At 34.5% G+C, this 120,404-nt stretch overlaps 11 protein-coding genes across 24 annotated transcripts in view; 6 read left to right on the top strand and 5 right to left on the bottom strand.

Moving 5' to 3' along the window:
* The first annotated feature begins 2,569 nt into the window (after positions 1 to 2,569).
* On the top strand, positions 2,570 to 6,292 carry LOC102616514 (serine carboxypeptidase-like). Its single transcript, XM_006485524.4, has 9 exons — positions 2,570 to 2,918; positions 3,623 to 3,791; positions 4,102 to 4,221; positions 4,393 to 4,536; positions 4,613 to 4,763; positions 4,979 to 5,067; positions 5,308 to 5,566; positions 5,679 to 5,812; positions 5,948 to 6,292. Exons 1-9 carry the CDS (start codon positions 2,593 to 2,595, stop codon positions 6,074 to 6,076), a joined length of 1,521 nt encoding a protein of 506 aa, XP_006485587.1. The 5' UTR covers positions 2,570 to 2,592; the 3' UTR covers positions 6,077 to 6,292.
* Positions 6,293 to 7,426: 1,134 nt separating this feature from the next.
* Positions 7,427 to 10,423, bottom strand: LOC102616811 (F-box/LRR-repeat protein At5g02910-like). Its single transcript, XM_006485525.4, has 4 exons — positions 10,285 to 10,423; positions 8,699 to 9,862; positions 8,332 to 8,562; positions 7,427 to 7,936 (listed from the first exon to the last, which is right to left on the bottom strand). Exons 2-4 carry the CDS (start codon positions 9,845 to 9,847, stop codon positions 7,709 to 7,711), a joined length of 1,608 nt encoding a protein of 535 aa, XP_006485588.1. The 5' UTR covers positions 9,848 to 9,862; positions 10,285 to 10,423; the 3' UTR covers positions 7,427 to 7,708.
* Positions 10,424 to 38,454: 28,031 nt separating this feature from the next.
* On the top strand, positions 38,455 to 40,934 carry LOC102617111 (hypothetical protein). The gene is made up of 8 exons (XM_006485526.4): positions 38,455 to 38,722; positions 38,857 to 38,930; positions 39,063 to 39,104; positions 39,235 to 39,276; positions 39,508 to 39,591; positions 40,107 to 40,194; positions 40,390 to 40,487; positions 40,575 to 40,934. The coding sequence occupies exons 1-8, from the start codon at positions 38,521 to 38,523 to the stop codon at positions 40,593 to 40,595; spliced, it is 651 nt and encodes a 216-aa protein (XP_006485589.1). The 5' UTR covers positions 38,455 to 38,520; the 3' UTR covers positions 40,596 to 40,934.
* Positions 40,935 to 40,954: 20 nt separating this feature from the next.
* LOC102617595 (U11/U12 small nuclear ribonucleoprotein 31 kDa protein) lies at positions 40,955 to 45,035 on the bottom strand. The gene is made up of 2 exons (XM_006485528.4): positions 44,032 to 45,035; positions 40,955 to 41,267 (listed from the first exon to the last, which is right to left on the bottom strand). Exon 1 carries the CDS (start codon positions 44,771 to 44,773, stop codon positions 44,039 to 44,041), a length of 735 nt encoding a protein of 244 aa, XP_006485591.1. The 5' UTR covers positions 44,774 to 45,035; the 3' UTR covers positions 40,955 to 41,267; positions 44,032 to 44,038.
* Positions 45,036 to 49,088: 4,053 nt separating this feature from the next.
* On the top strand, positions 49,089 to 50,860 carry LOC107177923 (protein FAR1-RELATED SEQUENCE 5-like). Its single transcript, XM_015532498.1, has 2 exons — positions 49,089 to 50,497; positions 50,587 to 50,860. The coding sequence occupies exons 1-2, from the start codon at positions 49,089 to 49,091 to the stop codon at positions 50,858 to 50,860; spliced, it is 1,683 nt and encodes a 560-aa protein (XP_015387984.1).
* A 15,865-nt stretch (positions 50,861 to 66,725) lies between these two features.
* LOC102617881 (uncharacterized) lies at positions 66,726 to 69,687 on the top strand. Of its 2 annotated transcripts, none has more exons than XM_006485530.4 (2): positions 66,726 to 67,171; positions 68,710 to 69,687. In XM_006485530.4, exon 2 carries the CDS (start codon positions 68,714 to 68,716, stop codon positions 69,560 to 69,562), a length of 849 nt encoding a protein of 282 aa, XP_006485593.1. In that variant the 5' UTR covers positions 66,726 to 67,171; positions 68,710 to 68,713; the 3' UTR covers positions 69,563 to 69,687. The 2 variants fall into 2 exon arrangements, with proteins under 2 accessions (XP_006485593.1, XP_006485592.1); XM_006485529.4 differs by having other exon boundaries at positions 66,729 to 67,171; positions 68,686 to 69,687.
* A 710-nt stretch (positions 69,688 to 70,397) lies between these two features.
* On the bottom strand, positions 70,398 to 75,669 carry LOC102610306 (protein FLOWERING LOCUS D). Of its 6 annotated transcripts, none has more exons than XR_008054022.1 (6): positions 73,670 to 75,666; positions 72,499 to 73,254; positions 72,342 to 72,387; positions 72,115 to 72,245; positions 71,661 to 71,777; positions 70,398 to 71,072 (listed from the first exon to the last, which is right to left on the bottom strand). XR_008054022.1 is itself a non-coding variant. In XM_052439318.1 (6 exons), the coding sequence occupies exons 1-5, from the start codon at positions 75,465 to 75,467 to the stop codon at positions 71,893 to 71,895; spliced, it is 2,802 nt and encodes a 933-aa protein (XP_052295278.1). In that variant the 5' UTR covers positions 75,468 to 75,668; the 3' UTR covers positions 71,661 to 71,777; positions 71,882 to 71,892. The 6 variants fall into 6 exon arrangements, 2 of the variants coding, with proteins under 2 accessions (XP_024956553.2, XP_052295278.1); XM_052439318.1 differs by lacking the exon at positions 70,398 to 71,072 and adding an exon at positions 71,882 to 71,963 and having other exon boundaries at positions 73,670 to 75,668; XR_008054024.1 differs by lacking the exon at positions 71,661 to 71,777 and having other exon boundaries at positions 72,342 to 72,427; positions 73,670 to 75,669.
* Positions 75,670 to 77,683: 2,014 nt separating this feature from the next.
* On the top strand, positions 77,684 to 79,301 carry LOC102619509 (uncharacterized). Of its 3 annotated transcripts, none has more exons than XR_008053996.1 (2): positions 77,684 to 77,969; positions 78,667 to 79,301. XR_008053996.1 is itself a non-coding variant. In XM_052439199.1 (2 exons), the coding sequence occupies exons 1-2, from the start codon at positions 77,737 to 77,739 to the stop codon at positions 79,003 to 79,005; spliced, it is 585 nt and encodes a 194-aa protein (XP_052295159.1). In that variant the 5' UTR covers positions 77,684 to 77,736; the 3' UTR covers positions 79,006 to 79,301. The 3 variants fall into 3 exon arrangements, 1 of the variants encoding a protein (XP_052295159.1); XR_008053997.1 differs by having other exon boundaries at positions 78,612 to 79,301; XM_052439199.1 differs by having other exon boundaries at positions 78,654 to 79,301.
* A 5,425-nt stretch (positions 79,302 to 84,726) lies between these two features.
* LOC102618358 (exocyst complex component SEC8) lies at positions 84,727 to 101,220 on the top strand. 2 transcript variants are annotated; one of them, XM_006485531.4, is made up of 26 exons: positions 84,727 to 84,885; positions 85,715 to 85,927; positions 87,409 to 87,582; positions 87,867 to 87,971; positions 88,778 to 88,887; positions 89,355 to 89,510; positions 90,228 to 90,339; positions 90,429 to 90,535; positions 91,072 to 91,379; positions 91,459 to 91,616; positions 91,777 to 91,892; positions 92,616 to 92,698; positions 93,660 to 93,790; positions 93,887 to 93,936; positions 94,739 to 94,839; positions 95,402 to 95,514; positions 96,132 to 96,239; positions 97,451 to 97,642; positions 97,842 to 97,927; positions 98,533 to 98,719; positions 98,831 to 98,908; positions 99,535 to 99,636; positions 99,824 to 99,898; positions 100,342 to 100,437; positions 100,523 to 100,572; positions 100,655 to 101,220. In XM_006485531.4, exons 1-26 carry the CDS (start codon positions 84,844 to 84,846, stop codon positions 100,740 to 100,742), a joined length of 3,141 nt encoding a protein of 1,046 aa, XP_006485594.1. In that variant the 5' UTR covers positions 84,727 to 84,843; the 3' UTR covers positions 100,743 to 101,220. The 2 variants fall into 2 exon arrangements, with proteins under 2 accessions (XP_006485594.1, XP_006485595.1); XM_006485532.4 differs by having other exon boundaries at positions 84,728 to 84,885; positions 92,628 to 92,698.
* A 104-nt stretch (positions 101,221 to 101,324) lies between these two features.
* Positions 101,325 to 112,212, bottom strand: LOC102619026 (kinesin-like protein KIN-UC). Of its 4 annotated transcripts, none has more exons than XM_025100489.2 (21): positions 112,185 to 112,212; positions 110,410 to 110,510; positions 110,073 to 110,195; positions 109,522 to 109,707; positions 108,622 to 108,843; positions 108,368 to 108,527; positions 107,881 to 108,030; positions 107,377 to 107,465; positions 105,941 to 106,282; positions 105,615 to 105,749; positions 105,015 to 105,194; positions 104,297 to 104,476; positions 104,020 to 104,139; positions 103,753 to 103,881; positions 103,556 to 103,691; positions 103,313 to 103,405; positions 102,976 to 103,101; positions 102,497 to 102,622; positions 102,192 to 102,335; positions 101,966 to 102,094; positions 101,325 to 101,616 (listed from the first exon to the last, which is right to left on the bottom strand). In XM_025100489.2, exons 4-21 carry the CDS (start codon positions 109,675 to 109,677, stop codon positions 101,471 to 101,473), a joined length of 2,763 nt encoding a protein of 920 aa, XP_024956257.1. In that variant the 5' UTR covers positions 109,678 to 109,707; positions 110,073 to 110,195; positions 110,410 to 110,510; positions 112,185 to 112,212; the 3' UTR covers positions 101,325 to 101,470. The 4 variants fall into 4 exon arrangements, with proteins under 4 accessions (XP_024956257.1, XP_006485597.1, XP_006485598.1 ...); XM_006485534.4 differs by lacking the exon at positions 112,185 to 112,212 and adding an exon at positions 111,726 to 112,155; XM_006485535.4 differs by lacking the exon at positions 112,185 to 112,212 and adding an exon at positions 111,726 to 112,155 and having other exon boundaries at positions 105,015 to 105,164.
* A 6,395-nt stretch (positions 112,213 to 118,607) lies between these two features.
* LOC102619728 (putative ribosomal large subunit pseudouridine synthase SVR1, chloroplastic) overlaps positions 118,608 to 120,404 on the bottom strand; it is a 4,690-nt gene continuing 2,893 nt past the window's right edge. The window contains exons 8-12 of one of the 2 annotated variants that reach the window (XM_052440131.1): positions 120,288 to 120,344; positions 119,962 to 120,017; positions 119,562 to 119,576; positions 119,407 to 119,440; positions 118,608 to 119,250 (exon numbers count right to left, since the gene is read on the bottom strand). In XM_052440131.1, the coding sequence (XP_052296091.1) occupies positions 119,227 to 119,250; positions 119,407 to 119,440; positions 119,562 to 119,576; positions 119,962 to 120,017; positions 120,288 to 120,344 (186 nt within the window). In that variant the 3' untranslated portion in view covers positions 118,608 to 119,226. The remainder of the gene's footprint in view (positions 119,251 to 119,406; positions 119,441 to 119,561; positions 119,577 to 119,961; positions 120,018 to 120,287; positions 120,345 to 120,404) is intronic. The other variant, XM_006485537.4, reaches the window with a different exon arrangement.

The following is a 120,404-nucleotide window of genomic DNA, read 5'->3' as shown; positions in this document are numbered from 1 at the left end:
AATCAAATAAAATTTCGACTAAAAACTAAAAATCATACTTTTTTGCGAAGTAGCGCTAACAAAATTAGATTTCACTTTCATGTCCTAACTTTCTAATAAAATTTATAGGGGTGCATGTGGATTAGATATTAATCTATATCTGTTTCACGATTTTATAAATTATAAGTTTTTAATCTAATATAATTCACAAATTAGTAAATTTCAATCTAAATTTAATTTTATACGTATGCGGATCAAATACAGATTTAACACAATTCACATCCAATCCACCATTTTATAGATTAGTTGCATATTAAAAATTTTTCGTTCTATCCAATGCACCAAATAATTAAATAAAATAAATCTAATATAAAATTAATTTTACTACCAATCAAATTCAAAATTAAATAAGACCTAAATTATTTAATTTTTTAAATAAAACTTGAATAATACTTTCAAATTTTCAAATTATAACACACCAATAAGAAAAAAAAGCCTTTTTTTATATCAATATATAAAAATTAACTAAAATGGGAATTAATTAATTACAAAAGTTGAAACTAGAAAACTCGAATGATCTGTCAAAATGTCTACCTTCAATTCATATTCTGTACTTTAACATAGGCATAATGAAATAAATAACAATAAAAAAATTATTCCAATCATATTGTTAAGTAGCTATATTTATTTATTTATTTATATAATTTTTTAATTTTTTAATTATTTTTATTTTTTAATTATTTTTATTTTATATTGTTATTGGATAAGACATAATGTGTTGTTAGTGTAAGTAATTTTTAACTTATTTATTTACTAATAATGCCGTATTTACAAGTTTTATTTTTTTATTTAATTTAAATAAATATTATTTTTTTATGAATTTGAGGATTTTTACGAATTTACAAAATTAATTATATAATTTATATATCCAATTTACTAACTGCATATTTTAAAATTTTTATTCCAATTCAATCTACCAATCCACATATTGAAATTTTTTAAATCAACTTTTTGTGGATTGGACGAATTGAGAAATTTATCTTAAATTGAACTTTTTCTTCTTCATCTCGAAGGGATTATTTGTACTATAGCTTTTAGTAAAGTGAAGATATTTGATCCCACCAAAAAACTCTTTTGATTTATTTACTTAATAAACTCAACGTTGAAATTCAAAAATTCGACTTATACCTTATACACACACTTAAATACGAAATACGAAATATACCCTCATATTATTTACTTATTAAAAGAGGGTTTATTTAGTGAATAATTTCATTTCTTTCTGTTAATTTTTTCCTCTAAGAAAAAAATCGAAGTTGAATTACTCTTAGAAATCAAAATCTATTGTTGAAACTGTCTTTGATATTAGTTAAGTATTATTATTATTTGCACTTCGCTACATTTGTCAATTTGGTTATTGAAATCAAGATCCAAAAATCATTTTAAAAATTTTGTAGGTGGATCGAAATTGTAGGAAAATATGGAGATGGAGTAATCCAATTCCATGTGATTTAAAAGATAACTGGAATGAAGCAAATAAAAAAAATGTTTAAGGGTTGAATCGTCGTGTAATTTAGATAGGAGTTGAAAAATTATTTTTAATTAAATTATATCATCTTGTCTATAATAGAATTTTTTTATTTTAAGTGTTTTAAAAATAAAAAATAAATTAAAATATGGGTTTGAAAATAAAATTTTTTGACCGTTAAAATAGCGTCCACATTCATCTCTCCCGAGTCCTCAGCTAAAACAAATCTATAAATAATCTCGTACGGGAACCTTTACTAAAATAAGAAACACGCACGACCGTTTGTCAAGATCAGGTGAAGATCGGGCGGCCCCAACAAACGCCACACCATCAATAATCTTTCATCGGGTACAGTGCACACTTTTTTCACGATACACTGCTTTACACGTAACGCATTTCCTGTATAAGTATCTGGCTTTCTTCCCGCCTCCACGCCAAAGCGACACCCGCACCTCAAGAAAGAAAAATGAAAATGAGAGACAGATTATAACAACTGGGTCCCTACTTTTAAAACAATTATAAAAAAAAATTAAATCCTTGATATTTAACAAAAATACGCCTTTACAAACTTTTTCAGACAAGTAACTACACTTTTGCTCGATTAATGAGTGTGAATTGCATCAGTCGTCACATCACTCACCTTTATTCCCTTATAGTAGTTATTAAAATAATGAAAAAAAATAAGAAGTCAAGATCGTGTGAAAAGAATAAAAAATTTAATGACTTGACATTTAATAAAAATTAAAAAGTAAAATTATTATTTTATTTCTTAAGGAGTTGATTTATAATATAGAACACCACTCACTTAAAAATGAAGACCAAAAAGGCAATTCTTATACCTTGTAAAATTATTTATCACTTTCTCCTATTTCATTAGGAGAAGCTACTAGCTAGGGACCTGTACGAAATTAATTAAACAATACGTTCTTATCTGTTATTTCACTTAGAAATAGGGACAAAAAAAAAATGGCAACCAACGTTCTCTAAAATTTCGCAGGCTGTTAGTTTGTGACACGTGTAATATTCGTCTCGCACTATAAAAATCAGTTCGGCGTGTTAGTTTCTTTTCAAAATCGCCACAGAAGATGGAGAAAATGAAAATATTTTTCGGTCTAGTTCTCTCTCTGCTATTCGTCTCGCCATCGGCATTTCTATTAAACGACCGTCGTTTGGGTGCCTCAACATTTCCGTCCTTACAGGCGGAGAAGCTGATCAGGCAGCTCAACTTGTTCCCCAAGGAGGATGTCAACCTGGTCGACGGCCGTCAATCGGCTCCGTTGTTGGCCGGAACTGGGAAGAGGATCGTCGAGAAGCGGATTAACTTGTTGAGGGAGTCCGGTGGTGGAGTCTCCGTCGAGGATTTGGGGCATCATGCTGGATATTACAAGCTTCCCCACTCTCACGACGCTAAGTATTTTTCAAAAACCCTAAAATTTATTATTTTATTGATTTATTAATTAAATATTTAGATTAAGACTAATGTTTGTAATTTAAAACGAAGAAGTGCGTTATTTGTTTCTATTGCGAATCAAAATCCTTTTTTTTTTTAAATGTTGCAGATTTAGAAATAAGTTGTTTTTGGACAGTAGGTTGCTGATTATTAATTGCCTGTTGGTACATAGTCAATCTGACCAAAAAAAAAAAAAAAACAAATTGAGTTGTTTGTATGCTTTTAGGATTTATTGAGGTTAATGTGATGCTACAGCTTGTTTTGATTTTCTCAGAAAGAAAAATAATTTGAGAAACTTATTAGGTTTGTAAGTTTACTCGCCTTCTTAGGTATAATTTTGCTGTGAGATATGAAAAATAAAAAAATGAGTTATGTATGGAATGCGTATAACGATTATCTAGTCTTTTGTTGGCAGTCTTATTTCTGCTTAGTAAATTTGAATCCATATATATGCACTGATTATCTAGGATGTAGTGTTCAGTGACAAACCATGGATGCATTGAACGATTATATTAAGTGGGTAAATTATCTTTTTTAAGTTGTCAGTGCAATTAATTCTTTTGTCCTGTGATCTCTATACTTTTTTGCATCTTGTGTATGAGTTTGTCTTTGTGAATCTTATTTATTTTCAATTTTCACTGAGCAATCATGCTTCTTGTTTGTAGGATGTTTTACTTCTTCTTCGAATCACGCAACAGCAAGAAGGATCCTGTTGTAATCTGGTTGACTGGAGGGCCCGGGTGCAGTAGTGAATTGGCTGTATTTTATGAAAATGGTCCGTTCAGTATTGCAGATAATATGTCTCTTGTTTGGAACGAGCATGGTTGGGATAAGGTATCTCTCTTCCTTTTTAATCACCTTTTCATTTACTATCATGGGGATAGATTGGTCTGGAACATTATTTTATGGACTCTTGGGTGCTTTTGTTCTTAGGTCTTGATATGTAGCCAGAGTTTTTATAGCATTACCAGCCTTTTTTTTTTTTTTTTGGTTGGGGGGGGGGAAGAATCAGCCATTTCATGATATGCATATTCATGTTTTCTTCCTTTGCTTATTTATCATTTTTAGTTTATTTGCGAGCAAAGTTTTAGTACGAAACTTCTTGCTAACTAGAAATGTAACAAATTCTTTGGTTATTTCACAGGCATCAAACCTTCTGTATGTTGATCAACCTACTGGGACTGGGTTTAGTTACACTTCTGATAAACGTGACATTCGTCACAATGAAAATGGAGTTAGCAATGACCTCTATGACTTCTTACAGGTGGGCTTCTTTTCTTTTCAAGCTCATCTACCAAAATGAAACTGAAATCTGCAATTTATCATGATCGATTGGAGTTGATATCATTCCAGTTTTTGTAGGGAAAACGAAATACAGAAACGTATTATCTATGACAGTATATTTACTTCTTACTGGGCTCTTGTATGATACTAGGCCTTCTTTGAGGAGCATCCTAAGCTTGCAGAGAATGACTTCTATATAACTGGGGAATCATATGCTGGGCACTATATTCCTGCATTTGCTGCTCGAGTGCACAATGGGAACAAAGCTAAAGAAGGCATTCATATTAATTTGAAGGTATGCCATTAGTATCTGTATTTGATTTGAACTTGTTCTATGTAGTTCTATCTCACAAAGTGTTATGGTCAAACAGGGTTTTGCCATTGGTAACGGGCTTACTGATCCCGGTGTCCAGTACAAAGCTTACCCAGATTATGCATTGGATATGGGGATTATTAACAAATCACAGTACAATCGTATCAGCAAGATCATCCCAGTGTGTGAACTGGCGATAAAGCTTTGTGGTAATGCTACTTTTGGGATTGTTCTATCTTTCTTGTTTCTATTTTTATTGTCATATTAAAAGTTTTTTTTTTTTTTTTGGGTTTTAACACTTGGATGTTTACTGGTTGAATTTACTTGTGAGTTTACTTTTGTACTTTGTTTTTTGCATGGATATTCTCTGTTATCAACTGGCAACAATCTTTTTCTCTGATTAAACATTTGCCTCCTTTTTCAGGCACTGATGGTACCCTTTCTTGCTTGGCTTCATATTTTGTTTGCAATAGTGTATTCAGTAGTATCATAGCAATTGCTGGTGATATAAATGTAAGAGAGTTTGAGAATCTTTCTTTTAGATTATTCATTACTCCATTCATAAATTCTGAAGACAGGCCGTGACCTTGGCTGTTTTGTTTTGTATATATAAAATATGCTCCAAAAGAATATAAAATTCATTCACAGGTTCAATAATTGCATTGCTTGTCAATTGTGTAATATAGAAAGTGAAAAATAGATTTCAAGTAGATTTTGACGCATATTATTGACATTCATATGGTCACCTTGCAGTACTATGACATTAGAAAGAAGTGTGTTGGGAGCCTCTGCTATGACTTCTCGAACATGGAGAAATTCCTCAATGATAAATCTGTCAGGGAAGCTATTGGTGTTGGGGACATAGAGTTTGTGTCTTGCAGCCCTACAGTGTATCAGGCTATGCTTGTAGACTGGATGAGGAACCTTGAAGTTGGAATTCCGGGACTTCTCGAGGATGGAGTCAAGTTGCTTGTATATGCCGGAGAATACGATCTCATTTGCAACTGGCTTGGTAAGCTTTCAGGCTTTATCTGAAAGTGAACATCTCATGATTTAGGGAATTAACATTTTAGGCAATTGTGGGTGATAACATACATCATTCTAACTACTTCCTGGATGGGTAGGTAATTCGAGATGGGTTCATGCAATGGAATGGTCTGGTCAGAAAGACTTTGTAGCATCTCCTGAGATTCCTTTCGAAGTTGATGGTTCAGAAGCTGGTGTGCTGAAAACTAACGGACCTCTCAGTTTCCTCAAGGTTAGTCTCTCTCTCTCTTTTCTCTCTTCCCGCCTTTCTCTCTTTCTGTTTGTGTGGCTACTTGTGCTCTTATTTGCAGTTCTCAATAGCTAATCATCAGCGCTGACGAGGTTGGTTTGATATACTCATTGACAGGTTCATGACTCTGGTCATATGGTTCCCATGGACCAGCCTAAAGCTGCATTAGCGATGCTGAGGAGGTGGATGGAGGGCTCACTTTCTGAAGTTCCAGCTGGTTCAGGAAAATTGGTGGCTGAGATGTGATCACTTCAATTCCTCCTGCCCGCCGCACTTTTTAGTATGCCCTAGGCCATAAATTATGTTGAATTTGAACATTAAAAAGTTTTTTCTCAGGATAATATTTGTAAATATGGCCTCTGGACCTGTTAAAACTATATCAAGCATGATATTTTGGTGTTTGTGGATCCATATATTTAATGAATCAAAGGATGTTTGGTAGGACATCTGGTAGTTTAAATAGCTGCCTGTATGTTTGTACAGTTGAATGTTATGTTTTATTTCTTTACCAGTAAAATATTTCTTAATTGGACTCATGATTAATTAGTTGTCAAGGGTTTTATTTTTATTTTTTAGTATTTATTTAGTAATAATTGTTTGAAATGAAAGAAACGAGCTCTTTTCATGGGGTATCAGTATTGTTTCTCTTAATCAAAATATGTTTGATTTACCAACAAAGTGTTGGCTCCACTGGCAATGGAGTCCCCTTAAGTGGCTTGACTGGGTTTGCTCCCCAGTTCGAGTCGCAGGGAAGTCGCATTTGTTGGGAGAACCTGTGCCTCCCGGTTCGAGCGGGGACTTCTAGTCTGGGTTGTGGTACGGGCTTAAAGGTGCCTCCCACAGTTGGGGCCCTCCCCAGGATACCTCGTGGATAAGACCAAAAAAAAAAAAAATATGTTTGATTTTGAAGGCTTGGATGTTGCAATATATCAATATTTGAGAGATACATGTACCCCTATGCATGTTTTATGAAGGAGGATTATTAAATTTCGCAATGATTTGATTATCAGTGAAATCCACTTTATTGGTGCTTATTTTATCAAGCTAAATTATAAGGCAAGGATTACAAAGATTTTGGGAATCAAATCCCTTGTGAGCCTCGAATTGAAAGAGGTTATTATATACTAGGGTGGTACGCGGAGCTCTTCCGGTATGCCGGTGCTTATTTAGAATTAATTTTAAGAGAAACCATCTCTTTCCCCAAGTCACTTCAATAGCATACATAGGAAAAATTCTTCAATAGCATGCATAGGAAAAAATTAGATTCAACAGCGTACATAGTGAAAATTCTTCAATAGCATACATAGGAAAAATTTAAAAATTTAGAATACATTAGAGGTAACATGTATAATTTAATTAAATGTAACTAAGTATTACTTAATAATTTTTTAAAATAAATTAACACATAACATATATGCAATAATTAGGTATAATACCTCTAATGTACTTTCGAATCTCTATATATAAATAATTACTGCAATAACGTAATAAAGAAGTTTGAACTCCGAAGCGAAATGCCAAACAGCCCAAGAAAAAACGGCATGCAGAATGCAGAGCATTCTAATAACAACAGTAATAATTTGCGGTAGCCATCACTACATCAACAATTGTCCCATTCCCATAGAGTGAAGAAAAATAAAGCTAAAGTTGTCTTCAATTCAAATTCAGAAATAAGCTTACACCATTCAAAATATATAAACATAAAATATCAAATCAAGTCAGATTAAAATCTTTAGCTGGACAATCAGCACCCCGGTGAAGAGCAAAAGCGAAAGCAATTCCTAGCGGTTGATACCCACGTCTAGAGGTACAGACAGTTAGAGTTACTTCAATAGTGAATGCCTGACTCTAGGACACTGCTTAACATCTAATAGATTTTTAAACAACTTCTGACAGATCGTCAATCTTCTCAAAGATATCTTCACCACCCTCAAAACAATAATAACTTCTTACATCATGTTGCAATTCACCATCCTCAGTTATACTCAGCGATTTAGTATGCTCTACCTTAACTTCATTTATGCAATGTTGCCAACACGAGACGGGAAGGGACTGGCAACACCGAGGAATCTCTCCATCATAAATTAGCTGCTTCTTGTATGAGATCTGAAAAGAAAGTGAATTGGCAATAAACATCATTTGTTAAAAATACATTATTTTAGGCTCTAGTGATCATAATTAAAACAAGTAATTTTGTTTTGTTATCTTCAACAATAACCATCCGTGCTGTAATTAGTGTCGTGGACTTAACAGGAATTCACAAAACCTCCATAACTAGTGCTGTGGACTTATTTGAAGTTTTGGACTCTGCAGTTTTAGTTGTTCAATGAAATGCCCAGAACTCTGCAGTTTTAGTTGTTCAATGAAATGCCCAGAAAAACACAGGCATGACACTAGTAAACCCTAAATACAGTAAATTGAATGATTCAATAAATTCAACTGTCTTATTTCATCCTCAAATTATAGATCAAGTCTTGAATTAAATGAAAACAATTTAACACCTGAAAAGAAAACTTGTGCAGATGACCATGCTCTATTGATACCATCTCTGCATGAGGTGACGTCCAAAGCAAGCCATCCAAAACATTTGCGATTGAAAAACGCGAACTGCGAGCCCGAACATTTGCAACTGAAAAATCCCAACTGTCCGTTCTTACTGAATAGTTCAATTTCTTGACACTAGTCAATGGGGGGGATTGGATCTGCCTCAGTTCTTGTGGAACAATCACATTCTTTAGGAAATAAATTTGGAAAAAAAAATATGGAGTTAGAGATTCACAATGCATGGTGATAAATTACTCCGTAAAAGGGAACATTTAACCAAATATATATATATATTTGTAAGCAAGCATTGAGCCACTGACATACCTCACCTTCACGACATTGTAAATTCAAAACCTTTGAAAACTTCTGAAACATAGCGAGAATTTCAAAATATTCAACAACCCATTCGATGTTGACCATTAAATGGGAGGAAAAACAGAGACTTGTTTCAGACAAAGACAAAGCATTTGAAGAGAATGATATCAGATCACCATGATATTTGAATATACTTAGATTAGGAGTCTCAATCTCCACTTGAATCAGTTTGTCACAGCATTCTAAGATCAATGTCTTAAGACAGGGACTCGAAATCCTAACACTCGTCAATTTGTGACACTTAGTCATGCTCAAGTACTCCAGGAGAGGAAGTTTAGAAATTCCATTGCAGAGCCACTCATCTTCTATGGGAAGAAAATCAAATTTTAAGCATTTGAGATTCCCACAAGAGCTTACATTGACCTCAATAGGAAATAGATACGTTTGATGAATAGCTAGAGCATTGACATTTGATGTTTTGATCTCCACCCGTTTAATGTCAGAGGTGTTTACCAAAATGATCTCCTTGAGATTACTAAGATTAACTAAGTCTAGACTTTCGAGCCCTTCACAGCTTCTTATTTCCAAATATTCGATCAAAGGACACCCAGAAATGAGACTCGCAATGGCTTGATCATCAGCACAAACCTCCCTCAAAGCCAATTTCCGCAAGGAAAATAACTTCACATTTTTACTTGGTTGCTGCAGCTTACAATAACTTAACTCCAAAACATGTAATGATTCTACATAAAAAATTATTTCAGGTAAATTGCGCCGTTCACTACGCCAATGTACAAGTACCAACTCTTTAACTTCACTTTCTATTGCCAAGCCAAGGCATTGGCCTGCCAATGATGCGTTTTCTGGAGAATTTATTAAGTCCAACTCAAGACTGAACTTCTTAATGCTTATCATCTTATCCTGGCGATTCAGCAAAGCTCGTTCCAAAGATGTCAATATCTCCTTCGACTTTCTTGGATTCGTGAACACTCCACCTACTTCCACATCCGGGAATGTCTGCCATACTTGTTTCCATCTTTTCGACAACAAACAAGTTTGAGCAACTTCTTTGAAAGGGAGAAATGACAAAATGTGGTGCAATATTGGTTCCGGAAGTGCAGATATCCCGTCCACCTCAAGAACTCCACTTCTCATCATGATATCACAGCTTCCCTGAACGTTGAATAAAACAAGTTAGCCAAATAATGCTTCACTTCAGGGTACATTTTTAACCGTTGTGCATTGCTGAAAATGTAAACACCCACTTTTACTTGGCAACTGATATTTACCAATCACCTATCTTCCTATACTTCAGCTTGTAGATCTTTGCAGATCTCGCCTATCTTTTAGTAGCGGCAGATTTTCAAGCTATGCTTGATGCAGCAGAAGCTATATTATGATTATATGGATTTATACTTATAATACCAGTTAATTATAATGTGATTTCATAAAATGAAAAAAGAAATTCTAAAACATACCCTTAGGTTGTTGTTCTTTAGAAAAAAAAAATTGAAAAAAAAAATCAAAAGACTGATACATGGACTACAGAACGAGAGAACAGAGCAGTAATCGTGAATTAAAAAAAAGAAAGATACCTTTTTACCCAAAGGATCCCCTTAGTAGTAATTGAGAGATTTTCATCAACCAAGCAGTTGCTCCATGTCCAAGAACGCTTTACAAATTACAATTGAGGAAGAACAGATATTTTTTTTTTTTAGAAAAAAGATAAACACAGTTAAAGTAACAAAAATTCCTCTATTATTTAAAAAAATATATTTATATTCTAATTTATTATAATTTTATCATTATATTTTTTTAACATATAAAAAATATATTAAACTATTAAATTATTTATATATTATTAATAAAATTATAAATAAACAAGTTGGATATTATAAAAAAAATTATAAATATATTCTCATTGTCTAATTTCTCAATTTAAATTTTTATCAATAATTAATTTTTAAAAAAATCTATACACCTACAAAAATCATAAATAAATTATAATTTTAAAAATAAAATTAATTATTAATACCATAATAAATAACATAGAAAATTAGTTATAAATATATAAGTTTAAATGATGACATGTGGAGAATTGTTAAAATATAAAAATTTAAAGTTTAAATAAAATTGATTATTAATAACTAATTTTATTTTTAAAATTATAATTTATTTATAATTTTTTTTAAGTGTGTAGATGTTTTTTTTAAAAATTAATTATTAATAAAAATTTAAATAGAAGAATTGGATAATAAAGGTATATTTATAATTTTTTTTTATAATATCCAACTTGTTTATTTATAATTTTATTAATAATATATAAATAAATTAGATAATTTAATAATTTTTTTATATACTAAAACGATATAATAGTAAATTTATAATAAATTGAGGTATAAATATTTTTTTTAAATGTTAGGAAGATTTTTAACTCTTTACCTAACGCTGGGGTGTGTTTGTCTTTTTTTTTTTTTTTTTTTTTTTTTTTTGAAAGGGATTTTTTTGAGAAAACTGAAATGTCGAAACGGGGAGGCAATTAAACTGGGAACACAGTCACGACGTCGTATTAAACTTAAATTTTTTCTTCTAAAAATTTATTTTTGGAAAGCATTCCTAAATTTGGAAGTGACTGGCTAGAGATGAACTGGGCCACGGCCCATGTTTCTGTGCATCTGCCTGCAGAGACGTATGAGGTACGTATGCGAATGAAAGGCCTTTAATTTTCTCGCTTTTGAGGCATTTTTCATTTACTACCGTTTGTGCTTATTTATATTTTTACTACTTCTCTTATATTACCAATCTCACAAGCTTTTTAAGAATTAATTATTCTCCATATTTTATTCTCATATTCTTTTAACTCAGCCAAGGTTTGGCTCTTGCTATAGCAGTTTTATATTTGTTACCTTACTGTGTGAATCATTGTGGACGTCAGTTTTAAAAGATGATGAAATATTGGATTTCACATCAATTAAAGTTTAATCGATAGACTATTATTAACTTTAAGACACCCTTCTCTTACAAATTGATTTTTATAGACAAGTCCTATCTTGCGAATTCATAATATTAATTTACATCTTTCTTTTAAATAAAAAGTTAAAGAGTGTTCCTTGTAATGATTATATATATATTCTTTTATTGTTTATTTTCTGATAACAACATCGAAATCAAGCTTCGAGAAAGTTGAAGCTGGAAGAAATCAAATGTTGAGGTTTAGAATTTGCTTGCATAAATCAGGATTGCAGACCACACAAGAATCCAGACAAAATATTTCAAAAATAAAAGACTAAAGATTACTAGAAGTAGAATAAAAAGCACTACACAAGAATCAGAGGAGATTATTTTAAGACTGAAATTTTCTTCTTCAGCATTTCAAGACTTTACTTTTATCTCTCTATACGTTTTGTTTAATGACAACTTTTATGAGCCTCATTAACTTGTATGTTCCATTCCATAGCCGCTAGCTTTACTTTACTTTCATCTTAGCAGTTGATAATTTTGAGTTGAAAATAAAACTCCCCGAACAAAGGAACTGTAGAAGCAGCTATAATTAAATACTAGTCAATGCTTATTATTAGAGAATGATGAATGATGATGCTTCATACATTATACCCTATAATAAATGATGTAGTATTCATCATGTAAATGACAAATTATTTTGAAAATGCAGTTCATGTTAAAAAAATAGGATATCAACAAGTTATTTTAAGGCCATTTTTTGAGTGGGTCCCACTTAACGAAAGTGGAGAATCTTATGAAGTTCGGGTTCTACTTCGTGAATACTTCAAAAGTGTATATTTATTTACTCAAAATAGTACTTGGGTGAATGAGAAATTGTCTCTCAAAGTACCCCTTTAAAGTTAGAAATTTGAAAGGAAATGAGGCTTATCCCACGTAGGAAAAAGAAGTCAAGGGATTAGTGTTTATATATAAACACTTAACCATGCATGAACAAGAATTTTAAGGATAGGGGCTCTCTCCACACGCGTGCGCAGAGGGGGTGCGAATCCATGACCGATTTGGTTGAACTCGTGTGCGCCCGCACGTCCTGCGTACACCAATGTCAGCCCAAAATCACCAAGCTTGCATGACATGTTTTTAATTTTCTTTTAAATTTTTTTTTGTAACAGTTTCACGTTTTTGAATTCAAAAGATTTGTAACAGCTTCGCAATCATTTTGAGCTGTTATACAATTCAATTTTGAAATCAATTGACTGAATTGAATTTAAACAATTCAATTGGCAGTTATAACAATTAAATGGCATGTATTGAATTCGAAAATTCAATATTGTGTTGTTGTTACATCCTCACATGTGTATAAAAAGACAGCTTCTTCTTCTGTTTTGACACATAAGAAAAACCAGCACACAAGAGCACTCTAAAAATTTCTTTCATTCTTTCGTCGTTCTGTTCTTCATCGAGCTTATACACTGTTGTGGTTCGCCCGAATTATTTGTCTGTGCTTGACAAAAAATTCATGCCCGTTGTATCCTTGTTAACTGTGGCCAATGGGCCGTGCCGGCATCAACTGTCGGCCCATAAGGGCTCGTGGGCCGGCACGGCACGACCCACCAAATTGGTGGGCCGTGCCGTGCCGTGCCTACCTTTTTTTCAGTTGAGCCCAGCACGGCCCACAGCACGAGCCCGCTCGTGCCGTGCCGTGGGCCATGCCCAAAAAAAGCCCACCAACTTTTTGTTTTTTTATCGTGCTTAAAAAAGCCCACGTGTCTGGCGTGCTTTATTCAAGCCCACATGCCTGACGTGCTTTTTTAAGCCCACCAATATAATAATAATAATAATGATAATAATAATAATAATATTCATAATCATAATAATATTAATTTTTATTAAGAAAGCAATTAACATTTTATTATTAGTTTATCAAAATTTCACAACTATATATTTTATTTCACAATAATCAATCATAATTCATAACACAACAATACATAAATTTAATTAAATTTAATTCCATAGATCATAATAATAATTAATTAAAATTAAAAATGCAATTCTCGAATAATCATTACAATAAGTCATAACTACGAAATATTAATATAACAAATCATAGGTCACAACTTACAAGTTACAACTACGAAACGCAAACTACGATTAATTGACGAATAACAAGCACGAAAAAAACATTTATTAATCACAACTATGGATACGGGAAACGAGCAAGGTTAATTCTATCTCGGCTGGTGGCGAGCTAAACAATTTGACACATGCCGACGTAAACCCAAGGTGCCATGGGTGTTTGAATAAATAACTTCTCGATGACAATAGTTGCACCTCAAGATCATCCGCTTGTAAGGACGATGCAAACTATTATCTATTATTTCCTCCCTTATTGTAGTAAAATTTTGAAAAATCTCATTTAAAAAACGACTTCTGGGCTGATTTAGCCTAGCATTTTGTTGAGGTCCAACTACATCAACACCGTATTCTTGAGGGTGTTGAGGTTCTTCTGCATTCATATTATGTTGCTACGGATTCATAATGATTTTGGCTTTTAGAATATTGGAAAGTTTGAGGAAAAAGAAGAAGAATAAGAATTGTGAAGCATCATAGCATAATGGCGTGTATATATAATATTAGATAGTAATAAAAAGAAAAAAATTAATTTTATTTACTTTGTCAGTGGGAGTAAAAAGAGTAAGTAAAAAACTATTTAGTGAAATATAAATATAGCCGTGAGGCAAGTGCTTGGTTGGCATGTAGGAAAAAAATCTTAAATTATTTAAAAAATAAATAAAAATATTAAAACAAATGCACAATGATCCCAATTTTTTATTATTTACACATCATTGTCAGTTAACTTTCATAATTTTTCAAATTTTTAATTGATTACACTGCACATAATTTTAAAATTTTACAGTCACAAGACTCGCAACAATAAAATTGACATGATTACTCAATTTTACAAATTACAACACGCTTGCAAATTGCAACTTTCACAATTTTCAAATCCTGAAACTTGAATTGGCTGCACTGCAATCTGCACGTCTGCATGTGCACTATATGACAACTACCGTGTTGAAAATTTGAGTTGAGAATTTGAATTCAAAGAAAGAAAATACTCTACATAATGAATGCAAGCTCCTCCCGTATTACTAGTTTACTACTATAATATTATCTCATCAATACACTTGTGATAGGATTTATTAACATTGTGATAGTTGCGTGATTCTCTTGTAACAATGAACCACAAATTTTTTTTAATTTAATATGTTGTTTTGAAAAAAAATTAATTACTAAAATTATTTTTAAAAATAAAAAACAACGGTGCACTTAGAAATTAATTTTTTCTAATTATTAAATAATAAAAAAATTTAAATTAATTTTATTACTCACCCAACCGACAAAAAAAATTCTGAATTAATTGAATTAAAAAAATTCTGAATTAATTGAATTACTCACCCAACGGACAAATTTTTTTTTTGAATTAACAGTAAAATTGATATGACTACTCAATTTTACAGTATGAGCAGTCGGGCTCTGATTATCAATTAATGTTTTTTGATTTTTAATGACAAAAAAAATTTAAATTAATTTCATATTTTCATTACTCACCCAACGGACAAAAAAAATTCTGAATTAATTGAATAAAAAAATTCTGAATTAATTGAATTAACAATAAAGTTGATATGATTAGGTGACTAGTCAATTTCACAACATGGGCATTCAACAATTGGACTTGACTAGCTTACATAATTTGTAAGCTACAGACTGCAGCATCAGCCGTTGGATGTGGAGTGAGAAACTAAACAATAGACAATCGGATGGTGGGAGTGGGATGACGGGAGATGTTTGTTACATAATCGGTACCATAGACATGTCCCTCAACAATTAACTATTTCTGATTTTTAATAATAAAAAAATTCTAAATTAAATCAATTACTCACCTTACAATTCCAACGGATAAATGAATAATTAAATGCAACTGTTTAATTTGCTGCAGCCTTGCAGAGTTGCAGGAAGCTTCGCAGTTGTAGACTTGTAGGTTGGCAGTCTTGTAGGAAGCTTTGCGTGTTTGCCTGTCTTGACCGTTAATATGTTTACTTTTTTATTTTACTTAAACAATTAAATTATTTTCGAACTTATCTCACTTCTCAATCTCTATCTCCTCGTTATCTCTCTTGTCTCATCAGTCATCTCTAGTCTCTGCTTGTCCAATCTTCTTTGCTACAATTCCAGCAACAATTCCAGCAACTTCCCTTTGTTACTGAAATCTCAAACAAAAGCAAAACATCATTCAACACCATTTAACACACGAATCTCCATTCTCTTGCTCAATAATTTTTTTTCTTTTTTTCACCCGCACAAATACATTCCAGACGCCTTTATTTACCAAAACACTGATTATATAAAACGTCTCACTCTCATTTCGAGTTAGATGAGAATTTTAATTTTGTTGAAGAGGGGGAGGAAGTTGCAAATGAAGAAATTGCTGCACCAGAATTTGATCCAAGTAATATATTTATTGTCCCACCTTAACAATCGCCTCCTACTTCTCAAGCAAGTTAAAGTGGTTCTACTTCTTCGACTGCCAGTCCTACTACTACCTCCAAACGACAAAGAACATCGATTGTTTGGTCATGTTTTACTTTGGAAAAACGTTAAAACAAAAAAGGTGAAATGATGGATCAAGCAGTGTGCAAATATTGTCAATCTGCTTTAAGTGCCAAAAGCAATGGTGGAACTGGACATCTTAGACGACATATGGAAACTTGTCAGACAAAACACGTGCCACAAGACCTAACACAAACCCAACTCTCACAATATGGTTCTGGACCTTCCGGTATAACATCATTAAGATATTCACAACAGAACATGCGAGAAGGATTGGCTCGGTATATTGTTGCAGCAGAACAACCTTTAACATTTTCAGAAGATGAACGTCTAATAAATTTTTTGCAAAGGTATGTTCAGCTTCAACTTAAGAAAGTGCCTAGAAATACATTAAAATGTGATTTAACTAAAATTTTTCATGACATGAAAAAACTTTTAATTAATACTTTTATCAATTTTAATGGTGTTATTTCAATTTCTTATGATTGTTGGACTGGTATTAATATGGTTGGTTATTTTTGTGTGACTTCGCACTCTATGCATGACATTAATGGTAAATGGAGGTTGGAAAAAAAAATTGCTTGCATTTCATGAATTAGAATATCCTCACACTGGTTCAGTAATTTATGCAGTTATAATGTCTGTTTTAAGAGAATATGAAATTACTGATAAATTGTTTAGCATATCATTTGATAATGCATTTGCCAATACAGCTGCAATTGATATGTTTTTGCGGAATATTTATACTCTCATGCCTGCACGTGGTTCAAAATTTTTTCATGTGAGATGTGTGTGTCATATTATTAATTTAATTGTTCAAGCTAGTATGACTCATATAAATCATTATTTAGAAAAAATTAGAGCAGCCATTTTATATATTAGAGCACCTTCAAGACGTCAACAATTTTTGGAGATGTTCAAAATTTTTGGATTGAAAAGGAGAAAATTCAACCTTGACATGAAAGTTCGTTGGAATTCTACGTATTTAATGTTGCTTTCTTGTCAAAACTATTCTAAAGCAATTTCTAGTTTTTACAATGAGAGAATGAATGATGAAGATTATCATATCACTGATTATGATTGGAATGTTGCATTTAAATTTATGGATTTTTTAAAGGTATTTTATGATGCTACTCTTGCATGTTCTATTGTTTATGAGCCTACTTCATGTAAAGTGTTAATGCACTTGTATAATATAAGTTATACTTTTAAGACTTTTAGAGAGAATATTATGTTTAAAAATGTTTGTGATACCATGGAGGAAAAATTCCAAAAATATTGGAAAGATATTCCCCACCTATTTATTTTTGCAGTAGTGTTGGATCCTACAATCAAGGAAGTTGGTGCAAAACTTTTAGTTGAGGGTATTAGTGAAAATTTACAAACCGGGCTTGATACAAATTTTGATACAATTATGTCCTCTATGCATGAACTTTTTAATTTTTATCGAAATAAATTCGGATCAAGCAATACATATTCTAATGTTCAACAAGCATCGACTTCTTATAAAAATCCAGCTCACCTTTTGTTACTCAAAGGTAAGGGTGTTGCCTCTAGTATTGATACTAATCATAGGCAATGTTTACTTTCTGGAGTGGGAGTGAGGAGTGTGGATTCCTCCCACTCCGTGGGCCCCACCCATTTTTGGAGTGGGGAGTGGGAGTGGGACTCCTATGGAGAGATGTGGGAGTGGGAATCCACTCTCACCTCACCATTTTCTACCCTTTGTTTTTAATTTAATTTAATAAAATAAAATAATTTATAATTATATTTATTTAAGTAATATAATTATATTTAACTAAATAATAATTCACCTCACCATTTTCTACCATTTGTTTTTAATTTAATTTAATAAAATAAAATAATTTATAATTATATTTATTTAAATAATATAATTATATTTAACTAAATAATAATTTACATTGATTATAAGTTAAAATTACTTAAAAATAATATTATTATATTAATAGAGAATTAATAAATATATGCTATCTTTATTTAATAATATAATATTATTATATTTATTTTAAAAATAATAGTACTATATTTATTTAATATTAATAATAATAAATAGTTTATTCTAAGAAAATATTAATTTTGTACTAAATAATATTATATTAATAAATTTAATATAATTATATAAAATAAAATAATGTTTCATTTTATATTTACCCTTCTTTTTATTAAATTTACTATAACTATATTTAATAAATATTTAAATAATATTATTATATTTAACTAAATAATAATTCGGTTTGATTCCAAGTTTAATTTACTTAAAAATAATATTATTATATTAATGGAGAATTAATAATATTACTATATACAATCTTTATTTGAAAATATAATATTATTATATTTGTTTAAAAATAATAGTATTATATTTATTTAATATTAATTATTAATACTAATAAATAGTTTATTCTAAGAAAATATTAATTTCATACTATGTTAATAGTAAAAATATTTCATTTATATTGCCCTTATCAACAGTTTTTAATTTATATAAATAAAATTTAAAAAAATTGTGATGTTCATAATTAAGAATATTAATAATTATTATAAATTTATAAATATAATAAAATAAATGTTTATTCATTAAATATTTTTTTTATGAACTTTGTAATTAAAAACTATAATTCTTTACAAAAGGATAAAATTGTAATTTAAAACTATTTACTCCCAATCCAAGACAAAGTAAACACATAAATTGGATTCTGATCTCCATTCCATACTTTCATTCCAGTGCAAGTAAACAACTTACTCCAACTCCCACTCCACACTTCCAATCCTAGGATTCACACTCCTTAGGATTCCCACTCCAATCCAAAAAGTAAACGCTACCATAATGAATTGCAAAGATATTGTTCTGCCAATCTTGAAGATTTAGCAACTCCTTCACAATTGTAAAATTTTGATATTTTATAATTTTAGATGGGTAAGACATCTTTTTTCCCTATATTATCCCTTATGACCTGTGATCTACTAACCCCTCCAGCTTCAACTGTAGCATCAGAATCAACTTTTAGTACATGTGGCAGAATTCTAGATGAACATCGGTCAAGATTGTCATCAAAGACATTAGACTCTTTGTTGTGTTTGAAAGATTGGGAAGATGCTGAACGCCGAGTGCAACAAGATTGGCAAAATGCTTTAATTAAACAAATTGAGAGTTTGAATGTTGATCAAGATGAAGTGGATCTAAATTATGCAGAGTACTGAACATTGAAGCCACTTCCAAAGACTAGAGACTTTTTTTTCTTGTAACTTTTTGAAACAAATTTTATTAGTGAGAAGGTTATAAATTTGCAAATGATAGATGGTTCAGTAGGTGCTAACCTAGTTGGGATGTACTATTAACTATAGTGATGCAAATTACACTTAATTTTATTTGAATTACTAATATTATAATTGTACTTTAACTTCATTTAATGAAAATGTAATTTTTAATTTATCATAATTTTTTCTTTTGTATAAATATGAAAAATATTTCATTCACAAATGAAACGTATCTGTATTAAATATTAACTAAGTTATGATTTAATATTAATATGAAAAATATTTCCTATTAAAAATATTTTATTATTATATTGGAAAAAAATTTATTTTTTATTTATAATTTATAAATTTATGATATTTATAATTTTATTTATTAAAATCATGATATTTAGTTATTTACTTATTCATTTAATAAATTATAAACAAAAATAAATAATTAAATAAATATCATAAATAACATTATTCATTTAATAAATTTCATAAATAAAATTATGATATTTATAATTTTATTTATTAAAATCATGATATTTACTTATTCATTTAATAAATTATAATCATAAAAAATTAGAATATTTATTTAAACTAAGATTTAATGATTTAAATTAATTTTTAAAAGTCTATACTAAAAAATATATTAAAACATTTAATTTCAAGATATTTTACTTTAATTTTATAACATTTTATATTTACTTTTTGTTAAAAAAATTTACTTGGATATATTTTGGCCCACGTGCTATTGATGGCTCACGGGCCGCGTGCTAGCCCACCAATGAACCGTGCTTATTACGTGCTTTTTTGCGTGCCGTGCTTTGGCCCATCTCTAATTGTGCCGTGCTTTAAGGTCCGCGTGCCTAAAATTCTAGGCCCGGCACGGCCCACGTGCGTGCCGTGCCGTGCCTCATGCCTCACCGAGACATGCTCGTGCCGTGCCGTGCCGTACGGACACGTGCCGTACCCGTACCGTGCCACGTGTTGCCCGGCCCATTGGCCATCTCTAATCCTGGTAAACAGTTACCTTCAAACCTAAAGCACTGCAGTAGGTGGTAAATCTGTTTTAAGGAAACTGTCCTGTGCAGGCCTCGGATTTTTTTTTTTGTTTTCAGTTTTCTTTTCCCTGCTGTTTTTCAGTTGTTCATTCGTGATTTCCAGTTGTTGTTTTATGTTATTGTTTAAATTAGCTACTGGTTTTTATTTGTTTAACTCACTGTGATTTTTCTAACAATCTTAAAACAGATTTAAACGTAGAGATGGCAACTTCCGAAACCAATGATGTAGTTCCGATTGTCCTTGTTTCAGCTTCTGCTGCTGGACCATCTGTTGTGAAGGAACCAGCCTCTGTGGCAATTCCTGTGAACCATGAAGAAAGGCCAGAAAAATTCAATGGCCAGAATTTCAAACGTTGGCAGCAAAAGATATTCTTTTACTTGACCACGTTGAACCTTGCGAGGTTCTTGACGGAGGATGCTCCTAAACCCAAAGAGGGTGAAACAAATATTCAAGTTGCAAGTGCAATTGATGCATGGCACCATTCTGATTTTTTATGTAAAAATTATGTAATGAATGACCTTAGTGATTCCTTGTATAATGTATACATAGGAAAGAAAACAACCAAGAAGCTATGTGAATCCTTAGACCGAAAATATAAAACTGAGGATGCGGGTACCAAAAAGTTTGTTGTTGGTCGCTTCCTAGACTATAAAATGATGGATTCTAAAACTGTAATAAGTTAAGTACAAGAGCTTCAAATCATATTATCTGAAATCCTTGCAGAAGGGATGATGCTAAGTGAAACTTTTCAAGTGGCTGCAATTATTGAAAAATTGCCTCTTGCTTGGAAAGATTTCGAGAGCTATTTGAAGCATAAATGCAAGGAAATGAATATTGAAGGGCTGGTTGTTAAGCTCCGAATTGAGGAAGATAATAGAAATGCAGAAAGAAGAGGGGCTATTTCTATGGCAAAGGTAAATGTTGTTGAACATTGACCTAACAATAATAAAAATAAAAAATTGGGTCCAAAAGAAGGAATTTCCAAGAAGCAAACAAAGTTTCAAGGAAAATGTTTTAATTGTGATAAGATGGGTCACAAGGCTTCAGATTACAGGTTGCCTAAAAAGAAGCGAGAGGCGAATGTGGTGAAAAATATTACTTAACATGTTTCAGACATAAACCTCTCTGCAGTGGTTTCAGAAGTGAATCTGGTTGGCTCTAATCCGAGAGAATGGCGGATTGATACGAGAGCAACCAGACATGTTTGCTTGGACAAAGGGTTGTTCACTTCATTTGAAGCAGTTAGCAATGGAGAGAAGCTATTCATGGGGAATTCTGCTACGTCTGAGATTGAGGGTCAAAGGAAGGTGTTTTTGAAGATGACTTCTGGAAAAGAACTGACTCTGAACGATGTGCTTTATGTGCCAGAAATTCGGAAGAACTTGGTGTCTGGATCGCTGTTGAATAAACATGGTTTCCGAATAGTGTTTGAGTCAGATATGGTAGTTTTGTCTAAGAATGAGATGTATGCGGGAAAGGGTTATGTTAATGATGGACTATTTAAGCTCAATGTAATGACTCTAAAATCAAAAATTAATAATGAAGCTAGTTCTTCTACTTATTTGCTTGAGTCTTCTAATCTTTGGTATGGTAGATTAAGACATGTTAATTTTAATTCTTTACGTAAATTAATTAACATGAAGCATATTCCAAATTTCGAAATTGATTTGAAACATAAGTGTGAAACTTGTGTTGAGGCAAAACTAACTAGGTCATTTTTCCAAACAATTAAAAGAAACACCGAACCACTAGTTTTAATATATAATGATATTTGTGATTTTAAATCCATTCAAACAAGAGGTGGTAATAAATATTTTATTACCTTTATTGACGATTGCACAAAGTATTGCTATGTATATTTGTTGAAAAGTAAAGATGAAACTTTAGAAAAGTTTATTCTTTACAAAAATGAAGTTGAGAATCAACTTAATAGAAAAAATCAAAGAATTAATGAGTGACTGTGGTGGTGAGTATGTTGTTTCGCTTGAGTCATTATGTGAACAAAGTGGAATCATACATCAAGTCACGGCTCTATATTCACCTCAATCTAATGGGATTGCAGAGCGAAAAAATCGAACTTTAAAAAAAATGATAAATGCAATGTTAATAAGTTCTGTGTTACCCCAGAATATGTGGGGAGCAACTGTTTTGTCAACTAATTATTTATTAAATAAGATACCCCGAAAGCAAGAAGATAAAACCCCATATGAACTGTGGAAAGGTAGAGCACCTTCTTATTAATTCTTACGAGTGTGAGGGTGTCTTGCTAAAGTAGTGGTTCCTTCAAATAAAAAAGTAAAAATAGGACCAAAAACTATTGACTGCATTTTCATTGGTTATGCACAAAACAGTAGTGTTTATTGATTTCTGGTGCATGAGTCTGAATTTTCAGATGTCCACAAAAATACAATAATAGAATCAAGAAATGCATCGTTTTTCGAACATGTATTTCCTTGCAATTCTAGAGTGGAATTGAGAGAACTACGATAATTTCATGAAACAAAAATTGGAAATGAAGAAAATGATGAAGCTCTAGAAGAAGAAGAAGAACAAGAAGTTGAGGTCAGACGTAGCAAAAGAGCTAGAATAGAAAAGTCTTTTGGTCAAGACTTTCTGACGTATTTGTTAGAAAGTGAACCTTAAAGCTTCAAAGAAGCTGTAACTTCACTTGAAGGCGCTTTATGGAAAGAAGCCATTAACAATGAAGTTGAATCCATTTTACAAAATCATACCTGGAAGCTAGTAGATCTTCCTTCAGGATGTAAACTTTTGGGGTCTAAATGGATTTTCAAAAGGAGAATGAAAGCCGATGGATCAATCGATAAGTACAAGGTTAGGCTTGTAATTAAAGGTTATAGGCAATGAGAAGACCTTGATTACTTTGACACTTATTCTCATGTTACGAGAATAAATTCCATTCGGATGATAATAGCAATTACAATTTTGCGTAATCTCAAGATACATCAAATGGATGTAAAGATGGCTTTTCTAAATGGAGATTTAGATGAAGAAATCTACATAGAGCAACCTGAAGGTTTTATAGCTCCAGGACAAGAAAAGAAAGTTTGTAAATTGGTAAAGTCATTATATGGCTTGAAACAAGCACCGAAACAGTGGCATGAAAAATTTGATCATACGATGATCACAAGTGGCTCTAAGATCAACGAGTGTGACAAATGTGTTTATGTCAAAAAAACAGAAAATGACTATGTCATTTTTTATTTATATGTTGATGATATGCTCATTGTTGGGAGCGATGATGGCATGATTAAATCTACCAAGAATATATTAAAGTCTAAGTTTGACATGAAAGACATGGGTCTTGCAGATGTCATTTTGGGAATTAAAATCTCAAGGGCTTTTAATGGACTTATTCTAAGTCAAACTCATTATGTAGATAAAATTCTTGGGAAATTTAATAAAGATGATAATACTGTGTCTAAAACTCCATTAGATACGAGTATCCATCTATCGAAAAACAGAGGAGAGGATATTTCTCAAGTGGAATATGCTAGAATAATAGGCAGTCTGATGTATTTAACAAATTGTACCAGACCAGATCTAGCCTATACAGTAAGTAAACTTAGTAAATATACAAGTAATCCAGGAATTGATCATTGGAAAGCTATCGTAAGAGTACTTAGGTATCTTTAATACACTCGTAATTATGGACTGCACTATACTAGGTATCCAGAAGTATTAGAAGGATTTAGTGATGCTAACTGGATATCTGATATAAAAGATTCAAAATCCACTAGCGGCTATGTGTTTACACTAGCGGCTATGTGTTTACACTAGCAGGTGCAACTGTATCATGGAGATCTTCTAAACAGACAGTAATTGCCAGATCTACAATGGAATTTGAATTCATTACATTAGATAAATGTGGTGAAGAAGCAGAATGGCTATGCAATTTTTTAGAAGGTGTTCCAAAGTGGCGAAAGCCTGTGCTTACAATTTGTATTCATTGCGATAGTCAATCAGCTATCGGTAGGGCACAAAGCAATATGTATAATGGTAAGTCTAGACACATACGTCGTAGACATAATACCATTAGACAACTTATTTCTACTGGAGTTATTTCTATTGACTATGTGAGGTCAAAGGATAACATTGTGGATCCACTAACCAAAGGATTAAATAGAGAGCTAGTAGAAAAATTATCGAGGGAAATTGGATTAAAACCCATAGAATGATTAGTCAATAACGAAGGAAAACCCAACTTAGTTGACTGGAGATCCCAAGATCTAGGTTCAATAAGACAACTTAATTATTAAAGACTAAAGTTTGATCATTGTGGGGGGTCATTCTCTTGAGAGGATTATCTCATTAACCATTCCTATGGTGAAATAGTAATGCCCGTGAGGAATAAGGTTGAGCTAGGCTCTTAATGATTCTTATGCGTTGGAAATTCGAGCGGAGTAATGCGGGTTACTCTTAATTAAGATATCACCTATGTGAGAGAGAAGCGAGGTCGTTTTAAAGGGAGCTGTTAGGGGTTCGGCTCTTAGAAACTCTTGCAGAATCAGGTAGATGTTCAAGGCCAAAATGAACAAAACCATGAAAACTCAACAGTGCTAGGAGAAATACTTATGTGTAGTATATGATCGTTTACACTAACGGCAGAACAGTTCAAGGACATCGCGTCTACTGATCAGCCAGTAAAGTAAATATACTATCACAAGGGAAGGTTTAAAGGATAAGACCTACCTATCATGTGCTAGGTATCAATCCAATAAACTTGACCATTAAGGTCAAAATGGTTTTGATGTCAAAATTTAGCGGTTTTCTGTTTTACTGCCAATTTTCATTCATGTGGGGGATTCTTGAAAAAATAGCATATCAACATGTTATTTTAAGGGCATTTTTTGAGTGGGTCCCACTTAGCGATAGTGGAGAATCTTGTGAAGTTTGGGTTATACTCCGTGAATACTTCAAAAGTATATATTTATTTACTCAAAATGGTGCTTGGGGGAATGAGAAATTGTCTCTCAAAGTGCACCCTTGAAGTTAGAAATTTGAAAGGAAATGAGACTTATCCCACATAGGAAAAAGAAGCCAATGGATTAGTGTTTATATATAAACACTTAACTATGCATGAACAAAAAATTTAAGGATAGAGGCTCTCTCCACACGCGTGCGCAGGGGGTGAGAATCCATGACCGATTTGGTTTAACTCGTGTTTGGCTGTTATAACAATTAAATGGCTTGTATTGAATTCGAAAATTCAATATTGTGCTACTGTTACATCCTCACATGTGTATAAAAAGGCAGCTTCTTCTTCTGTTTTCACACATAATAAAAAACCAGCACACAAGAGTGTTAGCCTATATGACTATAAATATTGAATTTAATGATAACAAACCACATGTATTTATTAAGTAAAGATTTATGAATTGTGCTTTTATAATAAGAAAATGATGTTATGGAATTAAAGCATTTTGGACTAAAATGAAAATAATTTCAAAATCTTTGATAGTGTTTTAAATTTCGGATTTGGACCTATTTGAAACTATTTAAATGTTTTTGGGTCATTCTATAATTTCACAAGTTTGGGCGAAATCATAATTTCAGAAAGTTTGGGATTAATGAAGAATTATTTAGAAATTCTGAAATTGGACTTATTTGCAAAGTTTCATAACGTTTTGGGACATACTACAGTTTTATAAAGTTTTGGGGTCAAACTAAAAATTTAAGAAAAATTTCATTGTAGCAGGTTACTGTAGCATCCGGCTTGCCGGTTATAAAAATTGAAAAACCAGATTCGGGGCAGAATGTATCCAGAACGAAAACGGCTTACCGGATTCCGAATCCGGCAAATTTTGAATTTTGCCTTAACGGTAACATAAATTTGACTTATCGGATTCCATTAACGGCAAATCGGATACGCCTGGAATGTGAGTAACAGCTAGTTTTCGAGCTCAAACTATAAGAACTCAAATCCAACTCATTTTGAATCTCTCTAACAAGCAGAAACAAAAAGCACACGTGATATCTTGAGCCTTCAACTTGCAAAACACAAATCATTTAATCATTCATTGTTCTTCATATTTGAATATCTACTCATTGAGTGAGTTTCATTGTAACTTTCATTTCTTCAATTCATTTGTAAGAGTTTGATTGTGTGTGACACTTGAGTGAAGAGATTGGAGATATAATCTCTTGTTGTAAAGGTTCATTGACACCTCGAAGTCAATTGTAATCGTTGAAGCCTTGGAAAGGCTTGGATAGTGAAATCTTTGAGCTTGGATCGCTTGGAGGCGTGGACGTAAGCGGGGATTGCTGAACCGCGTAAAAATTCGTGTGTTTGTTTCTCTTCTCCCTTACTCTTTAATTATTGTGCTATAATTGAACTTATTGTTTTCAATTATTGTTAAGACATTAGATTGCTTGTTGTGTGGATTTGTTAGGATAAATTTTAAAATTTCAATTCACCCCCCTCTTGGGTTGCACACTTATATTTCATTTGATATCAGCGCAAGGTGCTCTTATTTAGATTTAACCATCTAGAGTTAAAGATCAATGGCAACTCAAAATGATTCCACATTTAGAGAAGGGCAGTCCACCACTAGACCACCTTACTTTGATGGAAACGATTACCAATATTGGAAAACTATGATGAGAATTTACTTGCAAGCCTTAGATTATGAGATTTGGGAAATCGTTAATGATGGTCCATTCATGCCTTTGACTAAAAATGAAGTAGGAGAAGATATTCCAAAACCTTCACGGGATTGGAATGAATTCGAAAAGAGAAAAGCTTCTCTAAATTCCAAGACCATGAATGCCTTGTTTTGTGTACTAGATAAAAAAGAGTTTCATAGAGTGTCTAGTTGCGAAAGTGCTAATGAAATTTGGCACAAACTTGAGGTTGTCTATGAAGGCACGAACCAAGTGAAAGAATCTAAAATAAGTAGGTACACTCGACAATATGAATTGTTCCAAATGGAATAAAATGAAAATGTGTACTCTATGTATACTAGATTCACGGACATAGTGAACACTCTAGGAGCCCTAGGAAAGACTTTTTCAAATAGCGAAAAAGTCAAGAAAATCATTAAGTCTCTACCTAAGGAATGGAGACTAAAAAGGACTGCCATTGAGGAAGCCAAGGATTTAAATGTATTACCTATTGATGATTTAATTGGCTCCCTCATTTCATATGAAGAAGATTTGGCAACTGAAAAAGGGCATGAAGAAAAGAAGAAAAACATTGCTCTCAAGGCTTCAAAACGTGAGAATGATGAGGAAAGTGAAATGGATGATGAGGAGTTGGCTATGTTAGCTAGAAGATTCAGAAAATTTTACAAGAAGAATAATGAGCAGAGAAAGTTCAGAGGCTACAAGAATAAGAAGGAGAAGAAGGAGCCAATCACTTGTTATGAATGCAAGAAGCCCGGACACATACGACCGGAATGTCCTCTTCTCAACAAACTCAAGAAGAAAGCTATGGTGGCCACATGAGATGATAGCGATGAGGAAACAAGTGATGAGGATGAGCAACAAAAAATGACAAACTTAGCTCTCATGACCGTTGGGAAGAATCATGTGATGAACTTGATGAGGTAAGTGTTCTTCCTACATATGATGAATTGCATGATGCTTTTAAGGATTTGCATGATGAGCTAATGAAGATTGGTAAAAAGAATATATGTCTTAAAAAGAAGATGATAGAGCTTAAGAATGAAAATGATTCATTTAGTGCAAAGATCACATGCCTAGAATTAGAAAATAAAACATTGCATGATAGTATTGCATTATTTGAGAATTCTAGCACTTCACATGAGCACTTAGAGTCACACATGAATGACTTGAAAAATGAAAATGAAATGCTTAGAAAGAAGAGCAATGAACTAAATGAAATTGTGCTAAAATTCACAAATGGGCAAAAGATGTTGGACAATTTGCTAAACTCACAAAAATGTGTATTTGACAAAAGTGGCATAGGTTATAAACCGAATTTGAAACAAAAATTTTACAAGAGTTATTTTGTGAAGAATACATCTATTAACAATAAAATTGTATGTCATTATTGCAATCAAGATGGCCATATGAAAAATAGATGTGCAGTGAAGAGAAATGCATATTATGGTATGAAATGTGTTTGGGTTCCGAAAGGAACCATTGCTGACTCTCAAGGACCCAAAAAGGTTTGGGTACCTAAAACTTGAGATTTTTTTTTTCAGGGCTTAAAGAAGAAGAAAAATAAGTGGTACTTGGACAACGGTTGTTCAAGACACATGACAAGGAATTATTCTTGGTTTTCAAGCTTTACCAAGATCGAAAATGGTGGAGATGTTTCGTTTGGGGATAATTCAAAAGGAAAAATCATTGGAATTGGAAATGTCGGTAATGTATCCTCTACCCTCATTGAGAATGTGTGTTTGGTTGAAAACTTGAAACATAATTTGCTTAGTATTAGTGAATTATGTGATAAAGGATATAGAGTTATCTTTGATGAATCAAAGTGTGTCATTGAGAATGCATGTGATGGGAAAGTCTTGTTTGTAGGAAATAGATGTGTTAATGTCTATACCATTAACATAGATTGTGCGTCAACAAATGAGAAATGTCTCTCCGCATTGCATGATGATGGTTGGTTATGGCATAGAAGATTAGGTCATGCAAGCATGGATTTGATTTCAAAAATCGTGAAAAATGATTTAGTAAAAGGTCTTCCAAAATTCAAAAAGATAGAATTTGTGAAGCATGCCAATTTGGAAAACAAATCAAAACTTCCTTCAAAAGCAAGAATCATGTCTCTACTTCAAAACCACTTCAATTGCTTCATATAGATTTGTTTGGACCTTCTAGATATGCTAGTTTAAGTGGCAAATTTTATGCATTTGTAATTGTGGATGATTATTCTAGATTCACATGGGTATTGTTCTTAGCGAATAAGGATGATGCCATTGATGCATTTCGAATTTTCTATAAAAAGGTTCAAAATGAAAAAGGTTATTCTATTACTTGTATTTGAAGTGATCATGGTGGAGAATTTGAAAATCATGCATTTAAAAATTTTTGTAATGACTTTGGCATTGAACATCAATTTTCATCACCCAGGACTCCACAACAAAATGAAGTAGTAGAGAGAAAGAATATGTCTATTCAGGAAATGGCTAGGACCATGTTGAATGAAAATTTTTTGCCTAAATATTTTTGGGCCGAAGCCGTCAACACCGCTTGTTATGTTTTAAATCGTGTGTTGATTAGACCTAATCTCAATAAAACTCCATATGAGCTTTGGAAAGATAGAAAACCCAACATTGGCTATTTTAAAGTTTTTGGATGCAAATGTTTTGTTTTGAATACAAAAGATAATCTTGGTAAATTTGATCCAAAATCTGATGTTGATATTTTTCTTGGTTATTCAAATTCAAGCAAAGCTTATAGAGTTTATAATAAAAGAACTTTAATTGTGGAGGAATCTATGCATGTTTCATTTGATGAGTCTAACCTTTCCTCTACGGAGAAAGTTGTTGTTGTTGATAATGCAGAAGAAGAACAATAAGAAGAAGCATCGAATGACAACTAAGAAGTCGCGCCACATGGAATTCAAGAGGAACATCATGAAGAAACAAATGCAGAGCAAAATGAAGGTACTTCACAAACACTCCCCAAGGAGTGGAGGTATGTGTCCTCTCATCCTAAGGATGTAATTTTAGGAGATCCCTCACAAGGTGTTACCACTAGATCATCTCTTAGAAACACATGTGAGCATGCTGCATTTATTTCTCAAATTGAACCAAAATCCTTTGCGGATGCGGAAAATGATGAATCTTGGATTATGGCAATGTAAGAGGAGTTGAATCAATTTGAGAGAAATAATGTGTGGGAGTTAGTTGCTAATCCGGAACATCAATCCATTATAGGTACTAAATGGGTATTTAGAAACAAAATGGATGAATCCGGGGTGGTTGTAAGGAATAAAGCTAGATTAGTGGCTCAAGGTTACAACCAAGAAGAAGGAATTGATTTGATGAGACTTTTGCACCTGTAGCAAGGCTAGAATCCATTAGGATGTTGTTAGCATATGCATGTCATAAGGATTTTATTTTGTATTAAATGGATGTCAAGAGTGCTTTCTTAAATGGATACATTATGAAGGAAGTTTATGTGAAACAACCTCCTGGTTTTAAAAATGAAAAATTTCCAGATCATGTGTATAAGTTATCCAAGGCTTTGTATGGTTTAAAACAAGCACCTAGAGCTTAGTATGATAGGCTTAAAAATTTCTTGTTGGATAACGATTTTTCAATGGGAAAAGCGGATACAACTCTTTTTGTTAAGCATAAGAACCAAGACATACTTATTGTTCAAATTTATGTTGATAATATTATTTTTGGTTCTACTAATGAGTTGTTGTGTAAAGATTTTTCATCATGTATGAGCCAAGAGTTTGAGATGAGTATGATGGGAGAGTTGAAGTATGTTGATGATATTATCAAGGTTACAACCAAGAAAAAGGAATTGATTTGATGAGACTTTTGCACCTGTAGCAAGGCTAGAATCCATTAGGATGTTGTTAGCATATGCATGTCATAAGGATTTTATTTTGTATCAAATGGATGTCAAGAGTGCTTTCTTAAATGGATACATTGTGAAGGAAGTTTATGTGAAACAACCTCCTGGTTTTAAAAATGAAAAATTTCCAGATCATGTGTATAAGTTATCCAAGGCTTTGTATGGTTTAAAACAAGCACCTAGAGCTTGGTATGATAGGCTTAAAAATTTCTTGTTGGATAACGATTTTTCAATGGGAAAAGCGGATACAACTCTTTTTGTTAAGCATAAGAACCAAGACATACTTATTGTTCAAATTTATGTTGATGATATTATTTTTGGTTCTACTAATGAGTTGTTGTGTAAAGATTTTTCATCATGTATGAGCCAAGAGTTTGAGATGAGTATGATGGGAGAGTTGAAGTATTTCCTTAGTCTTCAAATCAAACAAAAGGAGGAAGGAATTTTCATAAACCAAGCCAAGTACGTGAAAGATCTACTCAAAAGATTTGGCTATGATAATGGAATGGCAAAAAGCACTCCTATGAGTACTACCATCAAGCTGGACAAAGATGAGAAATGTAAGGAAGTTGATATCAAGACTTATCGAGGTATGATCGGATCCTTACTCTACTTGACTGCTAGTAGGCCTGATATTATGTTTAGTGTTTGCTTGTGTGCTAGATTTCAATCTTGTCCTAAAGAGTCTCACATGCTTGCTGTCAAACGCATTTTTCGATATTTAATTGGCACTATTAATCTTGGCCTTTGGTATCCTAGAGGAACTCATATTGATTTAACTTATTATTCAGATGCCGATTTTACTGGGTATAAGGTTGATAGAAAAAGTACTAGTGGAACATGTCACTTCCTAGGCCATTCTCTTGTCTCTTGGTTTAGTAAGAAACAAAACTCGGTTGCGCTTTCAACCACTGAGGCAGAATATATTGCCGCAGGTAGTTGTTGTGCACAAATTTTATGGATGAAACAAACCCTTAGAGACTATGGCATTAAACTTGATCAAATTCCTATCTTATGTGACAATACTAGTGCTATAAATCTTGCCAAGAATCACATTCAGCATTCTAGAACTAAGCATATAGAAATTAGACATCACTTCCTTAGAGATCATGTTAAAAAAGGAGATGTCGTAATTAAATTTGTTCCCACTGAAAATCAACTTGCGGATATCTTCACAAAACCTCTTAGCGAAAAGCATTTTATAAAGATAAGACATGAGCTTCGAATGATGAATGTTGAATCTTAATTCATGCTTTGTATGGCTTGATATGTTTGTTGCATGGCTTGATATGTTTGTTATCATATGGATTTATGCGTCATAAATTAGATAGCTTGATTTGCTTGTAAACTTATGATTTTATGATTTTGTGTTTCATGCATTAAATGACTTATTGAAAAGTTTTAAATCTCTAAATGATTTAAAATAAATCAATTTTTAAAGCCGGAAATAAAATGGTGTGTGTAGTACAAGTATAGGAGCTAGCAAATATTCCTTTTTCATTCTTCCGGAAAAACATTCTTTCCTATTGATCTCTCTCGGGACAAATTCCGGACAACCGGATTTCAATCCGGAAAATCGGATTAGCTTTGGTTGGTCTCTGGACAACATTCAGATGACCGGATTTTCAATCCGGAAAACCGGATTTGCTAAGTTAACTCACTGCTTCACAACTGGTTCACCGGTTTGAAAAACCGGAAAGCCGAATTTGCTTTGGAAACTTGCTGGAACAAACCCAGATTTCCGATTCAAGAAATCCAGAAAACAGATTTTGGAAGGAAGTTCTTGAAACCGGCAAGCCGAAAGCGAGATAATTGGTCTCAGGTTCATTTTCGGCTAACTGGATTTGTAATCCGGCAAGCCGTTTTCGCGTGTCTTGAATCTGTCCATGAACTGGCTTGCCAGTTAGCAAATTCGGCAAACCGGATTCGTGCCCTTTATCACTATTCATCTTCTCCTCTCTTGTTTCGGTTTTCCGTTTCTGTTCTCTCTCAAAACCGTTTCCATTTTCTCTATTTCTCACTCCAAAATCCTTCATTTTCTATCCTTTTCACATCAAATTGAATCTCAAAAATCATTCCCCATCTCATTAAGAACACAAAACCATCCTTGAAACCCATTTTCAACGTCTAAATCCTTAGATCCTAATTCCAACCTAGGTTTTGAGCCGAATTTTCTCTCTCTAGATTTCTCACTCTCAAGCCATTTTTGCTCCAATTTATTTCACTAAGTCACTTTCAATCTTCATCATCTTCATTCTATTTGGTGTTTTTATCTTCAAATCCAACAAAATCACCATGTCAAGCTCTCGGCCGGTTCGTAGAAAAGGCAAAGAACCGGTTCAACCATCCACACGGCCACGGGAAGCAAGGGGCACCTCCAGTCAATCCACCTTTGAGTCCATTCATTTTCAGAACAAGCAACACTTGATCAAACGGTTCCAACAAAACTTTTGGACTCGTGAGGTACTCAACACTTTCTTTGTTTTACCGGATGTTTTGCATACTCTCCAGATTAGTCATAGAACTTTATTTCAATTGTTGGGAGATGTTGGTGGGATTGATGCATTGTTGATTGAGGAGAATGTGTATCCCGACTTGGTGAAAGTATTTTACTCGAATATAGATTGTTCCGCAGAGAAAGAGAATCGAGTAATCACTACAGTTGGAGGAGTTTTGATTGAGTTTGATTATTCGGACTTGGACAACATCCTAGGATCTTCCGATGATGGCTTGGACATTTTTTCTCTTAGGAAACCTCCTGAAATTGATGATTATGTTCATGTTGATGCCGTTCGTAATATTTGTCGGCGTAATGATCTTTCTGTTGAAGACTGTACCATTCATTTCCGTACTCAGTGTCTTTGTCTTCAAACTCGTTTTTTGCTTCGTATCATCCAGTCCATTGTACTTCCTAGATCAGGACATTTGGATGAGGTTTCTCACATGGATGTCGCCATGATTGACTGTATTCTTAGAGGTCGCCCGGTTGACTTGGGCTATTCCATCGTTCGCACCATGTTGAGCATTCCAGCCTTGATTACCCGCTCTCTTCCTTATGGTCATTTCATTACCCGAATTCTTAAATTCTTTGAAGTGCCGATTCTAGAACCATCTTGTAGGCCGTCCAAGGGTATTGGGGATGAGGTTATTGTTGGGTTAGGCTTTGAGTGGAATGATGGCACTTGGGTCAAATACAACGATAACAAGTTCACCTTTCTAGCCCCAAGTGATGATCGGCCACTTAATGCTGTGATTCCAACTGATTAGCTTCCAGTTTTCTCACTCTCATTTCGAGGGCAGCGTAGGCGCCAAGTTTCTTCCACGGTTGCTTCAATTCCTAGTGCATCTGCATCCGCTTCATCACCTCCTCGACCTCCTACCTTTGGAGATGTTACTCTTTAGCAGCTTATGGATGAGGTGCGGACACTTTCGGTGCGGCAGACTGAGCTTCAGCAGGAGCAGCAGCAGCAGCGGCAGCTGCAGCTGCAGCTCATTCATGGCCAGCGCCTCCTCTTCGAGCACTTCGGCATTCCATATCCGTTTCCACCTCCATCCTCACCACCTGAGTAGTACTTGTACTTGGATACACCTACATTTCATTTACTGCATTATGTGTTCTTTTATTTTCGACTCTATGGATGGTTATTATGCTTTTCGGTTTATGTATTTGTTTTGGATGATATGGATTTGTTGTGACTATTTATGTTGGATGTTATGGATTTGTTTTTGAGTGATTATTATGGATTATATGGATTTTCTTATGCTTATGGATATTTTTTTTACTAATGTGCTTATGTTGCGATTTTGATGATTGATAGAGAGAGCATTTTATTCTTTTTGATGATGAAGGGGGAGAATGATTTAATATGTGTTATGAAAATATGCATGTATCTAGGGGGAGCATGTATGCAGGGGGAGTTTTTGTTAAATTATTTTAAAATCATTTTTTAACTTGCATTGATTAAGGGGGAGCTTTTTCATAACAAGATTAAAGTTTTGAATGTGCTTTGTCATCATAAAAAAGGGGGAGATTGTTAGCCTATATGACTATAAATATTGATTTTGATGATAACAAATCACATGTATTTATTAAGTAAAGATTTATAAATTGTGCTTTTATAATAAGAAAATGATGTTATGGAATTAAAGCATTTTGGACTAAAATGAAAGTAATTTCAAAATCTTTGATATTGTTTTAAATTTCGGATTTGGACCTATTTGAAACTATTTAAATATTTTTAGGTCATTCTATAATTTCACAAGTTTGGGCGAAATCATAATTTCAGAAAGTTTGGGATTAATGAAGAATTATTTAGAAATTCAGAAATTGGACTTATTTGCAAAGTTTCATAACGTTTTGGGACATACTACAGTTTTATAAAGTTTTGGGGTCAAACTGAAAATTTAAGAAAAATTTCACTGTAGCAGGTTACTGTAGCATCCGGCTTACCGGTTATAAAAATCAAAAAACCAGATTCGGGACAGAATATATCTAGAACGAAAACGGCTTATCGGATTCCGAATCCGGCAAGCCGGCTAGGCAAAATTTTGAATTTTGCCTTAACGGTAAAATAAATCCAACTTATCGGATTCCATAAATGGCAAACCGGATACGCCTGGAATGTGAGTAACGGCTAGTTTTCGAGCTCAAACTATAAGAACTCAAATCCAACTCATTTTGAATCTCTCCAACAAGCAAAAACAAAAAGCACACGTGATATCTTGAGCCTTCAACTTGCAAAACACAAATCATTGAATCATTCATTGTTCTTCATCTTTGAATATCTACTCATTGAGTGAGTTTCATTGTAACTTTCATTTCTTCAATTCATTTGTAAGAGTTTGAGTGTGTGAGACACTTGAGTGAAAAGATTGGAGATATAATCTCTTGTTGTAAAAGTTCATTGACACCTCGAAGTCAATTGTAATCGTTGAAGCCTTGGAAAGGCTTGGATAGTGAAATCTTTGAGCTTGGATCGCTTGGAGGCGTGGACGTAGGCGGGGATTGCCGAACCACGTAAAAATTCGTGTGTTTGTTTCTCCTCTCCTTTACTTTTTAATTATTGTGCTATAATTGAACTTATTGTTTTCAATTATTGTTAAGACATTAGATTGCTTGTTGTGTGGATTTGTTAGGATAAATTTTAAAATTTCAATTCACCCCCCCTCTTGGGTTGCACACTTATATTTCAAAGAGCACTCCAAAAATTTCTTTCCTTTTTTTGTCGTTCTGTTCTTCATCGAGCTTATACACTGTTGTGATTCGCCCGAATTATCTGTCTGTGCTTGACGAAAAATTCGTGCCCGTTGTATCCTGGTAAAACAGTTACCTTCAAACCTAAAGCACTGCAGTAGGTGGTAAATCTGTTTTAAGGAAACTGTCCTGTGTAGGCCTCGGGTTTATTTTTTTGTTTTCAGTTTTCTTTTCCCTGCTGTTTTTTAGTTGTTCATTCGTGATTTTCAATTGCTGTTTTACGTTGTTTAAATTAGCTACTGGTTTTTATTTGTTTAACTCACTGTGATTTTTCTAATAGTTCGAAATAAACATGGTGATGCTCTTATACCCGCTGCTTGTTTTGAATATTTTTTTATCTTATAATGTAATGTTCATACCCTAAAATTTATCCCAAAAATCATCAAACAATGTGACATTCCTCACATAGGAATGTAACATAAGCTTAAAGCGATCATTTCTCATAAAAGATATTTAATTGCAGGTTAAACAAAATTTCCTCATGGCACTTTCTAATTCAATGCTTACGCTTGCTTGTGGATGGATCGACCAACAATTCCATACCCAAGTCACGTCTACACACTCACCTGGTGGTACAAAGTCGAAAGCATCATGTCCAACTCAATTAAAAAATACTAGGCCTTCTTAGATGAGCATCCCAGTTTATGAAGAATGACTTCTACATAACCCGGAGAATCATTTATTCAGGCATTGGCCTCTACCCCTCTACAGTGCACCGAGGAAGCAAGCTAAACGAGGAATTCATATCAATTTGAATGTATGCCATTAATATCTTTATATGACTTTGCAACTGGTCCTGCTGTCCAGTTTAAAGCTTACCCAGATTATGATCCTATCAACGAGATCACGCCAGACTGTCAAATGACGTTAAAGCTCTGTGAATGTTACTTTTTATAAATGTTACTTTTTTTTTTTTGTTAATTTCTCCTGATTATGGTCCTCCTCACAACTGTTTACAAGTTAATGCATGCTTGGATATTTTGCTGGTTGAATTTTTCTTTTGATAGGCACTGATGGCACCCACCCTTTCTTGCTTGGTTTCTTATTTTGTTTGCCGTACAATATTCAAAAGCTAGCATCACGGCAATGGCTGGTGATTTATATGAATGTAAAAGAGTTCAAACATCCTTCTCTTTTTAAGTTTTCATATAGCAGAATGAAAGCAAAAGGGTTTCTGTACATTATGCTGCCAAAAGCATCCATTCAATCTCATTTGCAAATGGCTTGGTAAGCTTTAAGGCTTAATCAGAAGGTAGACATCCAATCACAAAAGAACCCCTTTTGAGTTTTAGCCGATGACTAGAACCGAAAACAATTGACACATTCGAGGATATTTAAATATGATAACAGTGACATTCTTCAGTTTGTATTGAAAAAACAAAGTAGGGAGAAAGTTAAACAGCCTTCTTCACTCACAATATATGTACTGTGCTTTAGGAATGCAGTTTGTTTAGGTGATCTATCTAGCATTTTATACAATTACATGCAAGAATATACATTCGTTCTAATTACTAACTGGATGAGTAGGTAATTTGAGATGGGTTCGTGTCACGCAATGGTGACCATACTTGTAGCATCTCCTGAAGTTCCCTAGTGTTGATAGCTCAGAAGCTGGAGTACTGAGAACTTAGGGACCTCTCAATTGTCCAGTAAAATGCTTTGAATTTTATTCAGATTTAGATAATGATCACGGGTTAATAACCTAATTACCTGTATATCCACTGTGAAACTTAATAAAGATTAAAGAGTAATTGAGAAATTATGGTCCAAAACTAATTGACAAAGTTCTTAAAATAGCTTGTGGGAACAGAGCATTTTCACTTGCGGTTGGATCCTATCGGTATTTAACAAAGAAATGTGACGAGATGAATGGAAGTTACACAGCCAATCAAAATTTAAATGCTTTAAATTTTAGTCATGGAATATGTACAGGCTACAGTTCTTTTTTTAATAATTAGAATAATAAAATTAATCAAAAAATTATGTGTCATGTTTAACTCTGATGTGTCCACTCGTTATTGGCTTAACAATGCCAAATTGTGGAGCTAATGGTGGTGGCGCAAACCCAAACTCATTAAGCCACCTAACGTTATCAACAGAGGTAAAAGGATGAAAAAGAAAGAACATTTTCTTTTAAGCATTTTGAGAAACTCTCATGGCTTCAGCTACAGCTACTGCCCTTTGTCCAAATCATGTTCGGAACTCTCCTTCACTTTTGATTCCTGCGGTTTCATCAAACCCACTTACAGTTTCACAAAATTCAAAATGTTCTTTTTCTTTACCAGCAAAGACTGGTAGTAGGCGTGCTCACAACTTGAAGCTGAAGCACCCGCCAACACCATGTGCATCAGCTGAAGGTGTGTGCGCTTACCCGTTTCTCTCTTTTCAATTTTTATATTACCTTTACATTGATAATTCTAAAATGGGTTTCTTGTTTTTGTTGCTCTTGAATTGAAGTATTGAGTAATTAATTTTCTTTTGCATGTTACAGGACTTCCCGGTGAGTTAACTGAAGATTCAAAGTTTGTTCCTTTAAATGCTGATGATCCTACGTTCGGCCCCCCTGTAAGTTGTGGTTAGTTCTATTCCAGTTCTCATAATAAATGCTTCTTTCTTTGTCAATGTATTTTAATGTTTAATATTGCATAAAATTATGTTATTTTAGTCTTTACTGCTATAAAAACATCTTGTTTTCAGGCATTATTATTGTTGGGCTTTAAAGTGGAGGAGGCAGTGAAGGTGAATCTTTTTGTCTAGTTCTATATTTGCTGACCTTTTATATTCACTTATTTGCTTTGTTGATCTGATTGAGAATTGAATTTTAAGAAAATTGATTCTAAGTTACTAAGCAATTCTTAATGACTTGCAGATTCGGCAGTTTTTAAAAGAGCTAGATGGTGAATTCTTGGAGGTATTATTTCAATTCAACTTTTTCATGATTTTTTATTCTCTAAAGAAGTTAAAACAGTGGAGCTTTTCCATAACCAAATGGTCCTAGAAAGTTTTCGAAAGTGGTCTTCACATTTTTTCGAAGTTTCTGCTCTTAGAAGTTGTGCATTTTGCAAATTAAATAATTGACCCTATTGAGATTGCTATATGTTGTTGAGATTTTTTATCTTCATCTGATCATTCATTATTGTAGGTTATTTTTTGCACTGAAGACATGATCCCTCGTTCACTTTGGGAGGCAATGAATACAAAACAAACCAACTTGGAAGCCGTGAAGGTTGAAATTAAAATTATTGCCTGGCGGAAAATTCCGTTTTTCTCGTTTTCCATCTTTTTCTGAACATACTATGTGTTTACATGATGTATGCTGATGGGAGAGATAGGTACTGCCTTGATTAATTTGATGGGCTTATAGATGAACAAAGCATAGGGAAACTGAACTATCTAAACATTAGTTGACCAATTTGATGAACTCGTAAAAGAACAAAGCATACAGAACCGGACAATGTAATTGGGTCTTTTTTGCTTTTGAATCGAGGTGTGATGTATTTTGCAGACATGGTTTTGAGCTAATCTGTCTATCTTTCAGCTACTATTAATATACTGCCATCTTTATATATATATATATATATTTTGACCTGAGAAGGCTTTAGGAGAAAAGTTCAACCTCTTATAAGGGATATGATTCTATGTGATAAAATCCTTTCATATAATATGATGACTCTTGTTAAGATTTATCTTGTATTCATTCTCTTTATTTATTTAGATTACAAAGTGTATTTCGTTCCTCAGGTTGCAGAGTCACTGCCACGGATATGCTTCTTATCTGGCCTTAGTGGGGAGGAAATGATGATGTTTATTGAAGCATTTCCAGAGACAGGTACTTGATCTTCTGTTGAAACACCACTGCAGTATCATGTTTCAGACCTTGAAGTGGATATATTTGTACAAGGCTACTTATAATAATGAATCTCTCTCCTTTCTAACAATGAAGTTGAAGATGATAATGTTGCTAGATGGGATTTGTATATCCATCGAGCAAACAGTGTTAAGATGTTGTTTTACTTCCATGCAGGCCTAGAACCTGCTGTGTTTGCAGCTCTTGTTCCGAATAGTGCTGATAAGCCACTGCAGGAGTTGATAGAAGAGGTTATGGGTGATCATGAAATGCTGGTAAGCTGATTTTATGTCTTGACATTTACATGTACAGTTGCATGATTAATTCCGTATCACCAACCATATATTTGAATATACACGCAGACTGGACAACAATCCAGTTGAGTACTGGCAGATGCAGATTAGATTTACTTGAACATCAAAGAATGCGGCAGCAAAAATTGAAGTGGTAACTTCAATTTATTTCCTGCTCGAGTTTATGGTATCAATGAAACGTCAACAAAATGATAACATAGTATATATTGGTTTCGAGATATGTGCACCCGAGGAAGATGCTCAGTTCTTTTATCAGATCAATGGATGAGTTATCTCTTGTAGCAACTTGAGTTTGTGTAACTTCATTGTAATGTACTTGTTATTGTATTTGCTTGGTTATTTCTTGTTAGTAATAGATGATGGATAAAAATGAGCAAATTTCTTAGGTTATCCGTTCAGGATACAGCATTAGCGGTCATGCAAAGTAATTTCCTCAACGCATCCAATTTCCACTTCATAACAAAAACTGTACATCAGTTTACAGGACATGGAAAAAAAAAATCTGATCTAATACAAAACCTCACTGAACACTGAAATGAAATTGCTACAAATAATTTTAAAGAGCGAAAACTGTACGAGAATTTTTTTTCCGCAAGAAGCTGTTCAGACTGAAGTGATGTCCTCACTGAAACTTTGACCTCATGTTATTAAAGTAAGACACCATAGAATAAATGTTCCATAGTCTCCACTCAATAGTTCCTTCATTGCAGCTTGTCGACTAATAATCCAAATAGTCAAATTCTGCAAACAAAGAAAGGAAGCTGGTCAGGTAACGAAGAGAAAACTAATGACAATGAATCATTCCTCACACATTGATTCAAACACAAAACAAGTTACAAACTTGGTAATCAAAGTCCTGACCCAAAAAAATTCAAATAAAGTAGAGGAAAAGAAACAGAATGCAGAGAAAATTGCAAATCAGGTTATTCAAATCAGTGACGGACAGCAATACATCAATAACTCATTTCTACCCCGTACATGTACTTATTCAAATTGAAACCCATTTACATAAGTCTACAGTATAAGTAAATACATAAGAGAGATCTATTGCTCCAATATCATTATAAGATGTCAAAGAAGAACCGCTTTCCAAAAGTCTCATATGCCAGCAACTAATTCAATGCGCAATGCCTAGGAGAGCATCCACATTTTGCCAAGCGGCTCCACAAATTGTAGAACATTCTAGAAGACTTAGTGCCTATCGTAAATACTACATATGTTGAGAAGCACTGATTATGGATAGAATCATTAGCATCCTAGTTTTAGATTTACATAGAATCATATCCCTTGATATGCAAGATTTGATGTGCAATAATTGTTTTTTTTTTTTTTCGGGTTTCCCATGTAAACTAGTATAAGGGTGATCATAAAAGAACACAAAAGTTGGATGGAAAATTTATGTCAATTTTGTGTTCATCTATCATTACTCCTAGTATAAATAAAGATGGTCTGTGACAATTGGTTTAGAGCCAAAGAAACGAGGAGTTAATGTTGGGGAAGGCGGCGAACGAGGTGACTCATGGAAGATGAGGGTAAGGACGCAGGCATGAAGACCCCATGCCTAGAGCGAGTCACATGCTATTCAGAAACTTAGATGCACAGCCTTAAATGCTCAACTTGGCAAACTTGGCTCTAAGTTACTGCCCTTCTCTATTTATCCTAGTAGAGATTTACAAGTATGATAAGAATTTTACAATAATTGCATATCAAATCCCAATGTCAGGGGATATGATTCTAAACAACTAATCCATAATCATTGCTTCTTTATATATTTATGTAAGCCAACTAAGTGTTGTGCACGAAATGCAGAATCAAGTGCACCAAATATTCTCAAAAAAAATAAAGGACACAAGAATTCAATGTGGTTTGGCCTATGTTCACAGGAGCAAGAGATTAATAGAGTAGAGTAAAGAAACCTTGTTTCCCAAAAACCAAATACACCAAGTACTCTCACTATACTTGAAAAGAAAAATCTCTCAATTGCTCACACTCTCTAATTGCTCACTCCCTTAACAATTCTTCGCTTGAGTTGTTTCATCCAAATTTAGGATGCAAAGAAATGAATGAAGTGCCCTTTATTTATAGGCAACAAAGCTTGCACAATTGCACGTAAAAAGCCAAAAAAAAAAAAAAAATTCAATTTGCGTGCAATTTTTTCAAATTTTTCGCCCACCAATTTTAATTTGTCAAAGTCAGACGAGCATTATTATGCTTTGAAGACTTTTACATGCTTTGATTAAAGGCCTAGAACAAGGACTAGGTTGTTGTTCATATGATCTAATTCCTTAACCAAACTAGCATCCAAACAAGTGTCTTGGAAGTTCAATTACAACACCTTGAACAACCAACAAAAATCCAAGCTAATCCTCAAGCAATTTCATTCATATTGCTGGAGTGAGCAACACAACTATCCATTAATTGACACTTATCTATTTAGAACATTCATACGACCAATGTTCCATAAACAGATAGCATACCATGGCATAACCCCCTTTTTGTGCATCTAATGAAAATGAGTATGATTAGTAGTAGTCTAACGAAATCTAATGCTCATGTTGTCACAAAAATTAAAAGGAGACACCATGATAAAAATACCCCCACAAGTCATAGACAAAGCTTCACATATTGCACGAATAACACTTATCAACAGGGTCTGTCGCCTTTAAATGTCTATACAGGGTCCTCATGGTAAAAGTGTAAGGGCTACCTAATTTGATAAATTATATTAACCAGACATCCTAGCTCTGAATTACATGTACATTTTTCAATTTCAGTACAAATGCTAAACACTAAAATAATCTATGTACCCAACGTACTTCTCCGTCACATTTCAATTTATCCTACATATTTTACGAATGCAATTGCAATTTTGCAGACCTCAAGCAGTGTCATTATATCAAACAATCATGTCACACTTCATAAAGATATAGACACTAGGATTTTTTCAAAGCACTAGATTATTGATAAATTCTTTTATATAAGCATTATTTAAAATCAGAAATTACTTCAAATTCTTTCTGATGAACAACTTAATAATTCCTTTTTTATGTAGCGGTTTCAAGCACTTCCATCAAACAAGCTCTTTCTCAAAAGGCCAGAAGCACTTGCCATACAAACACTTCCAGATCACCATTATTTTTACATAACTGAATAAAACAACCAGAAGAAGCGCTTTCTACCAAACCACCATTACTTTTACATGACTGAATAACAAAGAAGCACCTTTCTAACTTTTAAAGTAAGCACTTTGGAACCACCATCATTTTCCCACGGCTTAAATAAAACCAGAAGCATTTTCTAACTTTTAATAGAAGTACTTCCAAACCGCCATTATTTCAAATGACTGAATTAACAAGTACTTTCTAGCTTATCATAAAAGCACTTCCGAGCCTGAACCACTATTAGTTTGTTTATATAAAACAATAATCCCTTTCTATAAAAGTACTTCTGAACCATCATTACATAAAACAAGAAGCAGTTTTCATAAAACAAACAATTGCAGTACCTGAAATTCACTCCTCCTCATCACTTTCATCACTAAAATAACTCACTCTCTTCGCCTTCTTCCTCTTCTCTTCACTCTCATTCTCCCCCATTAGCAGCAGCCTCTCCTCCGCCCCACCATCGACCACCGACGCCCAACCCCCATCATCAAATTCACTCTCATCCTCACCGTCCGATCTCCTCCGCAGCTTCTTCGGCATCGGGCGCTCTCTGGGCCCCAGCTGATTCCTCGGGCACTCGTAACTCAAATGCCCCTCATCCCCACACTCGTAACACCTCGACTTGTCCTTGTAAACCCTCTTCTTAATAAACGACGACGCACGGCCGTTGTCCGCGGCGATGCTGGCGTTGACGGTGCGGCCGTTCAGGACCTTTCCGTGGATGGCACGCGCGGCGGAGAGCGCGTCGGGGATTTGGACGAACTGGATGAAGGCGACGCCGCGTGACTTGCGCGTGGCGCGGTCTTTGAGGACGGTGACGCGGGCGATCTTGCCGAAGGTGGAGAAGAGCGTGTGGAGGTCGGAGTTCGTTAGGGCGTAGTCGAGGTTCGAAACGTAGACCGTTGACTTGGATGGGGCCAATCCGCCCGAGCCCTTCGATTTCTTGTGGGGTCCACTTGAAGTGACGTCAGCTGATGACGACGACGATGGGTTGGCCGGGGCGTTGCCGGTGGAGGCGTAACGGTAGTAGAAGGTGTCGTCCTCTTCGTCGCTGTCGCTTTTGTTTTTCTTTTTCTTCGCCATTTATTTATACCACATTAATCATTATATCATATAAGTTAATATGGGCCGCTTCAATCTCTTTCCACTTTTTCCTAAACGTGAGATTTATAATAAGACATATTTCGTGTCATACAAAAATTAAAATAAAATAACTCAAAGCCATAGAGACAAAAAAAATTTCAAACTCTTTAAATCCGGTGAAACATACAGGTGAGCAAAGGAAATAACTCGCAGGTAACAAGAAGGCCAGATCTACTCATAAGGGTGAGTGGGAAATTGACTCCACAAGAAAGAAAAATTTTCATCTTAAATATGTATTTGCTATAATATTTAAAAAGAAAGTGTATGAGATTACACTAGTAGTTTATAAAATTGCCCCGTTAATTCTATGTATTCTCAAATGATACAAACTAAAACATTGAGATATTTTTTGAGATTGAGGCGTTATAGTTTTTAAGTTACAACTGCTGTAGTAAATATAAATTTTAAATAATAATTTTGATAAAATTATTAAAAATATAATAAATTTCTCATGGTATAAGTAAAAAATTATATCAATATAATTTTTAATTTACAATAATTAATGTTTACCAAACATTTTATTATAACTACCCAACCTCAATTCTAAACGCACTCTAACTCTTATAGTGATTTTCACATAATTACTCCTTACGAGCTAATTTCATGAGTTCTCTCATAAGTAACAAGACCTTTAATTTAAAGAGCATGGTTGTCATGAAAGATGTCGGCTAGAAGAAAGAAAACAACCTAAGCAATATTAGTGAAAACACGATCCCCGACAAATAAATCTATCAAAGATTCAAAGTAGGAAAAAAAAATCCTCACAAGAAGGAGAGGCAAATAGCCTAATAAAAATAGATGGAAAACTCCCATAAAAATAAAAAGAGTAATGATATAGCCACAAACTCTTATACAAATTTATTTTGTACAAACTGACGTGGTATTATAAGATTGGTTGAATTAAATATCACTTGGTCCACATGATTTGTTTTTATTATTTTATATTTTCATTCAACCAATGAATTAATGCCACGTCAGTTTGCACAAAATAAGTTTGTACAAAAGTTTGTGGCTGTATCATTACCCTTTATCGCATCACGCCAGCAATATTTTTGTTGCTGACCTGGCCTCTAAAACATGTATAATTGGGTCGTGTGACTTCGTAACTTACGACAAACAAAGAGCCTCGAAACTCGTCAACAATCAAAAATTTATTTATTTATTTATTTTCCTTATTTTACGAGGGAACTGAAGGGAAACCAATTAAAACGGAAGGGTTAGGACACGGCTATGATACAGGGACTGAGTCCCTGTATCGTAGAGGGGGTCAATTTGTTGACCCCTAGTTGTTTAACAACTTTTATAATTGGCAACAAATCGGTTGCTGCCATTAATATGTATTTTTTATTTAAATAAATTAAAATATAAAATATAAAATATAAAATATAAATAAATTTTAAAAAATAATAATAATAAAAAGTAAAAAAGGATAAGTAAAGTAAAAATAGAAAAAAATATTTTTTTATTAAAAATAATTTTAAAAACAAAGTAAAATGTATGTTAACATAAGGACAAAAGTTTAATTTATTTTCTATGAAATATGTCTCATATTTAACGTTTCAAGTTTCATATTTTATGTTTTATATTTCATATAATTATTTTTTAAACACCCCAAAATTTTTCATTTTGCCCTCGTTTTATATTTACGTTCTACGTTTCATGTTTGTTGTTCTATGTTTCATGTTTGATTTTCTTATTTACTGTTACAGAGGTACTCAGATTTCATGTTCTTTGTTGCATATTTTATGTGAAATGTTTCATGTTTGTTGTTCAATGTTTTATGTAACAATTTTTCAAATACCCCAAAATTTTTCTTTCTTGCCCCCGTTTCATGTTTACGTTTTACGTTTTTTGTTTGATGTTCTACGTTTCATGTTTGATGTTGTAAGTTTACTGTTATAGACGTGGTCATATTTTATGTTTGCGGTTGCAAAATTTAAGTAAGATGTTTCATATTTGTTGTTTAATATTTCATGTAATAATTTTTTAAATACCCCCAAATTTTTTTCTTTTTTGCCCCCATTTTATGTTTATGTTCCACGTTTCATGTTTGCTGTTCTACTTTTCATGTTTGACGTTGTATGTTCACTGTTACGGAGGTACTCATATTTTGTGTTCGCTGTTGCATATTTTAAGTAAGATGTTTCATGTTTGTTATTTAATGTTTCATGTAATAATTTTTCAAATACCCCAAAATTTTTCTTTTTTCCTCTGTTTCATGTTTACGTTCAACGTTTCATGTTTGTTGTTCTACGTTTCATGTTTGACGTTGTATGTTCACTGTTACTGAGGTACTCATATTTTGTGTTCGCTGTTGCATATTTTAAGTAAGATGTTTCGTGTTTGTTGTTTAATGTTTCATGTAATAATTTTTCAAATACCCCAAAATTTTTCTTTTTTTCCCCGTTTCATGTTTACGTTCTATGTTTCATGTTTGTTGTTCTACGTTTCATGTTTGACGTTGTATGTTCACTGTTACTGAGGTACTCATATTTTGTTGTCACTGTTGCATATTTTAAGTAAGATGTTTCATGTAATAATTTTTCAAATACCCCAAAATTTTTCTTTTTTCCCCAGTTTCATGTTTACGTTCCACGTTTCATGTTTGCTGTTCTACATTTCATGTTTGACGTTGTACGTTCACTGTTACCGAGGTACTCATATTTTATGTTCGCGGTTGCATATTTTAAGTAAGATGTTTCGTGTTTGTTGTTTAATGTTCCATGTAATAATTTTTCAAATACCCCGAAATTTTTCTCTTTTGCCCCCGTTTCATGTTTACATGTTTGCTGTTCGACGTTTCATGTTTGACGTTATATGTTCACTGTTACTGAGGTACTCATATTTTGTGTTCGTTGTTGCATATTTTAAGTAAGATGTTTCATGTTTGTTGTTTAATGTTCCATGTAATAATTTTTCAAATACCCCGAAATTTTTCTCTTTTGCCCCCGTTTCATATTTATCTTCCGCGTTTCATGTTTGCACACTACGTTTCATGTTTGATGTTGTGTGTTCAATGTTACCGAGGTACTCATATTTTATATTCGCGGTTGCATATTTTAAGTAAGATGTTTCGTGTTTGTTGTTTAATGTCCCATGTACGTATTTTCGAAATGTACTAATTTTTTTTCACCTACTCTATAGTATATTTATTGTTGCATTTATAACTCACTCACTATTGAACCAATTAATGGCATTGTTCATTCCTTCATAAATATACCTATGTGTATATATATATATATATATATATATATATATTTCCATTTTAAATGTCACCTACCTACCATAACTCACTCACCTTGGATCAACATTTTCTTTCGCCTACATAGCTACTACAGGTGCAAATTTCAGCCATTACAAAATCTCAGTGTTGTTCCTCAAGTAAGTTCTTATGACTTAAATATTTGTTTTATCTCAATTTTGTTTTTATTTTTTAATCTATGAATGACATTAAAATGGTGTCGATGAATGTGGATTGATTTTTAAAAATATACCCATTGTCATTGTATTTTGATCACTGTATTTTATTTGTTTTGTCAAATTTTGTGCTATTACCTTTCAAGATTTACAGATGAGTAAATCCTCTGATAATCTTAAGTTACCTTGGACCAATGTACTTGGAGCTCAGTTTGATTCAGTAGAAGATGCAGATGTATGGTACATGAACTATTCAAGATTGGTTAGTTTTAGTGTTAGAAAAAATGAGCTTCGTCGTTCCAAGTATGGACAAACTACGATCTGTCGGTGGGTTTGTAATTTGGAAGGATATAGGGCTGAAAAATATTTGGCAAATGATAATAGAGTGCGAGAACCACGACCAATAACACGTACGGGTTGTAAAGCATCGTTTCGAGTGAATTACGACAATTCCAGTGGCAAGTGTACTGTGACAGAATTTAAAACTGAGCACAATCATCCGTTGACTTCTTCAAATGAAGTACATCTCCTTCGTTCACATCGACATGTTAGTGAATGAGATCTTGCTCAAGCTAAGGCATTGAGGCATGTTGGCGTGAAGACATGCCAAGTTGTGGATTACATGGGTGATCAAGTTAGGGGTTCACATAATCTCAGGTTCAAGCGTAAGGATTTGCAAAATAGATTAGATGCAAATAGACATGCTGAAATTGGTGATACTGATTTCGTGGCAACTATAGCATATTTCACGGTAAAATTTGATAATGATCCTGGTCTATATCATGAGTACACATTAGATGATTAAAATAGGTTAAGAAACTTGTTTTGGACCGATTACATGGCACGGTATGATTATGAATGCTTCGGTGATGTTTTGGCGTTTGATGCGACATACAAAACTAATGCATATCAGAAACCACTTGTGACCCTTGTTGGCACTAACCATCATCGTAAGACTACAGTTTTTGGATTTGGCCTATTGGGCGACGAGACCGTTGAATCATACACATGGTTACTCCAAACTTTTTTGTCTGCTATGGGTAATCGAAAGCCGAAGTCTGTGATTACTGATGGCGATGAAGCAATGTCAAAGGCAATTAAGACAGTTTTTGTTGGAGCTACGCACCGTCTTTGTTGCTGGCATTTAGAGAGAAATGCACAAGCAAATATTAAAAACGAAGACTTCACTCGTAAATTTTGTGATCTTATGCTGACAGGCATGAATGCAGGTGAATTTGACCAGTGGTGGTTTGCTTTAGTTGATGAGTTTAAGCTACACGAACATGGTTGGGTTAAACAAATGTATGCAAAACGACATAAATGGGTCGAAGCTTGTCTTAAAGGAACATTTTTTGCTGGTATGCGAAGCACTCAACGGTGTGAAAGTATTCATTGTTATCTCAATCGTTTTCTACAGTACAAGTTAAAATTATATGAATTTGTACTACAAATTGATCGCGCACTCCACAACATTCAGACCACCAAAGTTCAAGATGAGTTTAAAACAAAATTTAGTACTCCTGTGTTGACCACAAACTTACGCACCCTAGAAAAGCATGCTACAAATGTTTTCCCAATTAGAATATTTCATTGGATTAGGGAAGAAATTCATCAAGAAGCCACTTTGATTCAGTTTGAAGTCTTGAATTGCACTGATACTAACTACTACACGCTGACACAATTTGGGAACGTAGACATAAAGTGGACAGTGGTATATAATAAACCCACTAACAAAATCAATTGCTTTTGTCAAATGATGGATTTTGCTGGAATCCCATGTCGACACATGTTTCATGTCATGAAAGTGGAACAATTTACAAATATTCCTGATAATATGATTCTTCATCGGTGGACAAAAAAGGCGAAGGATTATACATCGTTCAGCTTAGCCCGATCACAAGTTGATAGTGAGATTTTCGATGTTGCTATCTTCAGTTCTTTGAGCACCGCAACTAATAAAATGTGTTTTTATGCGGCAAAAAACGAGCACTCGTATAAAGAAGCTTTAGCTACGATCAATCAATTGACATCAAAATTTCAAGAACTATTTAGAGGACAAATAACTTGCCCTCAAAGTTCTGTATATGGTCCACAAATAAAATCCACGGTACTAGATCCAGTTGTGGTCAGGACAAAAGGTGTTGTGACAAGATTAAAAAAATCCCCTTCAAACAACAAGAAGTGTAGCATTTGTAGACAGCCTGGCTATACAGCAAGAAGCTGTCCTATTGCCAGTAATAGTGTGAGGTATTTAATATGTTTTTATGTTTGTCTTTGACTGTTTAATCCATTTCTGGTCTCAGTATTAAGTTTTATTCACGATTGATTAATTGCAGAAGTAGCGAAGCCAATGTTGCTAACAACAACAGTTGGGGTACATCTATATTAGCTGGCTCGAGTGAACATTTTTCATTCTACAACAGTGAAGCCTCATATGAAATTGAAACCCAAAATGAATGTGGGAGTAGTTCTCAACCGTCCTCTGAATCCACAGATCACTTGTGGAATAATTCATCAATGCCATTATTGATGGGAAGTAATACCTTCACATTTCTTCCATATCCCGCCATGCACTCTAATATGTGGCCTGGAGACAATTCTTTTCACTAATTGGAAAACATGTAATGTATCTAATTGAAGCTTTTCACTATTCGAAAAACATGTATTTAATTGAAGTTTTTTTAAACGATGTATTTAATTATAATGGCAAAATATTTTCCAAAGATAAACCAGTATATCGCTTCTAATCACATGCAAAGCCGTTTATCGTGTAGATTTATCAAATCGGATAGCTAGTATCAAGCAAGAGAGCTCTAGAACGAAACCGGTAAACCAGTTGGCCGAAACCGGAAGGCCAGATTCGTTCCATAGAGCTTTGGAACGAATCCGACTTGCTGGATCGCGCCAACCGGTTTGTCGGATTCGTTCCAAAGAGCTTTGGAACGAAACCGGCTAGCCGGTTGGCCCGATCCGGCAAGCCAGATTTGTTCCAGAGGGCTCTGGCACGAAACCGGCAAACCGGCTGGCCAAAACTGGCAGGCCGGATTCGTTCCAGAGAGCTCTAGAACGAATCCGACCTGTCCTTTCGGCAAACTAAATATCGCTCTCTACCTCAAATCGTTTCATATTTTCTCTTTCTCACTCCAAAAGCCATCATTTTCAACCATTTTGTCATCAAATGGGTTTACAAAAATCATTATCATCATGCCTAATGTATTTGGATAATTTTTAACTAATGTGCTTGTCTTGTATTTGGATAGTTTTAAATCCTGCAATATTGAGGGGAATCAACCGTCACAATTGTAGTATGCGTTATGTTATCCTCAAAAATATATTATACAAATAGAGTGCGTGTCTTCGAAGTATTATTCATGACATTTACTAATTTGAATACACTAATCAGAACAATGTTAGTGGTAAAACTACAAAAGTCAGTGCACAAAATGAACAATTATGATTCCACAGCTAAACCTACAACAAAATGTGGAATTGCACACGAACCCAATGAAGAAGACCTAACATTTACGACCATAATCTTTTTGGGTTTTTTTTTCGACTTTTCCTTGGAGCTTTCGCGCCTATTCTATATGTGTTTGCCTTCAGCGTAGACGGTATGGCCCTTGCCTGGGTAGCATGTTCAGCAAATGCGATGTTTGCTTGAGCAAGCAATCCAACTCGTGCTTCATTAAAGGCCGAGTCGATAAGTTGAACTGCTAGTCTTCCACGGACATCTTGGGAATCATGCTATGCATGAAGAATATTTTGGAATAAGTTGTTTAACTTGATCAATACAATAAGGAGACAATGAGTTAAAATGTCTCTATTAAAATTTTTAATTGTTACCGTATATGATTTGTTAGGAATGAGCCCTGGAGTCCCCATGAATTTGATGACATAGATTCCACAATCAAACCCATTTGGTTGTTTCGGAACCCCCTCACCAGAACGAATAGGGAACCAAATGAATTGTGTTGATGGCTTGGCATTTAGAGGTAACTTAGAGTGAAAAATGGAATCAAGAGAATGTAACTACGAAGTTCAAATCAAAATGGAAAATTAGATTAATGAATAATAAAAACCTACACCAAATTGAGGAACGACATATGCACATGTAACATACTATGCGTTCAGCTTGTTGCTCGTGTTTTCGATTACTTCGACCATCAGGAAGAGGGTCCCAAACCTCACCATAGCCTTCTTTGACATTCATGATGAACAGGAACTAATGAAAGGCACCATCGTTAATTGGAACATAAATCTAACAAAAAAAATCAGTCACCATTGATAATTGGAACATAAATCTAACAAACAAAAATAAGTATTTTTCTCATAGAAGATGTTTTACAAAAAGTAAAATTATAATCAGTTGAGAGTGTAGAAAGTAACCTTTTGGCACCTTTGAAAGTCTGGCATGAAAGGTTTTCCGACACTTGTTGCTTGTCCAAAACCATCAACGTCGGCTCCAACGGTAAGTGCTGATTGCTATAAAAGAACAATAAGTAAACAAGTGATATGTCAATAAATGCACAAGTATTAAAAAAAAATCTTATTGTACAGAGCAATGTTTGAAAAATTATTATAGATAAACAACAACTTCAACTCATATAGAAATAATAGTGGTGGATACTTACTGCATATATTGTCGGTAAATACCAGTTTATTAGTGCATTATTGCATTTAGCCTGTTCACATAGTGTGAGGTGATATGCTATCATGGTGAGAATCTAAAACAGTGGTCAATAAGTGACAACTTAGTATTCAATTTTGCAATAAGGCATCCAAACATATAGTACGATGATGTGAGTGCCAATACACCACAAACCTCTCCACTCAGAGCCGTGTTAGGCAAAAGGCTCATGAAATTATGCCTGGAGATAAATTGATCATCAATAGAGACAATGATTTCGCTGAAAACACAAACAAGTAATAAAGTGTTAGCTAATCAATATATATGTACAAGGGAATAAAAAATACAAAGCCCTATAAACCACAAGTACCTTCCGTTACCACCTTTATCAAATACATATTGAATGAGCTTCAATTGGTCAAGAGAAATGGGGTTATTTACATAGAAAAGACCAGCTTTAAACTTAGCCTTCGCTCCTCGAGACACGTTATCATAAGGAGAGAGTTGGTATCATCCCAGCATTCTATTTCGTGCTGGTCGTATTGCTGGTATGCTCATGCTAGTGGAGGTCTGGAACTCTTGCTTAGTGTCAAGTGGTTTAGCTAAATTCTATATATGTCCAGGGTCAAAATTAATTCATTATCATTAAAACTAAATTACAACTAAAGATCGCTTAGACAAACCTCTCACTCCTCCCAAGGTATTGGCGTTAGATGGAGATCATGTCCTCTATCAAATTGAAATGAATCGAGTGGAGTTTCACTAGTATGTGCAGTAGTCCCAATATAGCCCAGCATAGCATCAAAGGCTCGTAAACTTGCTTTCACTCTACGATCCACGGTGTCATCATCACTGACCAAAATCATTTTCCCTTCAGTTTTTAACATTGTTTTTCCATCCGGAGATGTACGATTTTGACTTTTCAAATTTGAAGGTGGATTGGGAGCAACTGGTTGTTTGCTTGATCCTCCGTGACACTTTGATGTCAACTCTCCCAATATTTTCTCTATGTTTTCCAATCTCCATTCAATGGTTTGGAACGACTCTTTGTTTTGGGCGACGAATGACCCAAACATTTCCATTAGTAACTGAAAAGCATCATTATTCGCATTGTTCCACCCATGAGGCTCTGCTTGTTCAGGCTTATGAAGTCGATCAGGGTCACGCATCGAAACCTAAAATAATTCATAAAATAATAACCATTTAGTCCAAAAATATGGTAATTGATTTCATTAAAATAGTATGCATGTATTTTATACCTTATTGCTTTTGATGCCACCAAGCTTTTTTTGCTATTTCAAGAATCGTCGAATCTCATCATTATTCCACACACTGATAGGACACACTGTTCTATCAATAGAAGGTCGATCATATACAACGGAGGAAAAGTAGAACAATTGTCCATCAATGACAAAGTATGTATATTATGGACTGAAATAACCAAAATACAAGAAATAAGCAACAATATAACGGAGCCAACTTTCTTAATTAAATACGAACCTTTTAAAAAAGAACGCAACCACTAACGGAGCTAACTTTATTCTCTTTAAACTTTTGCACACTTTCCCATAAAAAGGTAAAGCACCAACTAGCCCAATTTTTTTCTCTAATTGAATTTGTATCTTTCAGTGCATGAAGATATAACGGATTAATGTATATTGCACTTGTGGGACATAATATGGTTCCCAACGCAAAAAGACTAAAAAGTATCTTAAATTTATCATCAGAAGTTGAAGTATTCATTAGCCTTTTTTTCACCTCCGCTATATGAATTCCTCTAGGTCCACTACTATACACTACACGCAAATCGGTTATATCAACTGCTTGGTCATTTAAGTCCACATGTGTGCCTCCATCTCTAACCCCCATTATAGTTGCAAACATTGTAGGGCTTAAATTGTATTATTTCCCATGTAGAATTATACTTTGCTTACCTACATCACATTGTTCAATTAGTGCTGCACATAACTCTTGTCTTAAGCGTCCACATTTTAGGTCAAGTAGACTTCTTAAGCCGGTTTCATTCACTACTACTTGTTGGTCACTTCAAAAAGATGAAACCACATCGGAGAATGAGGCTACACGACATCGAGATAGAAGGTTGCTGTAACACCCCAAATCTAACACATGTGGAGCACGTGAAGGAGTTACTCACAAATCATAATCTTTACTCAAGAAGCCCTACATGTCTAGTTTCCATAAATTTTATAAGAAAAATCATTCAGAAAATATAGGTTTAAATTCGAGATACTCATACTATCCAGAATTATCCTGCGCTTAATACGTCAATGATTGATTAACTAAACTCATAATAAATCAAAACCCTAAACAAAGCCTAAATACATTATAAATCATGCATTATGATCTATAACCATCTAGAATCTTGCCAATATAAACCCTAGATAGAGTGATTAAAAATCTGTTGAGAATAGGGAGAATAACTTACCTGTCGCTTTGATTCTCTCCTAAACAAAGGTTTGAATCTTAGGATTTGGGTAGGAGCGTAAAGAGCAGCAGAGAAGAAGAATAAACGTCATAGACTTAGGGTTATGGAAGGGAAAAAGTATGCATTTATAGGGAATCTTAAGAAACCCTATTTAATAAGGAAAAATAACCATTTTTTCAAAACTATCTCATAAATAACCTCTATTTATAATTTAGTATCACTTTCTTAATAAGGGTTATAGGCCACCCATAATTCTTAATGAAAGCCCAATTTCCATAATTTAATATTATGAAAATTTGTGGCGTTACAATTCTCCCCTCCTACAAAAAATTTTGTCCTCGAAATTTGTTGTGAATTCTAGTTCAACTTATAAGCAATTCAGTCTCAAATGGTACGTTTTAAATCACCTCTAATCAAGGGACAATTGAGAAAAATATCATATTAGTCTCTACTCTATCCAACCTTGAGTTAATCCTAATGGCCTTATAAAATCACACCTCATATCCTACTAATGCACCATAGAAATTCAAGGGATGAAAAAAAAAAAATGCTTAAAAACTCTAGCACAATACCAATGAATCTAAAATTCAAGGCTTTCTATGGAAAATAGGTAATGCACCTGAGGCTTCATTATTCGGTTTCTTAATATCTTGCTCCAACATGGCAAAGACATGTGGCTTTTTCCTTTGGGTCTCGACGGAATCTATATTACCACTGCGCTTCTTTGGGCAATCTATAACCTTATGCCTAATCTGTCCACAACCAAAACAAGCTCTTATTTTTAAATAGCATGTGCCATAATGGTACTTGTCACAACGATTACAAAATGGTTTGGTCTCTTGAATAGATCCACCATTAGAGTCCTTATGTTCACCTTCGCTACCATTGCCATCATGTTTTATTGGCTAGTTATTATGTCGATTAGATCGTGCAGCTTGAGATTGAATTATATCCCTTTCTGCAATAATCGCACGATCCACCAAATCGGCATAATTATTAAGCTTAAGGATGGTCAACCGCCCTTTGATGTTTGGACGTAACCCTTCTAGGAACTTCCTACACTTACTACCCTCATTAGCGACCACGGTAGGAGCAAAACGAGATAGAGCAGTAAATTGCTCTTCATACTCCGCAACAGACTTTGTTCCTTGGGTTAATTTCAGGAAGTCAGCCTCCATCTGATATCGAACTCGTTCAGGAAAATATTTTTCATGAAAAACCTCCAGGAATAACTCCCAAGTAATAAGTGCATCTTACAACCCGGCCTTCAAAAGACGAGATTTGGCATCCCATCAGTGGTCTGCCTCGCCTTGAAGGACAAATGAAGCCAGTATCAGCCTTTGATCATCATTACAACCCATAGCCACAAATATCTTCTCCATCTGTCTTAACCATGCCTCTGCAACCATAGGATCGACAGTCCCTTGAAAAGTAGGTGGTCCCAATTTCCTAAACCGCTCTAAGCTCATCATAGCTCCCTGATCTCGTCCACCACCTTGTCTTTCAGCTGGCACATTCTCATGTGCCCCAACTCTACCTCTAACCATATCTTGAATCAATTTACTTTGTTGTTCCATCAATCTAACCATTGCACGCATCATAGGATTTCCTTCGTTAGCCATCTCGCGCAAGGTTGGGTCAACGTCATCAGCGATACCTAAAACATCTCTCGAGCTAGAGGCATGCCTAGCACCTCCCCTACGTGACATCTTTTGACTAAAACACGGAGAATAAAAATAAATAAATAAAAAATTAGACGGAAAGTAGGTAATAAATAAAGGTTGCACCAACACGGAAAGTAATAAATAAATGGAGAAAAATTGTTGACCAAAATTAAAGGTTGTTGATACTAGGAATCCTTTATGAAAGTAGTTATCACGTAGTCATAAGTCATCCAAAAGGTCAAAAGGGTCCAAATCAAATTTCTAGCTATAGACGATTACTCCCCACCCTAAAGATCTACTCTCTCTGATAACCTTATGGTAAACAATACCATTGATCTAATTGATTGTGTTTAAGAAATCTAACCTTAAATAAAGTCTATAGAATCCTAAACCTAGTTCTCTAATACCACAATTGTAACACCCCAAATCTAACACATGCGGAGCACGTGAAGAAGGAGGTTACTCACAAATCATAATTTTTACTTAAGAAGCCCTACATGTCTAGTTTCCAGAAATATAAATTTTATAAGAAAAATCGTTCAGAAAATATAGGTTTAAATTCGAGATTCTCATACTGTCCAGAATTATCCTGCGCTTAATACGTTAATGATTGATTAACTAAACTCATAATAAATCAAAACCCTAAACAAAGCCTAAATACATTCTAAATCATGCATTATGATCTATAACCATCTAGAATCGTGCCAATATAAACCCTAAATAGAGTGATTAGAAATCTGTTGAGAATAGGGAAAATAACTTACCTGTCGCTTTGATTCTCTCCTAAACAAAGGTTTGAATCTTAGGATTTGGGTAGGAGCGTAAAGAGCAGCAGAGAAGAAGAATAAACGTCATAGACTTAGGGTTATGGAAGGGAAAAAGTATGCATTTATAGGGAATCTTAAGAAACCCTATTTAATAAGGAAAAATAACCATTTTTTTTCAAAACTTTCTTAATAAGGGTTATAGGCCACCCATAATTCTCAATGAAAGCCCAATTTCCATAATTTAATATTATGGAAATTTATGGCGTTACAGTTGCCACCATCAGTCTTCTCCTCATCAGATTCCTTAATATTTTTACTCGTACCACTATTTGAGCTAGATATCTCATTCATATTACTAACCATCCATTGATGCCTCTCCTTGGGGGTTAGTTTCTTCCAAGTTTGTGCAATATCAGCTCTAACCTACAACAATGATAATATATATACGATCAGTGGCATATCATTTTAGGCAAGAGAAAATTGAATATCCAGCAGGTCATTTGTTTTTTGCTACATACCGTTTTACCACCTTTTCTACCCCTAATAGTCTTAGTCGTTTTGCTTCTGCCTTACTGTGATCAATATTTTAAGTTACATTAATTAAAAAAATTGAACCTTTTAACATAATGGGTACATAAATGCATATAAATTATACTTACAAATAGTATATCCATGCTTTTTTTTCACTGCTTGCCTTTCCTGCCATAATGATTTTTCTTTCGATTTTTTCCTCTTACCATCAACAGATTCTATATCTTCTTGTAAAATCTACAAGAAAGCAGTTAATAAACAACAATTACTGCCTCTCGCACACGTGTTAGGTGCGATGGTGCCTATCGCACCAAAACACACCTCACACGTGCGATGGGCATTAACTGAAATACATCTTGCATCAAACGAATGCATACACCAAACTATCACACAAAGCTACCACACTCGAATGGCCAAGTCTAATTTTTTTCATCGTTGAATTATTATAAAAAAAATTTGAAAACACGGCTACAGCATTTTGTCAACAAAAAAAAAAAACCTATTATCTTAAAAGATGACAAATAGTTCTATAGTTCTTTGTGGTATTTTGTCAAATATTATGTAAGCATTATATTTCCACACTATATGATTAACAAATCGTTTTCCCAAAATATAACAAATTACATATCTAAATCACTTTAACAAATACAAGGCTAAGTTTAAAGTTGAGTAACCTTGATAAGAAGAGTGAAAGTCGGAGCCGGGAGCTAGAGCAAAAGTGAGAGCAAGTTTGGGCGTGAGTGTGAATTGGAAGAAAAGCCAAGACCAACAACAACAGCAACGACGAGAATGGGAGCCTGAGTGGGAGCGGGAGTGTGAACCGAGGTGAGAGAGTGACCAAGAATGAGACCGTGACAGTGTGGGGAACGACAAAGATCTGCTCAATGTTCGGGGGGGAGAAAGGAGAAAGAGAGGGAGAAAGGGAGGGAGAAAGAGAGGAAGGGAGGAGAAAATGCTTTTGATTCAACCGGTTGCCTTATTTTTTTCCTGTTTTTGTTCATTTTTTCTCATTTTTTTTAAAATTAAAACCACAACCGTTGGATTCAAACAAGCTGAATCCAACGGCTCAAGTTTGGCCCTTGCACCATACAGGGATTTTATGCCCTACATGGTAGGCGTGTCCGAAGGGTTAAATAAGAGTCAGCAGCCCTAATTTAAAATTAAGCTATTTACATAGAGATCCCCAGTTTGTATATTTATTACATTCATGGTGAACATTTCGGAGAAATTAACACGCCAAACCTCTATGCAATGTTGTATTTCTAAATTAATACTAGAGATTTTTCTACTGAGGCACACCAAAAATTGCCAAGTATTTCCCAAGTATTCCCGCTGCAAAAAGAAATATCAGAACGTATATATATTTGAGTATTAATGACTAAAATATGACCAACTTAAATTGAGATTATTACTTAATAGTTTTAAATACATAACATATAATTTTGGATGATAAGATGAATGACTTAGAAGATTAAAATTCTCTAAGCACTGGCGTAATTTTGCGAAGTATTGACACATGTAAAAAGATAAACTTAGAATTATCTATAAAAGGGAAAGGTTATGACAAAAATAAGAGGTGAGGACAGAGAAAAGCAGAGCAAAAAGAAACGCAAATGAAAGCAAAACAAAAAATAAAAAAATTAAAGGGACAAAGTAAGAAAGAAGCCAAGCAGCAAAGAAGCTAAAGAAGCCAAGGCAGCAAATAGTTCGAAGAAGCCAAGAAGTTTACAAAGCAAGAACGAAAAGGAAGCCAAAAGAGAAGCTGAAGAAGACGAGGAGAGAAACTAATCCGGCAAATCTCAATTCAGTATAACAAGCTTCCTCAATACATGTTCTTTTGGCAAGCTTAATCAAACTACATAATTTTATATCACAACATTGAACATATATCAAGCTATACACAATTGAACACATACGACATTGTCAGCAATTCAACTCTATCTACATCCTTATTTGGACACGGGAAGGTTGTCAACAAAGTGCACTGATACCAATGACTGAAAAATCTATAAACACAAGTCTTTTATCTTTGCTTATCCATTCAAACACATGTTTAAGAGAAACAGGCTAAGTCCATTACCTTGATTTCCCATGACCGATCATTTGTTGTTAAGCTCTTCTATACCCCCTACTTTGTTCAGTTTCATTCTCATCTCTCTCTTTTTTCATTCATGCTTTACCTTGGTGTCTGCAATGTGTTTCAAGCTTGTGTTGAAGCTGTGGTTTATATTGAATCTGAACAAGAGAAGACTAAAAAAAGAGCTCTATAGAAAAAGATTGATCATGGCAAATCAAGATAATGCACTTGCCTTTTTCTCTTAAACATGTATTTAAATAGATATTCAAAATCATGGATTTATGTTTAAAAGGACTTTTTCAATTCTTTGTGATAACGGTTAAAATGTTAAAATTAATTTATTTTTTAAATTTATTTTTTAGAGACATTAAATAAATTTAAATAAAAATGACACCTTTTTTTTAATAGTTCCACATGCAATGTGACTATTTTTAACAAAAAAAAAGGTCTTTATGATTGTTTTTTAAAAATAAAGAAGTTATTTTTTGAAAGAAATTTCATTAAGCAAAACAAATTACAAACTGTTTAGTAGCCATGGAGGTGGAACACAATTCCACACTCGAGAATCTGTCATAAAATTTCCTGCCCTCGCAACAGAGTGAGCAGCAAAATTCGCAGATCTATGGACATAAGAGAATTTCACTTCTCCTATAACTAGAGCTAACTCCCGGCAGTCCTCAATGATTAGACCAAAAACATTAGGGCCAGAGAAACCCTCTGTTAAAGCTTGAAAAACTTGAAGGCAGTCCATCTCAACAATAACACATGGAAGCTTGTACTCCTTCAGCCAGCTAAGAGCCTCCCGGATACCAAGCGCTTCAGCCTCCCTTGCACTAAATGCTCCATGCCTGCCAACACATCTTGCAGCTAAAAAAGCACCATCTGAGTTGCAAATGACACAGCCAAGTCCGATCCTCCCCTGAGGTGCAAAAACTGCAGCGTCTACATTGCACTTAACCCAGCCAAATTCAGGCTTTTCCCAGCTCACAGCCCCATGAGCCAACTGATGCACCCCAGCATCAACAAAGTACAATTGTTTCTTAGCTGCCTGCCATTGATAAAGCAACTGCCCAGCTGAGTTAAGCACTTGCTAAACAAAGCCAATTTTCTGGTTCCATATCTTATCATTTCGATGGATCCAAATGCGCCAACAAATCATCATAGCTATATTACAATCATCTGTACTGCAACGTGCAAAAATATGCTCCAGCCAAATCAAGAAAGAGGTGCAGGAGCCAACAAAACCCACAGGAGAAGAGAACCAACAAGTCCTGGCAAAACTGCTCTCTATTAACGCATGCATGATTGTCTCCTCATTGGCATTACACACAGCACATGTGGAAATAATATCCACCCTTCTAGAGAGTAAGTTAACTGCAGTAGGCAACACATTTTTTGCAGCCCTCCAAATAAAATTCTTAATTTTACTAGGAACATTCAATCTCCACAGTTTCCTCCACACACCAGCAAATGAATCAGAGGTAATAGAATTTAATAACTTGTAACAGTTGCGTACCGTATAGCATCCGCGAGGATTGGCCTGCCAGTACCATGCATCATTATCTCTTCTGGAGTTGAGAGGGATTTGTAAGATTAACTCCTTATCCCGTGCATTAAATAGGTCCGACACAACATCAAAATCCCAGATCCGTTGGTTGGGTACCATTAAACAGCTAACAGGTGCTACAACAAGCTCATCATTAAACTCTGTTGAAATAAAACCATCAGTAATATCGGGAAGCCATGGGTCATTTCCGATAGAAATATTGTGTCCACTTCCAACATGCAATCTACTCCCTTGCACTACCACATCCTTGGCAGCTAACATAGACCTCCACACAAAGCTCGAGTTGTATCCCAAAGAAGCTTGAAGTACAGAAGTTCGAGGAAAGTAGCGAGCTTTAAGCACTTTAGCCATAAGAGACTTGGGGCGGGTTAAAATGTTCCATACTTGTTTCCCTAGTATCGCAATATTAAAAGAGTGTAACTGCTTAAATCTGAGACCACCATGCCCCTTTGGATTGCACAAATATTTCGACTTCATCCAATTAATCCCCTTGCCTCTACTGTGATTGTTGCGCCACCAATATGAGTTCATCATCCCTTCCAACTCTCTACATAAATCTTTTGGCAAAAGATACACACTCATAGCGTAATTAGGCATTACAAGAGCTATCGTCTTCAATAAAATTTCTTTTCTAGCCCGAGAGATCATCTTCGCACTCCATCCTTGAAGTCTCTTCCATACCCTATCCATAATATAATGGAACACCTCTTTTTTCTTCCTGCCAATGTAAGATGGAAGACCAAGATAAGCTCCATGGTTAGTGGTGGCATTAACCTCTAGAAGCTCACACAGCTGTCGAACGTTGGCCTCACTTACATTAGCACTAAATGAGATCGATGACTTGCTGAAATTAACCACTTGGCCAGAGGCTTCACCATACACTGTCAACACTTGCTTAACCAACGCAACTTCATTATGTATTGCCTTAAAGAAAAAGAAACTATCGTCGGCAAAAAATAAATGAGATATCATGGGAGCACCTCTTGCAACTTTAACCCTATGCAGTAAACCACTTCGTTCCTGTCTTCGAAACAAAGAACTTAACCCCTCCGCACATATAATAAACAGATACGGGGATAATAGATCTCCTTGGCGAAGTCCTCTACAAGGGATTATTAGCCCAACTTCTTTACCCTCTCGGAGCACACTATAGCGGACTATTGACACGCAAAGCATAACCAGATCTACCCATTTAGGATCAAACCCCAGCTTAAGCATCATTGCTTGCAGGAAGCCCCATTCAACCTTGTCGTATGCCTTGGACATATCTATTTTCAGAGCCGCTACTCCTTGCTTTCCTTGGCTTTTCCGCTTTAAGAAATGCATGATTTGAGCCGAGATTATTATGTTGTCGGTAATGGCTCTACCCGGGACAAAGGCGCTTTGAGAATCTGAGATAACCAAATCAAGTACTAATTTCATACGGTTAGCCAACATTTTGGATAGAATTTTATAAAGTACATTACACAGAGCGATTGGCCGCATGTCGGATAAAATTTCAAGCTTTTGTTTCTTTGGAATCAACACAATTGAAGTGTAGTTTAAACCTGCTGGAAAGGAACAGTCTTTCACAAATTGTAAACAAGCCGAAATTACGTCCTCACCAACAATGTGCCAGAATCTTTGGTAAAAGGCTGGATTCATGCCGTCTGGTCCAGGAGATTTGTCGGGATGCATATCAAAGAGTGCTTCCTTAACTTTCGTGGCAGAGAAAGGGGTTAGGAGCATGGAATTCTGCTCGTCTGTAATTTTTGACTCCACACAGTGAATGACCTCGGCACTATTGCAACCATTAGATTGAAATAATTTTTGGAAATAATCAATGATCACCTCATCAACCTCATCTGAATTGGTACACCAATCTCCCTGATTGTTTTGAAGGTTCCCAAACGAATTTTTCCGTTTCCGCGTTGAAGCCGAGGCATGAAAGTAGCGAGTGTTCTTATCTCCCTCTTTTAACCAAAGTGACTTTGCTCGCTGCTTCCAAAACACTTTATAACTATGTAACAATTCATTATAACGGCTTCTTACCTTCGTCAACTCAGTTATACCCTCACAATCTCGACGACCCCGTAACAGAGCCATTTGCTTTCGATACTCCAGCTTCCGTTTACGAAAATCCCGAGCTAGATACCCACCCCACTCTATCAAAGCTGACCCATAAGATAAAATTTTTTGTTGAATTGAACTACCAGTAGGAGAAAGCCAATTATTCCGAACAACCTCACAGCAATTAACCTCCCGCAACCACACATTTTCAAAACGAAATCTTTTATTTCTCGAAATTGGCCCTGTCGGTTTAAGCTCCAAAAGAATAGGAAGATGATCCGAGCAAGTAGATTCTAGGCTCTATACCTTTGCCTCATTGAATCGGTGTAGCCATGACTCAGACACAAAGGCTCTGTCAAGCCTTTCTTCAACTCACTTATCAGTTCCTCGAGCCCTTTCCCAGGTAAATTGATAGCCAGTAACACCAAGGTCAATCAGCTGACAATCAGCAATTGCACTTTGAAACCCCATCAGCTTCTAATTTGGGTGAGCAATTCGGCCTCGCTTCTCAGTAGCCGCTAGTAAGTCATTAAAGTCACCTATGCAAACCCACGGAAGTTCAGACGACCCAGCCAATAAACGGAGCAAATCCCACGATTCTCGGCGCCGGCTAGACTCCGAAAACCCATAAAAACCAGTCAACCTCCACACTCCCAGCTTCGGCACTTCCACCTCAGCATCAATGAAATTATTCGCATATTTTAACAGAGTAACACTACTAGGAGCCTTTCATAAGAGTGCAAGACCACCACTCCGACCCATTCTTTCAACAACAAAAAGCCCATCATAATTTAATTGCTTTTTAATACTCTCTAATTTGCTTCTACTACACAAAGTTTCAATAAGAAAAATAAATGAAGGTTTTTTACTCATGACCAATTCTGCTAGCATCTGAATTGTCCGTGGTTGGCCCAATCCACGACAGTTCCAGCTTAAGGTACTCATTGACCTCGATGGGCCTGAATTACATGTCCCACCGCTGGTCCATTTTTTGAGCCCAATTGAAAATCCCCAGACTGAGATGTGCCTTCCCCGTCAAAGCCCCCATTGTGTGGAATCTTATCTTGTGATCTCCTTCTTTTGGCCTCGCTAACAACAAGCCCAAACTCTAATTCTTCCCCATTTTCCTTTTCCCCACTAAAATGAGCTGGCTCTTCTGTTGACTTTCCTTTGGAATTATTTCCTTTTGTAACTTTCTCACCAACTTCCTAAAATGGTACCATACTCCCCGCGTGTTTGCCAATAATCAAACTACTTGGCACGGCAACTCCGGATTTATTGTTATTACCCGAATCAACTTGCATGGCAACTGCTTGATTCATGGACTTTCCATTTTCCTTCTCAAACTGTGTTGGCGGCACTGATCGCAGCCATCGATTGCCAGAATTCAGTGTAGATCTCTTATTCGGTGCTTTCAACCAATGCCCATAAGGTTTATCTAGACCACCATGCGGGAACTCATACAGCTTTAGGCATTGTTTTTCAGTATGCCCCAATAATCCACAAATGAAGCAAAAAATATTCAGTTGCTCGTATTTAAAATCAATCCAAAGCCAATCACCACCTGCTTTCTTCAGCTTTATTCTTCATTTCAGAGGTTTCCGCACATCTATAGTCACCCGAATTCGCATGTAATTTTTCCAAATGCCCATCAAATTATTCTCATCCGACTCCACAAAGACACCAATGTAGTTTCCAATATCCTTCAAGATTTTCTCCGACATGAAACCAACTGGTAAGTTGTACACTTGAATCCAAAATGAGGTGAAAAAGAGAGAAATATTTTACGGTTGCTCATTCTCTTCCAGTCGTTTAACAAGTAAAATGTGTTGATCAAATGTCCAAGGGCCTGATTCCAACACCCTTTTAACATTAATTTCATGAAAGAATTGAAATAGAAAAAGAGTAAGGGATAAATCTCGAATACAAACCCCCTTACCAGGACGCCACAGTGAGGCCATGGTGTGTTTCATAGCCGCAAAATTTATCACTTTATCCGTGAGGAAACGACCTACCAAACAGAAACGGGAATCAATTCTCTCCTTGCCATCGTCAATCTCCTCATCCCCGACCACAATTAATCCACCTTCCTCCTCCTCTTCGAGTGATATATTAGCACACCCTCGATTAACAGCATGCTCCAATGAGGCATCATTAGCAGCCATTATGTAGAAGAAAGAAAAGACAAAACGAAACTGAGTCTCCACTAAAAACTTGTCACGCAGACAAGACAATCAAACTTGTCCCAAAGACAAGACGCATTACTTTTTTTTTGTCTTATATTCATCCAACCACTACAAAATTCTAATATATTCTCTCCACTTTTTTTCTTTTTAAATTTGTATCAAAAATAAAGAAGTTATATAACTATTTTTCAAACAATAAGATGTTGACATTAGGGATGGTAATTTTTTCCGATAAAATGGGATCCTGCAAGATCCCATCTTATTTGGGATGGGATTGGGACAAAATTTTTGTCCCATAAAAAAATTAAAGGACAGGAGTTAGATATTTTTTTTATTCCATTTGTATATACAGAACGAGAGTGAGATTGATAAATTTCATCCCATTTCATTTCATTACCGACTAAAAATAATAATTTTTTTAATTGGGATGAGATCCCACAAGATCTCATCTCGTTTGGGACGAGATCAGAACATATTTTCGTCCAAAAAGATAAAAATAAAATATTTTTTCATCTCACTTATATAATATGGGACATAACTGTAATTAATAAACATCATCTCATCCCGTCCATTTGACAACCTAGTTGACATCGATTTTCTTAAATTTATTAATGGATTGAATTGAAATTCTTCATCTTCGTCATGTTATTATTGACCTTTTGGTGGGATCTGCAACTCGCATCCAACAAACAAATAAAAGCTTAAAAAATGGGCGCAAGGGAGTGTCGAAAATGTCCATTAAAATTGAAAAAGACAGGTGACAAGTTTTTGTCTCTTTCTGCTGTTTCGCGCCTATGATGATGACTTGTAATCAAAAGCACGTTCAGAGGTAAGAGAAAGCGAGACAGTGGTAACTGACACGAAGAAGAAGCTGAACTGCAAGCTGCCTGAATCTGTCTGTTTCATCTTCAAGATAAAAAATAAGATAAAATCTTCAAAGAAGACAAACCCCAGAAGATCAGGAACCTCGAGATTCTTCTTCACGTATTATGCTCCTCGGGATTTCTGTGAGTGAATCTCTTTCTTCTTTTATGCTTTGTCTTATACTTTTGTTGAATTGAATTGATGTCTCTGAAGCTCTAGTGAATTGATAGGAAATGATGTTCTGAGAGATGGGTTTTGGTTGTTTTGTGATTTTCTTATGTGGGTATTGAAGAACACGTCTGATCTTTAGATACGAGGACCCCGAAAATGCATAGAAAGTTAATAGATTGCTAATGAAGAAGGTTCTGTTATTGGGAATTAGCTGAAGGTTATTGCAATTTATGACCTTGTTATTGAAACTATCAAGAACAGTGGCTGGCTGTTTAATTTGTGTTTGTTTTGCTTGTGGCTTAATTTTCTTTTAATGTGAGTCTGGAAAACTTTATTTTATGGAGTGTAGCTCAGATGTGTGGATCAATGAAATTGAGATATGTTCATTGTTGTTTCCAAAGCTCTTTTTTTTATTTTTTTATTCCAGTTTCCAATCCCGGAGCTGCTTTCTGTATTGCATCTTGAAAATAAGATTTGTTTTACCAAAATTAGTGCTTATATGAAAATGAGTGGAAGATGTTTATTTTGTTTCTGAAGAATGATACCTGGAAACCAAACAAGTCTCTACTTTTGTTTCTCCAAAGACTTTCAAGTATCACCCCAACTAGAAACTGTCATCAGCTATAAAAGCTAATGGTGTGACAAATTGAGTATTTGCCCTCGTCTTAAATTTTTGCATTATTTGTAAGTTGTAGTTCAGAAGTCCATTAAGACCTCTGAAATTCCCACACCAAATTAAGGGAAAACTTAGATCATTGCCAAGTGAATCCCGATGCTTTAGTGTTAAACCTGTAATATCAATGGTTGGCAGAGTCTTTCCCCCCCACAGACAACGATGTTCAGTAATCCTTATGAATGGAGAAATTTATAATGTTTAAACAAGATTGAATGTGATATGAATTTAACTTATCAGGTAGTATTTATTTGCTTCAACTTGTGGTGAGGAGGTTTATTGCTGCATTGCAGTAATATAGAGCCACCCAAAGCCTAGAAATGAATGATCTGATAGGTGCTCTTCAAAATGGGAGCAACCTTATGCAGAATAAGATATTACCCTTATTTAGATATTTTAGGCTTTTGTCGTCTAAGAGAAGGATTTTACTTTCCTAATATCTTAGGTTGTGATATTCTTTCTTATTTTAGAGGGATATTTTATTTCCTTTTATAATTTTTTTTTTCTTTTAACAGTATAAGCCTGTTTTGAGGGCCTTGTTTTTACTTGTTGCCACATGCAAGTGACCCAATATTAAAATACAATATTGAAAAGTGATATTCTCTACCTGTGTGTGGACAAGATCACATTTTCATGGTTGTATAGTTTATATACTGGTTAATAGTGATTCTCTAATTAATTAGTGATTATTCACAAAACATTCTAAGCAATATCTACACTGTAGAAATCTCCTTTCTTATGTACCAGTTCACTATCTCTTTTTTTTTTTTTTTTGTCTGAAATGCATCTGCCTTTGTTTTTTCAACACATTAGTGATGAACTGCCATTCGCCTTCAGCAAGATGCATGGGTTCTCCACTGTAGATGGTTTTGTGGAAATAACTGAAAGCTTAGCAGAGATGATAAAATATGTGGCAAATGAACCTTCTGTAGGGCTTTTCTATATACAGCAACACACTCAAAATGCCGTACCAAACCTTGTTAATCTCAAAAGCAATGTGGTGGAGAAGTCTCGTGAAACAGGTTTGCACACTGAAGATTTGGAGGATTCTGTCTGCATGGTGAGGTCAATGAAAGAATGTGGTTTTTCCATAGCTGATGATATGATAAGAGACATTAGGAAATCTCTATCAGTAATGTCAACAAAACAACCAAAGAGAGGATTAATCCAGAAGCCAACTTTCAGTTTTCAGATGGGAAGAACTAGCTCCTGGGGACCAGTTGTTTGGGGCCGCGGTTCAGTTCATGATCCAAAGGGTGATGAACAGAATAGTAGTTATTTTTCAAATGTATTGAAATCAGCTAGACAAAAAGCCATCAATTTCAAGTGGCCTCAACCTGATTCCATAGATATCACCTTGGCCCCGGGGGAGAAGCTACTACCAAATCCTACTCCGCCACTATCAGTTGCATCTGCTAGTACTAGTTCTTCTCGGCAAGATATGGAAGTTGGTGAACTGCCTGTGTCAAGTCAGGTTGCAGATGAGCTCCGTGTAGAAAAAGAAGCAGAAGAAGAAGAAAAAGAAGGAAAAGAAAAGGAAGTTGCCGTTGTCAGTTTATCTCATAATAATTTATCAATGTTCTCAGAAATTTATGATGATTTTAGGGCAGATAAAGAAGCCAAACTTGAAGAATGGTTGGAAGGGACTAATGGTAACCCAGAAAATGTCAAGAGTGCAAGTGATACATGAGGTCTTCATCCTGTATATACCGTTTGCTGAAAAACATCCTTGGATAATGGTTGTATACTGCTGATTTGTTGTGCCACTAGATATTCATTTAATTGGTTATGTCGACGGTGCACTTAACCTCTCTATTTCTTGTTGGTTCTTTGATCTCTTGACACCCCAATCACAGGACTCATCGGAAACTGATGACTACCTTGATACACGAGATCCGTTGTTCACGTACAGGATAAAGCTATCTGAAATAGGCACTGGGAATACGTGCTTTGCTACAACATAATCAAATTTGATTATCAGATTATGGGTTCTGAAGCAAAACCATCTGTGAAATAGGAATGTTATGTGCGTGTTTTTCTTTCCTCTGATGCTCCCTGCATTCAGCTCTTACCATTTGAAAATGATGAGGTATTAGCAAGTGCTAAAACCCAAACCCATGCAGCCAATTAGAGGTTACATTCAGCTCTTACTATTTGAAAATGATGAGATATTAGCAAACGTGCTAAACTCCAAAGCCATGCAGCCAATTAGAGATTACATTCTTTAACAGCCAACATTGGCTTCTTTTGACTTCGATATCTTTTCTCGGATGTGTGCTTCTTGAGTTTTATTCAATTATCAATTCATGCATAAATTTCGCCTTCATTTTTCAACTCTTTCCAAAACTTTGCCCGCTAATATTCCGCAGGCTTGCAATGTCATTTCACAAATCACAGCAATCGTTAACTAAAAACTACAACTACTCAACACTAACTGGGCATTGTTCGGAATCCAGATGAGGGAGTGCAAAGCCGGCAGATGTCCAAGAAAGGTACCATCTGAAAAAAGAAAGTTTGCATCACTATTTGCTAAACAGCTAATTTCTGGCCATTTCATTTAAATCAATTAAAATTTATTTACATGAAATTTTGTAAAGCTCATACATATATACAGAAAGACTCGCAACATAGATATATTGGTGTTCTTAACAAGCCGCCTATGAAATCACATCCAAGGCCGGTGGTTCAATGGCAGAGTTGAAGCTCTCTCCACAATTAACTTGGCTAATCTTGTGAGAACATGACACTAGTGTGCCTTCAGACAGCACCAACTGAAAGTTTGGTAATTTAGAGCAGTTTTTCCAGGTCAAACAGGTTGCATATTTATGGGTAACAGGTTTAGGAGGGAGCACCAATGTCCAGCGCCAGCAATCCTTCCCCCCTACACAGATCCTATCAGTCAGCTTGTCCCAATAAATAGGAATACAAGAACCTCAGAAAGACCTGAGGTTCCACTCCTGTTCTCCTCCGCTTTCAGAAAAACCTTCAAACTTTGACATCTGTCCCTTATGACACCAAGCTACCAATTTCATGCCTTCTAGGCAACTGCATAGCCCAAAAGCATATTGCTAGTCAGCTAGATCATCATCTCCAATAAAACCAGGCACCTGAGGAATGTTGGTTCTAGACTGGTATTTCGTAGGATATCTCATCAGTATAGAGTCCAACCATCGGGCCTTCTGCCAGAGATCCAACCGGAACTGTAAACAACAAAAGCCTAGTCAAAGTTAGGAACACTTGTACATTCTTTGAATAGAATTGCTCGGGAATATTTGTATTATAATGTACAAGATTTTTGCTTTTGTTGTAACAATGTTTATTTCAAATGTATATATATCACAATATTTTATTCACATGTAATATTACCATTAGAAAAATGACTTGGCAAAGAAAAAAAGAAAAAATACGCCAGGAAAGCAACTGATTAAATTTAGTTAATAAAAAACTGTAGCAAATCAAGTTAATAATTACCGTATGCTGGGAGCATTAAATGCCTCCCAGAACAAAACCTTGCCAACGGCATTGCCGTTTGCTAACAGTTGCCCACTTTTGTTTTTATTATATTTTAACAAATAAAACACACGTTGGACAACACTCTTAAACGTTGCATAAATCCAATGGTCATCAAGAGATGGTCTGGATTTTAGCAAATGTAGAGGAGATTAAATAGGAGCCTTTTTTATGCTTAAAATTTCAGATGTAAAAGTTATCAAATTATGGATGAAAAGACACAAATCTACCAAATTTGCAGAGTCCAAACAGAAAAGAGTTACTAAATGACATCTTACCACTTGCATTGAACTCTCAACTGTCAATGTTCTAGGGTCCATAGTGTTTCAACATTACATCTCTTAACAGGATGGGCCAATCTGCTCATTGCTTTAGAACCTCACGTGCATGTTGCCCTAACAAAATAAAAATCAATAAGCTTTAGACTAGAAAACAGCGAGGTGGTTATTTCGGAGGGAATCAATATTCACAGACAAATATGGGCAAACTTGAAGCATACATCATCTAAATTCAATTTTTCATGGTTTTGCCAGCAAATACTGATCCTGTCAAATCAAAATTCATGGCTGACAAAGTCACACCTGCATATGACCATATGAAATAGTAACCACATTACAGCCAACAGAAGCTAATTTCAGTCAATTTATGCTTTTGATCAGTGATTTGTGCAAACATCCAAATGCACCAAAATTTATGGTCTACAAGAGCAACTTAAAGCCCCCAAGTATATACCTGAACCAGATGATGTAGGAGGCACTTGATTTGTGATCATACATTCGCTTGACACTTTTAAATTAGGAGGAGCTGTCAACTTATTAGGAGATGGCACTGACTTTTTGACATTACGCACTATTTTCGCCTTTCTGATAAATTTTCAAAAATAATACAAAGATATCAATTATCAAAACAGATATTTGGGATGATACAAGAAACAATGACATCAAAACTTCAGCTTATACCTGATCATTTTCTGCTTCAAAGTTCCTGTTTTTAGCTTTGAAATACCTTTTCAAAATTCCACAAAGTTTCATTAGAAGTTTATAAACTGCATGGAGGTAGTATGGAGGGTCAGAGGGGGTTAAAAAAAAAAAAAGGTTAAGATCCCATGACTCTCACCTAACTTCGATGCTGAAAATGTTGAAGTTTGTTTGCGAATGCCCCTCTCGGCTTTTATGGAAGAGATGACAGAATCAGCAGTAGATCCCAAACCTTTTCTCCCAATCAGCTTCACCCCCAGCTTCTCACAGAGGAAGTTCAACCTCATTTCATCTCCTCCTCTCACCTCTCTCAGATCAAGCACCTGTTGCCTTGTTAATAACGTGTAAACATGAAGCTGTTGTTGCTGATTAAAATGTGACTGAAGCTGCTCAAAAAGTCTTTTATTTGAATGAGGTTGGTCTCCATGATTCTTCTTTCGAGGATCATTAAATGTCACCCTTAATATAGATGGTGACTTTGGGTCAGGATTCTTCCAGCTAAAAATAACAGAAAAGCTCCCAAATTCTAAATCAGGTTCTCTGAACAGATCAGTGAGAGCAGAAGCACAAGAATAGGCATTCTTTGATGGGATTTTGCCTACCTTCACCTTCATCCTCAAGGCTCGTGCATTAGCACAGTGAGCCATCTTTGCAGTTTCCCTCAGCCCACTAAGAAAAGCACCATGCATAGTTGCAGGGTATCGCCTAATAGTGGCCTCTCCTGCAAAGAAAAGTCTTCCATCCCCCACACTCTCTGCCATTATATCATAATCATCTCCAGACGCTCCCACTGCAACATTAGAGTAAGAACCCAGGCTAAAAGGATCACCACCCCATCTGGTACAAACAGTTTGGATTGGCTCTGGGACGTTGATTCCTTTTGGTTCATATATGCCTGCATGCATTTATGCCCACATTGTCATAATGATTATCAATAATCAGTTAATCCAAGTTACATGTTTTCAACCATTCAATCCTCTACCCAGTTACATCCTGATTTTATATATCACCTAAAACAACCAGAATTAGAATAGAAATTCTAAAAAATTTAGAAGTATTCATTCGAGTTAGCATGTTTCTTTTTAAAATGAGCCTCCCATATTACATCTTTTTGTATGACATTTACGGCAAAAAATCATATCATCACTGACAACCTGTAAAACCATCTGACCAATCGGTAAAAGGATACATCTTGAAACATGAGGCACATGTCCGACAATTTAAAGAACTTGCAACCAGAATTTGTATAAATTCACCAAGACAGACAGATTAACAAACTAAAAGCATGCACACAAAAGTGGATAACTTACCTTTAAGAATTTGAAGAACTTTAGTAACTGCATCTGTCGGAGGCATGCTCTCAAACTTATGTGCAGCCTCTCCTGCAACTAAAGCAATCAAGAGAGGACCACCAGCAACTGTTGCATAGCTGTAAAATAGAAAGAACTCCCCTCTACTGCTCGAATCATCAGTCAGATGCCCAAATGTATCAAGATCTGTTTCCCAAAAAACATAAGGAAAAAGCATTGCAACTTTATTCAACAACCCATATCCCAACCTCTTAATTGCATCAAGCTTCCTCTGAGGCAACTCTGGAATAAATTTAATTGAACCGCTTTTCAAAACCCCAAGTGGAACTGTACACAGTACCATATCACCCTCAAATACCTGACTCCCAGCAAGCACCTGAACCCCATCACTACCATACCTAATAGTATGCACAGTCTTCTCATACAAAATTGGAACATTCTCAACCAATGCCTGAACTAACCTCCCATTCCCTCCCGGCAAAAAACAATGATCACCGCCCATATCATACGGATCATCCTGGTCCCAAAAAGCTAAAGAAAGCTTAGACAACAAGCTTGCATTTGCATATTCCAAATTTGCCAAATGCCAATTGAACAAATTCATTGCTTCTGCATTTCCACTGTCCCAATAAACCCTCCAAAAGGTCTCTAATGCAGAACCAAGAGACACATCCATTGCAACCTCCCCCATCAACTGCCTCAACCTACTAGCTTTATCCAAAAGACGGTTAAAATCTGCCTCAACCTTCATATCTATCTCCGGATCCACAGAATTCCCATCCAATCTATAAAGTGGACACTTATCTCTTACCTTGTGAAGCAAGGAACCTAACTGCTTAGCCAAGATCCCTAACGGATTTCCCAATGTCCCCGTCAGCACACTCCCTCCCAAATCTGCAGAAGCACTGATTCTATTCCCTGCCCCTCCCTCCATCTTCTTTGTATAAACTCGTCCACCTGCTCGCTTCCTACCCTCTAAAACTGTAACCCTAAATCCTAACCTCATCAACTGTCGAGCTGCAGCCAGACCTGCCAGCCCGGCACCAATAACCAAAACTCTCAACTTATTACTACTGGGTTCCACCGGAATCTTCTCCTTGATTTCTGGTGCAACCCCAAAATTAATGTAACCATTCGAAACCAAATAATTATATGCAGAATCTAATAAACTGTGGCAATGTTTAGGGACTGATTCAGTAAACATTTCTTTACTCACCCAACGAGAAACATTTTCACGCCATTTAGATATAATGTGGTTGCGAATGAGAATGTAATTAACTTGCTCGATGCCGCCGACTACGCGGCAGACACCGAAGTTGATCTCTTCATCAGTCAACGAGTCAGCTGGAAATCCAGAGGTTAGCGCAGTTAGCGCCTCGGAGGTTGACTCTTTGTTAATGACAATAATCTCCTCGCCAACATCCGGCGTTTTATTGGGTAAAGAATTAGAATTAGAGTGGGGGTTCAGGCTAGGGCTAGGGATAGGATTATTTTCCAATTTGCTTGGTAGTGGGGTGGTCGTGGTCGTGGTGGTGTTGGGGACAGGAACGAAAAAGAACGAAGACGAGGTCGTGTTGGGGTTTCGATGAGGTTGCGATCTGCCGCGGCGTCGTTTTCGGGGGACGGGGACGGAGAGGAAGTGGTGGTAGTTTGGGTTAGAGGGCGGCGTCGGTGGTGGGCCTGGCGGGTGTGGGGATGGGACTGCGGTGGGGCTAGGGTTTGGTGACGGTTCGAAGAATTGGAGGTGAAGAGGAGGGAAGTGAGAGAATTCGTCGAGGGAGGAGTTTTGTGGGTCCATTTGTTTATAGTTATGGGTACAGCGGCGGTGGCGGTGGCGGTGGGGGTGATGGAGAGAGAGCGGAGGAAGAAGGATTGTTTGGTTACCGAGAAAATTGTAGCGGTAGTGATTACGTACACGCCAGTTTAACTTGTTATCCTACCAACGAGCCAACCCACGAGCTCTGTGTGCTGCTGTTGTACGTGTCTTACTATTGTATCTTTATTTAGGAAAATGACATCTCATCGACTCATCCCCTTCACTTTACTAAATATAAAATTTAAGGGTAATTATCAAAAATCTCCCCTGAGGTTTAGTATATTCTCAATTTGATAGATTGTATTAACGTATTTTCAAATGCCTCCCCTAGCGTTAGTATATCGTTTCGTATAAATTGGTTGGTGAGGATAAAATTGTAAAAAGACCCATTAATGATAAAAAAAATTTTAAGAAAGCTTGAAAATTTTCATGTTGGGTTTTGAAATTGGCCTCAACTTTGTGAATGTCCATTTAGTAAGGAAAATGAGAAACGCACCACGCTTAGCACCACAGTTAGCACAAAACGGTTCGTTTTGTGCTAACTATAAAAGAAAATACTGTAGCTTCAAAAGTAACACTCTCCTCACACACTCGCCTCACAAAACGGATCGTGGGATTGCTCTCTCCTTCGGTTTTCTCTCTTTCTCTCTCAAGCGTGGGTCTCTCTTCAGCTGTGGCTCTCTCTCTTTCTCTCTCGAGCGTGGGTCTCTCTTCGGTTGTGGCTCTCTCTCTCGAGCGTGGGTCTCTATTCGGCTGTGGCTCTCTCTCTCGAGCGTGGGTCACTCTTCGGCTATGGCTCTCTCTCTCGCCGTGGGTCTCTCTTCGGCTATGGCTCTCTCTCTCGCCGTGGGTCTCTCTTCGGCTGTGGCTCTCTCTATCGCCGTGGGTCTCTCTCATCTGGCCTCTCGCGCATCTCGCTGCTATCTCCTTCAGCTTTCTCTCGTCGTGGGTCTCTCTCACGCATCTTGCTATTGGAAATTAGCAAAATGCTATTGTGTTGTGGGTTATGAGTTGCTGATTTTGGGATGAGTTGTTGTCGGAAGTTATCTGCTGTTAAAACTTGCTGCTAGAAATTGTTATATGCTGGAAAATGGAAATTAATGCCCATTGTGTAAGTTATGAGTTGATTTGCTTGCAACCATTGTGTTCTGTGCATAAGGGCTGAAATATAACAGTTATTATTTCAGTAATACGTGAGAGGTTTTTGTTAACGTGTCCAATTTACCAGTTCCTGCAAAAATGCGATCTTCAAATAACCCAAAAACAGAGCAGCAATATCAAAACTCAAACCAATGTGTTAATCAATTCAATTAAATTGATCAGCAAGTAATTACATTGCGAAATACACAGCATTAATCAGGATCATCCGCGAGAATATTTTGTCACCCAATATGATGCTATCTTTTATTTGCGGTTCATTTTTTAAAATTTTTTTAAAGTTTCAACTCAATTGAAGCCTACCTTTGAAAGCAACAAAGATTACAAATGAATCAATTACATGTACAACAGTAGGATAAAAAACCAAGCACAAGAAACAAATTCTTATCAATCTATCTGGGAATAATCTCACTGGCAAGATACCGCGAGAGCTTGGGCAACTTTCATCCATGGAGACTATGATTCTTGGATACAATGAATTTGAAGGTGAAATCCCAGTGGAATTTGGGAATCTTACCAACCTGAAGTATCTTGATTTGGCCGTTGGTAATCTTGGTGGGGAGATTCCAGCTGAACTTGGGAGGCTTGAGCTATTGGAGATAATGTTTTTGTATCAGAACAACTTTCAAGGCAAGCTTCCCGCGGAAATTGGCAACATTACTTCATTGCAGTTGCTGGATCTATATGATAATATGTTATCATATGAAATCCCAGCTGAGATTACTCAGCTGAAAAATTTACAGCTCTTGTGCAACCAGCTGTCTGGCCATGTACAACAGTAGGATAAAAAACCAAGCCAAATGTGGAGAGACCCACGGTGAGAGAGAGTGCTGTGGTCCAGTGAGATGAGTGTGTGTAGTTTGCGTTTGCGTTTGCGTTTCAGAAACTCGAGCGCGTGTGTGGTCTGCGTTTGAGCAAGATGAGCCTGCGTTTTCAAGCTACAGTTAAATCTTTTATAGTTAGCACAAAACGAACCGTTTTGTGCTAACTGTGGTGCTCATTGGTGTGAGAATATCGGTGCTGATTTAGTAAAGAACAAAAGCAAAGCCTTTACCCAGCAGACATTAACACCCACTTAAAAAGAAAAGGAAATATGGTCCTCTCTTTCCTCTATTCACATCGAAGCCATGAAACACAACATCCCTTTCATCTTCTCTTTAGTGCTTTGATTAAAAGGCTTGCTCACAAATGGGAGATCATGACACTGAATTCAGAGACGCCAATACTAGAGACGACTGATTCACGATGGCTATGTGGAAGGATATCGACCAATGACTTTTGCATTCGACCCATAAATAATCCCAGTGTTTGCGAGCCGGAAATAAGGTACGAATCAGATTATTTCCATGCATGTCAGTTTTGTTAGCTGAAATTAGGAGATTTAGTTAAAAAAAGAATAATGGGTCTCGAAAATTTTTTGAGAATTTTTTTGTTCTTCCATTTTTTTTCCGTCGATTAGTGTTAGTTGTAGGTTAATGATTGCTGCAAATGCATGTTCACTTGTGATTGATTGAAAATGGCTCTGAAAGCTTTTTATTCGTTTAAGGTACTGTTGCTGATTGTTCAACATGGATTCATGCCAGTCTTTGTTAATTTAAAGATTGGATTATTTTTTAGGAGATTCGCAAAACCTTCTCTGCTCTGGATTTGGCTTCTGGCATACCTGGTTGGCTGGAGATAATTGTTTATACAATCGTTGCTGCCTATATTATTTAAGAAGATTGATTAGGCAATGTACTGGGTTAGAGATTGGTAGGACTTTGGAAAATTGGTTGTAGATGCAGCCTGGTTGTGTTGTCAAATAATGTGATATGTCAAATCTGTTTTCTCTGGCCTAACAACCTAGAATCTGAGCTATGTCGCTATGCAAAGTCCTGACATAATCAAGCTTGTTAGCCAATGTCCAAAATTGCAGTGTCTTTGGATAATTCCTGTCTTATTTGTTCGAGTTATAAATGAAAATTTCAGTGTATTTGGATATCCATACTGAATGTTGAAGTTATTGACAAGAGTGGACCCCCAGATTCAAGGCCAACGCTCCCTGTTGAGAAGCTTTACATATATAGGACTGTCGCTGGGCAAAGGATTGATATGCTTGGTTTTGTTTGGAATATGGACGAAGATTTTGCATCGAGACTTTCCTGACAGATCATTTCGCAAATCAAGCTCCAAGTATCTATCTTCAGACTCTTGGATATATATAAAGCAGGTTCATGTTGTATATGTGACTCATTGTATCATGATTATTTTTCTATTGCTTATTGCAATTGTAGTCAGTGATGAAGTTGGGGAAAACTTATTAAGGGTATATAGAGGCTCGAAATCTCAATTGCCATTCATTTTACACTTGGATGAGCTATAGCATACCAGCTAGCGATTAATAAAGAAGGTATGAAGCTCCTGTTGCTGGTGGTATTATCAATCAAAGTTGTTATTTTACTTAGGCATAGTTACCATGTATACAATTTGCAGACTTTTTTCATGTTTATGCATTCGATAATCTTTTTGTTACGCTAGTGATGGTCGATTTGTGTATTCATTTGTATCACTTGTAGCCCTATAGGAATAAAATTTAAAATTCTATTGCATCTCCTGTACCAAATACTAATTGTTGGCTATATATATGGGGAAATGGCTTCATCATCTTATTTCTTTGACGTGAATAGTGTAACATTATCTAAATTCAAAAGTATTTCTATCACTTGTGTAAAAAACAACCTACTTTTTTTACTCTTCTTATATTAAATAAAGCAAAATCTTCACCAAGATTGAAAGAAATTTGATGCAGAAAGCAAAGCAATGAGGCAAAGTGCAAAAAAGCTTCCTTCTAATTCTGCGATATTTGACTCAAATCTTTTCTTTGTTTCATTCATCAAAGTCATGTCGGAACGTAGTAGGGATGATGATTTGGTATTTTCATTGTATTCGCCTTCCCTGGCGCCAGAACAAACATGCTTAGTACGAACCAACAATTTTTTATTTGTCATTTTATCATGCAACAAATGGTCAAATTAACAGTATACTAACGTCGGGAGAGGTTTTTGAAAATACACGAATACAATCTATCAAACTGAAAATATGCCAAACCTCAGAGGAGGTTTCTGATAATTACCCTAAAATTTAATTGACATGTTTGGACTAAAACAACCAATCCGTCAATATTTCACCTCTCATATAAAAAAAATTAATCTTCTCGGGTCTTTTTATAAAATGATAATTCTTTAATGGACCCCTTTATTTGTGATTAGAGAACAGTTTTTGAAAACTAAAATATAATCTGAAAACTTGGGTAATATTTTAAGGCTCCGTTCAGTCAGTGTTGAATGGGTTAATCAAAAGATTTTGGACATATTTACATACCAATTAAAGTAGGACAGATAAAATCGGGTTTGGGTCGACCCATTTGGGTTTCGGATTAATGGTGTTAGGAAAAAAAAGTAATCTAAACATAACATAAATCTATAATTCAATCTGATCCAATTATAATATGTTTCGATCGAATTAAAAAATTGGGTTGAATTCAGATCGAATTATGGTAGGATTAGATATGGTTTGGATTAGGTTCGAATTAATTTAGGTCAAATTAGATTTGGGTTAATGGCAATTTTGAGCTTTTTTACAAATTATTTAGTTATTAGAAGATTGCCCTTATGTAATCATCTCATTTTAGTCTGTTTTTACCAAATTTTTGGGCAAATCTTTCTATAAATCCATCGCTGTCATCACCAACTTTATTTGATGCTAAATTATCAATACTAAGGAATGAATCATTTGTGCATATTGAATTACTATTAACCAGCAAACTAAGTCTCAGCAAATAGTTATTACTAGCTCGTGGTTGAGTTACGGTCAACATTGGTGGATTATCAATTGGTGCTTTAATATCCGGTAGTGTTAATGTCCTCCATATCAAGATGGACCTCAATTGAATCATGTTCCACATCAACATGAGTGTTGGGCGTAAGTTCTTACTCTAATTCATTTCCACTACCAAAATGTCAGAAATAAAACCATCATCTTCTATATTGACTCTTTCAACTTCATGTTGGGAGGTTGATAAATCAATTGTTGGATAATAATGACTCTCCCCCCATGAAGGGTGTGTTGCAGGTGGACTATTATCTGCCCTCATATCGTCATTAGACTCGAAATATTTACTTTGTGTTCATAAGTGATGCAGAGAGGATTTTTGAAACCGTTACTAGCTTCTCCAAAAAAAAAATCTAAATCAAAATCATTTAAAATTTCCATATGTGGTAAAGGCTCTGACGATGTTTTGAACTTAAACTTCATGCTAATAACAAATTTAGAAAGGTCAATAGAAATTACTTCTACAACTCTTTCGACCAATTGCTCAAATGTAGTTGAATCTAGCACTTTAATACTCTGTATCTTAATACCAGTAAATCTATATTCACCATTTTTCTTAGTCCATTCACCATTATACAAGATAGGAACACGTATAGTTGCCATTGACGAGTGAAGATACAGCCATCATAAAAAAATTTAGTAAAAAAATTATTGAAATAGTTGAATAAAATTATACTACAAGTCTTACCAAACTTATTTAATTTAACTTACTCGACTAGATCAAATAATTTACTCAACCTTATTACTCGGCTCTTACTTGACTTGTTCAAAAATCTTACTCGACGTTTACTCCACTTATTTTAAAAATTAATCAACTTTCACTCGATTTAATACTCAACTCATTCAACATATTAACTCGTCTATCTACTCAACCTACTCAATTCCCCTACTTTACTTATTACTCGACAAAATACTTGACTTATCTGATTGCGTACTCAACTTTTTTAAAAAATTACATAACTCTTACTTGACTTGTTCAAAAAAGTTACTCGACTTTTACTTGATTTGCATTAAATAATACTCGATTTAATACTTAACTCATTCAATATATTTACTTGACTCAATCAATTGACTTCTTACTCAACATTATTACTCGGCTCTTACTTGACTTGTTTAAAAACTTATTTCACATTTATTCGACTTATTTACAAAATTATTTAACTTTTACTCAACTCATTCAATCTGCTTACTCCACTTCTTACTCGACTAGATACCTGACCCCTTACTTCACTTCTTACTTGACTGAATGTCTGACTTACCAGACTTAATACTCAACTTCTTTAAAAAACAACATAATTGTTACTCAACTTGTTCAAAAAAATTACTCGATTTTTACTTGATTTATTTTAAATATTACTTGACTTAATACTCGACTCATTTAATATATTTGCTGGATTCGATCAAGTGACTTCTTACTCAACATTATTACTCAACTCTTACCTGACGTGTTCAAAAACTTACTTGATTTGTTTTAAATATTGCTTGACTTAATATTCGACTCATTCAATATACTTACTTGATTTGTTTTAAAAATTACTCGACTTATTCAATATACTTACTCGACTTGATCAAGTGACTTCTTACTCAATATTATTGCTCAACTCTTAGGTGGCGTTTGTTTTTTAACTTAATGACTTAAAGTGACTTAACTTAATTATTTAAGTTAATTAGAAGTGTTTGTTTTTATAACTTAATGAGACTTTTTAGATAATTCTGACTTAATAAAATAAGCCAATTTTTTTGGCTTTTTACTTAATGGAGAAATCTGAATTAAGTCAATTACTTGCAATCTAAAAAATATCCCTGCTTTATAATTTATTTTTTATGTCTATCCCAAAACTCACCCGTAGACATTTACCCCACATAAAAATTTTCCTATTTTTTCTTTCTTATATTATATACGATAAAATTTAAAATTTATGGTATTTTATATATTCATTTGAATATAGTTTTACTTATAAATGTTAAAATATTGTGGTATTTAATTTATTATTTATTTGACATTCAAATTTAATAAGGATACAAATGTAAAAGTATATATTTTCAGCTTTTTAAGTTGAAAAAAATAAACAACTTAATACTTATTTTCCGAGATTCAGACAAAAAAACAAACATATTATTCAGATTCAGACATTCAGATCTATTCAGAATTCAGATTAATTCATGTCTATTCAGATTTAAGATAAAAAAACAAACGTCACCTTACCCGATTTGTTAAAAAACTTATTTCAAGTTTGCTCAACTTGTTTAAAAAATTACTCAACTTTTACTCGACTCATTTAATCTACTTACTCAATTTCCTGCTCGACTAGATACGCGACTTACTCAACTCACTTACTTCACTTCTTACTCAACTGAATACTCTTCTTACTCAACTTCGTTAAAAAATAACATAACTGTTACTTTGCTTGTTCAAAACTTTACTCGACTTTTACTAAATTTATTTTAAAAATTATTAATACTCATCTAAATTTATCTTTAAAATTATAATATACTCGACTCGTTCAATGTACTTACTCGACCAGATACTCGACTTACTCATCTCCTTTACTACTTACTCGACTAAATACTGAACTTACTCAACTTCTTTAAAAATTACATAGCTCTTACTCAACTTGTTCAAAAAATTTACTCGACTTTTACTCAATTTATTTTAAAAGTTACTTCACTTAATACTCGACTCATTTAATATCCTTAGTATTCCTTACTCAACTTCCTACTTGACCAGATACTTGATTTACTCATTATTGAGTGTTATAAAGTGTATATTTATAAAGGAAAAAATCATCATTTTACACTTCAAATCTCACTAACATCCCTACTTTTATATATTTAAGTCTCTTGTGATTTAATTATGTGTGTTTTATTTTAATTAAATATTTTATGTATTTTAGGGGCATCATGGTCATTTCACAATGACCAAGAAACGTGCATACGATACATGCGTTACACGGAATGACAGTCCTAATGATGTGTTCTATCCAATCAGAACTTACCACGTGGCGCAATTCTGAGCGTCCAAATTGTTTTAATTCGATGGCCATGAGATTTACTCTTTGTATCTATAAGTAGGGGACTCTCTCCCCCTAATTCGACACCTCTGAATCCATTTTTTAGCTCCATTTTCTATAATTCCTTCTTTATATTGTATTTTCTACGTATTTTAATAAATTTTTATTTTACCCCTAGTTCAATTATGAGTATGTAATTTTCTTTCAAGTCTGAGTTGAAGGTGAAGTTTCAACATGTTTCATGGGCTTAATTTGATAAATTTATTTTCTCTTCTCCTCTAATATCTGTGGATATTTTGACTTTTCGTCGATTGATAGTAATAATCTTGTTTAGACCTAATACAAGATTATTACTATTTGGCACGATAATCCCTTAGCACAATATTTATTTGAGTGTGGTTTATGAGGAGTGGAAATCTCACTCATGATTTAATTGGCATGAATAAGGAATTTCTATCTCATGGTACATGTTGATGCAGATCCAGATACCCAAGCACTTTATTTCAATAGTTTCCAGTTTAATTTATTCCCGTCATTTCAATTTAAATTTTAGGATAATCTAAATCAATTTCACTACAAATCCAACCACCCACTAAGAAAATTAACTTTACACACAATTAACATCCACCTCCTCGTGAAATCGACACTCGTCACTATTGATCGATTCTACAATAGATTCATGCACTTGCAAGTTTAATAAAATTTGCACAACACTCATCTCCTTCAATGCTTACGCGACTAAATTTTACCCAACTTCGTACTCGATTTCTCCCTAAACTGATTCTTCAATCAGTCATAACTTAAATGGAGTTTTAAATCTCTACATTCTATGCAATAGTGTGTGTGCAAGCTCAAAAATAAATAATGTACTATTAAAATTCATAAATCATTAGCAATTATACATATAATAAAATCAAATCAAACCCTAAGCATATAAATAGAAATGCATTTCAAACATACCTTGTCTACACTTGATTATGCACTTTTTTAACAGTTTATTTTTATAAAAAACTCTTGTATTAAAAGTAAGAAATGAAATGGTGAGAGAATACAGCTACCGTTAAAGAGGAAAAATGGTAAGAAGAGAAATACATAAGAAAAAGAATAGTGAGAGAAAGCCCGAAAGAAGCAATGTGAGGAAGAAAGGTGTGGATTTAATGTTTTTTAAGGGTATTGTTGACTTTTCCCATCTTCATGAGGCATATGTGTGTAAAGTTTATAAATTTGGTATTTAGGGGCAAATTTGGCATATTTAAGTGAAAAGCCCGAAGATCAAATCGCTGCAGTTTTCTGACGTTCCCTAAAGTGAAAGGCTTGAAATGGATATTTTCGATGGATTGCCGATTTCTCCTGAGAAAGCAGTAATTATCCTAACTTACTTTTTGTTTTTCTTTCTGTTTTTGTATTGAAAATTATCTCATGATTGTTGAGAAGGAACTGAAGTTTTATATGATAGTTTCCTAATTAGTATTCGCGGGTAATGATGTGAAGCGTGCAAGATTGGTGATGTTCAGTTGCTTGGGATGAATCCATTAGATACCTTCATGTCAGGAAGCTGTATTAAACATTGAAATGAATTATTCCGTTGGATTACTAGATTCTTGCATCTTATGTCAAGTATTTAAGCCCTTGCATATGCCTAAACATTTTCAGAGCCGGATGGCTAGATGCCTTATGTTCCGTAGGTTCATGAAAATAGGATCGAGTAATTTACTACTGCCTGTTGTATTCTGATCCTGGATTGCTGATGTGAAATGCTGTGCAGTTTTTACGGTAAACTATATTTGTGATAGATTGCTGAATGAAATGTTGTGCAGTTTTTATGGTAAACTATATTTGTGATAGAGAAATTTCCTTCTGTTTATTTGCTATATGAAAAACGATTGTAGTTGAGGTTATTTTTGGTAAAAAGAGGACAGTAGAATCATTGGAGAGTACTGTTTAAAATATTTATCTTGGCTGGTAACATTTAAAATTATAGCTATAGTCAATAAACAAGGGCTACGTTTGTCCAAACTGAGTTAAAGATTTGAGAATTGAAAATTTTTTTTTCCCCCTTTCAGTGGTCTTGTAATACAAGTTAGATGTTCATGCACTAGTTGGCACCTCTTTGTACCATTTCTGGAGTAAGCTTCTATAGTGCACATGTATATTGTTCTCATTTTCTGCTATATCTTACAATGAATGCAGTATTTAAGGGAGGAGCTTGCAAGAATTGAAGTGAGTTGGGTTGCTCCACGTTTTGATTCGTTACCTCATGTTGTCCATATTTTGACATCAAAGGATCGCGAAGGTGAAGTTCAAATTTTGAAGGACCAAAATGATATCATTGAGGAGGTGGTGGATGAAGTAGTTCATGCATATCACACTGGCTTCAACAAAGCAATTCAAAATTATTCTCAGGTTTCTTAATATCTTTTTTTCTCATCTTCCTTGATTTAAACAATTTATATTTTTCATGTAGTAGTTAGTTTCCTTCTTTCTTTCCTTTATTATTATTTTTTTTACTGCCTTCTTGTCAGAGCATTTTGGTTTAGATATTAGTTACAATGCTTCCTTTTATTGAGTCTGATGGGGGGCTATTTCTTTTTTGTTGAATATGTTTGCTTGGTCCATATGTTTATGGTTGAGGGATTCAATTTTAAATTTCAATTCGTTGTGATAATTTACAAGGGCTTGTTCACATTTTACCATAAGATGAAGTCTGCACTTTGATAAATTGCTAATGGGTTATTGTTGTTTCATCTCTCTCTCACTCTCTCTTGCTCTCGTTAAAAAGAAACTGTATTCAATTAAAAGAAGGGGATCTACGAAATATAAACAGACCATTGAATCTGAGAAAGCAAAATGAAGAAATATACTGGGAATACATATCAGATGGAAAATAACTCCAACAGTAATTCTATCAACCCCTTGAGATCAAATTGTTGTTCATCTCTCAAGATCCAGATCATAGAATCTTTTGTATACTGATTCTATATGTTAATTGGCATATTGAATTGCCTAAATCCTATTATTCTGCTGATATATGTGGCTGGTGATCTTGGTTTTGGTTGTTTTGGCTCTTTGTTGTAAGCCATAATTGTTTTAGAAGTATAGCTCATCCTCAAATATGCAGCAATTAAGACATGGAGAATCTGAACTTACAAGTTTCAACATTCTGTCACTAAAATTCCCTTGAGATTATCAACTTTAGTAAGCTAGAAGACTCTGCAACCTTGTCGTGTTTTGTCCTATTATTTTGCTGATATATATGGCTGGTGATGTTGATTTTGGTCTTTTTGGCTCTTTGATGTAAGCTGTAATTGTTTTAGAAGGGTAGCTCATCCAAAAATATGCAGCAATTAAGACATGGAGGACATAAACTTCTGCAACTTTCGACGTTCTGTCACTAAATTTCTTTTGAGATTACTAAGTTAATAAACTAGAAGACTCTGCATCCTTGGCGTGATTTGTTTATCTGCAGAATATATCTAGACATTACGAACTCAGTTGCATCTTTATTTTCGTGGTTTCTTCTTCATTTTGTTGTTTCTAACTGCTTAGACTGTTATTAAATTATATTTTTCTACTGTTAATCCTTTATATGGAGTATCTTGTAATTTAATCGGGAATACCTATTTGGGCCTTTTAATGGTTTTGCAATTGATGAATTACTTTTAGATAGGGGATTGGATGGAGGAATAAGGTGTGACATTTGATGCTAGTATCAAAACTAGAAATGACCTGTAAATTAGCTCAATTTCTCAAATGTTTTTATGGGCTTTTGTGCTAAATTTTGTAAAGGAGCTTAAAATGCCTGTTCCTCTATTTTCTCTTTCGTAAGGAAAACTAGACTTGGTACTTTCATCCTAATTTGTTATCCATTCATTTTTTTCCCTCAGATATTGCGATTGTTTAGTGAGTCTGCTGAAAGCATCAAGGAGCTGAAGGTTGATTTGGCTGAGGCAAAGAGGCGTCTTGGCACCCGCAATAAGCAGTTACATCAATTATGGTATCGGTCTGTTACATTACGGCACATAATCTCGCTCTTAGATCAAATTGAAGGCATAGCTAAGGTTTGTCTGTTGCTAAATTCAGGAACATATTCGATTGAATAATAACTGTATGATTGGTCCGTGATGAGATTTCAGGACTTGACTTATACCCATACTTGCACATCACAGACCTGGACGAGATTGCACTATTCTCATTGTACTTGAGCCTGCCCTTTTTCTTTAAACTGGAAAATATACTCATCCTACACGACATAATGCACATGTATTAAATTAAGTTGGTATCCATGTGTGATTGTGTTTGAGGAGAAGAATTATTGTCTTTTTTGCTGTGAAATATGGCTTAGGTTCCTGCTCGTATCGAGAAGCTCATTGCAGGAAAGCAGTACTATGCTGCAGTTCAACTGCATGCACAATCAGCATTAATGCTCGAGCGAGAGGGCCTTCAAACGGTTGGTTTCTAATCTCTCTCTACAAAAAGAACCTTTGTGGGTTTCCATTTATAAAAAATACAAAAGAATGAAACAGAAAGAATCGATATGTTGTTTTTTTTTTTTTGGTTGGGGGGGGGGGGGGGGTTAAGTTGATTGAAAATACAAAAATTTACAAAAGGTGAACAAGGTATCTATTACTGCCAAAAACAGCTAAGGAGTATAGAAATAAGAGAGTAGTTTCTATTTTGAAGGGGCTAAAGCAGTATCAACATCTAAAACAAAGGCAAAAACCTTCCCAAAAGACAAAAGCTACCTAACCTAAAACTCCTTCCCAAAAGACAACATCTGAACCTTTTCTTTTTTTTTTTACTGTTTGGTTTAGTCAGAGACTTTGTTGGAATTTCGAACTCCAATTTCTATCTTTTCTTGAAACAATTGTAATTTATTTTATATCATAGTTCCAATAAAAGGCATACTGCTCCAGTTTTACCATTTTATCTTTTGACATTCCATTTTCATACATACACAACTTTGGAAGTTTGAGCTGTTGATTCACAACTCTGGTGAGGCCTCTACTTACTCCTTTATCTTTCTACATGTTGGTTCAGAGTGTTGGCATAGGAATCAAACTGGATGGTATAGCAGAATAGATTCATATATTTCTGAACTATCATGTTTCTATCCATCTTGACCAATTTCCCCTCCAGTCTCCTCTTGGGTGGCCAGAAGACCAGCTAGGATTTCCCTTTGGGACAGAATGTTTGTGTATATGGCTTGTTTTCCAATTATGCATGCGTCATAATATCTTGATTATTTTGGTGCAGGTTGGTGCTCTTCAAGATGTCCGATCTGAGTTAACAAAACTGCGAGGAGTACTTTTTTATAAGGTTTTGGAGGATTTGCATGCACATCTTTACAATAGGGGTGAATATAGGTAGTATATTTTTTTGGGATCAAACTTCAAGCTCTATTCTTTAACTTGGACACATATTTAACTGATTTGGACCCATTCAATACTTTTGAGATAATTAGAAAGCTATTCTTATTGATGCTCACTCCAGCGCTGTATTTTACCTCATGATTGAGATGGCTTAGCCATATCATATTATCGATTTACCATCTCAATTATTTAGTTTGTAATAGATAATTCACGGAAAAATGTCTTTTTGAGACTTTAAGATAAAATTTGTATATTTACCTTTTTCTATATTTTGTCTTGTGTATGGGGAAGGTGGGTGAATGTTTTCATAAAGTTATCCAGATTTCCTTTTTCTATATTTACCTTGTGTTATTGTTTAGTCCAAAAACACTGTAGAAGTTTTGAACAGAAACATGACCTATTATCTTTGAATGTATGCATCTATTATATAACTTTTCCCTAAAGCAGAATTTTTCCTGCAGCTCAGCTGTCTTAAGTATGCATGAGATGGATGATGAAGTTCCAACAACCGTAGCTGTTGCATATACAACAAATAATTCACAGCCTCTGTCTAGAAGAACCAGGCTGAAAGGTGACAATCAGTTTGGTGTCCATGGACTTGCAGATGGATCACATAGGTAAGTTTTTGTTGATGGAGGATGAGTTTTAGAAATTTTTTGTTCCTGCATTTTACTACTTTTTTTGGTCCTATCTGCTTACTACCTGTGTGTTCTTTAAATTTTCTGTGTTTTATGTCTTTTATAAATGATATCTAATCATAAATACGAACGAATCTGGTTGCTAAAATCCACTGATCCAGTTTTCCTCTTAAGAAAAGGAAAAAGAAAATGTAAAAACCATAGCTGTTGTCATTTGCCTTTTTTCCTAGCTTGTAGGTTCCATAAGCTGTTTGCAGAATTTTCTTTTCCAGGATCTTTTGTTACACTTGCTCTGAATTCTTGTATGGCAAATATTTCCCTGATGAGTTTCAATATTCAGTAAAACTAATGTAGTAAAAAAATCCAGCTGGTTGCTTGCATAGATATGCTAGAAGATTGATTACATCTTAGTTAATCACTTAGCATTATCTAAAATTCATATAAAAAAAAATTATTTTGCTTAGTTGGGAAGCTTCTGTATCTTAACAGGGATGCACTCTTAGTGAGCTAGTGTTTTTGGGTTTTGGGATATTTTGATCTTTGCAGTATCTAAGTGTTTTGTTTATATTGGGACTTCTCATCCTTTTTTGTGGATTTGTAGTCCTCCTATTTCTTGTACATATTTCTTATAATTTTATTTAATCTTTTGTTTCTTAGTGAAAAAAAATAAAATTCATAAAAAAATTGGTGTTGCAGTTCAACATTTGATGGGCACGATGAAGATGGTTCTTTGGAAGCACATGACGAAACTAGCTTAGATGGCCTTTCAATTGGATGGCTTGCAAATTCCACTCCTGATGAATTTGTTGTAAGTACAGTGTACTGAACTTCAAATCATAATTCTTGATGTTTCTCGTTTTCCAGGCTAAAGTGCTGTTTGGTTGTATTTGAATCTAGGAAGCCATCAGAAAGAGTGATGCTCCACTTCATGTGAAGTATTTACAGACCATGGTGGAGTGCCTTTGCATTCTTGGCAAAGTTGCAGCTGCTGGTGCTATTATATGGTTTGTTTTCCGACTGATATGCGTCCTTGTATCCATTTCTGGCGTGATTAACAAACATTATCTTGCAGATATGCATTCAGATATAGTCCTAATATCTTGGGGTTCAACACCTTATAATGTCATAATTAATCATGGCAATTTTATTCTGTTAGCTTTTTTTTATTGTTCTCTTTTAATCACCGCCAATTGATCCTAAGAGTGGGAGCATCTACAGTTTATTCAAAATGCTGATTCCTTTGCTTGTGGATATTCACATTTGTTGAATAGAAATAATTGCATCCCTCTGTTAATAACAAATTGTTTAACTCCTATGTGTCATGAATAATACGACATATATATGTATTCATGCATATCCTTGCAAGAAAACGAAGAGAGATTTTAAATTGATATGACAATGTTTTTACGTGCATTGAATCCTTATTTATTTATTTTATTTTTGTTTTCACTCTTTCATTATTTTTGTGCCAAATGAATTTATGTGAGGGAGTTCTGTACATGTAGTATTATTGATTATTCATTGATTTTGTTTTCTTAAGCCAAAGATTGCGACCAACAATTCATGAGATCATAACATCAAAGATTAAAGCCCATGCACAGCTCATAAATTCTTCGAGATCTGCCATTGGTCAGGCTGCTCAAACTGGTACCACTGGTCTCCATTTTATGAAGGGACAGTTAAGGAGCTATCAGTTGCCAAAACAGAAGCGTCAAAATGGGATATCTCTATCTGGGACTCTACTGGCAGTGAGCCCTGTCTCGGCATTGATGGCACCCATGGGAAAAGCACAAGCTGCTGCAAAAGAGCTGCTCGATTCAATTTTGGATTCTGTTGTCAGGATATTTGGTAAGAGAATGACTTCCTATGTTATTTGCTATATTATTATTTCAACTGTGAAGCTAAATTTAGCGTGGGAGTTCTTCAGAGAACCATGTTGTTGTTGGAGAGCTTCTAGAGTCCAGGTCCAGCCGGCATGACATAAACACTCCCAAGTCAATGATAGCTGATGCAAACTGGAACCCAGACTCTGAAGCATCAGTTACTGGTGGCTATAGTATTGGCTTTTCCATGACAGTTTTACAGGTAGTCTTTTTGCTAGTTTGCTATAGTTGATTGTTTGCTTTGCACATTACTTTGAAATTCCAAAAATTTTGTAATGTACGGTCATGCATTTTGCCTGAAGTCTTCTTCTTCTGTCTGCTTCTCAATCTTATTTGTTGTTTCTAAAAATTATGTGGGGAAGAGTGAATGCCAACAACTCATATGTGAGATTTTGAGAGCAACTCCTGAAGCTGCATCTGCAGATGCTGCTGTACAAACAGCTAGGCTTGCAAGTAAGGCCCCTTCCAAAGAGAAAAGGCAAGTAACTGTAGTATCATATTCCATAAGAACATAAAAATATCCTCCACTCATGAATTTTTTTCCTTATTATTTTTCTCATATTCCATAAGAGCATAAAAATATCCCCCGCTCATGATTCCAACCCCCCCCCCCCCCCTCATTATGTTAATGTCAAGCTCTTTTTTGTATTTGGTTCTACTTGCTTATCATTTCCCTCCATATTCTTGTGTTATTGGCTATGAACTAAAGAAATTGGTGAAAATTGGTCATGAGATGATCAAGAACAAGACTTCCAACAAAACATGTTGTATCATATTTTTCTTGGCATATTGAGGTCTTGTTTTGGTGTTTCTGATTTTTCTCTTTTACTTTTTTTTATTTCTTATTTTGGGGGGAGGTGGGGGGGAATGGAAATTGAGGGATGGATTTGATGACTGGGGTGGCCATTCTTTTTGGTGTTAAAGGTGAAATTCAAATTGCCAATGTTGAATATAGTGGGTTTGTTCATTTGAAGTCAAGCCACGATTCCACTTCTTTGTAATAAATTTCCTTGTAACAATTGTAGGAACTGTAAAATGTTATTGTATCAAGAATCTTTTATTGAAAAAACTTGGGATCTTTTCAAATGCCTTTGTTTTTCAGTTACATGTAGCTACATGTATGATATCGCTTACTGAATGAAACTGCCATTTGTCTGATCAGATCTGTCTCATCTTATATGCAATCATGAGCTATTGACAGTTATGCTTACAGGGATGGGTCAGAAGATGGTCTTACATTTGCTTTTCGCTTCACAGATGCTACAATATCGATACCTAATCAGGGTATGCAAAAGATTGTAGTAATGTGATTCTTCCTTTTTCTGCATTTTAATCATTGAAAGTTGTATTTTTTTAAAAGACATCTTTTCTTCATGGTTGGTGTGAACTCTTCTTTATGTTCTATACTGTTGATCGTTGTTATATAGACAGATGGTGGTCAGTTAATCATATTTTTGGAATAACCATGTATAATACTCGATGCTATGTATGTGCTCGTGTCAATAGAAAATATGATAAATTGTCTAAGCTATGATTGTCTGTGGTGACTGGAGTCTATGTGAATGATCGTAGTTGCTAATCTAATTGAGATTTTATAATTGGCAATTTGTACTACTATTATGTCTAGATCGCATTTTTGATTTACTGCACGAACAAAACCCAGGTAAAGGTGTGAAACATTTTCACTTAAAATTTGAAATGATTCGAAATGCATCTCCCTTATTTTATCGGGGACTTTGTAGGTTGTAACTTTACCTTTCCACATGAACAGTTATATGAAAATATGGCTATTTTTAGGTATGACTTGAACTTTTACCCTTTTTTTCTATAAGTCCAGAATGATGAGCGAGCATGCTGACTTGGTAGTTATATTCAAGATTTAATATGCAATCTTGGGATAGCATGTTTTTGTTAAATTGTTCTGCTGAAGATTGTTTTTCTTTTTCTGTAAAATATTTTTATTTATTTATTTGTTTTTTTTTAGGAAAGAAAGAAGCTTGTATTGAAAAGAAATACATGCACAAAAAGTGAACAACACAAAAAAGAACCCCTTAGGATCACTAAAAGATCTATACAACAAAATGCTAAAATATATTTATATTTCATTTGTTCTTTTCTGCATTCAGTGTATGTGCTCCATCTTGTAATTTCTTTTTCATAATATTTTATTACATTTTCCTTTATTTTTTGTACCTTCTGGATTCTTTTCTAACTTCTATATTATACTGTGTCATTCATTATACAGGAGCTGATCTAATTCGCCAAGGATGGAGTAGGAGGGGTACTAATGTGTTACAAGAAGGTTATGGGACTGCCGCCGTCTTGCCTGAGCAAGGAATATATCTAGCGGCATCTATATACCGACCTGTTCTTCAGGTATGGGATTGTTTTGGTCCATGCTTCCAAACATGATATATTACCTATTAAAATATGGGTTCTCAGTTTCATCTTTCAACACAATGTGCTCTGCAGTTTACGGATAAGGTCGCTTCGATGCTGCCCCAAAAGTATTCTCAACTTGGGTAAGTCTGTAAACCCTTTTGCATTTCAAGTTCAAGAGATAAAATGATTTTGGATGAAGGACATGTGTGTATGTTAAGTCTAGACCTTCTCTCTTGGTCTTATAATTCTGCATCATTTTTCATATCTGAACTTTATGTAAAAGAAACTGAATTGTTGCTTGGGCTGGGAATTGAGACACATATTGGATATAAAAAGCCTTCTAACCTATTTGATTTTATTGATTTTGAAACTGTGTACCTGTCCAATTAATAGGAACTGAAGGCAGTAAGGATTGTGCGGATGACCTCGAACTTTTTTCAGATTCTTAGTACAGCTCTGTAGCATTGCTAGTATTTTATTTTTTATATGTTTCACAGAGGTTATTTAAAGATTTAAAACCGCAGTAGCTATTACTTCTATTGGCTTCTCTGTTTCTCTTCCTCCTTTCTTATTATTTGATGCCGTTTCTCTTCCTCCTTTCTTATTATTTGATGCCTTTTAAGTTGAGAGATTTTGACTGTATGTGTTTATGAATTTGTATCTTGGGCCTCTCTATTGTTTATTTGGTATTTTCAGTAATAAATCTCCTGTTTGAAGATGGTCATTTAATAGGTGTAGGATCTTTGTGACATGTATATGCATGGGCAATTGTGGTTCCTTGGTTTTTCTTTTCTGTCAGATCATTTGGTAGTAATTTCAACTTTTGCTCATCTTGTAAGATCAGTTTAATTTTTTACATAGATGGTTGCATCAGGTTTTAGCTTTTTATTAAAAAATCTACATTACTTGATTTTGATGTTTCTTGTCTTCTTAAATCTGCAGTAATGATGGACTGTTAGCCTTTGTGGAGAACTTTGTCAAGGACCATCTTTTACCAACTATGTTTGTAGATTACCGAAAAGGCGTGCAGCAAGCTATATCAAGCAAGTTCCATAAACTAACTAATCTCAGTACTTCTATAGCAATACTTTGGGAGTCCTAGTCTCTTGTTAGATTATTACTCCTATGAACTTATGGGCTGGACCTCTGTTCATCATATAATCCAACTCATCGGTATTTAGATTATGCATTCATAAGTATGGTTGTTTCATTATGTAGCTTTTCTGATTAAGGGATTGAAGGATCTATTTGAATTTGAGGTATAAAGTCAATGAATTATCTGACGTAACACATTGAGTTTCAGTGTCTAGGTACTGTTAAACCAGCATAATGACTATACGTAAGACAGGGAGCTCATTGTTCTGGAGATTCAAGTCATCCCATATAGACGTGTCACTGTTCTACAATGATGTAGTCAAAATGAAATATAGTGTACTATCTTAAACATTTTGATAACAAAAGCAATTTTATTAAGAAACCATGCAATTTATGTGATTAGTGGGCGGAGGGATAATTGAACCTGGCTTATCACTTTATAATCATAGGCAATTGGTTCTGTTATGTTACTCGTATATAAAACTCTGATTTTCAGAGGCATTCTAACAGGTCCTGCTGCATTCCGGCCAAGGGCGCATACTGCAGCTACTTATGTTCCATCAATTGAGAAGGGTCGACCTGTCCTACAGGGACTTTTGGCAATTGATTTCCTGGCAAAAGAGGCAAGCATAGTTTGTACTTGTTTTGTAGACAAAAATCTTTCATCCCGAAATGTGCAACTTAGTTCACAGTTTCTTATCAAAACAGAACTTCACAGTATGGACTGATGAGCTTGATGTTGAATTTTTCTATATTTAGGAGAACTGCTTGATTTTTGTATTGGAATTTTAATTTTAAGTGAGAAATATTAAACTCACTGATTGAGAAGCTATTAGAGATCAAAACTAGAATGTTTTTATAATTTCTTATTATCTTAAACTCTTTTTGCCGCGGTTCTTTATTTTTTCTTTTTCGTTTGTCAAGGTCTACTTTGCCACTAATATTTTACAAACTACTCTCATGTGATTATTTTATACTTTCTCTCCCAACTGTTGATTTTTGTGTACTCCACTCAACTGGTGGTTTTTATATGCCCTCTCTCTCAGATGATGACTTTTGTATGCTCTCTCTCAACTGATGATTTTGTACATATTATATTTTACTGTATAAAATATATGTTCTAATCACGCAGAATAAAATTGCAGTGGTTTGTCAAAAAAGTTATTGGTTATGAGATGACTAAATTGTTGAATAATTTTAAAGTCAACTGTATCTAATTATAAATTGTTATCTGCCCTAGGTTCTGGGCTGGGCTCAAGCGATGCCTAAATTTGCTGCTGACCTTGTGAAGTATGTGCAAACTTTCCTGGAGCGAACATACGAAAGATGTCGGACTTCATACATGGAGGTAAAACCGTTTCTCTGTTTTATTACCTAATCTCATAGGAGTTACAATATTCTTTTTAACTGTTTTATTTTCTATTTTCTACTTATGTTGTTTGTATGTTATTGATTCTGCTTCATCAACTTGTGATTTGTGTTCGCGTGATTCTTTTTTCATATCCATTAAGACACTGCTTACACTTGAGTAATGAAGTGGTATATGTTGGTGGGGCTGGAATCATTGATACTGATTCTTGAGGGTTCAAATATTTTAGCTCTAAAATCAACTACAGGTTCTGATAATGTATTGATCTGGAGCTATGGTGAAATAAGGCTTTTGGTGTGAGTAAGATACTATGGAGATCAGGATGTTTAATATCTCTTATCAAATGATTTACAAACTTTGTGGGGCTATTTTTTTTTCAGACTCGGACCTCTTAAAGATACCATTATTATTGGAGGAAATATTAAATGATAATAGTGCACTGGGGACAGCCTTACTGGTTCATGACATTTTATGAGAAATTATTTGGTTTGCCATGATACAAAAGCTTTGATGGTAACTATTGAATTCACCAGAAAATTGAGAAGTTAACTCTGGACAAGATAACGAGTTTGTTTGGTTGGATGGAGAAGGGAAGGATCCCGGAGGGGAAGAAAAGAGGGAGGATAGAGACCTCGGTTTTTGTTTAATGGGAAGAAGCAGAGGGGAAAAAGAAAAGAGCAAGGAGTGCTTTCACCTCCAATCTTCTGGTATCAGTTCTCAGTAAAGTGGATAGATTGAAGGAGAAGTTAGGATTCACTAAAAGTAACATTGCTATTAAAATTTCACCATTTATCTTCCTGTCTTTCCCATCCACTAAACACATGGAATGATGGAGATATTCCCTCCCCTTATTTTTCTCTTCCTGCTGGCAATACTGTTCCCGTTTTCGCCATCTCTCTTGTTAAAGAATGTATAAGATTTTCTGGTGAAAATAAAATTGCAACAATAATGATAATGCTACATCAGGACTCTGTAGAATTGCAATTGCTTGATACTGGGAATCAACAATACAGATGCACAACTGTTAACCCATGTGGTATATAGAAGCAGATTGAAATAAACAAAATTGTGATGTCTCATTGATATTAATATAAATCTTATCAGCTTTTTGTTTCCCCTTTATTTGCCAATGTTGAATACTATTTGATGTGAGGTTCATCTGTCCACTAATTGCTTTGGTAACATCACAGGCAGTTCTTGAGAAGCAGAGTTATATGCTTATTGGTAGGCATGATATTGATAAATTGCTGCGGCTTGAGCCAGCTAGTGCATCTTTACCAAATGGTCAATTGGACAGTGTGAGTAGTGTCAACGATGCTGAAACTCCCGGTGTTGAATCAGAACTGAGAGAATTATTCTTGAGTTTGCGGCCTATCAGGCAGGTGTGTGTATCTGGTGGCTGCTTGTTTAAGTTTTATATTGAAAGTTTCTTTTGATCTTAAATTATGTGCCTCCTATTTAGCCTTTTTCCCCTTTCTCATCTGAGGTTTTAAGATCTTGACTTACTGAACAGAATTTCAAACACATAGTCTTGCTGTTAAACTATTTTCACCACATTTTCTCCATTTGTCTTTTTTACAGGAGAATCTAATTCATGATGAAAACAAATTAATTTTGCTGGCATCACTGAGTGATTCATTGGAGTATGTTGCCGACTCCATTGAGAGGCAAGTTCTTTCATGCGGTTGCTAACATAGACATATTCCCTTTTTTTCACTTTTTTTTTTTTTTTGGTGGGGGGAAACATCACTAGACTGCAACTTGACATCAGGAAAATGGGAAGTAGTTATATTAATAAACAATTTGAACCCCTAAAATCACTGAATGTTTATCTATGCATGTAAATGAGTTAAATTTGCTTTTACTTATTTGAGCGAGTAGCGGAGCTTATGTTCTCCCATGATTATTCGGCATCTTTTTCTTTAACATGCATATAGTGTTAAACGATGAGGCCGTTGATTAAATTGATGAACAAAGTGTATTTATGCATGGCAGACATGCCATTCTACCTATTCCCTCATAGGAAATGTCCGCCCATTGTTAGATGCTCCCCTGTGTTTCTACTGTATTTATGCTTTAGTTTTTCTTGCCACCATAGGTTAGTTGTTACTATAGGAATTGCCACCATTCTGACCTTGCTTCTTGAGAGAAGTTTAATGCAGATTGCTACTTCATTACAATTATTTTTCTTTTAAAATAATTATATTACCAAATTGCTTTTAACAGCTTTGGAGATTATTATTATTATCATCATTTTAAATTTAATGAACAGGCTTGGACGAGCAACCCTAAGAGAATCAAATCTAGTAGAAGAGAGTAGGAAGCCTCATCATAATCGATCAAGCAGTGCACCTTCAAGGGATTTAGCATCATTTGCAGATGAATATAGAAAATTAGCAATTGATTGCCTTAAGGTTCTACGTGTGGAGATGCAGCTGGAAACAATCTTCCATTTGCAGGTATGTGAAACCAGTGTGATGGGATAAATATTTCTCCTCAATTGAGTAGAATTTTAAGAAAATCTTGTTGTGGAAATCTCTTTAACTCATTGAATGTCATGATTTGAACAGGAAATGACAAGTAGGGATTATTTAGAGGACCAAGATGCGGAAGAGCCTGATGACTTTATTATTTCTCTCACTTCACAGGTGAGTATCCATATGTGTGCTTATATTCTGAGGCAGATAGAGCGTGATGACCTTATCTCATGCCTGCTTCTGGGTAATTCTTTTGTGCACCTGGAATTTGTGTTTTTCTTTTTTTTTTTAACTCTTTTTCTTCCTCGACAATGTTTGAAGGAAAATAACACGAGCATGGGACAGCAACCCACTGAATTGGCTTGGTCATAAAAGGATAAATTAGCATGAATGATGGCCTTTGTAATACTAATTCTTTCATTAATAATGTTAACTATCCCTACCAATAAATACTGTAGAGAACCTACTTCTGCAATGTTATACCACTTTTTAAAATTGTATTTTTATTTGAAGAGTTATTGGTAGAGAATTAATCTGAGCATTGAGGTTTCAAATTATTTTCAATGGTACTGCTACAGTATATAATTCCTTGTATTTGAATATCATTAGAGCTCAAGCATTATGTTTGGCCCTTAGTCTTAAGCCTCTGGGTCAAGTGTTTAACGTTATCATCTGCATGTGGAGGGGTTGTAGGATAAAATTCCTTTTTCTGATTTGATCAGTATAATTGTTCATGGTATTGTTGTTTGCTTTTGGAAGTCTTATCTTATATTTATTTTTTCACTTCTTATGCATAGATAACACGTAGGGATGAAGAGATGGCACCTTTCATTGCAGAAGAGAAGCGAAATTACATATTTGGTGGGATTTGCGGCATTGCGGCAAATGCGTCCATTAAGGTCTGCTTTGCTCTTTTATTTTTTTGGCCTCACAAATCTTGTATTAGATGATGTTTTCTGTTGGTTTTTTTCTTCACCCCCCCCCCCCCCCCCCCGATCCGAATCTCTTATAGTTCAGCTTAGTATATGTTGACTCCTATTTTATTTATAATGTTCACTTCTCATGGGAGATGCAATGTCTTTCTAGGCTTTGGCTGACATGAAAAATATCAACCTTTTCGGGGTTCAGCAAATATGCCGCAACTCAATTGCTTTGGAGCAGGTAAATTTGTTATTATTTACTATCTTTTATATTCATAGAAACTGATTAAAATGACCAAAAAAATAAAAACTTTTATACAGATTTATCTAACAGGATTTTATGAGCAGTCATATACTTAATTTGGCATTTGTTTGGATGTGAAAATATCTAACTTGATCGTTTAAGGTTACTTTTCATGACACAATCCATGTTTGTTTGAGTTTGATCTGCTAATTGAATTTCTAACCTCTCAACTTCTCTTGACTATGGCCAGCTTGTGCTTCCTTTCCTGCTATTGATTATTGGTACTTTACTGAGGATGCTTTTGGTATTACAATTGTAAATAATCTTAAATCTAACATAGATTTTATCTATAATGCTAATTGGTTGGAATGGAAACTTGCTGATTATAGTTATGAGTATAGTGATCACCATTACAACTTCCAATAACGTTCATTTTGCAGGCTCTGGCAGCTATTCCCTCAATTGATAGTGAAGCTGTAAGACGGAGATTGGACCGTGTCCGAACCTATTATGAGCTGTTAAATATGCCATTTGAGGCAAGTCATTTTAAACTTAAATAGTTTCATTTCTTTTTAAATATAGGTGGTGCTATCTGATATCGTAACTCTCTTCCTGTTTCAGGCCCTGCTTGCATTCGTTACAGAGCATGAAAACTTATTTACCACTACAGAGTTAGTTGCTATGACCACTTGTGGTATTTGAATTGATATGCATCCATGTTTATTTAGTAACGAGCAACGTTCTTTTATGTAGGTATGCTAGTCTTCTAAAGGTCAATGTTCCGGGAAGGGAGATTCCGTCTGATGCACTAGATCGAGTATCTGAAATTTTATCCCTGTAGCTATTGCTTGGATGAATTTGTTATGTACGGAGGACATTGAGGGTAGCTCATTTTGGAGGATGTGCTAGCATGTATAGATTTCATTAGTGTATCATAAAGGAGCACGGATGCTACAGCTGGATGCAGGGCCTTTTTCATTTTGAAGTTTGCCTAAGATTTGCAGCTGCAGTATGGTAAATTTTTGTCATATATTGTCAATACCAGGAGCAAGCTGTTGATTTTGATTTCATTCTTTTATTTCAGTATCAGTTTTGTTGCTTGTCATGCAATTTGTGTTTTACTAGTGGTTCTTGGTTCCAAGTTTTAGGTGAAAATAGGTTGGTGACAAGTGATATTATTTCCTTGTAAATTCTTCATATTGATTCTTGTAAGAATTTGAGGTCCTTTATAAAATTCTGGCCATATAAGCTACTACTGCTCCCATGTCTTGCCATTGAGATCATTATTATGATAATAAAAATATTTATAGTTTTTCTCAGGACAATTGCCACTTGTTTCTATTTCAGGTTTCCATTTACACCTGGTTTAATCAGCTAGCATGCGCACGTGAAAAATTTGCGTAATCTGGTGATTTTTTAAAAATAAATAAATAAATTTTTTTGTCTATATATATATATACATATATATATATAATACAAAACCCAATGTCGAAACTGGATGGTACTTGCTTTGTTTGAATATATTACAGAGAACTTTTGGAAGGCATCAATCTGTACATTTATTTGCAATTAGGCATGCGTGTCAGCTTGTAATCTTGGGTTTGACTTCATTGTCTTCTTTGCTAAGTTGCGGATATCTTCCCTACTGGACTCGATTGATATCTGTACAAGCTCTTTTGCGCCACCGCGTGATATGAAGTCCCTCGCATTGTCCTCTGTAAGGAGGAGAAGATCACGTCGAGTTAAAAGCATGAAATTCATAGCAGAGTGATGCAATTGATCAGCACAAATAAGTGTTAAGATATGGGAGTTTGATTTCTATCTCGAGTTGCTCCTAGGAAAGTCTTATGACCATTTTCCAGTTTTGTTTAGAACAGACTATAATATATCTCATTATCATCTATTATCTTGGGCGAAAGTATTAAAATATTCCATATCTACACGTTATTTCTTAAAATGTCCTAATGATTTTTATAATTCTCAGAAAAGATTAAAATCTCTCCATTTATATTAGATCCTAATCATGCACTGGCAAGCGATGGTCAAGCACAATAAGCAGTTTACCGTTTTGTGCTAAATGACAAAGTGCAAGTTCAACATGGCGCCGGGTTGAAGCCGAATTGGTTTTAGAGTTGGCAATCAACCATTCAAGGGCACTGTCTTCCATCAGATGTGAACGGCCCTTTCTTTGTCCTGCAGTGGCAAACATTCATAAGAATTATGATCAGTGCAGACTGAAGATGGCTGATCATGATCATATATAACTTATGAAAAGAAAGTAGGAACAGACCTTGAACAATTGCCCGGGATTCACATTTTGCAAAGTTAGCTAGTCCTCTAGCAACCTGTGCAATGACATCAATATTCCCAGATCTAACCATTGCCAGAAGTGCTTTAATGGCTCCATCTTCTTCCAGCATCGTGTGTAACTTCTCTGTTGCATAAAAAACCCAAGCGTCAATACATCCATATTTCATTATAATGATTCAGTATTAATAGTATGTTTATATATCAGTTTATGGCTTTTGGAGAAACTAATGACCTGTCCTGATGAAGAAATTCGACAGAAAAACTGGAAGATCATTTTCGACTTACCATTGCCACAGAGGTTTGCAAGTGCACCGGCTACCATTCTAAGAGTTTGTGGATCATCAGTTTTGGAAGCTGTTTTTGCTAGCAGCTGACCTCCTCCTCTGCTCATGATTAAGCCCTGATTCATCTCTGAGAAGATGTTTTTTTTTTTTTTAAAGGAAAAAATATATATAGTTCAGTTTCTTATTGTTCATGACCAAGCAATAAATTATTATCATTACAATAGAACCATAAATAAACAAGGAATTCACAATGCAACTTTACCCTAAATCTTAGGAACCTTAGGTTCGCAAGATTAGATTAATTTACTTAATTACACATATAGGCCAATTTATTGCTTGAAAATCCGTATTGCTGTGTCTACTGGTAAAAGCAATAAAATAAAAGGGAAAATTTTGAAAATGGAAATAAAATCATCGGTTATCAATATTGGGAAGCCGTAATCTGTAAATCCACTGATACAAAACAAACAAATAGATTACCATTCATTGCTAGATTGGCAATGGCACCAGAAGCCACTCTCAGAATAGTTGTATTTTGCGACGTTCGCAACAGCAACAGCAAAGCATCTAAACCACCTTCCTCCACTATTTTTTCTTGATTAATATCTGAAAGGACAAACATTCTTTAGCTAACGTCAATTATTCAACTTTGGAGTCTGGAGCTTAGAAGACAGAAACTGATGAACATTTTAATTCAAGAGAAAAGAGAGGCTTCCACCAAATGCACCCCCCAAAAGAAAGGCTTAGCATATGTGTAATCAACAGACGAATGACCCCAATTCATCAATATACGTCTCATAGAAAGAAGGTAGAATACCTTCAGCAGCAAGATTGGCTACAACTTTCACGGCATGGATCTGGACATCTGGATCTTCAGATGTTAACAATTGCAATATCTTTGGAAGCCCAACTGCATTTGCAAAGCCAACGAGCTTTGTGAATTAATATACCTAAGTTTGTATCAGAGCAAAAACTTGTGACTGTTTATAAACATTGTTCTAGTTTGTTTAATCAGGGTAAAAAATTGTAATTCAATTCTGTTTATAAACACTGTTCTTGCCTTCATCACATATCTTTGCAATTGTTGCCCTCTGACCAGATAATTCCCTGGATGGGTTTGACTTCTGTAAACTCATTGGAGCCCCAAATCTTGAAGATCCTTTACTGATGTAATCCTTTGTATATGGTTTCTTGTCCTGTAAAATACTATTATATAAGATCACATACCAGTAAGTAGAAAATGTATTAATAAATTACCTCAAAATCATCATCATGTTCAGGAGCAGTCTTCTTTAGTTTGACAAGTTCATATTCAATAGCCTTCCTCTGCTTCTCTTCAACTAAAAGTCTTTGCCTGGCAGCTTGAAGCTCGTCACTCATTGTTTCCTTCATAATTTCAGTTTTCCAGAAAATATATAAATTTTCAAGTCCATAGTTGTCACATGATTATAATCCAGACAAAATCATTTCAAAAATTGAAGAAAATATTTGCCAATACCATTTGGTTTTTAATGCCAATCATACCTTTTCTTCCAGAAGATTTTTGTACTCCGATTTCAAGGTTTGAACTTCGTACACAGCAGATTCATGCAGCTGACGGGTTTCCTTTAGCTTCACACAAAGTTCATGAACCTCTTTCTGTCCCTGAATTTCCATAGATAACGGTATTAAGATCATTATCAAAGGGATTTTGAAGGTAAAAATGAATTCAGAAGTCATAAATTTATGAGCTCTAAAAGCAAGTACAAACAATATATCATATTTCAACTATTCAATTTTGATTTTGGGATAAAAAGTTAACCTGATTTGAGTTTTGGTAATCACTTAAAAGCTTCTTTACCATATCCAACTGTTCCACTGCACCTTCAAAACAGGCATGCTCATCCTCTAGTTTCTTATTTAGCTCTGCAATTTTCTTCTCATATAGCTGAGTGGTGTCTGCAAGAGCTTTTTGGTATGTGGAATTTTCCATCTCATATTGCTACAAAAAACAACAAAATAAAAGGAGTTTGATTTGTGCCCATCACGTTGATACAACTTATGATGAAATAAATAGTTTCACAAATATTATGTAAAAGAAAGACTAAAAGAACATGGCGGGATGATAAAAGGCCCTAAAGAAGAAATTTCATTATTATACTTTTAATTTCTGGGCCGACCATGCATCTCAAACAAAATCATGAGTAATTCCAAAAATAAAAATCTACAATGATGCCAATACAAAAACAGGAACTTTCTAAATCTCGATATTTGTCCATCTATATTTGCATGTCACGAACTTTTTACCCTCTTTCTACTAGAGGAAGCTAAACATTTTAACCATCAAAGTTACCCTTAGTTTGAGAACTACACAAGAATTGGTTTGAGAAGACAAGGCAAACTGCAGACACAATATACTGTTAAAATATGAAAAGTGAAAGAAGGATATACGTTTTGGGATGGAAGGGAAGCGCATGAAGCAAGGAGATAGAGAAAAGAACATAAAAACCATTCCAGTATTGAATATATAACGTAAATACCTCAATTGACTTTTGATTATCACTAATCAGCTTCTTCATTGTATCAACTTGTTCCTCAGCACCTTCAGACCGGGCATGCTCAATTTCTAGCTGCTTAATCAATTCAGTTATTTTCTTCTCGTACATTTGGGTGGTATCAGCCAATACTTTCTGGTATGAAGAATTATCAAGTTGTTGTTGCTACTAACAGAGAACCAAGAAAAAAAAATGTAGTTTAACCAAGAAAAAAAAAATGTAGTTTAACTTTTTTCATTAACAAATAAACTGATTCTAGAATTATACAACAGTAACTTAAGAACAACAATCAAACTTTTCACACGTCTAGCACTTCCATACACAGAAATATCTATCAAACTTTGTGTGAACTTGCACGCTAATTGTAACTACCACTGACCCAGTGACTGATACAAAGCCCAAGTCAGCTTTTGTTTCTCGATTGTAAAATTAAGGAAATAGTTATTATGCATGATATATCCACTAGTATGATATTACTAAGTTAAGTTGATTAAGAGAATGTATCAAACAAAATAGAGCATTGCTTAAAGCGGAAAAGAAGATGAGTTGCTAGATAGTCGAGACTTTGTGAAAGAAGGGAAGTACCTTGCTATTTTTCAAACTTATCTCTAGCTGTACAATCTTTTCACGCTTCAGATTATTCTGATCCTTTTGGTGGTTCAATTCGCCCAAGATTTTTTCCACCTCCAATTCAAGATGAGCATTTTCCTTCTCTAGAAACTGCAAGTCAGAACAACATGTTGGGAAGCAAAGGGATTCTATTAAAACAGGCATAGGAATACAAAGTAATAAATGAATGTACAACTTGGAACAAATACAGATGTTTTTTATGACAAATTTAGAAAATTCCTGGCTATGAATGATGGTTTCTATCAATTTGAACAAAAGAATTTTTTAGGAGAGAGAACTACCTCAGACCTTGTTACTAGATTTCTCATTGATTCATCATACGAGATTTGAGATTCTCTGAGTTGCTTTTCAAACTCATACTTGTCATTTTCTCTCAACTTCTGTTGCATCTCAATTTTTGCAGTAAGAAGTTCTACTTGGGTGACTAAGTTGTCTTTTGCTTCATCATATGAGATTTGACACTCTCTCAGCAGTTTTTCTAACTCACACTTGTCATTTTCTCTCAACTTCTGTTTCCTTTCAATTTCTGCAGTAAGATGGTCTACTTGAGTCTCAAGCTTCCGGCATAAACTTTCATAATCAAACTCTTCTTTAAGCTTTACCATGTTAACTACTTTCATTGCCTGCAAAAGCAAAAATATGCAGTTCCTATTTAAATCAAGTAACTAAATTTTTTTTTAAAATCCAAATTTAAGTGCAAGAACTCAAACAACAAAATACGAATAGATCCCTGAGGAAAAAGAATTAATGAGAACTAGTTAAAGGATTAGTATAAAAAAACCATCATTCCATTTGGGGCGACAACATATGATGACTAATTAATGAACAAAATCTGAATAAACTTCCCAAGATGAGACTGTTTAGGATCAAAAAAGCTGCTGGTGTCAAGGGCTTTGCTAGACCCTGCTAGTAGAGAGTGAAACTGAGAATTATATAAATCAACATCCATCTGTCCAGCTCTTTAACATCTTCCCTTGGATAACTACTTTCTCTCAGAGGTCTTTCTATTAAATTATGATGCAATTGAAGAATATTTTCCAAATCAGCTCACTGCAGGAAATAACATCATGTTCCTCCCACAGTTCAATTTAGTGCACCACAAGCTTCCCTCTTACAATAAAACCTAGGCTGTCAGGAACATGGAACAGACATTCTATTGAGCCTGCTACATTTTTTGTGGTCACTTCTATTGTCAAGGGATAAACAAATTATGCAACTGGCGATCACATCATTTCCGGGGAAAAAAAACAAAAACATACACAAACACATTTATTTGATAGGAACAAAAACAATAATAACATTTATATTGCATGCTTCATTTAAATCCTTTCATATAATCAAAGCATATTCAGTCCAAGGATAGACATAATGGGGAAGATTCACAGAATTTAGACCATCCTTATCATACGACTGAAAAATCCAGAACTAGACTTTGTATTTATGTAACTGGAAGACTAACGCACGACTGCAACAATAATTCAGGGTGGAAAAAGAGGTTTGTTAACGATCAACTAGCTGAGGTAGTGAAGTCTCTTGGGATCATAGCAGCAACAACTTTAGTCCGGGTTTGGGTGAGGAGTGAGTTTTAGAATGTCATCCTGTTATCCCCCTCACCATTGTCCTGCTCTCTTGTGCAAGACAATCATTAGCTCTTGGGGGAAAAAAAATGTGAATTGGAAGGGAGCTTTCGTTATTTTTTTCAATTAAACTGACTCACCCTTTGTCCAAACATTATTGTGCTTGTGGTCTCCGCATGATTACGTGCAGATGGCCCAACTGTTATTATGAGTGAAGTCCGCGCTGAGCCTATTTGATAATGAATAAATTCCCATGAGAGGGGTTAAAGGGGGAACAGAAAAAAATAAAAAAGTTTCAGACAACAATGTGACATACAGATACATGCAAAATGTGGAACATTTAATCAGAATTATTGTTTACGAAAACTTTAACTAAACAATGAAAAGAAAGGTCTAAATATTACCAAATGATATATCAATGAACAAGTATAAACTCAATAAATGTACTGCAAATTTTGACCTATATATCAATTTTACAAAAGCATTCCTATAACTTAAAAGAAACATCATAAACATTAACAACTAATTCTGGTGTAATAAGTTTCTAAATATTGAAAGGAATATGTACTTATTGAAAAATATCTTTTGCTGTATTAGCAAAATATTCAAGAAACAGAGCAAAATGTAAGGACTTTCGAGATGACCTCCAAAAGAATCACGGAGCAATCTTGTCAACTTAGAATCCCTTGTAGGTATATGTGGACTGTTCTCAGCCAGAGCATTTATACATTTGCCGAGGGAACTAAGAGAAAGATTAATGAACTTAGCCTCTTCAAGCAAGGGGCCTTCACTACCTGCAACATATGAATAATCATGAAAGTTCTTGAAGACAAAATGAATAAAAGCAAACTACCAATTTAGTCACTTAAAATTCTCAATTATCAAGTAAATCTTCTTAACCAATTATTATGAAACAATTTTGTCTTAATATTACTTGAGATATGAGACTTCCCAAAGGGAACAAGTGAAAATAAAAATCCATTTTAACAAAGGGATCTGCTTTTCCCCAGAACAGTGAATTGAAAAAGAAATAAAAGGAAAACACCAAATAAATGGGACCTAAATAAAAGATGGAAGTTTGCAAGTTTGAGATGCAGCTATCAAATTACAAGTATTAAACGAAAAATATACCAGATTTATCTATTCTTTCAGAACCCGCAAGATCCACAATCAGCAACTTGCTTTTTCTAACTAGCGGTACATGATTGTCACCAGGTAACTCAGTTCTTGTGTCTTTCTCTTCAGAAGTAATTTTATCAATGATTTCATGAACAGATCTTCGAATATAAACCTGGTGAAACCAACTGAATTCAGATGACTAGAAGAATTTGCTCTGTGTTGTTCTTGAAAAAGAACATCATGATATACAGGCAACAGATGCTCACCACGAGAATTGCATGACTACGTGAAGACTCGGTATTAAGCTTCGTATTAGCTGCATGACGGTTTACCTCACCAACTTGGAGCAGCTGTAAGAGATGATCAAGATCTCGAAGTTTAACTACAGTTGCACCAGGCAGTGACACTTCTCCGGTCTTGGGGTCCTCATTAATTGGGATATTAACCTTTTCTGGTGCAAGCAAATCTTGAATGGATTCCATGTACAGCTGGAGGAAAAAAATATGAATTAATGCTGAAAGAGTCATTATCCGTTAGGAAAACAAAGCTAACTAACCATTTGAGCACGTCAATAACAAGAAGACAACTGCATTCTAGTAGTTACATGGAATCATTTAGTGTGGTTACAAGAATCAATGAAACAAATGCCTTATCAACAGATCACCACATGATATGGGCTCGAATTTGCAATGAAAACAAACAACACTCTATCTGAGAAACAGAAGCATGTTGCCACAGGGTTTGGTGCAATTTAGAACTTTCCTCTGGCAGTCTAGCCCCAAGACTCTAATTATAAAACATGTGGGAGAAACAGATCCCTACATTCTCAAGCCACTGGTTTCTTTTGTTTACCTCTTTGTTCAAATTAATATAATATTTTTTTATGGTAACAGCTTGTCAAACAATCTTTCCTACATGCTCTAAAACCATTTAACTTTTTCTTATACACCTAGATGTTTCAACATTTTTGGTTTACAAGAATATGACTTAAAAAGAATAAACGTACCTATCAAATTTAAAGCACCTCAAAATTGTGGTTTGCTCAAACCAACACACAGCAATAAGAAAGAGTTGATGTAGCACTTCAACAATAAATATCAAAAAATATTTAAATACATGCTAAGAAAAAAGCAAGTTCTGATGCAACATAAACTAAAGTGCTGTACCTGCAAATAGGAGACTTCCACACTATCAGAGGTAACGGACATACTGGAAATTATGTCTTCTAAAGCTCTAACCATGATACCACGTTCAGATGCATCATCTTTACCCAGTCTGCCAAGTGTATACGTTTTGCCGGTACCAGTTTGACCATAGGCCATAACCGTCCCATTATATCCATTCAATACACTCTGCAAAAGTTAATGAAAATTGTCCATAACAATTAAGATACCCTCCATATCTGATATGAGTCAATGTTAGATTTAAATTGACTATTTCAAAACCGTAACTACCTATAACTTTCCACTGGAACATAAATGAGACAAACAAAGGCGGAAAAATGGAGGAAAAATACTTGAGGTTGTCAAGCGAGTTGGTGGTTTTTTGGGTTACCAAAAACAAAACAAATTTATCTGTTTTTTATTGGTGTTGGAAAGCCTAGTAGTTGGAACTCTAGTCTCAGTCTGTGAAGAAGATTTAAGCATAGACAACACCCTCTGAGAGACCCATGATTCATACTATTTGTTGAAGCGAATTATACTAGTTACTAACTTACCTCAACTACAGGTTTTGCTACTACTTCATAAACTCGCCTTTGAGAGGCAGTTTCTGTGAAAACTTCATCAAATCTGTAAGATTCAGAACTCCAGTTGTTTTTTCTCAACCTCAACCGCTTAAGCTACAAAAGAAAAATACATGGGTCAACTTCAACTAATTCAAATCTCTGCAGATGCTGCTCAGAAAAAATTTTAAATAATAAATGCATAAATGATGAGAGAAATAGCCGATCATTTTGATGAATAAATACATTTCAGCTGGAACCAATCATTTCCTAGTTTCAAACAACATAGAATAATTTATTTTCTAATATTTTAATAGATCATGAAGAGCACCTCCGGTTGCAACTCAACACAATCAGCAAAATCAGTGTCCGAGAGAAGATCCTCAGCATTTCTTGGTCGAAGTCTGACAGCTACCCTCACCCTTCCAGGATCTGTTAAAATGGTCAAACTTCAAAATGTTATATAAAGAAGAGTTAGCCTAACATGACAACTAATTGCTTAATATGTACTGGGCCAGGTTTAGTTGTCGAAGCAAACAACATATTATACAGATACCATTTCCAATTCTCCATTAGCAAAAAATTCAGTCATGCTTGCTATCATACTATTTGAAAAAATAAAAATAAATTTGATTTCAGGACTTTGTTAACAGTACAAAGGGGGAAAATGCATCTAATTTTTATCCAACCACAATCATGTTCACCTCTCCTCATAAAATACACGAGAACAAGGAAGCTTTCACTTAAGCTTTAACAAGCTACTAGAACACTAAATGCATCACAAGAAGATAAAAACAACCATAAAAACAGTATAGATGACCTCATAAATAAAAACTCATCTAATTCAGAGTCCAAAATTTAGTTATAAAGTCACTAAGTGCATTGAGATCACAACAAATACAGTGATAATTTCGAGGATGATAAGGTAAAATGGCATTGCTGACTTATATATCCCAACCAAATCAAAATTGCAGAGGTCAACTGTCACTAAAAAATTTAAGCTCTTTTCACCCAATGTGGCTAATTGAATCTGGTTAGACCAATTTTCAAGTACCATATGGCTTACTTCACTTGGTTCTTTCTGAGCACAAAATGTTCAAAGCAGCACGGATAATCATGCAGGAAACTACAAAAACTAATAGTCCAAACTTACATTCAGCCCATAATATCACTAGAAATTGCCAAGCATTCATCTTATCTTGTCAACCAGCTGAACTTTGCATTCATCAAAAAAAGTACCCACAAACTCAAAGAGCCATTTCAATCCACAGAACCAGAAACTAGACTACCCAAAATCCGCCTTTAGAAAATAAATAAATAAAAACAAACATGTACAACTCGAAAGCAACCAACACAGCATCACCAAAAACAAAGAGTATCATAAAAGTAAAAATTGAAAAAAAAAAACATTTTGCAATAAGCCCAAATACCAGAAATCAAAACTGAACCTTCTTACGCAACAAAATTGAGTTGCCAACAAAAAGTTCGAGTAAATATCATTGAACCCACTGAATTTTGAAAATTTTGTAAAACCTCCTAAAAAATTCATATATTCATAAAAAAGTCCCTGCGCAGAAACTGTCCTAGAAATTAATTTATGCCCGGAAAGGAACACAGAGAGAGAGAGAGAGAGAGAGAAGGTGGGACCTTCATAGTTATTGCTGGGGTGAATGCGATGGTTGGGAGTGACAGAGCGTCTGAAAGAAGAAGAAGACGAAGAGGTGGAAGAAGAAGCAGAAGAGGGTCTCTCTTTAGAGGTACGGACGGAGTGATTATGAATTGGTCCATTGTTTAAGTTTCTTGACGACGAATGCGATGAAGGAGGAATGTGATTATGTCTTTCTCTTGATGCTGTTGCCCTCAAACTGGAAGAGCCCGAAGCAGCCATTTGAATTCGTGTTAATAATAATTTTCATGCATTTGGCATTTTTGAAGTGTGTGAAGAAGAAGAAGAAGAAGAAGAAGAAGAAGAAGAAGACCGAAGTGGTCGATGCAGGCCAGATTTGGTATTTAAAGAAATATTTAAAAAAGAATCAAATAAAAAAAATTTCTTTCAAATTAATTACCAAACGAAAGAGAAAAAGAAAGATTGAGGGCAGCACGTACGATGCAAGAGAGAGAAATGTTCCCGCGTCGTGTTGTTGTTATTGTCGTTGTTAATGTTGTAACGTTGGGGACGGCTTTTTTTATTTAATTGTTTGATATTTTCAAATCATATATGCCGTATGCTTCAAGCTTTATTTTCTTTTTCTTCTTCTTCCTCTTTTTTTTTTTCAAAACTACTTAAAGTTGAGAAGAAATTTTAGGATGCGTTCGGTTGGTAAAAAAATAAAGAAAGTTTAATGTGTTGTGTTTTATTGTCTCAAGACCGTGTTCGAATAATAAATGGAAAATACAAACCACTTATGGGATGTTGTTTTGAGTATTGGAGTGCATGTTTCTAAGTATATACATTAAAATCTCGATAAATTAATAGTATTAGAATTATGAAAAATTATTAATTTAACGAATATTAATATATGCAAAATTGTAATTATCAATTTATGAACAAATTTCTTATTTTCTGATAGTACTATCACATTTATGTAGTATTTATTATGTTTTATTTGAATGTTGGTAGTAATTAAATTATTGTAAATTTAATTTTTTTTATATTAAAGATGACATAGGGAGCCCCTCTCGTACTTATTGCAAAATGAAAATGCAAACTAACATCACATTACTAAAATAATTAGCAATGAAATTCAATTCTAAATCAATTTCAAGAAACAACTAACAACACTAAGAACATATTTTACAAAAGACGTAGATGACATATCACGTGGATTTAATTTCAAATAAGTAATTATTAATTTATATAGTAGGATGGACCCATAAAAAATAAGATTTAAAAAATTATTATCTTATAAGTATATCAAATTATTAATTTAGTACGTTGGTCCCAAGTTGGGAGCTGTAAAAATTATTACTTAATTGAGATTATAAATCTCGAGTATTAATTTAATGAAGTTCAACTACTTCTCTTTAAGTTTAGATATCTAGATTACATTATGACAAAGGTGATTTAGGTGGTTCAATTTTACGTCTATAGTAGCCATGAGTAGATTATAATATGATTTAAAAAATGAATAGAAATTAGGAAACAAATATGGTTGATATAATTGGGATCCACCTATGTTACAACAGTTGCATGACAGTGATAGGTGTGAGTATTTAAGTAGTTTGTGAATATTTTCTTTTGGAGAGAATAATAAGCTTGCATTTTTCAACTTGCCAACTAAAGAATAATAAATAAATAAAAAATTGAAAAAAAATGGCAGTGATTTCTTTAGTGGTTATCATTCCTTTATCTGATTATGTGAATTATATAAAATTATATTAATGTATTATTTTATGTACCTCATGTTAAGTGAGTTTCCTTAGAGGAGTGTAGGATTATGCAAAATATTCAAATTTATTAGGTTGAAATTAATCAATTCAGGTTTGTTCATTGATTTTGATATATGAATCTAATTCATATGATATAACTAGATAAATGTTTATTTTGTTTCTATATTTTAATTTAAATATCTTTTTAATCTTTTCTATTTTTTAAAAGTAACTCAAAATACCCCCACAGTTAAATATATTACATGTTTACTATTACTTTTTTTTACAATAATACCCTTATAACAAACATCAATAAATTTATCCATAAAAAATTAATCAGTGAATTAACAATAATTATTTATTAGTAATTTAATTAATAAATATCAGTGCAAAAGAACTAGTATTTTTTGTACATGTGCAACAATCTTAGTAATAATTATTTATAAATAAATTAATATCAGTTAACTTAAAGTAATGTTTAATATCCTTATGACAATCTTACCAACAATTATTTTATAAAAAAATTATTTTACCAAATTAATCTAAAAAATAAATAATAATATAAAAGTCTGTGTAAATTTTTATATTACTTTTAAGGTTAATTTGATTAATTATCATTTTTTTCTTTTTATTAATATTCTCAAGAATATTATTGCAAAGATATTATTTATAAAAAAAACAATGTAAACGTAGGAGTGAAACATCAGGGATATTTTAAAGTAATTTTCAAATATATTGACTAAACATGCACTTAACTCAAAATATATGAACTAAACGAGCATTTTATGGATATAATTAATAAAAATCTAGTCAAAATTAATTTTTTTTAAAAAATTTAGGTTAATTATCTCATTTTATATGAAGATCGATCAAATCGTTTTTTTAATGCAATGAAATTGATTACACAATCCAAAATAATCTACAAAGATTTAATTGGATTCCCAAGCACCAAAATTGATTTTTGCTGAAATTAAAATTTAATAGCTAAAAAATAATAACATTTTATCCAATAAAATTTATTATTTTTATGAAATCTCCTAACCAATATTTTTTTTATGATGCTTGTGATAATAACGTAATATTATTGTGATATAAATCAAAATAAAACAAAAATAAAGGAAGAATATATGAGCAAAAGCAAATAGAAATAGTAATTATATGTGTTATTTGAATTACAATTCTCTCATAATCTGACTTGTTTCTAAGTAGAATTCACTCAAGTAATTTGTGGTTAATAAATTAAAAATAAAAATAATTAAATCTTAATCATACATTAACATTGAAGGATAAGGTGACACGAGATCTTTAAAAATTTAAGTGAACTTAGAACATAAGAGGATCATAATCGACATTACTCTTAGTTTTTAATGTAGCGTAACTCATACGTAATTTGTACAAGTCCCTTTTATAAGGTCTTGTTGCCTTAATTTCAACTATTTAATTTGTGTTAATGAAAAGAGTGTGATAGAGTTGGTGTGAGTGTTTAGTCTTCATCATTTTAGGGCCCCGTGATAGCAAATTTGCAAATGTTTTTAATGGCTGGGGTTCCACAAATGTGAACAAATGGGGTCATAGAATGCCAATCCAAGAGTTGGTTCATCAAACAAAATCAAGAAATTGGTGGGGCGCACGATGTGTTATTGACAACGAGGATGCTCATGCATTGCCTTAACTTCGTTGCAAAATTTATGGCATTGATTGATGGGTTCTTAAAGTAAGATAAATAACTTAAGAAACACATAAAATTTAGGGCATATTTTGGACGTATAATTTTGTAAACAAATATAAATATAAATAATAAGACAGAAAAAAACTCACCCCTCTCTTTTATGCCGTGGGAATTAATGGACTTCTGTGGAATTTCTGTTTGTTTTCTGTTATTTTTAATAAGATGTGTTTTTCTTAAGTTTTGTCGATTTATTTTTCAATTTTTTTGAATATATGTTGTTAACAACATAAGTTTAAATGCACCTATCAACTTAAACTAGATTAATTGATAAAATAAATTACTGAAAATTTATTTCATTAATTCTAGTGACATAATTGATATGTTTTGTTGTGAGTTATGTCTTGAGAATAAATATTCATAGGTTAAAATGAAAAAAATAATTGATTTGATCTTTCTAATTGAGGGATAAGATGCTTGTTGTTGGAACTTGGAAAATGTGTTTTCTTTCACCTTTTTTGTTAAAATCATGAAGCATTATAAAAGTCTATAGAAAAGTTCACCATAGTTGTGATAGATTATTCATTTTAAATTTTTTAATAAATCCCTTTTTGTGGAATTGCTTTTTAAAATTGAATGAATAAATTTTGCTTTTAGTTTTTGTCATTATTCTCTGTAATCAACTTTATAATAATCCCATGAATCCTTGTTCTTCCAACTGTCGCACTTGAAAAGTCATCCCATATGACAACGGATGACTCAAAACATTAGCTATTTTGGCTCTACATGTACGTATGTATGATATGTTTTCTCTTTGCGTTATTACTATTTAATTATGATTTAGAAATTAATTATTCTAATGATGAAACCTTGTGCTTCTCAATTCAATGAAATCAATTGAGTACCGTAAGTGACTTATAATCATTTATTTTGAATTAGAACTCAATTTCATCATTTGTTTTTGGTACCCAAAATATAATCTAGTTGAATCCATTCACGTACATTGTTAAAATTGAATGTTTAATCAATTTGAATGGTTTGGAGTTGGATTAATTGACAAATTAATTCATATAAGATAGAAGAAAATGTTTCCGTACCATATCATTCAGTGGATATTTTTGGGTTTATATAGTTTCCTATGACTCCTTTTAAGTATTCGAAAGTAATTAAATATCTTATTTTAAACAATAAAATCAAGGAAAATTTTAAGTTTATAACACACATTATTATGAGGGGACCAAAATGGAAAATAGTACGAGTTAGAAGGTGACGGCAGAAGAATCTGGCAGTGCTGTCCTGTCCTCTTTTGTTGTATTCATTTGGCCGGCAATTAAAAGCGCTTGCGTACAAGATGCAAGCTGGTGTTAAAACTTAAAAGCACTTTTCCAAATTTGACATTCAATAAAATTCGATCTCTCCAAAAGCAGTTGACATTTTTAAGCTAGCGGGCCTGTAACTTTTGACCTACTCTTTAATCTTTTGCTTTCTAGCTTTTACATTGTAAAATGTCATTGTTATTTGTTCTTACTTTTGAGGAAAATGATATACCGAACAGAACACAAGTGCCCACCGAGCTTATGGATTCTTTGCACATGAGCACCGCCGCTTAAATGAGCGTCAATATTATTAAAAATGGTTTGATTTAGTTTTGGGTAAGATATTCAACAGTGTCTTTCTTCGGGGCATTATTATTAGATAAAAATCCTCTTATGATCTAATCTTTTCTTGAATAAATTTATTTATGAGTGATTGGTAATTAATAAATATAAAAAATGAACAAGTTAAATTTTATCCACACACTATTACTTGAGGATAAGTGGTACAAGATCTTTAAAAGATAACGAGAGCTTAGATCAGGAGATGATTTTTATCCAATATGATTATGTAAAGAGAATCGAAATTGAGTTTAAAATGGCACAAGTGTATTTAGTTGGCTTTTGCAATATTTGGCACGACCTGCACAAATAAGATGTCACCTGAAGAATGATAGTGAGGGATTAGAAGATGGGACAATAAATGCTGATGGTCATGGCCCAAATGATGATGACATATGAACTGGCAAAATGCGAAAAAATGGTCAAAATTCACCATGTGAAAACACTTGGTAAATTCTTGGCTCTTCTATACACAAAGCCATGTGCTTTCCAGCCTACAAGCTGCTTGTCCCCCTGCTTCATTGTAGAAAGCTCAGCAGAGATATTTCATTTTGTGCATAATTTATGTCCCAAATTTAGTATAGATGTTTTGGTCTTTTATTCAGTTTTTCTGATTTTTCACATTAAATTTCAGAGGATGGTGGCAGTGGTATACTAATCATCATACTTTGATGAAAGAGATCACCCTCTGTGCCGAGAAATTTTTGTGAATGGAAGGGCAGTTTAGTGATTTCAATCATCGGTCTTCTTGAAAGTCAGTGCGGAATACGGGAATAGGGTTATCGTACGCGGGTTCGGATAGAAACTTGTGTCAAACGAGCGGGCCGCTCCCCAAGTATTATGCGTACATCAGTCGCCCACCACATATGACGCAATGCTGAAGCGATATTAAATGTTGTTTTAGTATACATTCTTGAAACTAAGAGAAAAAAACGTTGAATTAAGGATAAAAATCAGTCCAAAGAGAATAATCTAAGATAACAACCATATTTATACTAATAGTTAACTTAATTCTAATTATTCTCAAATAAGAGAAATAATTTGAAATCCTTATTAAACTAGAATTACAAATATGACTCAAATAAATTTAATAAAATAAGATAAATTTTGATAATATACTAAATACTAGATTGACTCAAAATCTAGAATTCATAATTTATCCTATCCATATGGTTCCTACATCAACATATGCGGCATTTACGTATTATATAGCATAATTTGGCCACATAATTTAATTGGCTATCACTAATTGAAATTAAATCCTATCGTTGTTAGATCGAATGATGGTGACAGTGACACACAAGCAATAACTTGAAATCTTATTCATGGATCAACGGACCATTAACATTGTTAATATTATTATTAATTTTGAACATGAGTTTGATTGAAGCTAATCTCAGCATTGGAAGCTGGTGGCGGCTGCCATGGTCCTGGACACCGGGGCGGACCTGGTGGAGGGCAAGGAGCGCCTTCAGTAAATGAACAAACACATTCATCGAAGGGGACCCCTCCGCCAGCAGGCCGACAAAACGCCACTACTTTCCCAATTCCCCGGAAGCAGGGCCCGCACAATTTTATGCATTCTTGCACATCATCAGGGCAGCCGCCCCCCCTCACCGCCAATTCACACGCATTAGCTGCATCCACACGCACGCACGCACGCACGCACAATATGCATGTTACTTATAAAATTCTATAAACAAATGACCTGACTTCGACTCTCTAGGAGGCAGACGTTAAAAATAAGGAAAAAAAATGTAACATATTAACAAGAAAGTTGAATGCAAACTGAAGAAATAATTAACCTGAAGTGAAGATGGAGAGAACAAGCAGAACAGATACGTATGAAACTGAGAGTTTGGCCATCTGAATTGTCTGGAATATTTGATACATGTGATTGGAATATAAAGTTTCATGTGAATTTTCTGCCATATAAGGTTGACCTGTGATGAAAATGAGAATCTAGGAGAAATAGCCATACATACTAATATACATTCACTTCCTTATAATAGAGATTTGAAAAAGGATATTTTTTTTTTTTTTTTTTTTTTTTTTTTTTTGGGTACTTATCTGGATGACACATCAGTGCCATATATGTTAGATATAGCATATGGATGCTATCTTTGCATATTTCAATTGCGTGTACACATACATATGTTGATTGCAATTCAGCTGTTTTTTTTCTCATTTCCAGAACTCTTTTTGATGCCCTTTCATTGGTAAGAAGGGTTGGTAAGAAGGCTTGATAAGCCCATTGATTCATGTTCTTCATCCATGGAACAGTAAGAGATCCATTCAACTGCTCTCATCCACAATCATCGGCAAAATTTACAGAACATCACGAAGCCATGTGTCATCTTAACGAACTTGCTTGATGCACGAGAGAATGTAGCACAAACTCCAGCCGTCATTTATCAATGCCTAACTCTTCCAACCCATTAACTTGAGATCAGATTGTTTAAGTTCCACATGCATTCCAATCCTGAGATTCACAACCCAGTTAGCATAAGTTCAAAGGCGTTAGCCCAACAACTAGGCTATAATACATAATAGCATCCAATAAAGAAATTCACTTTTCAAAAGTACTTGTAGAAGCTACTGCAAATAAACAGAAGAATGTGGATACCTGCTAGCTTACCTTTACAAGATACTTTGAGATGTGACCAGCTAAGCTACATTTGGTTTATATTTGGGATTAGTTGGGACTAAGGTACTAAAAGTCTGAGAAAAGAGTAAAATAAAAAGGGTAACCCAATTTCAGTGTATCTTCAGCTACCAAATTAGGGTACTCACAGTGACAAACTAGGCCTGCAAAGATACAGGAAATATATAAAGATCATGGTGAACCCACAGAAGTGGGGTCGGGAATTTTGTATTAATGTGGGACTTAGGCAATACCCTGCTTTTGTAAGCTCCACTTTATCAATATGGTATGGTAGAAATTTTAAAACCAAATTAAAAAGATTAGTTAAGATTTAATTAAACCATTAACAAGCTTTTTAGTGGCCAAATATTTGCATGAATATCCCTACATGAAGTTTCCGGATTCAAAAATGTGTAAAACACTGGGACCAAAAGCCAAAAGTGCATTGTGATTGGAATGATAGAAGAAAATGATAGGATTGATAAGGAAAATTAAAAAAAAAAAAAGGTCATCTAATAAATGCTCTCAAAAAAGAATGAAGAGTATTACCCAAGATCTGATGGAAGTCTGAAACCACCAATCCTCAACCGTTTTAATGAATAAAGCTGGCACAACAATAAACAAAAGCAGCTGACATAAACACCACTGTAAGATAAATCAGATGGAAACAAGTGCAGAGTAGCCACTAATATCATATGAATGTAAGGCCAATGTTGCCACTAAGTAAAAGCAGTTTCCTGTTTTTATAAAAAATTAAACTATGTTAATAGATAAGCCCCCAAAAAAAAAATTGTAATCCAATGTCTCTGGATGTTTAACCGACAGCCACGTTTGAAATGTCTAAAGTGCTGCATCATTAAGCCTCCTACACTGACCTTAAGTCCAGCATTCTTCACAAGTTCTCGAACTTCATGGTTCCTGCCTTCATGAACCTGCATGAATCCGAGTTTAAGCACATAAGAAAAGCTACTGGAACTTAATTTTACTTTAGA

Source organism: Citrus sinensis, chromosome 4 (genome assembly GCF_022201045.2).
Source record: "Citrus sinensis cultivar Valencia sweet orange chromosome 4, DVS_A1.0, whole genome shotgun sequence".
Taxonomy (NCBI): Eukaryota; Viridiplantae; Streptophyta; class Magnoliopsida; order Sapindales; family Rutaceae; genus Citrus; species Citrus sinensis.
Note: the sequence above shows the minus strand (reverse complement) of the source record. Positions and strands in the feature narration are given on the sequence as shown.

Excerpts from the sequence above, each read along its gene's own strand:
- LOC102616514 (XM_006485524.4), top strand. The coding sequence starts at position 2,593 with ATGGAGAAAATGAAAATATTTTTCGGTCTAGTTCTCTCTCTGCTATTC. Across the intron at positions 2,919-3,622 it reads CCCCACTCTCACGACGCTAA|GATGTTTTACTTCTTCTTCG; the intron begins GTATTTTTCAAA and ends TCTTGTTTGTAG. Across the intron at positions 3,792-4,101 it reads ACGAGCATGGTTGGGATAAG|GCATCAAACCTTCTGTATGT; the intron begins GTATCTCTCTTC and ends GTTATTTCACAG.
- LOC102616811 (XM_006485525.4), bottom strand. The coding sequence starts at position 9,847 with ATGATGAGAAGTGGAGTTCTTGAGGTGGACGGGATATCTGCACTTCCG. Across the intron at positions 8,563-8,698 it reads TACAATGTCGTGAAGGTGAG|AATGTGATTGTTCCACAAGA; the intron begins GTATGTCAGTGG and ends TATTTCCTAAAG. Across the intron at positions 7,937-8,331 it reads TGCACAAGTTTTCTTTTCAG|ATCTCATACAAGAAGCAGCT; the intron begins GTGTTAAATTGT and ends CTTTCTTTTCAG.
- LOC102617111 (XM_006485526.4), top strand. The coding sequence starts at position 38,521 with ATGGCTTCAGCTACAGCTACTGCCCTTTGTCCAAATCATGTTCGGAAC. Across the intron at positions 39,592-40,106 it reads CCAACTTGGAAGCCGTGAAG|GTTGCAGAGTCACTGCCACG; the intron begins GTTGAAATTAAA and ends TTCGTTCCTCAG. Across the intron at positions 40,488-40,574 it reads TGGGTGATCATGAAATGCTG|ACTGGACAACAATCCAGTTG; the intron begins GTAAGCTGATTT and ends ATATACACGCAG.
- LOC102617595 (XM_006485528.4), bottom strand. The coding sequence starts at position 44,773 with ATGGCGAAGAAAAAGAAAAACAAAAGCGACAGCGACGAAGAGGACGAC.
- LOC107177923 (XM_015532498.1), top strand. The coding sequence starts at position 49,089 with ATGGCACGGTATGATTATGAATGCTTCGGTGATGTTTTGGCGTTTGAT. Across the intron at positions 50,498-50,586 it reads ATTGCCAGTAATAGTGTGAG|AAGTAGCGAAGCCAATGTTG; the intron begins GTATTTAATATG and ends GATTAATTGCAG.
- LOC102617881 (XM_006485530.4), top strand. The coding sequence starts at position 68,714 with ATGCATGGGTTCTCCACTGTAGATGGTTTTGTGGAAATAACTGAAAGC.
- LOC102610306 (XM_025100785.2), bottom strand. The coding sequence starts at position 75,467 with ATGGACCCACAAAACTCCTCCCTCGACGAATTCTCTCACTTCCCTCCT. Across the intron at positions 73,255-73,669 it reads AGTTCTTCAAATTCTTAAAG|GCATATATGAACCAAAAGGA; the intron begins GTAAGTTATCCA and ends AAATGCATGCAG. Across the intron at positions 72,246-72,341 it reads TTGAAGCAGAAAATGATCAG|AAAGGCGAAAATAGTGCGTA; the intron begins GTATAAGCTGAA and ends AAAATTTATCAG.
- LOC102619509 (XM_052439199.1), top strand. The coding sequence starts at position 77,737 with ATGGTCCTCTCTTTCCTCTATTCACATCGAAGCCATGAAACACAACAT. Across the intron at positions 77,970-78,653 it reads GTTTGCGAGCCGGAAATAAG|AGTGGACCCCCAGATTCAAG; the intron begins GTACGAATCAGA and ends GTTATTGACAAG.
- LOC102618358 (XM_006485531.4), top strand. The coding sequence starts at position 84,844 with ATGGATATTTTCGATGGATTGCCGATTTCTCCTGAGAAAGCA. Across the intron at positions 93,791-93,886 it reads TATACCGACCTGTTCTTCAG|TTTACGGATAAGGTCGCTTC; the intron begins GTATGGGATTGT and ends TGTGCTCTGCAG. Across the intron at positions 97,643-97,841 it reads GTTTGCGGCCTATCAGGCAG|GAGAATCTAATTCATGATGA; the intron begins GTGTGTGTATCT and ends TCTTTTTTACAG.
- LOC102619026 (XM_006485534.4), bottom strand. The coding sequence starts at position 111,966 with ATGGCTGCTTCGGGCTCTTCCAGTTTGAGGGCAACAGCATCAAGAGAA. Across the intron at positions 104,477-105,014 it reads ATAATCAAAAGTCAATTGAG|CAATATGAGATGGAAAATTC; the intron begins GTATTTACGTTA and ends TGTTTTTTGTAG. Across the intron at positions 102,623-102,975 it reads TGCCAATCTAGCAATGAATG|AGATGAATCAGGGCTTAATC; the intron begins GTAATCTATTTG and ends ACATCTTCTCAG.